The sequence below is a fragment of the Cebidichthys violaceus genome, unplaced genomic scaffold, assembly GCF_023349555.1.
Source record: "Cebidichthys violaceus isolate CVI_PGR_0920_01 unplaced genomic scaffold, fCebVio1.0.p SCAF_21, whole genome shotgun sequence".
Classification (NCBI taxonomy): domain Eukaryota; kingdom Metazoa; phylum Chordata; class Actinopteri; order Perciformes; family Stichaeidae; genus Cebidichthys; species Cebidichthys violaceus.
The window spans coordinates 142,248-256,950 of record NW_027176384.1 but is presented as its reverse complement, the minus strand read 5'-3'; the positions used below and the strand labels follow the sequence as shown (position 1 = coordinate 256,950).

Here is a 114,703-nt window from a genome sequence, read left to right as displayed (position 1 = left end):
TGATCATAAGTTGAAATCTCACATTCAATACATGAATTTCAAAGAGTTTGTCTTAATTTTGGCAAATTTGCTGTCTAGATGAATAGATTATTTGATTGCTCTCTCAATCTTTACACCCAACTCTCAGCTAAAAAAATGAATTAATCTCCCAAAATGTCAAACTTTTTATTCCTTTAATGGATGTCACATTCATAGATGTTTTTAAGGATAATATGAAGAAAAACTCACCAGCAAATTTACACAAACAAACAACCTGAGTGGAAAAACTGACAGGAAGAGCGAAAGAAAAATAAACGCCGTAGAAAAAAAAGTCCAGGTAACATCCATTGATTTTCTTGTTAGAAATAAAAGTGTGGAGGTGTAACTCCACGAGGAAGACACCTGGGGGGGGGGGGGGGTTGTAGAAGAGTTACGTCGGTGTTTGTTGGAAACTTTACAACGGTTTAGTCCGTCAAATCTGGAGCTGTCCTCACAGCAGGATGTCCCCCAACACACATAAACACGATTATGTGAAATCTTTATATCCTGACTCCTTTTCCCAGTCTTCTCATCTTGATCTGTCTCATTCAAATTCCAACAGCTAAGCGGCCCAGTGCGGCACAGTAGCGCAGATGAAAAAGCATGGTATCCTGGCTCTCTTTAATCTAACGGCGCCTTTGAAGCAGCTGCGAATGAGTGGGACTAGAACAAAGTCAGGTGCTCTTTCCTGAGATGCCGGCTTAGACGACATTATGGGAAACGGGTGACATTCTGTGTGTGTGTTTGTGAGTGATTATGCTGTGGGCCATTATAAAAAAAAACAACAACTTGGGAGTTCCTCAGCTGATGCTCCATTATAAGAAGGAAAAATATGTGGAAATGTAGCATAACTGTGGCTTATTTGATGGGACATTTTAACAGATGACAATCAATCTAAAAATAAATGTATAATACTTTTAAAATTCTACCTGACAATTTACCATAAACCATGTCCCCGTTACTGTTTCTCGGCCTTTCAAGCTTTCCATTCTACTTGAAATTTGTGTTTCATTTTGAAACAGTGGGTCATGGATTTCACACAAAGGTTTACAAAAACAAGGTTCTGATTTATAGCCGATGATTCATTGGTTTAAACCGTAGCTAACCAAATTACGCAAACTATGGGAGTTGGTTGAAATCCTTGTCCCCAGACTCTTGTATCATGAAATCAGTATGTTTTACTAAGTTTCATCATTTCTCAATTTGACAAAATACAAGACTTTGAGGACGAGGACTGAGAATGTGTTTGACAAACATGTAGTGCTGCAGGGATGAAGTATTTTTGTTGGCCAACCATGAAAGCTGGCATCACAAAAAGCAAAAAGCCAATGGGATATTTCCATTGGATTATTGCAGAAAATAACCCTTGTGGCAAACACAAATTTCAGATACTTACACATTTTGTTCAGCAGGATAATCTTCACAAATGAACACCACTTGAAGTGTGAATGCAATTGGCAAAAGTAAAAAGCTAACGTAAGTTTACATGAGGCTTGATGGCGTTTAGTAGTCTCATTTATAAGCAACTGCCTTTTTAAAGACGCATAAAAGCTCCCTCAAATGATGCTTTACTGCTCGCCGATGTAAACGCTTTGAGTGTTGTACTGTTGAATGAATGACCTGCAGATGTACATTTGTTCAATCAGTGTTGTTTGTCTTTCCAATAACAGCCAAGTCATATTTTTTAATATGCAGCAGTGCAATCAAGAGTTGTGTCTTATTACAAAATAAATTACTTATTAGGGTGGGGGTAATGACCGATAATTTTCCATTCATTAAACCTCTATTTACGACCTCAATTATGCGCTAATGTCTCATTCAGACTTCTAATTAACTAAATGGATATTTTTCACTGTCTTTTCCTCATGAAGGACAAGTAACTGTACTCCTGTGGAACTTCATTCAGAAATGTTACCACAATCTTTTTACCTTTGCTGGTACAACTGAATTATTCTTCTCCCTGCATGAACTTATTGTGATGTTTCTTTGCACAAAAAGCCTGTACTTTCTGTTCAATTCTTTGCATAGTACAAATCAACCTCTTGGAACTTTTCTGCTCTTACTCACTTGGATGATACTACCCAAACATGTAATATATCATTAAAAAAGATAATATTTATCACATATTGTACGCAATTAAGTAGATATTGTGTCATTGTGCGGTTTCAGCAGATAAGACGCTGTTATTAGATTTTGCGGTGGCCGCCACCACAGACCAGGCAACATAAAGAGCTGCTGTTATAGAATAAAAACTCATATTAGCAGCAACAGTATAGGCTCAACATGTGTGTTAATTAGTTATATAAAATATGCATAGGACCAGTCCCAACACAGATTTAACACTTGAGATAATTGTAACAGAATACATATGGAGGTGGGATGGCAGGGAACAAACAGACTGTAAGTGTTCCTCTGTGGAATGGTGGGGGGGAGAAGAGGAGGATTGACTGAAAATAAGGTGTTCATTTAAAGAGTTTTGTTCCTAATGTACCATGACGTGAGATATAATAAAAGATACCTCCTACAAATGTTGATTTAATTTTTCCTTTTAATGTTATGTGGAACCTCCTTATATACCACACGCCCTATGTGCAATGTGAGCATAATGCTTTGAAACAGATATTTGGAAGTAGCTGTTTCAGTCTCAGCAATGACAATGGCGGTAGGTTGCAGCTGGTTTCATAATCCAGCCGAGCTAACACCTGGATTATCCTGAGAGACAAACACATTCTGTGTCAGTCTCTCCTGTGGGTTGAAGGCTTTGATTAGCCAGTGATGTGCTCAGCTATTGATCTGGCTGACTGCTCCTTATCTTTTTCAGTTATTACTGGTTTACTGCAGGTGCCCCGGTAGGCTCAGTTTAAAGTGTTGTGTTGGGAACCCCATCTCTGTCCTGCTGCAGAGCAAAAGACGCGGAACAAAACAGCTGTGAAAAACGTTGCATAGAATCCTGTTTTGCAACATTAACAATTATCTAAAATATAGTTTTGTCAATCAAAGACTAGGCAGTCATCCATACATCACTTTACTTAAAATTGTAATGCAGTATTTCTTTCCTATAAACATTTATGTTTATGTAAAACTAGAAACTAGGTGTATACACCAGTCTTTTCTACTGCTTTAGTTTTGCCTCTACATTACCACCACAATAACTCAACAGTGTGAATTGATAGCAAAGATAAAAAACAAAATAGTTCCATTAAACGTGATTGTGAGATGTCGTGTTACGGAAAAATGCCAATCCATATGCAATCTAACACAATGTATTGCATCAGTTGAGACAGCACTACATCTTCATAAGCTGTTTTTAGCAGATGTGCTAAAACAGTGAGAACCTATGACCTCCAGGAGGTAGGGACCAAGCATTAATGGCTTTTGACTGTGGTAGTAGGTTTAAGAATTCCATGGCCATAAGAAAAAAACAAACATGCTATTGTACTTAGAAATACATTATTTCGTAATGCAGTTGCCATGACTTTTAGTCATGCTAGTGACGTGTCTTTTGGGATAAAAGACACCTGCAACATTGTGAGGCGGAATGCCTCTTTTTTCTTTGACAAAGAACCTTTATGTCTTAACTTTGAAGCGCTGGATCAAAGCTTTTATGTGTACATGGAGGACAGAAAGAACCAGGGTCTTCCAATGGCAGAGCCATCTCCCACTTCAGGTCCAGGGGAATTGCAGACCTCAAGCCTGACAATATTGTTACATTAAAGTCATTTAGCAGACGCTTTTATCCAAAGCGACTTACAATTCAGATTATATCATACCGTAGGCACAGCTAGGGGAGCAATTTTGGGGTTAAGTGTCTTGCTCAAGGACACATGGACATGCGACTATTGGAGCCGGAGCCGGGGATCGAACCGCCGATCCTCTGATTGAAGGACGGCCCTGCTCTAAACTTAGCCACAGTCGCCACATTATGTTCAGAGACAACCAGCAGCAGCCACTGAGAGTGAAGATTATTGACTTGTGCGTTGTCTCTGTCCAGACCACCTGGACAGAGCACCAGAAGCCATGCTTCACATTCCCTTTAATGAGGCCATTGAATGTGGTCTCTGGGCCTGGTAGCTGCAGAGATTGCTACTGGGTACCCACTCTATCCTGACGAAGACTGTTACTTCCACAAACAGCAGACCAGTGAAGACCCCCGAGGAGTTCGCTTATGAGATGGGCTTGTATGCTCGGGATACAAGACACATCAGACTCAAGGGTCTTGATGACTTTAAGGAGGCGTTAGAGATGAACTGTGGACACCAGAGCGACCAGCATCTAATAGTAGATACGGCTAAGAGGATGCTCGAGTAGGATGCAAACCTGTACATCAAACCCCTGGAGGTTCTGAGGAGCCTCCTTTCAAGCTCCCATCCTGACACCTTAATAGCAATAATGGACACTAAAGAGGCAGAGCCAGACATCAGCTGGCAGCCTACCTTGTATCAGAAAGCAGGACTAGGGAGCATTCTTAGATGACAGAGTCACAACTACAACTGCCTCCCTTGTCAAAGAAATTAGAGTGAAAAAAATGACAGAACACGGCATGCCGCATTGCTGCTCTGTGTTTTCCTGTCTGCAAAGGCTGTACCTGAAGGCAGCACAGTCAGTGGCATTGGACTCACCTGGGCCACAGATGACTGTATTGGCGTTTTTGTTTAATCTTTTTTATAGCTATTTTTAATCGTATTTCTTGTAAATAACTTTTCTTTTTCTACCAATTTGCTGTTGATGAATGTATAATTTACCTACAAATTTGTTGTAGAATACAATTTATTTTTCTACTAATTTTATGTAAATAGATGTGTTGTTTTTCTACTAAGTGTTGAAAGTAATATACGTAGAATGGGTACATAAAAGTGTAGTATCATCACCATCTTCTTGGTGTAAACTCTCAACATAGTTTAACACGTAGTTGTTCCACAGTCCTTTGCATTAGCACGGGTCTGTTAGTTGAATCTCTTTACAGTTCTTTCTGAAATTTTGTGAAAACATGCTAAACTTTATTGTAGAATGCACAAATGGGTTTGGGGGGCATAAAGGACCTCATATGAGTCAAATAAATACATTTAGGAGTAAATAGATTATTATTCCACTTAGGTAAATGGTATAGGATTTTTACAGTTTAAAAGCAGAAATACAATGGGGTGTGCACTTCTTTGATCCTTTCCTGCAAAGTCTATAGACCATATGGATCATTGGTTACTGAAGTGTTTTTCACCAAGTTACTTCATCCTCCATGAATAGCTCCCTGAATGGCCTACTTGGAAGTGGCAGCCTTAACCAAGTGTCATTAGGCCGGATGAAAGCAAATTGATTTCAGTGGCAAGAGGATTTCCAGGGGAACAAGTGCCTCCATGAGATTTTTTTAACACAGACAGGATGAGTTTTCTTTCTCTTTTTTTTTTTGGGGGGGGGGGGGGGGGCACAGATGGTGCTCCTTTCCCCTATAGTCCCTGTGAAGCTGTGAAAACGAGGACTGGGAATGAAACAAAAAACAGATCTCACTTGGCGTAATTGATCTGGCTTTATGAGAAGCTGCACTGGGATGTTGAAGTCGAGTCATGTTGCCTTTTATATTTGTGACAAAATGAGGAAATGGTACATGTCGTCATAGGATATCAAAATGTGTCAATACATACAGCTACATTGCTGTGAAACTATCACCCAGTACATATTTAGTGATATAGCTCCTCAAATGTCATATAATTCTTGAAAACAGCCAAAATTACAAATAAAGAGACAACGCTAACACACTGATGTTTAGCAGGCATAATGTTTATCACGTTCACCAATTTTATTTAGCATATTAGCATGCAAACACAAAGTAAAGCTGAGGCTGATGGGATTGTCATTGGTTTTGCAGATATTTGGTCATAAACCAAACCAATTTTAACCTGATGATGGCACTAAAGGAAAAGTCAGAGCATCACCTAAGCTATTATGATTCAACCTGTAGGGGGCATGAATGTCTGTACCAAATTTCATGGCAATCTGGTAGTTGGTGAGACATTTCACTCTGAGCCATGCAATGTAAATGTAAACTTTATGGTGGCGCTGGAGGAAAAATCAGGGATCACAGGGTTCATCCTCTGGGCACCATGAATGTCATTACAATCCATCCGATAGCTGTCAGGACGTTTATAACCGCTGCTATATCATAGCTGAAAATGTATATGGAAGTAAGCTTTAGTCATAACTTCCAACCTAAAGAGAGAATCCAGGTATCCCAGAATGCAAAGCTCTTTCTAATTTCTGAAACTGTCCATCTCTTCTTTGACAAACTGGCTTCAGGCAATCTGAAACCTAAAGACTTAGAGGATATGTACATCCTCTAAATAAGATATGTTATATACTGACAAGGTGACTACATGTTGCAGACTCTTGTTTCTATCTGTTGTCTTTGTGTCCAACTTATTTAGTTAAAGGTTGAAAACACAAAGTACACCTCCTAGACATTTGCAGAAAAGGAAAGACAGTGTTTTTGAAGGTTGAAATCAATAAGAGATTCATCTGAGCGAGACGTAAGTTGGTGTGAAAAAAAGAAAACACAAGAAACATCAAGGGATATCAATAAAAACAGCTTTAGACCAAAGCAGCTTATTTGACAGCGTGACTGAGAAGTGTTTGTTTTGCGATCGATTACGTTAATTAACTGTTTCACACAGCCGAGCTCTGTAAATATCATCTGAACAACCAGTCAATAAAGACAAACCATCTTACATTCTACATGTTGCATTTATCTCCCGCACTGCTTTAACAAACTTACATATGCTTCACGCTGTTATCGATTCGATCGCTGTTATGAGAGAATTTGTCATGTAAGTCATCACTACTGGACTGCATCGATGAATTTCCGTAATTGCTGGAGCAGGGCCTCTCGTGATCTGATTCCTCCTATGGAAAAAAGGAGTAGAGTCAGTGTCTACAGTTGAACGTGAGCTGCAGAAACGCCAAGGCACTGTGTAAAAATGGTTGTCAATTTATTTACAGACAATAAGCCACTCGTATAAATGTCCACTGTAATATCAGAAAGTAAGTATCCACAGTAACCTGGATATTGTCTATTGGTTACTAATGTTGTGAGGTAGCTCTGGGAGATGCTATAAAATGTGGTTTGATACTACCTATGGACTTCTTAAAGCTGCAATTATCAGTCTTTTCATATTAACAATAAATCAAATGATTACATAATGTGAAAGGAGTTGCTCGTAGTGACAAACCAGCAGAACGTTATCACCTGACTGCAGTATCCCCTGACTCTATGCATAATTTTTGAGTCCTATTAACTCAATGTTTTGGTTTAATTACCCACAACTTTACTGCTTTGGTTCATTCTAACCGCTCTAATGAACCTTTATTCAGGGAAAAAGCTCTAATAAACTGACTGTGAGCTACCGGCCCTACATTAGACAGCAGACAGACAAAGTTAGCAACTAGCTGGTGAACATAGCGGAATATTTAGTCACTAAAGAGCCACATATTTTTCACAAGAGATGGTGGAGACCAAAACAAAGTTAAATGAAGAGTGAGATTTGGACTTGCATTTTGCCAAGTAGCCAGAAACATGACAAATTAATGCTGTTGTTGCTTCGTGTCTTCTGGTTGTGTAAATTTGGAAGATGTTGGCAAACAAGTTTGACATATACATTTAATAAGGTGATAATGTCAATTTAGTGTTTATAGCTTTTTGTGATGCCACCAAGTAAAAACAAAAAAAAAATCTATTAATTCAGATTCAAACTATAATTTAATTCAGGCCTATTTTTTGTCTAACTAAGCTGGTAAGTCAAATTTTATCATAACCAATAGAGATTATGGCCTAGACTACGAAAGAGGCCCAGATGTGTTTGTAAAAACACATTTCTTATATTCACCACCTACAAAGCCCTAAACAACCTGGCCCCTCCCTACCTTTCAGACCTCCTCCCCCTCCACGCCCCAACCCGTTGCCTCAGGTCCGCCGGTGCAAACACTCTGAAGACCATCAGGACCAAGCACCGGACCTGGGGCGACAGGGCCTTCTCAGCTGCTGCACCCCCCCCTCTGGAACACCCTCCCCATCCACATCCGTGAGGCTCCCTCCCTATCATCATTCAAACAAGCCCTCAAAACCCACTTCTTCAAACTCGCCTTCACCTGCTAACCCCTGCACCCTACCCTTCACTTCATGACTCATTCTGCACAGCTTCCCCAGTTTTCTTTTTTACCAAAATGTTCTGTTTGCTCCTCTGTCTTTCTCTTTTTTTTTTGTTTGTTCTGTTTGTCTCTGCCCTATGTAAAGCTTCTTTGCGTATTTAGAAAAGCGCTATATAAAATGAAAGTATTATTATTATTATTATATAAAAGTACCATTTGCCTAGAGCACAAACATTAACACTCCAGTACAGTATCACTGACTTCTACTGAATAGAAGAAAATAAATGCCCACAGTAACGTTCCTTTTACATCAGTGCACATTGAAGGTGTCCTCCTCATCTCTCCTCCTCTGCTTACTGTATTTCCATGTTTTTCTTTTCACCCATGGTTGCGTCTCCCAACATTGAAGCCTCGCTGCAGGGCCCTTCATAATCAGGTAAGCCAGCCATTCACTAGATGGAACCTCCTTAAATCAACCTTATATTTACCCACATGTTCTCCTCAGGGTGTTGAGGCCAACTAATAAGCAAAAGGCTACATTTGAGCTAATGCTAGAAATCCTGCAATCCTTCATCACTGATAGGAGAAAGACCAGAGGAAAGCCATGGGGGAGAGAGGTAGTCATGGCTATTAACACTGGACCACCTAAACCGTGTGTACATTTAAACATCCACATGTGCATACACACACACACACACACTCATATACTAAAGGACCCCATAGAAAACTTATGTCTTTCTGGCCCTGCTTCTCTCTCCCTATGTCTGCATCACAGGGCCATATGTCTAAATTGTGTGTCAACACACAATCTAAATGCAAATGGTTAATCGTCTCTTCTGTAGCCCACAGCCTCCCAGGAATCAATGTGTACCCCCAGCAGACATTCATACTGTTATTAGGTTAGTGGGGAAGCGATCACAGGTATAATCAAATAATTAAACCTGCATTTCTAAAACCCTCTATTGCTTTGCCTTGCCTCCAAATTGCCAAGGGACTCTTTTGCTATATTGGCTCCAACAAGGGATCCCGTTGTGCATGTAGCAATAATTTCAAATGCATGCTGTAATCTAAGGATGTTTTATATTATATACAATTATGATTTTGTCATGTTTCTGTCTCTATAACTGCTGCATTATTAAGAAGTGGGGTGTAGACTATTAAAAAATGTATGTTCAAAAGAAATGTTTTTTTATATAATATGCAAAACATGTTTGTGTGTCTACTTTTTTTCAATACTGGGAGAAAAGCTTAATTACATTTAAATTGCAGTGTAGGCATTTAACCTTTTCCAACACCAATACATTAACTACTCTCCTTGTTTAAGCAACAGGGAATAGATCCTCAGAGCCAGACCACCAATTATTGGTGGGTAGTTTAAGTCTGCACTCACTCCTGCGTTGTGGGAAGATAGCCCCCACACACTGGAACCTATGGTAATTAGGAGGGCAGGTACTACAGCAGGAACTGCTTCTTGTGGGTCTGATATTAAGTTACATGCAATTATTGAAATAAAAGTTTCTTTATTTGTAACCGCAAACAGCTTTTACTTGATGCTCATTAAAAGTATTTCCCATTACACTGGACAGCAGCGGGATGAACCCAACACTTATTTTATATCCTTAGGATTTGAGATGGGTCTTGACATTGATGGACCATGAATAATTGAAATCCCTTCTGAGAGGATCTGTGGATATCACAGCCAACTACTTCTGCAGCGTCTGATTTAGCCTATGAAGTTTCTTGTTAACACATAGCCCATCATACTAGTGGTAACCTAAATTTCTGCCAGACAATTCGTTGGTGAGTAGAGAGGTGGTGAAGTGTTCTGGAGGAGGGGCAATATGATTTTGTATGTAATTATGCAAAAAGAAAATCTCTGGAGGAATCCCTTAACTCAAACTAAAGGCTACAGTATCCGACTTATGGCTCACAGCATTTTATTTTTTTTTAATAATTCCTCACTTCCTGAATTCATTATTGCATTCATGGTCATACTGAAAAAAGTCCCACACATACAAAGCTATCATGATGCTGCTGTGTCTAAAAAACAATGTCAGTGCTTCGGGCATTTGCTGATGGGAAACTGCTTTGGAAGCTGTATCAGGCTGTTTCAAATTAGCATGGCGGCCACCCTCTCCTGTGATCGTGTTTTCTTGCATTTAGGCATGAATCCCTGAAGACTGTGAAAAGTGCTGGCTTAGTTAAGGAGCTACCAGAGGGTAAGAGAGAAGTCAGAGATAAATAGTTTTATGTGCTTTAAAGCACAAGAAAAAAAAAAAAAAAAGATTGCTCCCGTAAATTTGCTGAGATGCCTCGCCATTAAGCTCACCGCCGCTTTCTTTAAACAACTTAGCGCATCACAAAAACGACTAATTCACCTGCAGGCGCCGAGAGCACCTTCCAGTCACGGCCCCACCCTTTTTCGTGTACGGTACACGTTCACGGGCTGAGCATCTGTCAAAATACATATTCTCCCCGAAGCCTTCCCAGACACCTCCATCCAAGGACAAATCAATTAGCAGTGAAAGACAGGCAGATGGTTTTGAAGGACGCCGGTGCCTGTGCCTCAGGTGAGAGGCATCGAATGGCAGTGAGCAACTGTCAAGTAGCATACTCGTCTGAGTGATTCCCCGATGTCATCCGCGCACATCTCCCCGAGAGCCTCTGCCAATATCAGACACATGCCGCCACAAAGAGCCAGCTCGCAGCTTACTGTAGGATGCAAAAATCAACGCTGAGAGAGGAGTGAATATTTCATAGACGTATTATCAAACTGAATTCTAGATGAGCATTCCTTCCAAACGACCCCAGGTGATGCTAAAGAGGCTTCTGTGGAAACTGGGTTTGGGAATGTGTGTGCGCCTAGAGAGCAAAAGCGGGAGATCAGAATGTGAATAATAAAAAAAATACTACAGAAACGCAGGAATAAAAAAAGAGAAGCATGTTGATAATCATGGATTCAGCAGCGGAGTAAGCAAGCTAATCTTTTTTGCTGATTGTAGCGACAATGCTTCAAAGTGGCTAATTAGGTGATTTCCTCCGCATCTTTCATTTTACCTTCTGACTGATGAGATAACAAGCTAACTGAATTAGCCTATTGCTTATCTGCAGGTTACCAGGACGACCGTTTGGTTCGTTAATAATTGTGTGGAGGGAGCGGGTCCAAAGGCAGCCATTTTGAGAACCTGTGGCGAGGAATGATAGAGGACCTGGAAGCGGAGAGAAAGGCCTATCAGTTAAAAGACTCATTGTCTCCTATTCAGCCGTAATTAAAGCACACAATGGCGGGAAGATGCAGTACACAGTGGCTAGCATGGAGAGACAAAGCCCTACAGACAAAGCAGCAGAGATGGGAAATCATTAATTATAAAACAAAAAGGAAACAACAGCAGCAGCTAAGAGCATTTCAATGCTGAAAGTGAACAAGGGCTGATTTAGTATAAATTCACTTCACAGCCTGTAGATCTACTGACGTTTGCATAAGGCCGAATCTCACTGGTAGACTATCAATATGTTAGCAATCACGTAAGTAAATCAAGTAAACAATTTTTAAATATTTCACATCCTAAATTAACATCTCATGGCTCATATATTTTCTCTGGCTGTTTTTGGAATACATCCATCTATGCAGTATATTAGCTCTGGCTAACAAGCAGGCCCAGTCCAATCATGGAAATGGTCTCCGCATAACTGCCAAAAAGATCCTAATGCCTGCTAATTGAGATTCATGGCTTCAAATACCAATCAGATAAAGTGATTAAGTCTTAGCTTGTCCAGATCTTTAAATCATAGCTTCCCCTCCCAGCGCATCATCCTCTGATAGTCCGTGTCTCATCATTTCATTATTAATCTCTCTTTGTTTTGGAGCATTGTTGCTCCCTTGAGAGCTCAGACTTAGCTGCAATTAGAATATGTGATTATTCCTCTGCCACCCTGTAAATCTAAACAATCTATATCCATCCTCGATCCTCAACAAGCTTGAATCATGCTGTCCAGTGTTCTGAGCATATATGAGAGCCCCATGAAAAACACGCCAGCATACATTCTTACAGCCCATTGCTCAATTTGGAGTGTGGTGCTTCACCATTGTCATGCATTTCAGAGTGAAATGGCAATGAAGGCACCAATCACAGCTGGTAAAAGTGAATAAACACTTCAGAAAATGGAACAACAAAGACATTTGTAGCCATTTGTTAAGACATCACTGTATGCCTTTTTTAATTCCATCTTAATCCAACTAATCCTAATTCATTGAATACCTTGCCAGTAGTCCTCTGTCAACATGTGTGCAGTGTATACAACAGTAGGCTACAGGCAATATAATGTAATGACAAAAAGATCCAAAAATATATGTTGGTATGTTGCTTTTCCAAAGCACAGACTGAAATGCTGCTGTTGCTGTAATGCAACTGGTCCAAACAGAAAGAATAAATATGTCAAGCTCAACTTTTAGTTCTTAAAGTATTCACAGGCTCATGCTCATGTGTTATGATGTTAAAAGATAAATAAAATCAAAGTCTGAAAATGATATGAAGCAATTTGCCTGCATATGCTTAACACAGCCAGCATAGCAATAGCAGCACATTAGCGGAGCAGCACAGCTTCAGTCCTCCATGTCTATACGGGATGTGTTCACGCACAGTATTACGTGTAGTCCCTCAGAACCCAACGAACAATCACTGCAGTTAAACCGAACTAGACTTAAAGCATAACAATATGTACACAGTGAGTGAGAGCCGCCACTTGGCCTGTGTAGACAGCTGGAGTGATTGAAATAGGAGCGTCCGACCAATGATGCCTTTCTTTCATGGCGCTCGAACACGTGGTTAAATAGACGTACAATGAAGACATTGTGTGAAACAATGAGGCAAATCCAGATGCCAACGTTTGTTATTGATTACCCTTATGTTTTGATATTACATTCTTGGCATTTCATCTCTCTTCGATCATAGAGGTGAACAAACTTAGGTAAGATTGCACTTGGATGACATTCAGGAAAGGTTCGGTTCCACATTTGGACTGAACCACACGATACAGCACACACTCCAGACCACTGATCCACCAGGAAACCACTGATCCTTTTATCAACTCTGTCCCAGTAACAAAGGAAATGCAGCTATAGATGACTCAAAGATGTTTTGTACATCCAGTGTACAATTTCATAGATGTTAGAAAAAAAAAATGGACTGAAGTTTCTTTCTTTCATTTGCTAGTGTAATCACCATTAGATATTGAAAACACGTAGACAGAAGACATTACCAGAAGGCAAAATGACCTTGCCCTGCAGTGACAGCTTAATCACTGTTGACCAACATTGAGAGCCTGAATCATCAGTGATCCAAATTTAAAGCTTTAATCAGCATCGGCCAATATAACTGACAGTAAGCCTGTAGCCGGCCAGACAACTGAAATAGTGTTCACTTCCACAAAGACTGTGTCTTTTTATGACGACACTGAATCAAAAAGGAATTAAGCACTTTGCAAACACAACATTACTGTGATGAGCTCGGGGAAAATTATGATCAGAAATTGTCCTCATACTGCATGCGTGGATACTTCTAGTTACCATCTGGTTTTATTGTTCCCCAGTGAGCAAAGAGATAGAGGGATTTTTAGTGAGCAAGTCTTTGGTGGAAGTCTTACTTACCGTCAGCCGACGGTTAACTAAAAAGGAGTTTCTACCAGCTGTCAAGTGTGAGTTCATACATGTGGCTTAGTCAAATGATATAATAATCTGTAAGTCAAAATCTCCGTGCTCTTTCATTTTCAATTCACTATATCCATAAATACATGTCGGGGCCAGCTGCTCTATTGAAGACGAGAGTGTCTTTTTGGCTCCAAAATCTTAATTAAACCATAAATTGAATCCGGCCATGAAAAAAGCAACCGCCCATATCTGTGATCGGTATAGGAGAAATGGAGTTCACTGAAGACAGGAGGGGTCCATTCATCTTGACTTTGAAGAACATTAGGCCGATGGCTGAGCACGGTCCATCCCTCACACACACACACTTGTGGGGAATGTTCCATTGGACATTAAATTAATTTCCCATTTCGAGTCATTAACCTCTTAATGAATGAGTCCTTAGAAAGTGGAATCATTCCATCGGACGGTATTCAGGGCGTCAATTTCACTTCTATTTCACCATCAGCGCAGCAGCACATAAAGATTCGGAAGTCATCACGCTGTGCCACGACCTTGACTGCAGTCTGGCTGCTGTGTTTGAAATGCCCGAGACTTCTCCACCATTCCTCTTCAATCGAGACGCTCCATGTTCAAGACCCACATGTGTCAGTGTCTTGTTATTTTGCTTTGTTACCCCTGTCTTTCTCCCAGCGTGTCTCCATGTCCGTGCTCTCAAAAGCGAGAGCAGTTTCTTTTCCCTCCAAAGTGACGGTGATCCGACCGACAGGCCGGGGATCTGCTGCTTACATAAACTGTCAGCACTGAGGACTCTGTGTATTCCCAGATCAAAGTGAGGCCTGTCGGAGCAGCTGAAGTGCCCTTAATATGTTCGCCCCAAGCAGGAGGATCCGCGGGCCGGTTCTGCCTGCCTCACTGCTGCTGGTTCGTGACTTGGGGGAAAAAGATGGGGGGGGGTTTCTTGAGCGGGGAGGATTAAAGGCCATAATAAAGGCACTTTTCCATGCCTTGTTTATTAAATAGGTAATCTCTATAAACAGAACAGTGACTGCAGAAACCTGGAAGCAACAGGACAAGATTTGGGTATCGGAAGCATTCTGGTTTCCGTTTGCAGTACGAGTTGTATTGTGTAATCACGGTTGAATGAAAATAAACTGTTAACTGAGTATTAACTGGCTACTTCCATCTCAGTTCTCCCGTCTAGTGCCGCTAATCAGACTGTAAACACTGACCAGCCCACGGAGAAGGAAGTCTTGGCCTTGATATCCACTGGAACACACAAAATATTGGCCGTTGCACCAGAGGTTGTATTAGTATGGGCCATTTAGTTACACATTGTATGTTGTCATATAACAGACAGCAGGTAGGGTTTCAGTTACCTCTCAGGGATTTAATTGAAAGGACACATGATTGTTCTAGCTGTAGTCTTTGTCAACACTTCTCCTCTCCTTCTTTCTCCTGCCTTCTTTACCAAGTCTCCCCAGACAATGTGAATCCATCTTTGTGGTAGATAATCATGAGTTTTCCCAATTACATCCTTTTCTCCGTGTTCTTTCGTTAGGAGACCTCGTTAGTGTGATGCTATCAGTGATTGATCAAAAACCATCAGCCTCATATCCTGTCTCACATCCTCCGCCCGGAACATCAAGCGCGATGAGCCTGATAAACATCACTGATAAACTCTGAATGCATTTGATTACCGCGACTTGGAGTCCTGCCAAGATGCCTAACCATTAGTCGCTCTGCATTTTACTGGTAGATTTGACGGCAAATCATCTTCATGCATCTGTGCTTTTACCTGGGGAAAATAATAGAGCTGCAAACAGATTGAGAAACAATGGAGCATTTAGAGTCCTCCACTTAGTCACATCACTAAATTATGGTATTTCTGTTTACGTGTGTGTCTTTGTACATGTGTAAGCCCCTAATGGCACACTTTAACCTGTCCATCAAATAACACAACAGGGAAGTAGAGGGCTTTAATTAACGGAGTGGATCGTTATCGTCATGGGAACAGATGTGATAGGATGATACTGACGTATTTTGCCACCTTGAGAGGTTTGAGAATTACACGGTGTGAAGCACTGCATGCACAGACACATACACACACACACACCATCAATATGTAGCAGACATTTTGCCTTGTCTTAACAGAGCTTTAGAGCCTTACATGTGTGTTCAAGCAGATCAATAGGGGCTCACTATAAAATGGACCCAGGCGTAAATTAACACACCAGGGAGCTGCCAGAACAAGACACCAGCAGAAGACTCACCGGGGTGTCATTTGGACAAATGCACATCAGCTGGGTGAACAAAAAGTAGCTGGGGTTGCAATTTTCTGTACTATTTTCATTTTTTTTGATAGAAATATAAATACTGCATCATCATCATTTCCTAGATTATACCCCACAAGTGAGTTCAGCTTCTGCAGTCTTCTAAAAACTCAACAAACTTTTCCTGGAACAGTTTTACTTTGCACGTACTGTATCTATTATACATACATAAGTTATTATGGGTTGTCAAAACATTTAATACATAGTATATTTTCCTTGCACTCCATGCCGTTGGCTAAATGTAATTCTGATGATCTAATGTGTTATCATACACTTTTTACTTCTACTACTTTAGATGAATTGTTCCCAGAAGCTACCTGGATCTAATAGTGTGCTCACAACAAGGGCAACATTGTGAAAAAGACACATTGATGATGCAATGAATCGCCAACATAAAACTAGCAGGGCCACACTTCAAGAGCTCTTGCAATTAATGCAAAGGAAAACAGCAGGACTCAACAGCAACTCTGCCCTCTTTGCTGCAGTCAGAGAATACCTGCTGAATTAATTGTGTGTGTTTGTTCTGAATGTTACATGATGATTGGTAATGAACCAAAGAACAACAAAGATAATCCAAGGAGGATGAGCGGAGAACAGTTTCTGTCATTTGCTATAGGACTAGACTAGTTGACGTGTGAAAGAGTCACTGTTGTGGTATCAGTCTCACTGTGTTCAAACATGTTGGTTCAGTTAGAGATTAAGAATTAAAAGGGACTGGGTTAAGTGCAGCGCCTAAGTCAACATGTTTGTTAGCTGAGAAGCTTTGAAGCCTGTCAGTCATTTCAGCTACCAATCTAGTTAGCTACCTGAGATATTATACCTGTGCTAGTTTAGGGAACTAACAGCGCTAAAGCCTGCTAAAGCTACTTTCCATGTCCCTGTGTCTGCCTGAAACGTCAATCGGCCATATCTGCGAACCCCTATACACACTTTTTTGGGAACATTATAATATATCACAAGATACCCTGTGGAGTTTTTTTTTCATAAGTAGCAATGACAAGAAATCTTTTTTTGAATGGGTCCCTGTTGCGTTTGTAACTTGTGAACACGCGACGCGAGTGTTATACGGTTTGATGAATTATTTTTCAATCTTTCTGCGACTTTTAACGTTTTTTGTCGAGCACAGCCGTTGTGGCCAGATATATACGGTATTAAGTGAATTGGAGCGGCCCCTCAAAGCATTCTGAAGTTGCTTCAATTTTTTCTCTTTGCCACTTTCCAGTTACTCTCTGCTCACGCTGAGAAAAAAACCTCTTTAACTCGCTCCATAGCAGGGCTTAAAACGTTTAACAACGCAATGAACGTGCTGCTTGTAGGCGCCAGCGGTATCTGAGAAGCTCCAGGCCAAATCACGCTGGTCTGCTCCCGCTCGCACACCCTGAACCCTGAACACAACACAGGCATTCATCATGAACAATCAACGTACTTGCAATGACAGTTAGGTTGATATGTTTTGGGATGAAAATTACCTCAAATAAAAGTAGAAATTTCCCTCCATCACTGTCATTGATATGAATAATAAAGAGCAATCTTCCCTTGCGTGCGACCAGCTCTGACACACACACACACACACACACACACAAAAGACCCTGTAGAGCCGAAATGAGTGTGCACACAAACACACCAGCTCTGGATACATACACAGGCTGAGCAGACGAATACAGTCGCTGTTTCACACACACACACAAATATATGCACACAGACAATAGCCTGCAACTCCCCTCCAGCCTGGCAGGTAATTGCTGTCTATGGGGGGACAGGTGCTTCTACAATAGAGCGCCAGTGTCCAGGCAGGCTCTATTCACTACTACTGTAATTACCTAATTGAAAAGCTCACATGGGAAAGAGGGTGTGTGTGAGTAAGAGCGACTTGGGTGAGTGGGGTAAAAAAAAAAGAGAGGAGAAAGGAAAAGATAAGCTTTGGGCTTTTGGAATACAATAAAGCTATACATATCACTGCACACACAGTCATAAGCACACTCAGTTTTGCAGCTATGAACAAATATTCACATGACCGCACACACACAAGCACGCGCTGAGGTATGTTCTGAAACAGAGCACTCCGGGGGTAAATATTGTCGAGCTGTGATTGAGGGATGGACCGAAGAAGGGAGCAGTAATGGGAAATCTATTGTTGTGCGATGAGGATGCGGCGGGGAGAAGAGGAGGAGGAGGGTCAGGGTATGCTGGGATATAAAAGCACCATGGTCACTCTCATTTCTGATGTCAGCTCCTCTATCTCAGCGCCCCCTCTGCTTCGGCTTCAAGTTTTATATGGGATCTATAGATAGGAGAGAGCAGATGGTGTGTGAGTCTGATGTGTGTGTGTGTGTGTGTGTGTGTGTGTGTGTGTGTGTGTGTGTGTGTGTGTGTGTGTGTGTGTGTGGGCATTTCCTGTGTGAAGGTGTATTGTGCACATGTGCATATAAATGTGCAACTTTGTGTTCCCATGCTGCTGACATTCTCTGCAAAAGGAATATTTTGAATTAGAAATAAACCTCAGCCATTCTGCGTTATATATCAAGAGTCCAACACATCTAAATAGTTTAAAGGGACAACATTTTGGGAAATAGGCTTATTCACTTCCTTGCAGGGAGTTAGATGAGAAAATGCATTATTGACTCTGGCTCTGGAGAAAGGTAACAACAGCACCTCTAAAGCTCACTAATTCATACAATATAGCCATATGGTTTAAAAGCTTACAGAAATTGAAGTGTAAAAGTTGTGTAGCCTATCTTTATGCTAACTGGCTACTAGCTGTAGCCTTATAACAGTTGTTAGAGAGTGGTATTAATCTTCTCAGCCAGGCAGAAACATCTAGCCTGGTTCATACCAAAAGTAAAAAAATAGATCCACCTACCAACACCTCTAAAGCTCAGTAATCCCTACATTACTATGTTTTATCTGCACAAAAACATAAGCATACAAATTACAATTAAATTGCCCAGCTGCTGGTGGTAGCTTCACAATTAAAATGCAGTATGCTAATGCTAATAAGCTCAATTTTAAACTTTTTCCTTTAAAAATGACGTGACTCACTCTGGAGAGAATCCCGGAGCTGTGTGCTTTTCACACTGTTGCTAGCTTTTATGTTTATATCGCAAACCCAGGTGCTCAAACCACTTCAAAACCCCTCCCGAGCTTCCCATTTTGTAGCGAGCAGTAACTCAACAACCTCAAATGCATGAAAAGACAATAACGTCTCGTTATTGTCCTTGGATGCGTTTGTCTCACGGTAGCAGCCTGGTTTGGGCTCTAATGTGTGCCTACGGTCTAGTACAAAAGCGAAGGAGCTCGTATCCCCAAGGCTAGCATTTTCAAGGCACACACTCACACTGGCGTTCTTGAAATGTTCGGAGGTGTGAACGTCTGCAACACAATCTATCTTTGAAACCATTCTGTTGCCATTTCTTGAAAAAAAAAAAAAAGAACATCTTTGATGAGCACATTGGGTATTTTTGTATTCGCAGTATGGTTTGTCTTTTCAAAGTTTGTCAAAGTTTGCGTGCCCTCTGATGGGTGCAGGAAAAAAAGAAATCAGGCATGAGAAACTAGGTCAGAGGATTTCAAAGGTGGATTCTTGTAGAAATAATGTGGAAAGATAGAAACTTAGGAATGCAGGAAGGTATAGGCAGGGCATGGGGATGGCAGGGTAAAATAAACTGATGAAAAGGAAAAAAAAAAAGGACAGAACACGCATTCAAAGCAATGGGGACAAAAACAAGGATCACATTTGGCAGAGAGACGGATAATAGTTGGACATTCCCGAGTGCTGCCTCCCTTGAAAGCAGCCAGATTTCGCAGAGAGCTGGACAGAGACGTCCTTTGGCTTGGCTGCGTGGTATTTGCCGCGACGAGTCCCACAAATAAACACAGTAAATAAGCTGTGAAGTAAATAAACCAATCTGCCGAAATACCCATCACTCTCTTTCTTCATGTGACGTGCCCAGTGAATCACTGAAGCAGATTCGGCATCGGTACGAGCAGAGATGTCATATTCCATCTCGCTGGGCGTCAAATGTACCCCGGAGTCGCACGCATGTAAATAAGAAGCGTGGCACAAGACATTCTGTTTGTGGGGAACGTTCAGGCCTGTGTGCCTCTCTCTCTCTCATCTCCTACAGCAGTGATATGTAGACTCTATTACAACATGTAAATGACCCCCTACTGTGCAATCTAGCAGTACAGTATGACATACATGCTCAAATTTTGCGAAGCAGAAGTCATATACAGAGTGTGTGATGCCTCTCAACCCGCTGCATTTGAACGTGTGCATTATGCATCCAGATACTGTATGATTCAAGCTGTCAGAATTAGACAGATGCCGTCTTGTCCCTCTATTTGGCAAGTCACATGAATAAAAAGGAACCTCTACTTTAGATCAAAGCGTACACTCACTATAAATGACACGTACATACAAGCACGGAGAGCTCACAGAGCCCATATTGAAATAGATATTGCTTTCTAATGAGATCCACTTCTAAAGGTTTTTTTTTTTTGTTATCTTTGTGCTTTATTGATGCTTTACAGATCAGCAATAACAACCACATTTGAGCAGGCGTATGTAATATCAGCCTTTTTTATTTTTAAGCTTTCTTCACAGTGGATGCATTTAGAGTCACAATGGTAATGTGGTACGTGTTGATGGATTAGCAGCAAAGGTTCCCCCTTGACCAGTTAAAAATTATGATAAAATACATTTCTCATGCTGCACTAATATACCTCTTCAGGTCCTTGTGGCGTCGATCGATTTCAGATTTTAGCTCAGTGGTTGTTTATCCTGATCAATTAATTCAGTTTATAATGAACCCTGCTAGCTATTCACTGCTACACTGTATGCCATCCAACTGGTGCACATACTTGCAACATGTTTGTTGTTTTTTCTTTTTCTTTTGATGATACCATTTATAAGTCCAACTCTGTTTTGAAAAGCAATAACCAAAAGATGGAACTCTGAAGCAGTAAAGTGCCCTAATTGCTATATTGGCTATGACAGCCTTGTTCTTTTCTTTCATCACTAACACACTCCGTCAGCCTTTTCTCTGTCCCCCCACTATGCACTCAGCTGTCCTCTTCAACATTTTGTCCTGTGACAATAGAGAAAAATAGCCAACCTTACCTTGATTCAAATATAAATATATTTCTCTTTCATGCACACATACACATACACACATTTAATTACTCTGTGTTGTGCCCATTTCCTCCTCATCTTCCACTCTACCCACTCTAACCCCACTCTAAAAGCTGGAGGTCATGTATTTATTTTAAATAGTTTCTCCTCCGGCCGCGATGGAACAAAAGGAATAAAATCTGAGTAATTTATTACGATATAAAACATGTAGTTTCAGGAAAATGAAACCTTCGGTGGACGGACGATATTGAATTTTTCTACGTGGTGCTCAATCCAAGCCATTGTCTCCCTCCCCTCTGGGGACCTGGCCTGTTACATGTTGCATTTAAGCACACAGGTCAATAAAGGTAATTGATAAGCTCTCATACGAATATATATAGTGATGAATGAAGGATATTCCTAGTGCAATGAATCAAACTACCTCTGAAGTCATAAACGGACAGTTGTATCCCCCATCTAATGGGAATAAGCATAAACTCATTCTACATAGTCAATGCAATACAGTGCCCCAGACAGGCACGTATACGGCTGTGTTATTGGTCCATCACTTACACTTTATGAGCACCTCAGAGCTGAGGCAGAAATGGTGTAGCACCTCCAGTGGTCTCGTCATAGATTATTGGAAAGTCCATTGATCTGCCCAAGGAGGCAATAGAAAAGTAGCATCAATCTTCTTCGTGCTACATCTTTATAGAATAAACTAACAAATATGCCTTGTGTTGGTAAAAAGAGAAAACTGCTAATGAGATGTTTGTAGTGTTGAAATTATAATGATTTTAAAAACTCAATTGCTTAAGTTGCTATCCCCTTATATTATTCCTTTGTCATATATATTTTATTATTATTATTATTGCAAAAGTACCGAAACAATATCTTTCATCCCTAAGCACTACTACCAACATACCAAAAAATGCTACCCTCTGGTGGTTAAACAAGACACACTGCTGTACAGTTCCACAAAAATTATATTTAATGTAAAAGAAAACACAGACAAACAGCACATGACATATAAACAAGTAAACATGTCATAAAGCATATCCTCACAATACAACCATACCAACATAAGCACTGAAAGTAACATTTAGAAAATACATTCAACGGTGCAAAACCGTAAAAAGAAATGCTTTGGCATTAGGAGTGGAACTTGTAGCTTATTCACATTTTCAATAGCAATTTTTCTGCATTATGTATCCTGGCTGTAGTATTGAATTATACATACATTGCCACTGTCAGAAACATGCGTGTTCAAAGTAACATAAAGAAATGTATAAACTTAGAAGAGACGAAACAAACATTTGTGTCGAGTCACATGACCTGACATCTCAAAACATAAACATGACCGTAGACCATGTGACTCTCCTCATTTTGCTTGTTGTATTTTGGGTAAAGGTAATCTGTGTAACAGATAAAATAACAGAGCAGGACAAACCTTTACTCAGGAAAACCGTATGCTCAACCCCTGCCACATATGAGGAACTATTCAAAACATTGTTTACACAACCACTTCATCACACACTCAGAAATTATTATCATTATCCCATGCATGCTCTCTGAAACGACTGCTCTTCCATGTTGTTGGTTTCTGAAAGTCAAAAAAGTGGGCCAGTGCATACATCTCTGAAAATGGGCCCTGCTGAAAGCCTTCGTCCAGTTCTGATATGATTATTTTGTCTCTTTTAATAAGAGCGTTTCACAGGGTTCAATACATTCTCCAATATGGAAAGTCAAGAGCTACTCTTCCAAACTCTTACAGATAGTTTGCACCATGAGGACTATTCCCCTTTAGTCGGTCACCAAAGGCATTGAAAGGACAAAATGATTGGAAGAGGAGACTGGATGCTGGCTGGTTTTTAAAAAAAATAAAAAAATCCCCAGTTGTCAGTAAAATATAAAAATGTCGCAAAAGTCTGTAATAGAAACAAAAAAAATCCACGTGTCCACCTGTAGTAAATAGTGTTCTCTGCTATACGTTCACATAACGTAACATTTAGAGCAGATTTCAGACATTTACATCACGCTCTTATCCAGAGCAACTTAAAATTAGGTGGACACTAATTAGTCTCAGTTTGAGACAATCCCAACTGTGTTTTCTTTCATTTTTTTGTGATCAGTCTAAAAACCCGGCTGTTCGAATCAGGGATCATTCAGCTCACAGGATTAGAAATAAACCTTACAGTATCTTGCTGTTTTTTTCAGCAAGCTCAAGGCCCGCGCTCCTTTTGGCCTCCGTCCCATCATTGTGATTCCGTTCTGTCACCGTCCACGTGGGACCTTACTGTTGATGTTTGCCAGGCTGTGTGCCAGTCTCTTGGTGAGAAGCGCGTGGGATTTACCACAATAAGTATGCGTCGTCTTCAGCAGCTCTTCCTCCAGTGGATCCAACAGCGAAGCCACTGGGTCTGGGCCAAAAGAGTACTGGAACGACAAAACAATCCGTCGCTTAGGTTTGGTGTGATGTATTGTTTCTAAATTTGCTCCGAGGATGTAAAGATAAATCCTAAAAGCACTCCGTATTCAATCGGAGAATAAGCTCCTCGGTTTGAAAGTACTGACCTTACATATTGAGACATTCAGGAAACAAAAAGCATCCTGATGAAAAGGAACTTTTAGCACAATATAAAGGCAGATTCATGTGGTATGAAGGAGACTTGCCAAGTAAGATGACTACTCTCCTGTTTCTACAGAGTGCTGAAACACGGGGGTGGCGGTTGTCTAAAGGTTGTAAACTTAAAATGAGCTGCTGAAATCCCAAGCTACTATCAAAACTCCCCTGAGGACAGCTCTCAACCTCCTACTGTTCCAGTGGAATTGATCGGATTTCCCAGCAAGTAAGCAAAGTGGTGCTTTGGGCAGCATTTGGGTTTCTTTCCCCGGATAAATTAAAAAATAAATCCGCAAGGCATGCTGAACTCAGAAGGAACTGCACATCTAATCTGATCGGTCGGCCGGGCAAAACATAAAGCGGCCCACGTTGTTGGAGTCAGTTTTATGCTATAGGCTTCCCGTCCAGTGATAACCGGGGATTTCAGAAGAAATTTCATGTCTTCCCAATAATGAAGGGGCCTTTACAACGCTCTGAGGAAATCAAAGGGGAATTACCATTTTTTATGCCAGCTCATTTGCTTTCGGTTGAGTCCCAGATATTGGGTCACAAAGAGAATGGCGTTTTTATGAGCACATTCTTCCACACACACACACACACACACACACACACACACACACACACACACACACACACCTCCAAGGTCATAAAGTTGCATTTACAGTTGGTGTATTGATTTTGTGTGGCTGATGGTGCACTGTTGGTGTGCAGACTCCAACTCTAAACGTACCATCGGCTGTAAAAATTTAACTGCTGCTTCCCGGGCTCAGCTTTTTTTGCAGCGGAGGGAGGGAGGGAGGAGATGCTTTATGATGGACAGACCGCTGTGGTCTGCTTGAGACAGACGGGCGGACAGACAGGGAGGAGCACCGCTGCTTGTATTCCCATTTCTTTGTGTCAGGATACAGGGCACAGCCACTGATTTATGAACATCTGTATCCAGTTTATTAAGAAAATAAGCTTTTCACATGACCAGACTTTTCATGACTGTATGAACCCTGTAAAGTGCATTTGAGTCCTCTGTCCTGTAGCCAGTTGTCTGAACCCTCCCACTTCTATAGAGCTGTTAATGTAGCGCTGTCCTGTTTGTCATTCACTCCATAACACTACTCGGATGGCCTGAGGTTCTGCTGCAGATGAACAAGCAGGAAATGGTCTGTCCAGTGAGATGAAACACACAGAATATCAATCCATACTCCTGGCCAAGCAGACTTAATCACAGTTCTATGAAAGTATCAATACCTACATAGGCTATTGGGGAAAAAATATGTGTTGGCGCATGCTATGGGCCCTAGGGTTTATGCTCACTTATAGCTGCAGAGGTACATGTGTGTCTACTGCTGTAATTGATCCTGTCCTATAAAGCTGCAGTTTGAACTGCAGGCCATGGATATGGTGTATATCAGCCATAGCTCTGATCTATGTTCAATGCTGTGTTAATAGGAAAGCAATGAGACTCCCAACGTTGATGGCTTCATTAAGTAAATGCCACCGGTGTCGTCAATATCATTACACTGTTGGTAAGCAACCCATAAACAATCCTCATGGGGGAAATTAGCTTTCACTCCAACCTTCTGGAAATGGTGGACATTTGTTTTCCAATGAAGACAATCGGATGTTACTAACACTTACGGTCTTTAGGGTCAGCGCCAATCCAAAATCTCATCTGGGAGGGTGAATGAACAGGGCAGTGATGGAGAGCAGGTGTGTCACTGGGGTTATTAAAGGGCTCCTCTCATCGGATGTTGCACTAAATTACACCGACAACACTTTGAAAGGGCTCAGCCGCCTCTTTTGTCTCTTTTTAACTGTAATATACCCAAGAGACTTGTAATAGGGGGCCTGTTTTCAGTCACTTTTCTGGTAGACACTCTTATTTCCCAAAATGCCTTTTGCCAAGTGTTCAGCACTCGGTATGTGTGGAAATAAAAAGTGCAACGCGTCAAACGTGATGTGCCAATGTATAAAACCTGTGATCATTGGAAGAAAGCAAGTGTTTCCAGTGAAAAAGGAGTGAGATGGATCCTCTACTAACGACGGACTGCAGGATGAGGCTGCATTGGCTGCTCCTTTGCTACCATCAATATCTGCCTGTATAATGTATGTGGCCTTTGAGACCTCAGGGGCTTCTGTTAATATTTACCTTTTAATAATGACACGTTTCTGTAATCAACTGTAATTGTAGACAAACTACACTCATCTTGATATGACGTCTTGTTATCTACTTGTGGTCTTCAGTAATTATTAGTGAAATAGATTTTAAAAAATGCACGGGCATCTAAAACATTTTTGTTGTGTTTGATGAAGATGTCTAAAGTGAACAATATTAAGTTATGAAAAGATGAATAGAAACGCAGTTAATTTTATGCACTGAAGACAATTTCTGTCCATAAATCCCATCATGTTGAATCCATGAACTTGTGACATAACGTGATGCAACATAAGGCCCATACTGTGACTGAATTCACAAATCCTATATAGATGCACAAGTGTATTAAAGCATCTCACATACTCCCAACGCAAACGCACCGATGCGTGCTACTGACTAATGCTCCTGCTCACCTTCCGTATGGCCTCATAAACGGCCCTGAATGCAGGCTGTTTGTGGTCGTGGTAAACCCCTCTGTTTCCATGCAGGATGTTGATGCCATCCTCTTCCGCTGATGCACAGTTGCTGCCATAGATGCAGTGATCTGGACGATAATTCCACCGGCACGGAAACTCCAGCAAGCACTCTTGTGAGTGGAAGTGTACGAGCACATTAACAAGTCAACAAATCAGTCCTGCAAAGGGACATCCTGTAGACTTTGATGAGCATGATAAGCTAATCTAGCAGTCAATAACAAGTAATCCTTCTCCAGTTTGTCTGTGGAGGCTGAAAAGCATAATGTATAAAAGTCTACAGTCTTGTATATGGAAATAAACATGCTATGTGTGCTGCACTGGTGCGTGCAGCCTTACCAGGGTTGTGGTGGAAAATGATATTGAGAAGATCTTGGTCTCCCCAGGTTATGTTGAGTTTGTATTTCTGAAGAAGAGGCATCAGCAGCTCCTCCCAACGCAGCCCCACAGATGTCATGTCATTCTGTCAACACATATGTAAACACCAAAAAGATGCCTTTACTGTGTCACAATATTGTAAGTGTTGGGAGCTTCATAATGCCAACTCCTTGCACAGACTTTGGTGCACAACATCCGCAGTGGGATGAGGACATCTTGTGGACAATAAAGGTAGTACACTAATACAGTAAACAGAGCCGAACAAATATCTCCTGGAAGAATGGGTCTTCAGAGTTCAGCCTTACCTTAAAGTACGTGTTCCTCATCCGTGTCATGTTCATGAGCATGACCCCTGAGTTGATGCCCGTCCTGCCGTAGAAGGGGTGGCGGGCGAAGCGGTTGTACCAGGCAATGCGGGGCTCCTCGTGCTCCGGGGCCATGGCGGCCAGCTGGGAGGAATTAAACTGGGACAGGAACGCCCACAGGCGGTCCACAGGCTGCAGGAAGAGGATGTCTGAGTCGACGTACACGATCGAGTCGACGTCCTTCAGGATCAGCTGTGTAGATGGAGAAAGACACACAGGAGATAGATGTCACCGAGAATATCAATAACGTGGATGTTCTGCAGTGGCCTGACAAAGCTGATTTTCCTCAGGGTGACAGAATACAATCATCTATCTTGTATAAAAGGTCAACTGCAAAAATTTTGGAACATTACTTTTTGCTACAGTGCTCATGGAAATACAAAACTGTTCATTTATCGCCAATTTTTGGAGCCGATCCCAGCTGGCATAAGGCGAAGGCTCCGTGTTTGTCGGACCTTTTTCTAACTTGGGTTATGTTTTGTCTATAAAAGTAACTGAGACTGTCATAATGACGTCAGATATGCATTTCCACTGTGGTTCTCATGCTTCTATAAGAAACTCACGGGTAAGAAGAGCCTCTGAGAAGCGCAGGGTTTGAAGAGTTTCTTCCACTCTGCTGCGTTCTCACTGGGGAAGCTGATGGAGTAGACTGTGTAGTTGAACCTGGAGCGAATAAAACCAGGCCACGCCTCCAACTGGAACACGGATACATTAATAGTAGGGGTATATTACACACGATATGATCAACACAAACTGTCATTTACAGTCAACAGGAAGCAACTCGCAGTATTTTCCCACTCACAGCTTCCGTGAAGCTGGCGTGTAGCTGCTCTTCGGCGAAGATGTGCATTTGGAGATGCTTGATGCTGAAAAGCACGGCGGACTTGATCATGGTGAGAGTCTCTTCCAGCCTCTCTCCACAGGCCACCACGGCCAGATGCATGGGGGGTTCAGGTCTGCTCTGAACACCGCCACCACCTGCCTCCGCCTGACCCCACTGACGCATGATGTACCTGAGTGAGAGGAAGGAGAGTCAGCGTGAGGATGTAAAAAGTGGATCTCAAGAGTCGAGGGTATAATAATAAGTTTAAACATTTGTTGCTAATCTTGACGTCAAAGGGCAGTTGATTCAACTAACTTAAACAACTTAATCTATTTTCTGACGTTTAACAGACTTCACATGTTGTAATATGCATTTTGTCCCATATGCCTTCAACTGATTTTCTTTTAATATTTATATATTGACAATCAGCCCAAATGTTAGGCTAGTTTGGTTCGTGGGAGTCATACTGTGTAGGCTATTTGTATGACAACTGTATCAATAACTTAAGTGATGTATCAATTAAAACCGGAACTCTGAGGGAGGCTGCACGTGAGGTCCCACACCTGTCCAAGTCTCGCGTTACAACCATAGAAAGATGAAGCTAACTGCAGTGCACTTTGTCTGCATTGGGCCGTTTAGTCAGTCAGCGTTACATTCCTATACATCCAGTGTGGTACAGAGTAACTTTTGATATATACATACACATGCGTATTTTTTACCCCAGTTATACCCAGTTAAAGCAGGAAAAACATTAATTTCCAGTCCTACCTATTGTACCAGTGTGGGCTTTTGGGCCCAGTTTTGTCCGCGGTACCTCGCCTGCCTCCGGGGACTCTCGGTGGGATGAAAACTCTCCTCGGTCCGTTTCCACCGACCGACACGTCCGCGTAAAATAATTTACTGTACACGTACAAGCCCGAAAACACGGCGAACACCGTGCACAACATTAGTGCACGAATGTAACGCCGCATTTTGGAGTTTGAAAACACAACTCGTAGCTACAGTCATGACATAGAAACTAAGCTTATAGTGTGAACTGCGAAGGTCGTCGCAGTGGGAACGCACTTCCGGTCAACGTATAAAAATAAAATGATTATCTGGCGTGTCAATTGCACCCTCTGGCGGTAACTTTGAAGACATTCATTTCTTCACGACACATTTTTAAATTTTCATGCTTTGAAAAAAATATAGATACTGTTGTAGCTTTAATTACCTATTTTTGTCTGTTTCGGTCTGATGGAATGAGTTAATATCTTGTCTAGTAATAATATGTTACAATGTATATACTGTGTGACAGTGTAGGTGTGGAAAACAATGTAGCTAAACAAAATGCTCCTCATCTGTCATACTCCATCAGATTTTCTTTGTTTTGACTTCACATTCTGCTATGCCTGTGTTGTTCTGCTCATTTTATTTTTTGTTTCTCGACTCCATTCATCTCACTCACCATACGCCTCGAAACATTTCACAGGTCTGTCCTTTCGACAAGATTTCCTTTCTAAAGAGACCATATTTAAGTGTAGTCAGAGTGGACATTTCTGGTTGGGTAACTTGGATAGTACATATATTTGGTTATATTTGCAACATTTAAGACCCATTAATGCAGTTACACACTGTAAACATGTGGCTGTAACATGGTAATGCTCAGATATCACTTGTGTGCTGTTACACTCGTGTTCTTGAAGACTACATTGTGAGGGAAGGAGGAACTATTTGCTATATCTTTAGCCCATCTCTTTCAAATTCAAGAATTTTGACAATCTTACTCCTGAAAGATGGGAGGCTTGGGAACATACCCAAATACAAATAGTATGCCAGCGATCTTCATCGTCCATCCACTTTGAGGACTACATTTAGACTTTTATTCTGAAGGACACAACCAATTTCCGGGTTTGTCTATTCCCCTCGTTTTACTTGATGCGCTTCGCTGCAACAGAAGCAGGAGGTCGGGACCTTAAATGGGGGAAGGGTGGGAGCGATACGCAGTTTGAATCCTCCTTCCCTGCCCCCTCCTCCCCCCCTTCAGGCTGTGTCTGCAGCAACTTTCAATAGATTCCACCTCTGAAAAGACCCATTCATGGCTACAAGTGACTAGTCCATCTTTATTGATGTGGCTCCACTACACAACAGACCTGGACGTCAACTGCATTTTCATTTAGTCTGGGGAAATTAGGTTACTGACTTTTGTAGTGGTTGATTAATTAATAGTGTGTAAACCACACCTTACGCTCATTGCCTTAAGCTTACTACTGTAAGCCTTTATAATCAAGTCATGGAGATTTTTGACTTAACTATTGCATGGATGAACACCATTCTCAATGTATGTATGGGCCTGATCTGTAAACGTGTTAACCCAAATATACTGTGTTGAGGATGAGTAGCGGTTATCAAGTCGTTCACCAGATGGAGCTGAAACAACAAGCGCTCTGCTGAGCAAAAGGCTACATTCACAAACATGTGACAACACAAAAGTGGAAGCGTGCACCTGTATGAAAGTGACAATAAGTTAAATGATTCTTATGCATTTTCTTATTCAGACATGTAATAAACAAGTTTACACATTTTAAAACAACTGAGCAAAACAACAACAAAAAAAAGATATTAACAAGGGACAACCAACGTATTTTTTTAAATCTTTCCATTTTTGCCACAACCAAATAACAAACGTCTGCCCGAACAGTTCTCGCGAGTCCACGCTGCTAGTCCCAGCTAGTGTGGTGAACCGGTGAGATCTCTTGATACATTGAACGATGCTAACAAACTAAGAGACATAGCCTGTCCCACAATATACCGAGACCATAATATTATCATGCCATGACAGTTCTTAGGATCTGTGCTAAAATGTAAAAGTAAAACTCTCGACAATAACACTGCTATGATGGATAATACAACCACATCAAAACATTGTAGTACAATATCTTTTAGAAATATCCATTTTTATCTGTGTAGTATTCTACAGGTTTCATAAGTTAGTGTGTGTTAGGTTGATCCGTAGTTGTTCCGCTGAGGGTTTAGTATATTCTAAAGCTCCCCCCACTTTGCTACGTCAAAATGGAGGAATTGAAGCAGTTTCTGAAGTCCATCACACGGCAGACAATCAGCTTTCACATGTCCAGAAGTCAAAGCTCCTTTTTACGGTTTTAAAAGCACCATGCTGTCTCCAAACTGGGTCCACAGAGGGAGGGAGGGGGGGAGAACAGCTTAGGCACCCTCTGGTTCTCCACTGTGACCGCTGAGCAGGTGCAGCAGAGATTATAAAGGAGAATACCGGTGTCACTTACAGCCACAGTCCCTTAACTTCAGTCCATATTTAGTTGACAATTCCTCATATTGAAAACAACTATTCCTTTTGTTGTTGTTGTTGTTTTTCTCCGTCTGAGACAAACTTTACTGTGATAAACCTGGCTTTCAATTAGCAGTGATGGAGAAAATAAAAGTGCCAATAAAGTAAGAGCAGAAATATGACGATGGTATGTCTTATTCTGTGGGAGTCATGTGATTGACACTCACCACGGTGTAGCATGTAGGACGTCAGTGATTAGTGTCACAATTTGTCAGCATCATGTACTTATAATTTGACAGATAAAGTATGATCAGCACTTTTCAAGCGGACTATAATTAATTACAAAGCTGCATTAAGTGTATTTGTTTGATAGCATGAGGACAAAGCAAAACTGCAAAATCAACTCAAAGAAACAAAGCCCTGAGAGACAGATTTGAGGTGTTATGGCAAATGTGTTAGCAGTGTATTGCCTACTTGCATATCTAGCAGACGCATACCAACATTAGTGGATTAGTATTAGTGTTTCTGGTCTTCTGACTAACATTAGCTCAGTATTTACCCAACGTTTAGCTCTGGCCTGGTCTGTAATTGGCTAGAAGCTAGTTAGCTAGTAGCCTCTCTTCACCAGTCTTCTGTGATTTCATGCTGGACCGGTAGTGTAACAGCAGCGTGTCAGAGCTGGTTTGCTGGCCATGGATGTAGTCTCTGGTGGGTATGTGTGGGTCAGAACACCAGAACAAAGAACTTAAAGCTGCATGTAGCCAGAGAGTTGCTAATTATCTACATGCTTTTTCACACTACTCAGAATTATATGATTATACCAAAAATATCACTTAATGCAGGTTTGTGGTTCTTATACTGTACAAAGATGGAACAAAACCCTGATTGTACCTTTTTTAAACATGGCTGGCTGTATGCAAACCAAAAGGAGTTGTGTAGATTATTGGCACAAACTAAAAAACAAGACAAAAACACCGGTATTATCCTTTAATATCATATACTATACCTTCCTGCACCATTCAAAAGAGGGCTTTCACCAAAACCTGCCCGATGCCCTTACACGTACATAACAAGCATTACCTGAACGAATTGACCCACTCCAAACATTACCCAAAAGCACCACATGGTGCCAGTAGGAGTACAGCCTGCTACGCTGTGTCAAAAAAAAAGTCCCTCCACAGCAGAGGCAGTCCACAAGTAAAAGCTTGGAGTAATTAAGAGCAGGAGCAAAGGTTGCCTGTGAGGTTGAAGGTTCAGTGTCGGGACACTGAGAGTGCGTAATGGGCGGTTCAGGTTCATAATGGGGAAGATAGAGGCTGAAGACTCCATGGGGGGGGGGGGGGGGGGATAGGTCACTCTGCCGGCCACTGCAAGGTGATGTAAGGATGGGGCTGCACATTTTGGTTTCACAAAAACATATCAAAAGAAAAGAGAAGAGCCTCGACAAAGGCAGGTGCATCTGAAGGAAACCGCACAGCACCATAAAGCTTGTCCAAACATTTATTCAGACATGTCTCAGGTCAGTTCTGAGGAAGTTCTTCGTCAGAATAAATCGTCAGTCTTGGTAAATGTTCTCGGAGCGAGGTTCGGAAAGCGTGCGGGATCCTTTTTTCAATGACACCAAATGTTCTACGAAACGTGGAGCAAAAGGTCTTTCGTATTGCTTTTCTAAATGCAGGATTCCAGAGAATCTTCAAACCCTATTAGACTCGACCAAATCTGATGTTTGGTCACAATTCCTTTTTTAAATTGTAATATCCAGAAAAAAAAGGAGCTGTTCTGAGTCAGTAATGTGCAGCTCTGAATGTGGAGGCAGGATGCTCCACCAGTGACCCGTGGGCCTGCAGATGAGATGTGGGTGGAGGCCATGAGGATCGGAGGGGGGGGGGGGGGGGGAGTCTCACTCAGTGAGACTCCCCGTTGACGGAGCTCCCCTCCCCTCGGGGGGAGGAGGAGCGGGAGAGCCCCTTCTCTGTGTTCTCCGAGCTGGAGCCGTTCTGGCTGTGGAGGTCGGCCGTGGACGCGGTGCTGGACGACGTCGCCGGGGCGGACGAGGGCTTGGCTTTCTCCTTAAAGTCCGTGATGATGACTGTCAGGTCCCCGACCGTCACCTCCAGGTGCTGGGCGCTGCTCCGGTCGATGTTTTTTAACCTCGGCCTGGGGAGGGAGCGGAAAACAGTCGGGGAGAAAGAGAGAGTGAGAAGCAACATCGAATATTTCTTTAAAATCCTGCTTGAGGCTCCTGTTCCAATCAGCCCTTTTCAGAAAATACTATCACTGATTTACCCAATGAGTGAAAGCGCCTTCATCTTTCACTGAAAACTCCAAAGAGCATCTTCCAGCTTTGAATTCATTTCTGGTGTTTCCCCACCCTCCTCACCTCGATCTTTTTGAAGTTCTTCATGAAATATGACAACGCATCAAGCTCACTTCGGGTGGCAACATAAACACCATCTATAACATGTTTATTCATGCATCCCTGTTATATCTGATCCCCCCCACCCCACCCCATCCCCCAAAACCCTGTGTCAGCTTGTTTACCTCATCTTCTTGTGACTGTTCTTCTTGAGTGCCGGCTCTCTGTCGCTCTTCTCCCTCTCTACTCTCTCCTTCTTTTCCTTTTTGGGCTGCGAGGGCAACACAAACTGCTGCGTTACCTGCTGCTGCGAGACAAGCTGAGAGACGGGACGAGGCTTCCTGATTCCGGGGGAAAGGAAGGAAGGAAGAAAGGAAGGGAAGGAGGGAGGGGGAGACAAGAGTGTGGCAGATTAATGAGAGGGAAAATCACAAGTGAGCACATGGCTTCATGCTAGCGTACCGCCATAATCAAGGGCCAATGATCACTGCCAGCGCTGGTTATAGGACGGCGCTGCGGAAGTGTTCTTAACACCGGCAGCGAGCGGCACCACACACATTCAGAAAAAAAAAAAAAAGGGATTCAGCCATCTGTGAGCTATATGGTATACCTGCACAGGCGTGTTTTTAAGGGCTCAGAGTGTAAACATTGACAAGCTGAGATCTGCTTTGGCGAACGCCAAGACGTGATGAATTCAGAATGCACGAGAGGCCATGCATGTGTGCACCGTTTCCTACTATGGAAGAAAGGATTCTGTGAGACCTAAGAGTGGTGTGATGCTGTATGTGAAAGAGAGATTAGATCTGACTTCAAACACGGTGTGACACATTATTATTATTATTATTATTATTATTATTATTATTAAAAGGTCACACCCAAAATGTCTTCCTCAATCTTCCCAAATGTGGAATGTCCAATTCTCACAGGAGTCTTTGTCTCTTATATCTCCAGGCGAGGGCGTGAACTGCCACACCGGCTAATTATATTTTCAATGATGGATTTGAAGATTTTGATTTATAGGTCGCCTACAAAAACCCAACTTAATGTTTTTACTCTCTTGCATCAAAAGCCTCCGTTACTGATGACAGATAACCAGTGCTCGCTGATGTGAGAATGATACACCTTCACACACAAAGCAGAATGTTAAGGTGAATCCAACATCAAATAGAACGTGTAACACGGTTCACTAAATGTTCCTCCTCGCAGTCACATTTCCATCCTCCGTGAGTGCCTGCTGTCTCGAAAATGATACATTATGCAATTGGTTTGGCAACAGTTTGCATGCATGAAGGCTGCGATCGTATTTCTGTGCAGGAGAGAGAGAGAGAGTGTGTGTTTGGTTTTTTTTTTGGGGGGGGGGGGGGGGGGGCTGGCAAGAGCCCTAGCCGAGAGGCGAGTGTGTTGAAAAGGCCATCTGTTGAGAGAGCGGCTGATTTTTGCATGCGCAGACACACAGACACACACAGTTATATGTATGAATGCACCTCTGCACACCACAGCACACGCATACCGCACCCAAGAGCCAAAGTGGTGTGTACAAATATATTATGGGTGCACATGAGAACGTATGCATGCTTTTATGAATGCAATCACACAGGCATATTGAGGCACATGCGCAAGACTGCGCGCACACGCACGCATGCATGCGCGCGCGCGCACACGCACGCATGCGCGCGCGCGCACACGCACGCATGCGCGCGCGCGCACACGCACGCATGCGCGCGCGCGCGCACACGCACGCGCGCACGCACACACACACACACACACACACACACACACACACACACACACACACACACACACACACACACACACACAGTGAGCAGATGAAGCATGAGGGCATGATGGGAACAGCACAAGAGCACAGTGTGTTTTCTGAGCCCCGTTGAGCACTCCTGTTTGTAATTCGAGCGAAAAAAATGTAACACGGGAAAACAAATTCATCAGCCGCTTTCTGTGAAATGTACGCTTTGAACAACCGGTCATGAAATGTTTCTCTGCTCTGTGAGAAAGCAAGCTTGGTTTTGTATTGATTCTCTCTCTGTTGGTAACACAGTACAGCAGCGTCGCTCAAGTGCACCAACCTGTGTGTGAACTCTTCCGAAAGTATTGCAATTACAAAACATTGGCCTCCAGGTGCTTCAGTTTAAAAAAAAAAGTCCTATTGCACATGTCTAATGCAAATACAGTATACGGGTGAACTGCAAATTCAGTTTAAGGGGTGAAACACAGTACAGAGTGTACTCGACGAAATCCATCTACAGAATTAGTGTGAGCATTTGGCCGAGCTTTGCAGTGCAAAGCGCCTCGGTGGCCTATTTAGCTTAATTTAGAGGCTTCTACCCCATTTACTAAGAGGAGACATAGAAGCCAGAGCTGCTGGTCTGCTGTCTTGTTCTAAGGGCAAAGTTGTTGTTTCACCATTCTGGGATGACCTAAATTGGGGCCCAGCTTCAAAGAAGCTCCTCTCCCAGAGTCAGTTTTTTTTTTTTTCTTCTTCTTTCCGGAGTTATCGCTGCCTTCACAGAACATGCAGTGATGCTAGCAAGGCTAGAGCGAAATGCAAATGGGTCTCTTGGCCTACATAACCGTCTGATAGGGAGGAGATGTCGAGATCCTCTAATATGTCTGTCTTGCCAGCGCGACGCTGCAGAACTGCTGACACTTTTCTTTTGTTTTTAAATAAAAAGCAGAGACCTCTCAAAGTCCTCTTTTCCCAGCGAAAGAGAAATTTGTGGCACTCTCTCATAACCAACACAATGAAGAAATGTCTGTCGCAACAGACTGGACCACCCCGCCCCAGGGCCACATTCTACCAAATAAAATAAAAACAAGACGACCAGCTGCCTCGTTTCATAACCTCCTTTTTGATTCATGATTTCTGTTCGGGGTGTCATTATGCGCTTCTATGGTTCCTGTGATTTACTGTATGAGCACCGAACAGATGAATTACTGCCGTCTCTGTCTCTCATTAATGCCGCAAATGAGCATGGTATGTTTGACTTGATGTGCCATCACCTAATGGCACATCAAGTGCCATTAAGTGATGGCTAATTATGCTCTTTTTCTATTTAAAAAACGAAAGGGACTGGCTGTGCCTGAGAGCGATCGTGGGCCAAGTACAAACACCACTCGTGCGTCCCATCTTCTTCGTGTGTAACAATGAAGTAGATTCTCACTAATAGAGCTGGCTCAATAACCCTGGAGGTGAAAGAGGAGACAAGCTAATATCGCTCCGCGAGGCAAAGCAAGCAGGCCTAAACAGAACTGCCTCTGTTAACCCAATCAAATGGTTATTATCTTAGCACTTAGGCCTTCGCTACTGGCCTCCATCTGGAAGCTGAGTGTGTGTGTGTGTGTGTGTGTGTGTGTGTGTGTGTGTGTGTGTGTGTGTGTGTGTGTGTGTGTGTGTGTGTGTGTGTGTGTGTGTTTTTGTCTATTGATTCCTACAGGAATTTCTGTGCCTAATGTAACGGCCTATTCTTTCTGACATTAATACTGCGTGTTGGAACTATTGTTCCAATCGATATTTTGCTCCACTCGGGCCATCTATTCCACGGCAGCTAATGGAGTCCCACACTGGGAAATTAGGAGGTTACGAGGTGGGCTTTAAAACGCGCCGAATTTCATTTCCTTGAAAAAGGAAATTTCTCTTTTAATGTAGTAGTCAAGAGAACGTATAGTCTCTCTATACAGGCGCGTTTGTTGGTCCATCGTTTCTGCTCAAGTTTCAATACTTTGATTAAGACCATTATTACATGTCCAAACGCGTGAGTGCAAACCGCTCCGCCATCTTCTCTCTCGCTTTAGATTTAAACAAGGACAATAATAATTAAGAAGAATTTAGCTTTTAACGGCGAGCTGGAGACAAACTCATCCTGTAGGAGGAGCTGGGAAGTACAAACGCTGCAACTGATCCCACACACATTTCACTGACGGGGAAACTCTGGCTGACCGCTTTTGGAAATATGTCACGCACGCACGCACACACACACACACAGTCTATCGCTATCTCTCCTTCTCTCCCTCCTTCTGATGCATCCGCTGACCTCTCGCTCCTCTACCAACAAGAACCAAAAGCAGTGGAAGAACCAACACAGCAAAAATAAAAATAAAAAGTCTCCCCTGGTCCTGATTTGGTCACACAGCAAATTCAGGTTTGACCGTGAAGATTCTGCTCCAGCGGACAAACGGGTCATCAACACCACAGCTCACAGAGACTGAGCAGTTAACACTGACGGTGTGTGTGTGTGTGTGTGTGTGTGTGTGTGCGTGTGTGCGTGTGTGCGTGTGTTAGAGCCAGAATCTGTTTATAGATGAGGCCAAATAACCGACAACTAACACTCATAATTAATAAAACACGTCCTGTTTTCAGCTTTGTGATTAAGCATTTTGGAGATACATTTTCACTGGTCAGCAAAAAAAAATTTGTTTTGCGACCTAAGATTCCACTTTAAAATCTGATGTGCGTCATCTTTTTCCAAATATACCTAGAAGCCTACTCCCAATTCTGTGATTCACAACTACTTTCTACCAAAAGCACGCATACCAGATGTCAAACCACTTATGTTCCATAAGACCCAAATGTTCCTGCTTTGAAAGTGACGGCAGTCTTTAAGCGAAAGCCTTTTATAGTTTTGGACTTTTATTTCTAAATATCTTTACAGCTCTGGCCATTATTCCAGTCATTTTACTCTTTATGAAAATGTGGAACTGGTGACGCGTTGCATATGAATTTGACGGCAGTGCAGAATTCTGCTGATGTTGGCCTGTCGAGTACACTGTGTGATGAGCAAACAGCCCGCGGGACATTCTGATGGACCGCAAATAAGCGCGGGAGTGCGCCGTGATAAACAAATCTCGTCTCGCTGTTCTGTGATGATTGTAAGATCGTTGTGAAATAGCTTATTTTATGCCCTGTTGAACACTCTCAATCGAGGTGGTGTCCTATCAGCGGGTCGTAGGCTGCTCCTGGGAGCCCCTCCAACCCAATGATTAATGTCTCTCCCTGCCTGTACATGCTACCACCGTGTGTGTGTGTGTGTGTGTGTGTGTGTGTGTGTGTGTGTGTGTGTGTGTGTGTGTGTGTGTGTGTGTGAGAGACAGACAGATGGCCCGCCCCGTTCATGTGGTTTATGACACCTTCCACAGCCCACTAGCCACACTACACCACATTCTCCTCTCTCACACAGGCCCGCCTGGACGCGCACACACAGCAGCATGTCATGCATCAGTGTCACCGCAGTAATTACAGGCTTATCACGTAGCCATAATCTTGAGCCACGGTGACGTGATAACAGCCAGCTTCATTGTCCCTGGTGTACACTCGGGTGTTTGTATGCCGTGCGGGCGCTATAACCGGGAGCCCACATGACTGAGCAGACTGTGTGACTTATAAGAGGTTGTAATAATTTAAATAGGACGATCAAACGGCGATTTGGTGATACACAGTTGTTGTATCAATCATTTGACTATTCCAAAACAGAAGAATGACCCTGTAAAAAGCTGGGAAGCTAATACCCATAACAGAGATGTAAGAAATGGGTAATTAATTTTTATTGCCAAAATGAAACTGCATTCTCGTAAGTATATATATTCAAACAGATACATTTTTCTTCAGGCAGCATTTTAATGTATGTGTATGATGTATTTCTACAGAGGCAGCTACTTTTAGAGAATAAACAGAAGAGAGATAATCAATCCTTTTCTTGTTTTGCAATAACCCCCACCCCCGTCCCATTCACTTTAAAGAAAAACTTAGTCTATGCAACTAGGGACACGGTTTCCCATAATTAGATGGCTCCAGCAGCTGATCAGTATCTCATATTTATAATGGATATGTGCAACAACTGATCACTGGCTTGATTACAAAAGTTCAAGCAGAAGCTTCCAAATGGCAACAATTGTATTACAAATATCTACATCAGAATTTAGATTTTCTTTTCACTGTACTGCTTTATGATTTTGGCGATAGCATTTAATTCCTTTTGGAATAATGCCTAAAATTCTGGAGGCTACAAGTTCTAGAAAATTAAGATTTTCGACTCAGTTTTCTATGCTTGTAAACTGAATATCTTTGGGGTCTTTGGGATATCTTTTGTAGGTCATTGTTTTTTTTTACTAAATGGTAAGGCAAGAAGATAATCGTCAGACTAATCGACAATAACTTACTAAAAAAGTTTTTATATTGGAAAAATAAATACAGTTAATAAAAAGGCTGTAATCCTGCACCAGATACTCTGAACTGCGTTGTATTGAAAGCTACGTTTATTTAAAGGGTAGATCAACAACAATTAAACTGCTAGAACAATTACATACGTGTGTGTGTGTGTGTGTGTGTGTGTGTGTGTGTGTGTGTGTGTGTGTGTGTGTGTGTGTGTGTGTGTGTGTGTGTGTGTGTGTGTGTGTGTGTGTCGGTGCGGAGGACGACGAACCGACGTCTAAGCAGCCAGATGCTGACAGGTTGCATTGCAAGTCAGCCAGAATGGCTCGTGCTTGTTTAGGCGGAGCTCACAAAACGCGCACATCAGTCAACCTGTCATCGAGAGCCGCCTTCCGCTAAGTTCAACTCCTGGAAAGAGACGAAGAGAGAGAGAGAGAGAGAGAGAGAGAGAGAGAGAGAGAGAGAGAGAGAGAGAGAGAGAGAGAGCTAATCAGAACATGATCAAGCTCACTGTCCTGACCTGCAGAAATATAATGCTGCTGAACGTGCAGCGCGCACACACAGTGTTTCCCTGGCGGGCCTGACCTGTCAGAGCTCAGCTTGGTGAACAGCAGATGCAGGTGGTGCAGGCTCGACACGGGAGAAGGTCTCGCACACACACACACACGCCGCTCTATTACACTCAGCTGTTAAACCCAAACCTAAATACACGTCCTCGGCCAAATACTACCGTCTGTCAGCACCACTTCACGTGACATCTTTAGACACTCCAATCCAGGACAATGGGGTTCGCTGAGAGGGCCTTCGTTGTCTTGCTCAATGGAAGCTCTGCCTGTTTTTCCGTTTTAGGAATCAAACCTGTGACCTTGCACTTATCAAAACGGCCTCCTGTTTTTCAGCGCCACGCCGCCATTCTGTGACTTTCATCTGTTGCGCTGCAGCTTTTCAAAAGGCTGGGACTGAGCCCAAAGAGTCGCAGGGAGATGAAACGATTCCTCTGCTTTTTTTTCCTCTGCAAAGTTTTTAAGGTATTGAGGGCTGCGCGACGATGTGTTGTGATCAAAAAGCTCCTCTAAAAGGCGGCTTTAATTAGATACTGTGAGCTATAGCAGCTTGCCGCAGAAAAAACCCCACATTATTCCATACGAATCTGCACAAATGCATCAGGTTTGCAGCCAACGTGCATTCTCTTTCCCAAAATGTAGGTGCAGAGAGAATATTTAAACAAGTCTCGTGTTTCCTCAAAATTCGACTCCCTAGCCGCACAAGTTTTCTGAGCCCGCTGACAGAATTAGCGGTACGTCAGCCGGTTCCCTCTTTTCTCTCTCTCTCTTCCGTTTCACTGCACCTCCTCCGATAAGCCAGTCCAATTCTGCTGATGTATCCCCGTCTTCAGTCAAACTCGCAGCATCGGCGACGTGCTTTCAATCAGCCGCCAGCTTTGGGTCCCTGCAGTAGATCATCTCTCCACATCAGAGGCATCTAGGCGGCGAGATCTGCTAAACCCCACCTTCATAAATCATTCATCTCTCGACGGCTAGCTACATGCAAACTAAAAACATGTCTCTACCTTGCCCCTGAAATGTTACTTTTGGCGTCCATCATCTCTAGTACTTGCAGATCCTGTCAGGAAAAAGTGACATTTTATGCAGTTAGGTGATTTTTTTTCAACCTGTGACCGTGATAAGTTGACTTTAAGCCACTTTCCACAGAGCCCACACTGTGAGCTTCTGGCTGTGGGACGCCTCTTCCAACCGGTGGACGCTCATCGCCCGTGTGTCGAGCATTAATTCGTCACTTTGCGGTAATTGCTCAGTCATGCTTGTTTGGTAACCAGCGAGGGTATTCGCGTGTCGTGCACCCTTTTGCCACCTTTTTTTGGCTCACTCACTGAGACGTCCACTCGTCTGTTGTGTTCGGTCGTTAACAGCTGCGACCACCTGTGTGGCCATTTTGCTGCAGCGTTAGCCTGCGTGTGGTGGTTTGTGTACGGCCTTCTAGGAAGAAGAAGGGGGGGGGGGAGCATAACAAACACTACTTCTACATTTCTGCAGCACTGCAGTTGGGCAGACAGTGAGTTTTTAACATTAAATAAGACCTTCTCACGGACATTTTCTAAATTTGTCAGGGGTGTAGCGAGGAACTGTGGGTCCCTTGCCAACTTCCACAAAAATGCCCAGATGGGGGAAGACAAAGAATGTCACAGCTTTTGGTGACGTGAGGATTCAGACAGGTTCTTGGCAAAGCTGCAGGCCGCTTTGCTTTTATGGAAGCGCGCGCACACACACACACACACACACACACACACACACACACACACACACACACACACACACACACACACACACACACACACACACACACACACACCCTGGAGTGTTCTCTCAACAATCAATGCTCAACCGCATAAGATGAACCCTATGACAACAGTATGTCAGCTGCTCAATCGCTTTGTTTGCGCGAGCGGCAACTGTGCACTTCAGTGTGCGATTATACTTGCACGTATTAAGAGTGTGTGTGTGTGTGTGCGTTTGCGTACGAACACGCATGCAATCATGTGTAAAATGTGCATGTTGAGTGTGTGTGTGTGTCTCTGATGACAGCGGGCTGATTAAGCTGTTGCATAGTAATGAGCTATGGCTGTCTGTCTGGCAGCTGCTCTGACAACCTCCTTTCACAACAAGCCCTCCCACACTCATGCACTCAAGTGCACACACGGGCGAATGAGTGCATGCACCGACGCAAGAAATACCACAATTATGAAAAGGCACCAAAGCAGACGACTGCGCCGCCGTGTTATTGTTGTAGTTAAATCATTGGGAAAGTTGTGCTAACGCAGGAGAGGATACATTAAAGAGGAAGATCACGTTACAACACACGCATACACACACTGTTTCCCATAGCCAGCGCTAACAGCTACACTTCTTCTCCTTCACCCTTTGTTGTGTTTTCATCCTGATAATGACCGCCACTCAGGAGTAACAGCCATTTCCTGCCTCAAATCACTGATGTCAGGACAAAATACCAGCCAGTGTGTGTATGTGTGTGTACCTACATGCTGTGTATTTGTATGCTCGAGTACCTATGTGTGTGAGTTCATGTGCATGCCTATTGGAAGTCCCCCCCTCGTCTGTTACAAATATCTCCGGGGCAACAAGATGGATGTATGTGTGCTTAAAGAGCGAGCGAGCGTCCCTCTCCCTCATTTTACGGAGGTCAGTGTGAACAAGAACGAGAGAACATGGAGACTGATGCATTGCTCAGAGGAAATAAAAAGAATTTTATATATATATATATATATATATATATATATATATATATATATATATATATATATATATATATATATATGTATGTGTGTGTGTTTTCCTTTGCACAGAATCATGCAACATAAATGTAGAAAACACTACAGTACATGAACCAGCGCACGCCATGTTTGTTTATGTCAACTGTCTGTGTTCTATATAGAACAGTACAACAGTGGGGAGGTTTAGACATCTGAAGAATATACAATTACCTTAATCCATTGTCTCATGGTACAAATGCACAAATTGCTTAGAGGGAGGGAGAGGGGGGGGGATTAAACTGTTCCTCATTTTGTTCTGGGTGGGAGGGGGGGCTGCTGAGTCCCCCCCCCAAGGCACCCCCATGGGGAACCCACCATTGCAGAAAAGACCAAAGGTGGTGTGTATATGCATCGCCTTACCTTGTTGACGTCCCCTTCCTGACATCACACATCATGCACTTAAAAGCCTCTGCCGTGTTCTTGTACGTGCACACGCTGCAGTCCCAGAACCCCTCGTCGGAGGAGGACTTCGGTTGACGCTTCGGCCTTTAAAAACAAAAAAATTTACAAACAAAAAGGGAGGGGAGGGGAGGGGGGGGGGGAATTAAAAAAACGTAAAGAGATGGTTGGAGAGAAGAAGAAGAAGGGGGGCGAGAGGAGACAACAGTGAGTTCAGCTCGCATCCACGAAAGCTATCGATAGCAAACATCTGGGTAAGCCTATCGGATTTAGGAAAATCATCTGCAAGCGCGTTGTGATCCGACACTGTAATTGGCGATGAGGTTTTAACACCCGCGCGTACACACACAACCCGCACGCGAACATAGACACATGCAGTGAGAGAGAGAGGGAGAGAGAGAGCGAGCGGAGGGAGGGAGAGAGAGAGAGAGAGAGAGAGAGAGAGAGAGACAGACCGTGGAGAAAACCCATTTTTTTCCGTGCGCTCGTCGATGTCCGCTCACCGCTCCTAGCTTGAATATCCGTGACACAATCACTCGGTCGTTACCTTGTGGGACTCCTCTTGTCGCCCATGCCAGACCAGGGTTTATCTGGAGGTGCTGAGACGAGCAGAAGTCTTGTTATTTCCAGTAATTTTAGCAAAGAAGCGATGCGCCCGTGCCGCTCGGCTTCCAGCTGTCGTGGAAACTCCGCTTGGGAAAGGGTCACGTGACTCGCTTTGGCCAATCAGAGGCTGGGTTACTTCAGAGGGCTGACATTCCTCTTGATGAATATATGCCGCATTCTGGTACCCGTTGTAAGCTCGTACTTCTGTAAACTGAGCGTGTTGGAGATTAATAACATCATATGAAATTGGTTATTTTGACAAACACGACCCGTTAACGAGCGTTTCTTACGCTGACTAGCCGTATGTACCCATGTTTGCACACCGTCAAAAGGGAAAATAATTCTAAAAAACACCTCCTCATGCTGTTTGATTTAAAAGTCCTTGCCACATGCTTGATTCACTGCGAATGCGAATAAAATATATAGTGGCTCATGCTAACAATGTTCAAAAACACACAAAAAACACGGAACATGAAATAAATATTTTGATTATTAACGTGCTGTACACATAACAACCTACTGTAACTTGTTACATTAATTATTGTACGTGCGTTTAATGCATACTTTGACTACTAGTGGTTGCATCTCAGAATTATATTTCCTAACAGCTATTACCTCTGTTTCATAGACTGTGTAAATCCATTATCCTTGAAACGAGAGCAATAGCTTGTTAATTTCCGAAAGCACTTAAATGCAACAAAAGCCATAGAAGATAATGTTGCGTCTGCAGCAATGTGTTAACCGCTCTTATCGGCTCACTCTACTGGGAATCGTCTCATAGCCCTGCATCGTTGGATTTGACTCAGACTGCAGAAATATGCCGCAGCCGTTGAGATCACAAGCGAGCACATTAAACATCGGGGAATCCCTCGCTTTATTTGCGTGCTGACGCAACTAGCGAGCATAAAAAAACACATACCACTACCGTGACTCTCATCAATCATGCTGCTTTTTAAAAACAATGTAAGGGTACGATTAAGGGCCGCAGTGTCGCTCAAACCTTTTCATATCAACTGGATCTTAATCCTGTTCCAACGACGAGACTTCAATGATGCAATATTTAGGATTTACACACACTGTAAGGAAGTTCAGAATTGTTCATACCAGTGTCGCCACTCGTTCCTTGTTGAACATGGTCATTTGAAATACACAACCGTATACTATAGAAAACGCTTTTGACATTTGACAGACAAATTTCCTGCATCAGTTTCCAATTATTTCATTGAGTTAAGAAAAGTAGTAAATTACCTTTTTTCTTCAGGATTCTTTATCTGATTCTGCATTTAACACTCGAACAACCAACAATTGTTTTGGTTTGTCAGTAGGAAACAAGGTTTTATTGACTGACATAGAAAACAACCACACACATTTAATCAACTCAAGAACAATTACAGTATTTCTGGAAATGTACAAGAAGAAAAAACAACATTGTATCAGTAGAAATGGAAGCATCCCAACTATAATAACACAGTACAAAAAAAGAAAGCACTATTCAACAAACAACTTGTGTATCATTATTATGCTTAGTCACTAAACTCCTCCTCGTCGCTGAAGTATGCACTCTTTTTGATCCTTGGTTTCTTAGAGTCTGAGGATGTTGAAGCGCCTTCCTCTTGAGACACACGTGCCTGCTTCCTCTGCGTCTCCTCTTCCTCGATACGGGCTTGCTGGAGGGGCACAAAAGACAGAAGAGATATAACACTGCTAAAAGATCAAAAGTCATAAAACGGTCATAGTATAGCATGTTATATGGGGGAGCGAGTATGTCGCATTTTTCATAGAGGTGTCTATTTTGGATTTCTATATCTACACACTTACCTGAAAAGCTATGGCTTGGCTCAGACTATCTAAGGTTGGATCATCTCCCTCTTCTTCACTTTCTTCCTCTTCTTCACTATAAAAAGGGAAAAGATGGAGGAATTAAAACAGCACACTCTCACATAGAATATCTCACAATATCAGCTATTTAAGACTTACACATGCTCAGGTTCTTCAGCCTTTTTCTTTTTTTTCTTTTCTTTCTTCTTCGGAGGTTCCCTCTCTCCCAGAATGTTTTTGGGGCACGCATAGCTCAGATGACCGGTGTCCTGTCATGTTTCATTTAAAAACACACAAAGTCAGACAACTCTCTCTGGAGAAAAAAAGATTATACTTGCAATTCTAATTCAATAAAAGTTAATAATCTCACAAGATAAAATGTTTATTATGCACTCACCCCACATTCGTAGCATTTAGTCTTGTCTGTGTAGTTTCGTCTTTTTATGAACTCGGTTGCTCGGCCATTGTCTACGGCAATGCTCGCTTTCACTGTTCTGCCAAACAGCTGGGAGACAAACGCATTTGAAACTCTGACAAGTGAACATCAGACACAACACGAGCGTCTTGTGCTCAGTGGCGTACAGTAACGTGAACACTGGTGGTCTTAATGTGACGGACTCACCTGTTTGTTGTTCACTGCTCGTGCACAGTTATGAGCCGACTCTCTGTCCAGGAAGAGAACAAACGCTACTCCTTTACTCTGGCGAGTATCTTTATCCTTAACAATTGTAACCCTGCATGAAGCGTGTCGGTTATTAATACCTATTTTAAAACATGTATTACTATTACAAGTCTTCAGAGGCTTCAACGGAATGTTGTGGGTTATTCAGTCACTACTTTGTTTGGCTTACACATTGCTGTAAGATATAAATAATACAAAATAAACTATGAGAAAGACATTACTTACTTCACAACCTTTCCATATTTGGTGAATAGCTGAAATGAGAAAAGATAATTTGACTCCCACTTGTGTTTTTGCCAAATAAAAGCATTAATAACATTTCATAACACTGACCAGGAGTGATGAAGGAACTAACCTTGTGTAGATCGTTGTTGGTAAGAGAGAATGGCAGGTTCGACACATACACGGTGCTTTTGCTTGGAGCCAAACCCCCGCTCATACTGGACGCATACGACACACTGGAAGACAAAAAACGAAGCCAAATAATCATAAAAAAAATAGGTTAACACACAAGTAGCTACTTTGCTAGTTTGGTAAGTCCACCATTCATGTCGCGTTATACATTTTAACGTAACTGCTAGCAGCATAATACATTAAACGACTTACCAACACAGCCTCAACCGTTTGTATAATATATGAATGTGTTTAAAATAGTAGATGTGTGTGTATTTGTAAGAAGTTGACGTTTAGCAAAAAGAAACAAACGCCATGTCTGTACGTCGCAGCTTTATGACGTGTAGTAAGTCCTCGTCCAATAAAAGCAGACGTTCTACATGTAGCTACCGGGAAAGGCTAGGCTAACCAAACGTTAGTAGAAGGTGAGATTGTTTTGTCAGTTTTGGTGGAATAAATCGCCTTTTAATGTGAGTTATTCAACACGTATTGATCTAGGAGATGTATTATGTTGCCGTATATAGTTGTTTGTGATTGTGTATGTCGGCATAGATTAGTTAACTTGTTCTCAGATTAAATAAAACGTGCGGTTGTTTGCAGCATACATGGAGGCGAGCTAATTAGCAACGCTAGCTGTCTGTTCTACGTGGAGCTACAGTAGTTAGTAGTTAATTCACCATCAAAGAACACATTGCAGTGGCTTGTGTAACTTATCGGCTGGGTGTTAACGAGCTAGTGTTACGTTTAATACGGTGTTGTTGATAAAACGTACACCCATACGTCCGGCTAGTCTGCAGAAAGAAACCTCAGCCAGCTCAGCTGTTGGATCACATCTCATGGTCCAGCAGTACTCCCTGTTTTATCTTAAGTAGAAAATATAAACTGCAATGTTTCCACGTTTTTGAAATATCTGATAACAGATTGATAGGCTTGATTATAGAGATTCTCTTCTAAACGGTTGCATGACAACTTATTCCATGCTTATTCCATTACTTATTCCTAATTCCAATTTATTCCATGCTTTGACTCTGTTTAAAAAAACAAAAATCTTTTTACAGATTTTGTTGAAGATTGTATTTTCTCTACATCAGCCCGATTCTCAGAGGTCCTTGAGTCCAAAAGTAAGTTGGTGATTAACCTTTGCCTTTACAGTCCACTCATTTAACACTGTTTTGTTTTACGCTAGGACGACAACACGGGAAATGGTACTACTACCTAAAGAGATCTAACAAAATAATACCGCATGCAAGAATTTTGACAATGTTCAGAGCATTTCTATATTAATTGTTGCAGTGTACAGCTGACTGAAGCCCAAACCAAAATGCCTTGAGGAAAGATCTGGCCAGTCCCTTGTTTGTCATCAGATTTAGATATAAATTCTCTGTTCTTGCATATCATGTAATAACGTCTTTTACTGGAATACTGCTGTCTAAAGAAGTTGACATGAACAAACACATCGTCGATGAATACGGAAACTAGTTCACATTATTTATTTTGTGGAACAGCACGTGCTCGGTTGCATGTACAAACATAACGTTGCATCATCTCTCACTGTCTGCCTTTTGCAGTGACGTACAGGAGAGAAAGGAGTATCCGAGAGGTGTATGATGATCGCTTTTTGGCAGAGAGACCGGTGAGTGTGTACATAGTGACGGCACATAAATACACAAGTACATAGATGTATTTGTCTTCCAAGCAGGCTGTATACAGTATTTGGTGACGGAGGGCTAAACAATGGCTAACCACTACAATACTTCTTTTAACTGTCATGTGTAATTGTAATTTTTCCTGACGTGGTCGGACAACACGTCATAAAAACTAGTTCTGATCAAGTATACCACGTCTTTCCACAGCTGATTTTAATTAGGAACAATAAGAAGTCCTTAGCCAGGTTCTGAGTAAATTTAAGCAAACATTTACGAAATATGATTCCCCTAACAGCATTTTTTTAAAAACAAGTTCATATGCAAATGTGAAATCATTAAACGTACCCGTCCTGGTAGGGTCCTTACCCGCGGGCAGCTGGGGCAGCGGAGAGAAGGGGCCCCTTTGGCAGGCCGGAGGACGACTATGGCCGCGGCGGGTACGAATACGAAGGAGGTCCACGCTTTTTTCCAAATGGGGGAGGCCCACGAAATTATCATGAAGATCAGAGGAGCTACCACGGTGGCGACAACCTTCATTTCTCTGCTGAGCGCAGAGCTGTTCCGCCTTCAAGGAGGGTGAGAACACAAATGTCATAAAAGTAACATTGTCATTAGGAACTTCCAAAGACTTCAGGTTTAGTTTATAGAGCGCATTTAAAAACAACATAAGTTGAACAAAGTGATTCAAAAAAATTAATACAACCAGAGCATGACAGGACTGTTGAGTTACATTGATAAACAAACCCACCAGACAAATGTAAGTGTTTTTTTGGGTCATTGTGTTCCCTGTTTTTCATATATGCTTTAATTAACAATACTATTAATACTACTACAGGCATCAGACTGACTAACTGTACATACATTTACACCAAAGGTCTTAAACATGCTGCAGACATATTACAACTGCATGTCATGTTAATTAATATTGTTGGTTTGAAAGCTACACTCATAATTGGCCAGCCGAGGGCGCTACAGTTGAAGGTTCAAGTTGAAATATTTTCAAGCCTTTCCTCTTTGCAGTAGTTTTTTGTTCATCTTTATAGCTGATTAACTAACAAAGTGACTTTTCCTCAAGACGCGTTTGAAAATTCCCCAAAAAATGATGTATTGGCATCCATATATGTCATATTTATCAGTTTGATGGTCATGAATCCATGAGCTACTATTACATGAGCTCACCTTTAGCTGCATGGAAGTTACACAAACATTTTAAAATCAAAACTTGCATCATTGTTCGTAGCTTCAGACTGATTATAACTAAGTTCCATAACACCTATATTTTAGGACATAATCAAATCGTTTGATTGACATTTTCTTCCTTGTGTAGGAGGAGTACCCTTACAGAGGGCCCAGGGAAGACCAACACCCAGGACGGCCTTTGGAGTTTAGGTAAACTGCAGCTGATATTTTTCAAATGTAAAATCACTCCTTAAACTTGTACATTACCATTATGAATAGCTGGGGAGTTGTTCTCCGCACTTGTGAACAAGTCCTCTGTGTTTTACTCCTTTTTTAATTGGGCAGAGAAGGGTGGTGCTGCAGGAGCAGGCCTCTATTTCCAGGATGTTTGAAATCTTTGTTTAAATGGCAGCAATTATAAATCAAGATCTGCCCCGCCCCATATTGGCCCATCTCACCCTATTCACAATCCTGACGGTCTAGGTGCTCACCTTGCTCCATACCCACCTCTGCTGACCTGTTGTAGCTGAACAGTGTCTCTACTTAGGCTACAGATTGGCTTGCAAATATTTAGGCTACTGATTTTTCTGATTGTTGACAATATTCACTCAAAACCCTTTGGCCGTGCATTTTGGCTGTGCATTTTGGTAAAAGTATGTTGCAGTTTAAGTTGTTGGCATCATTAAATGCAGTTGTCAATTTACCTGCTTTACCAAAGTGAGGCTCCCCCACAAAAAAAACTAAACAATTCTGTTTCCTTTTATATTTTCATTTGTTTTTAATATTAAAACTAAAAACGGAAACATCCAGCCATTGATTTTGAAGAATAGCATCCTTTTTATAAAGGTGTGCTGAAGTATCGTAAACACTACTGGTGCATTTGCATGGTGGAAATCATCCTTCTTGGTTATTGAGAACGTTGATTTAGGTTCTCACATCGCACCTGTGCTGTTTGACGCTGCCAAAACTAGTTTTTGAGTTAATATTTGACTGCTGATTGAAATTCACATATCAAACAACAAAGAGGTGAAATGAGGTAACGCAACCTGCCATGATACTCGATGCTCTGCGGTCGTTTTATGACTACTCCGTCTGAAATCCCCTCATTAGTATTGACCGTTGGTTGGGGGCCAAACTTAAACTTGCACAGTTGCAGAACGGGACAGAAAGTCGCAAGATTCCCCATTTAGCAGGCAGACAGGGAAATGAAGGCTTTCACTCCAAACAAACATTTAGAGTTGTGAAAGGGCACGGAGGTCCGGCCTGTTGTTTGGTTAGGGTAAAGGTCAGAGGTCACTTGAGAATGAGACGTAGTTGGGAAAAGGGGTGCCAGGAGTTACAAGGCAATCAGGGAGTGGTAAAAGGTTTTGCTCAAAGCATGTGCAGGTTTATTTTCCCATTCAAGAAGGTTTTTTTTTTAATTGTGAAGCATGAACTAAATGCTCCACACAGTTGATTATTATATTACCTTCTGACCACACATTGAACATTAATATACCTTTTTATAATTTAAAACCTCTAGCTTCTCATGAATATTTAGACCCTCTGGGAGATCCGTTTGCAATCGCAACAAGTGTCGCCTTTTTTTTCTTTCTTTTTTTAAACCTTTCTTTTCTAGTTCTCATGCATTAGCATTAATGATATTTTAGAAGTAGATCCTCTATATCAAAGCCAGACTGGCGTTCAACCCGGATATTGTTTGAAGTCGGGTTAGGATCTGGACAGAGAACTGAAGCGACAGAAGTGGTTTAGTCTGCATTTTTAGATCTCATCTGGCTATTGGATGACTTCCACCGTGTGTGTGTGTGTGTGTGTGTGTGTGTGTGTGTGTGTGTGTGTGTGTGTGTGTGTGTGTGTGTGTGTGTGTGTGTGTGTGTGTGTGTGTGTGTCATAACCATACTTGGCTAGTGTGAGGCGGTTGCCTCTCGAGATTCTTTTTCTAAGACTTTCTTTTTGCTAAAGGAAGAAGAACGTGCTCATAAATTGTCCCCAGGAATAACAGTGCGGAATACATAATCCTGACGGCACGGGTATTTTAAGGTTGTTTGAATAAAGTGAAATACAAATTGACAAAATAGTATTCGTCGCCATGTTGTACAGCATGTATCCGCAACCGACCACAACATTTGTGTGTATTTATTCCCTCAGCAACCGAGCACCGCCTCCTCACAGCGTACGAAACCAGGGCATCTACCCACCGCCCCGATCGCTCCCAGAGAGCGGCGAAGACACGCTAGTGCAAGCCATCCTCAACCTGGACCGAGGGTACGAACGAATGCTTCATGACCGCAGATAGCTTTCATGTGCAATCATTGCCCAATTGTATACAGCTTTTTTAATGCTGCAGTCAGAGGGGAAGTGAAAACACAAAACCTGCATGTGTGTGTGTCGTCCCCAATGCTAGATGGCAGTGTTGTGCTACGTTGGCACGAAAGAGGAAAGGGACAAGTGTTGGTCTGTGACTCGTTTTTCCCCTCTGCTTTTCAAGGGAGGACCCCTACAGGAGAAAGGCGGCCCCATTCCCCCCGCTCAGAGAGCGCTCTCCCGTGCGCCGCGAGGTGGCCCGTTCCCCCCACAGTCGCTCCGGCTCCAGCGTCAGCAGCAGAGGCTACTCGCCAGACAGAGCCAAGAGCCTGCCGTTCCCCTCGCAGCAAGACAAGAGTATGTAGAGTCCTTGGAGTTTCCCCCTCGCCCCGAGGCAGTGTCGAGCTCTTTAAAAAAAAAACAAAAAAAAAAAACCTTGCGTCCATCCTGTCTTCATCTTCCTAGTATTGTCAAACATTCATAGTCGCTGCCAGCTGTTGTAACGTGAGCCACGACTACTTTATTGGCCATTTGTAAAAGATAATAAAAGATCATTTAGGTCTTTACAGATCAGGTTTTAACTTCAGGACAATCACCCCCAAAGATGTACATTCATTGCCAAGACCTTTTTATTTTCCTCTTTTTTTCTATTTCACCATCTTATCCATGACTGATAATCTGGCTGGCTGGCTTTTCAGATGTGAACGGTCCAGATGGGGTTTCTGAGCACCTTTGGGGGGCGCTCCTTCCTCAACAGAGTGGACATGAAACTTTGGGTCTGTACATTGAGCCATGTGAACAAGCTTGGACCTGGGTGGACCGTAAGCTGATGTGTTGTTCCTCACACATCTCCTTGCATCCTTGTCATGTCAAAGCAATGTTTAGAAGGAAATGTGGCTTTCTAGACTCAAAAAGATGTTGGCCACTAAGTCACGAGAAGGACGCAAGGATGGAGGACGGAGTTAATTGATTTCAAATCAAGTTTAAACATACAGAATATAACAAAGTATAATGTAATCACTCAGAATAATTGACCACAATACACTCCGATGTCCTATTTGACACTGAAATTGTTTCACTCAGGTCTGAAGTAAGTTGCATCATGAATTCTGTTTATTTATTAGTACCTAGTAGTGACTTTGCTGTAATGGAATCCCTCCTTCCTAAACCATTTCTACTATCTGTTGCGGCGGTATGTTGGCACTCTCCATGGTTCCTACACTGATTTGTAAATGTACGCCATTTCAATTTCTAGGCTTTGAGAGTAAGTTTTTAAAAGTAATTATCCAGACCAACTGAGCAAGTTACCCTGATGCTGTCCAACATTACTCTCCCTTCAGTTCTGAGTCATTGGGCACAACACTGTCTGGAAATGACCCATTCGATAAGGATAGAGTGAAGGAACGGTAGACTTTACGGTCCACGTCAAAGCTGTATTTCAAAGTACTTGTATGCAGGCCTTATGACATGCAGCGGCAATGCGAATTCAGACGGCCTTTTTAATGCCGATTCATATTTTATTTACGTTACTGACATCGGACATTTACTGTGCCAAGTTTACATAACTAATTTCCCAGCATGTCAGCAATACAGCTTTGATTAACTGGACTGTAAAATGCATGACTGCTAGTGTAACCTTGTGTCTTCTGCATGTTTTCGACATCTCTACCTCCTTATTTGCACAAGTAGCACGGTGTTATTTAGGTCTGCTACCATCTTCAGGGCCAGCCTTCTCTTTTTTTAAATTTTCATTTGTATTGGTGCTTTTTACTCATGAAGTTAGCTCAGTAGACTGTAGAATTACAAGTGGACGTCATGTGACAATATAGTGTTTCTACATGTGTTTGATCCCAACCTACACATCATTGATCATGTTTTATAGTGGAGCATTAAGGCAGTGAGTGTTCTTGCTAGGTTGCTGTTAACCTTATGGTCTTCCTACAGGATATGAAGAGGCTTGTTTTTTTAGAGCAGGATGACTTGTAAGTACAGTTCAGAATAGTTGTGGACAGGATTGGAAAGTTTGGCAGTGGTTTCACCATTACATTTCAGTCTCTGCCACTTCTTTCAATTTTTTATTTATTTTTTTTTTTTTTCCCCCAATGTAAATCGACAAGGGCGAGATGAAATTACATGCATTGGGTTTGTTTCAGAAATATACAAAGGTTACACTCGTTAAACTTAACCTATTCCCAGGCTGGGTAACCGGAGAGACACGGAGTGGTCTGTAATGTGTCCAGCAGCCAGCCTTCCTCCCCGCTCTGTCTGCCACTTTGTCAGGCCTCATAAAGATGCCACCGGGTCGTGTGTGGACGAAGAGGGAAAGGGTATAGGATGTCTGATGGATATTCCTGAAGCCAAAGCTTCCACATCGGGGTGTTTTTGTTTCATAGAGGGCTGCTCGGCGCTCGTGTTTTGTTGGTAGACTTGATTGGCCGGCTACAAAGCCTTGGATGGACTGTAGGAGAGAAGTTGCTGGAAGGAAAAAAAGATAAGTGTGAGAGGAGGTTGTGTCCAGTTTGGAGCGGGATTGCGAACCATCTGTGTCCTGATTTTTCCAGATGTTCTAGCCTAGGTACCCATCCGGATCCTGGATCCAAACATAAACACCTTAACAGAGCCCTGATAACCATAAACACATTCTCACTAACTTTCGAGACATACTAATTGTCCTTTTTCCACAGAATTTCTGCTTTTTCCTTCCTCTCATTTATCCTCATTCCAAATCTTTTTTTTTTTTTCTTTTCTTTTTTTTTTTCTCATGTTATTTTGCACCTCACTCAAATCTCACTTTGTCAAACTTTCTTTTTGTCTTTTTTTTTTTTTCTTCTTATTTCTTCAGACAAAATTCCTGGCCTGTCAAGAGAAGGCTCCCCACACAGCGCAACCTCAAACAAGGTACCAAACTGCAATACTGCTTAAATTTGACTTAAAAGTTGACACGAACGAGTAAAAACACAACACAAGCCTTTGCTTCTTTTTGAAAATATAAGATTTTTGTCTTATATTAATACAGCAATTTAGCCCCAAAATTCCTGTTCTGTTTTATTATATATTGTGGGCTCCGCCTTTGTCACTGTACAGCAGGATGCATCTGGAACTTCTTAAATTCCATCCTTCTAATAAGTGTTTAGTCCCATTCAAGTATGTTAATGGGTTTTAAAGTGGCCCTCACGCAGAGCATAAAAGCCATCGGGCCTATGCTTTGTTTACCTGTGCTGTAAGCAGACTTCAATCACAAGAACTTGTAGCGATGGAGGGGAAAAGGGCTCAAGTGTCGACCAAAGTATGAGCCGTACTTCCTTAAAGTGCTCTTTTAAATAAGAAATGTATAAATACTTTTATTGTTTTGAGTAAGTATTGAATGTAGATCCCTCCTGCCTGTTTTTGCAAATAATAACTGCTGATATCATCCATCTCCAACTATGCAGAGGAGTGTAAATAGAATCAGATGTGATTAGGCGCAATGCATCTGGCTACGGCCACCCAGAAGCGAAGAGGCTAACTCGGTAGCCAAAGTCACAGTTTTATCCGAGGATCTTGGTCCCTGACGAGCCTCCCTGTGGAACTCATTGGGGTGTGTTTACACTGTTTTCCAATGAACAATCATTTCCTTTCTTTCTGTTGAAGGGTATGGCTGACTGTGCCCGGTAGCTGTGGCATATTGGGCACTTTGATATCTTTGTAAATCCATGCACTTGCTTTATACTCTAGAAATTACACGAAACAGAATAGAAACATACTCTCCTCTCCTCCTTTTTATGTGCATTTTTTTATTTAAATTTTTCTAAGAACCACCCACCATCACCCAATCAACAGTTTTTTACTAAGAGACACACACACACACACACACACACACACACACACACACACACACTGATGCACACTGCTGCGTTTTGCTGTTTGATCTGGCCTGTGGTGCATTGTGTCTTCTCTGTTCTGGGGGCACAAACCCGTAACCTTGGCCAAGATGAAAGGCTAAGATGAAAGCCCCCCCCCCCCCCCCCCCCAGTAAAGCTTGCACTCAAGGCCCCCCCGGCCACTGCCTTGCGGCGGGGATTCGACAAACACACTCGCAGGCTCCATGGAGCCATCCCAGACAGAGGAGGGGGTCTAAAGAGCACCTCCGGCTGTGGTGGAGACCATAACCTGTAACTGAAGAGGTAGCCAGGAGGTTTCATCACCTACACAAGGCATCGGGTCCCTGTCATTAGAGATTTTTTTGGGCCACCATAACGCTAACGTTCATTGTTCAAAGTGAAATGTCTCGACAACTGTTGACAATTGCTGTTCAATTTGGTCCAGACATTAATTTTTCCATGAAGATACTGTACAGACAGATGATTATGGTAAGCTGGTCAGACAGCTCAGAAATATGGATTTGTACTCGCGGTTTGAACCTGAGGCTGTGACTCTAAAACTTTCATCTTTCCACGAATGTGCACGGCAGGTTACCAGTGGGAATAATAAAAATGCACCACCTAGCAACAATGATCATTTGTTAAAACAAACTTCTTCAGAATCTACAGCAGTCATAACTTGAAAGGTCAATTCATGGTTCACCAGACCAAGCAAGTTCTTTAGGTCTAATAACCTTTTTTTTTAATTGATTGTTAGTATTGCATTGAAAAGAGATTACCCATACTTCCCGGCTGATGACATTTCATTTTAGTCCCGTTTGCACAAAATATATCTGCCAAGCTTTCTAACATGCCTTCCGGGTCGGGCTGTGCCCAGCGAGTGGAAGTGAAGGACTCAGACGGGGATGTTTCCTTCACTGACGAACGTACACACACAAGCGTACACGCTGGACTCCTCCCAAGCATAGCTCCAGGGAGAGAATTGGACGGAGGAATAATTGGATGATGCTTTATGAGTTGCGCCACACTCGGCTTTCGTGATGCACACCCCCCCGTGACGTCTTTCCTCATTCATCAAGAGATTTAATATTGTGACTTAGTCCGTGGCCTGTTTCCCGTAATGTATGAGTGGACTTTAGTCACGGCTGGGCAGTTCTGCTCCCTGGCCTTCAAACTCTTAATAGTATCAGGAAATGAGCAAAAGAAATTGTGCGGTGATCCAAGTTGGCCTCATTTCTCCCCTTTTTGCTCCTTCTTTTGGCTTTCACGTTTATACTTATGGGCACGAGAGTTTCCAATCTATCCATTAGGTGGCTTGCCTGGCCAGATTTCCTTTTAAGATATACAAACAACTGAAGTATCAAATTCTACAATTTACATCGAGAGATAAGTGCAACGCTAAGCCGGGAGGTTTTAGTCATAATTTGGCTAAGTAATGATAACAGTGCACGATATGAAGATCCACATCTGCTGTGATGAATATGACATATGAGCTGCAGCTTCTCAGTCGAAGAATAAGGGATTCATAGGAATTACAGCACTATTTGCAGATGTAACACACAGTACTCTTTAGAAGCTGAGCTTCATCCTTCGATACGCCTTATCAACCACATCTTTCCTGTGAAGTTAAACAGTCAGTAGGTCAGGTCATAGCGCTGCGCAGGCTGCAAGTTGCTGACCTACGTCCTTTCACATTCCCATTCTCTGTGTCGTGTTATTGCTAGCCTTCATCAATTCTGTCAACTTGGCAGTGGTATGCTTTTTTTTATATATAATCATCACTTCTGTAGTTATCTGCCATACATTTCATCTTTAAAAACTTATTTTCTGTCATGCTTGTGAAATTGTTGTTCACTTTTCTGCTTCCTCCTTTGAGCAGTGACTCATGCCGCTCTCTCCTCTACCTCCTGTAGGAGGAGAACCACCCTCCAGAGGGAGAAAAAGAGGAGCCTCTGGTGGCTCCGGTTGTGGAGGAGAGCCAGAAGTTGTCCCCGGACAACTTTCAAGAGCGGCGAGCCCTGGCCATCGCAGCCAAAGCTCAGGAGATAGAGAAGGTACCTGTCCAACTCCAGTTCACACTCAGCCGATCTGTTGACCGGGAGGGGTTAAGTGATGAAATGATTCGGCAAGTAGTTCAGTGTAAAAGAATAACATCAAATATATTTAAGTGAACATTTTGTGCCTCTGGCTCTGTTTCCCCTTTTGGAAAACGACTGCATTTACTCATTACAAGTTATTAATTTGTAAGACTTTTCTATAAACGTCAACCTGGTGCACGCATGGTACGAGCTGTGCGCTTGGCAAATGATCCCATACATGTGGTGGCCTTGACTTCTCTGACTCACACCTGGATTATTTTACTGGATAGGCATTACTGGAACAGTCGGCTATTATGTTACTTACAAGGCAGGAAATTGACTTTTCTGTCCACCAGTCACAGTGGCGGGCACATCCTAAAGTCCACCAGCCCATTCAACAGCCAGACACCGGTTTTAGGGCAGAGTGATGGTTAATTATCTGCCAAAGTAGCTGGTTGCCAAATCTTATCACCAGTTTCCTGGTGGCTCTTGCTAATCTCCCATCCTGACTGGCACAATGGCAACAATTGCTCATTAGAGCCTCTGCTAGCTTCATGTCCCACATGGCTCCAACATCCCAACTCTCCCCTTCTGAGTTTGACTCTTTTTTGTGTGTGTGTGTGTGTGTGTGTGTGTGTGTGTGTGTGTGTGTGTGTGTGTGTGTGTGTGTGTGTGTGTGTGTGTGTGTGTGTGTGTGTGTGTGTGTGTGTGTGTGTGTGTGAGAGTGAGTGATATGTATAAATTAAGGCCCGCACACAGAGATTTTAGAACACTAGGATAATGTGCATCCTGCAGGAACACGAGTAAAGCATAGACATGGTATAGATTTGCTCATACAATAAATCGAGAGCTTAACGGAGCTAAAAACCGCCCGAGGTTCCAGCTCTGCTCAGTTATCTAATGAAGGCCATTCCTGCACCAGTGAGCGCTACCGCTGCTTTACTGGGACCATTAAACCTGAGCCAGCTCTGCCCTGGAGCGCACACCGCAGAGCTGCGCCACAGAGCCTATAGGCGGTTGTAACGCTGTTGCTGACGCTGCAGCTTCTGGCCCGTTTTACAGCCCGTCTCCTCCCCCTCAGTCTGTGTTCTCCTCACTCTCTATTGTGTGAGCTTTATTTCATGTTTTCAGGTCATTTCATACAGCGTGCATTTTGGGAAAGGACTAGCCAAGACCCATGTCAAGAATCTTTAGGTGTTCGTCATGTATCCATTGTCTGTATGACTCGTGCCCGCTTGCTTTAATCTTCAGATGTAGTCTTGAAATTAAGGTCTGGAAAGAGTAGATTAGAAAAACCAGAGGGAACGGTGTATTCTGTTTTCACAGGGATATGAAGTTTCACTTTTTCTTTCCAGGATTTCTGAATTCTTTGGAATTGTCAGTAGAAACTGATGATTATCGGCGTTTTTCCTCCTCCTGTCCCTTTTCTTCGGCTTTTATGATATTCAGACCAACCTGCATGAAGGTTGTCTGTGTGTTTATGAAAGGCTGGCTTGTTTAGTCGTGAGCCTGGTTTCTGTCACACAAATCAGAAGTTTAGTAACATTTTGCCCTGGATATTTCCTATATTTCTATCCGAAAAATGTTTGAGCTTGTTGGTAAACACTTTAACCCTTTAAAACCTTTTGTAAACATTACTCAAAACCCGAGAGAATTGCCTTCACATGGCGGTTAGTTACTTTCCAAAGCGGCAGACCAAACCAACCAGCCGCTGCATAACATATACAGTAAGCACTTGTCTGCTGGCTGGTGTTATCTTCCCAGCGTCCCCAGAACACGCAGCTAAACGCTCTTAATTCTGACTTTCTTTCGCTGACTGAAACAACAAAGTCGCAGTAGGCACTCGTGTTTAGCCACTTGACAAGTGTCGGCCAGATGTTTTGGTTCACTCAATCTGGTCTAGCCATCTCTTCGGTACACACAGACACAAACACGCTCCAGTCCGGTAGCTCCTCGCTGACTGTCTCTCCACTTTTCACGGACCAGAAGCTGAACTTTCCGTCATCGGCCAGACATCGTGCTGGGCCGCATTATACCAGCGCCTTGCTGTGTGTGTTTGTGTAGCTAAGTGAAATTGGTCCGCTGAAATTCAACCTGAAACCGCTCTCATTGTCAAAGTTGACTTTGGCTGCAGTACAGACTAACTGGTTTTTAGTGAGTGACAAGGCATGAGAGGCAATAAAGGGTATTATGTTTTACTCCTCACAGGCCATGCTGTGATACAAAGGGAGTTTTATTTCATTTGGTGAGGAATCTAAATATGTTTGGCTACAAGACAGAAAGCCAAGACTGTTCCAGTCTTTTTATTTTTAGGTATGAAGATGGCAGAACTGGACTGAGGCCCCAACTCTTTCACTCTCATTCTTTTCTGAAGCCAGGCAGGCCCACATGCTCACCCCTAATCCTTACTATTGAAAATACATTTTAAAGATTTTTTTTTTTTTTAGGAGCAGGGACAGTTCTGGACCGACTCTGCCCCGTCGGTCAAGTACTGGCCTTTTTTCCTTCCTGATTGGATAACAAGGGAGGGATCTCAGGATGTGCGTTTTTAAATACAGGAAGTTCATTTTCAGCACATTGTTATCTAGGAAAGACTTTCCCTGTATTCATAGAAGTTCTTGATTGGATACTTCCTCCAAAAAGTTGATGAATACATTCACTGTCATCAAGCTATCAGCTGTTGAATGAGAGCATAGGAAGTTGCTAAGAAATTGAAAGGACAGGGTGATGTACTAAATTTAGCGCAGGGCTATCAGGGTTTTGTTTTTTGAACAGATTTGTTAGTCTAACTTGTTCCATTTGATCATTTATTGTACATGACGATATATATGCACTATAGAAACGCCCAGAATGTGTTCATTTCACTGAAGCGGTCTTTCCTTAAACTGTTCTATGTAAACAAATTTATCCAATCCAGCAGAAATCATCTTCAGTAAAACCTCATCACGGCCGATAACATTAGCAGAACGTGGTTTCGGAGACGTTCTGAGCTTCACACTGTTTTTGTTCACCGTAGCTTTTACACAGTGGACATATTTTTGTTTTGATGCCGGTTCTGGAAAGTTGCCAACTGTTATTGCAAGTACATAAACTCAGTTTGACAGCAGATTTTCATTTGCGATCTGTCCTCTTCTCCAACATGCGCAAAAAAAAGGCTATAAATAAGCCAGTGAGGTCAAAACGCCCCACAGCCCAGAATCCACCATTGGAATCCAGTGAATGTCTGAAACTCACCCCTGTCTGGCCTAATTTTACACACACACACACACACACACACACACACACACACACACACACACACACACACACACACACACACACACACACACACACAGAGGCATATGTGTAAACGCACACATCCGCACGCAGCCCTTGCTGTTGGAAGGGCCCTTGTGTCAGGCCTGCGGCATGAATTAATAAGTTGTATCGTATCGGGTTAATTCACTTCATCGGGGAAAAGAATTGACCATGACGAAAAGAGGCACAGAGAGACTGACTAGAGAAGGAAATGAGTCATTCATGAAATAGTGGAAGGACAGATGGAAGAAAACCGAGAGGAGAGAGCAGCACTCCACAGGGAAGGTCTGTTAGTGTGGACTCTTTGCGCCATCGTTGTAGAGAAGCCGAGCATCACACTGTCCAATTAGAAAAGGTCCTCATGATGTGTATCTTATTTATTTATTGTTGGGGAAATTGTAATCCTTTTTTATTAGATAGCCATAATGGAGGTGTCAACAGGAAACGAGGGAGAGAGATTCAAGGACTTTTACTTCTCCAATACAAAATATTACCATCAGTTTAGTTGACTGATATTTTCCCCTCTGGAAATTCATTTTCGGCTCATGTGAAGTCTTTTTTTTTTTTTTTTTTTTTTGGCATTTTGCAAATCGAACCGCTTTATGTGGAAGCTGAGGGGCTCCCTCTTTTTGTTTAATGAGACATTTGAGAGTCTGTGTGAAATAGAAGCTCCCAAACAAGACTCCAGCACATCTTCCTCATTGTCCCTCTAACACCTGTTATAAGCCCGTGAGACGCCACTAAAGCAGGTTTTTTTATTGCTTGTTGTGCCACCGTGTCCTATATAATGGGCCCTTATTAAACTTGAGAAGAGAAGTGTTTATCTTTTGGCGCTACGTGACGTGTGTCGACACCAGAACGATCAGCTCGGGCTCATTGACACTGGAGTATTTACACCTTGGCGCCAGGTTAAGCAGGAAGGAAATGCCATTTCATCTCATTTAAGAGCTTTTTTTTTTTTTTTTTACCTCTGCCTGTTGTCACTTACATCTTTAAAATCTGCATACAAATGGATGTAAATGTGTTAACTGTGTGCGTGTCAAATGCTATATACTTGTTTTGTTTTTTTCTTTAAACTCCTGTATCCACTTCCAGGTGTACCGGCAAGACTGCGAGACGTTTGGCATGGTGGTAAAGATGCTGGTGGCTAAAGACGCCAACCTGGAGAAGCAGCTGCAGGTTCCCCTCAGGGAGAACCTCGGGGAGATCCGCGAACGTTGCCTGGAGGACCTCAAACACTTCATCAACGAGCTGGACGAGGTGGTCCGGCAGTCAGAACCGTCAGTCTGTGACTCGACCACCCCGTCCACAGTCCTGACGGGTCATAAACTTTCAAAGACGGGAGTCAATCACAGCTCGTCTTACTGACACGTTGGCCGTCGGGTGTGGAAGGACTGACTTCTGAACATGGTGGATATCTTGAATACATTTTTGATTCTACAGCACAGCGACCTGAAGACAAACTCAAAATGGAATTTATGCAGTGTTGCATTGTATTTGGGGATGAACAGTGGTAATTTGGAACAGACCATTTTTTTTACCTTACTTTTCCCTGTTGGACAAAGATTATAAAATGTTTAAAGTTGTTTCACTGTCAAATGTTGTCCCCAAAAAAAAATGTCTCGCATCACATGGAAATGGTTAACATGTTTTTTTGTTATTTAAGCAATTTTGGTGAAAATATGTTTCTGAAAATAGACAGTCGGTCCTGCAGCATGAACACACTTTTCTAAAAGAAAAGCCAGATAAGACGATGTTTTGTAGTGTTTTCAGTTATGTACATTTTGTAGCAGTCAGATGTATGACTTGGTGCTGCTAAATTTACAGTTCTACATTCTTGTATAAATTTGTACTGTCTGGAAATGCCAGTTTGGTTACTTTTTTTAATTGTGTTGTGTCATTTGCTTTTCAAACGTATTTCCTTCCCAGAAAAACTGGCACAGGGCTTGATTGTTTTTCATGATGTAGAAACAAGGTTGTAGTAAAGATTGTTTCTGTTAACTTTATGGTTTGGTTTATTGTGATCCAATAACACAAGTTACATAAATACCCAACTGACCTCATAGACAATTTAAGACATTTTAAAGATCAGTTTAATGCTATTATTAAACTCCTTTTTAGTGTTTCATTGGGTCTCCCTCAGCCATACTTATATTTTAGTATGGTATAGTCTCCTATAACAATGAAGCAACAAGCCACTTTAAAATTAAAATTAATTTACTTAAATAAAATGCAAGCTAGCAAATCTTTTTATAAACACAATTCAGTACTCATAAGTACAAGTTCCATGTCATGATGTATAGATTCCAATGCTGCCCTATGAAATCCCCAAAACACATCACTACAATCTGAGGGTTACAAAATGTAATTTGAAAATGAACATGATCAGATATGAGAAAAAAAGACAACCATTCCTGAAACTTTGAGGAGAAAATTATTTATTACAAGCATCTTTACATCATAAAGCATGTAGCTGGTTATGTCAGAGCAAGGGTAGTGAACAGTTCAGCTGAATTTTGATAATGCAGGTGTTACTGCCATACGTATCATAGTTTGTACACCAATAGCATTGCCGAATATACGTTATAAACATTGTTACAGAGTAACATGGCACTTTACTGTGAAGAGCACAGTTTATGAAGTGGCACCTTCTTGGTTTCTCATGAAATATTAACGAGGTCTGTTTGTTTACCATTACAACTGCTATTTTTATAGATCATACACTTCAACAGAAACAATTCTTAAAACCACAGATATAAAAATACCAGTATTAAAATCTTAACTTAGTATATACATAATCATTTGTACTATTATGCATTAAATAATTTTTTGGTTTGCTTCTATTTTCTACATTAACCCCGTGTTCAATATGTTTCCACTTTAATGCACACAAAGATATTGCTGCAAAACTTTTAACTGAACATTAAACAAACAAAAAAACTGCAAATTCTGCAATGAAAGAAAAAGTTGCCACTCTGCATAATTCTGGTCTGCACTGTCTTAAGACAGGCTTCCAAATTTACTAATACAGACATAATGTTAGTGCTAAAATTCAATAAGACCCAGTATATGGGGTACATTTGCACATAGTCATGCAAAAAAAAGATTTTCTGACTATATGTTGCACAGATCTGTCTCAGCAGTTTGATTTCTTCTTTCAGCAGATTCGTGCCTGAAATATGATATGCATCTTGACCTTCTGTTAGGGCATAATACGCAGTCTGTGCACATGGTTTGCTTCAATTTGATTTGATCCGTCATATAATCAGAAAATCTGACTTTATTGCTTAGTGTAGTGCAGGTTATAATGTAAATGCACTCTGAGCTGTTATGAGATGATACAGTTTTTGGAGCGGTGGCCTTTTCTGCGACCAGTCTGTGAGCCATGGCTCTGGGAGGAGAGGGCTGTGACCCTTGTCGGGTAGTCCTCAGCGTAGTAGCACCCAGCCGCTCGAGGCTGAGGGATTGGCTGGCCCAGGAAATAGCCCTCCTCCTCAGAGTCTGATGATGAGGAAGAGCAAGTGGAACAACAGTCGTCCTCATCTCTGTAGAGACCCATGAATTGCTCGACTCCTGGGTCTCCTTGAGCTGAGCCCTGAAGCATATAGTCAGAACGGGTTTGGGAGTAGGCCATGGGTAGCCTGTTTGCAGGATGCTGTAGGAGCATGGCACCACATGGAGAGTTTACCAGTCCCTGCTGCTGGGGCTCATACGGCCTCTGTGCTTTCTCCAAAGGCATCATGTGAAGGTTGTTGTCCGAGCGAGTTTTGCGGCTCCTGTGGTGGCGGCCTTGCCGGTGCTGCCTGCTGCGCCCATGGTGGCTCGTTGGACGACTTCTCTCTCTGCCCATCTCTTCTGGGCAGTACGCCCTCCGCTGTGGCCTCTCACTCATGGGATGCCTTCTAATATTGACATCAAATCCATCATTGTATCCATTGTCCACAGTGTCCTCTGAGAACTTGACCATCTGAGGAGGCCTGGACTGGGACCTGCTCCTCCTCAGAGCTGGGGCATGGACAAAGGAGGGTGGGAGGCCTTCCAAATTTGGGGACAATGAGAGGTGTCCTCCTGGTGTGCCTCCCCTCTTTGATAATGCTACCTCCTCCTCTCCCTTGAGAGAGTTGGCACTGTGGTGAAGATGAGATGAATTAAAGGTTCCCATGTTGCTCATCTTCTCGCAGTCATCTGCCACTGAGGGATCCTGTATGGCGAGTGTGTAGACTATAGGTCTATCCCTGCCATCTCCGTCCACTGATGCACCTAAAAAGAGGAAGCAGGAGAGACAAGTTTTGAACAGCTGTTCTATAGAAAAAGAAAGCACATTTTTCTACTGAATACATGCAACCAGCAGTCTCCTTACCAGTGATGTTTGAGAGCGCCAGGGAGTCCATGGAGTCTCCAGCACCCTGCTCGGCTTTCCTCAGCTCATCAGCGATGCACTCAAGGGAATCGTCATACCACTGCCTGGTGTCTGGCCAGAAGGCCCGTCTCCCTGTCCCAGATTGGTCCTGATCCTGGTCCAACTCCAGCTCTTGGATCTTTCTGGCACTGGCAGGACCTGGATGACTCCCATAGGCTGAGTCTCCCAACCCATCCTGGGATTGGGCCCAGTACATTTCAGGCAGATGCTTCTTGCTCATCAATCCAGGGCTAAGGCTGTTGGCTCGGGATTGATTGGAAGTCTGGCTCTGGGTGGGACTAGCAGGGGTGGGAGAGGAGGCGCTAACCCCCATAGATGTAGAATCAGGCTTAAGCCAGGGATCAGAGACACTCATTAGCCTGTTTCTGTCACTGCTAGCGCTGGGAGATTTTAGTGATGGCTGCTGAAGTTGGTTTAACATCCCGCGGTCACCAAACTTAAGAAGGAGCTGAGTCATATAGTCCTCATGCTGGGCCCACTCCTCTGGATCCTCCTCTCCACCAGCATCCTGCTCCTCCCGCTCCCTCCAGAACCTCTCCTCCTCCAGGCCTAGACGGGCCATCTTGCGCCCTACGATACCAATGTCGCAATCAGCATCTCCGTCTCTATCGCCATCGCCCTCTCCATTTCCAAACTTAAAATCAAATGAAGGTACAGCGGCAGGGGGGTTAAACAGCTGTGACTGTCTCCACTGTTCGGCAGGCCTGCTGCTCTTCCCCATGCGCACACTGCGCCGTGATTCACGTGACCGGGCAGACTGGAAGGCAGAATCAGACGAGTCAGAGGCCTGAATATCTTCCCCCTGGCTGCAGGCCTTTGAGCAATAGATGCGACCCTGCTTTGGCAGGAAGGGACAGCCCAGCAAGGATGTCTTGCACTGGGCACAACAGAAGCACTGGTCCGCAGCATGCCAGTGTACACCTTCATAGGTCATCTGGGCATGGTCAACACCTAAAGGATTGTAGGATGGATAGAAAATGAGCATACTATTAGGTATTGTACTTCTACACAAGTAGTCAAAGAATCAGCAGGCTCTTGTGCTTGACCGTGTGTATAAAAAGTTACGTTCTTTATCCTAATCCCAAGAGAAAAAAATAAATCAGCACCATTCAAGAATAACTCACCGATGTTTTCACCACAAGCCTCACAGTACTCTGCATACAGTGACTCAAAGCAGCCAGTACAGTAGGGACGGCCATCTTTCATGATGTAGCGCTGCCCCCCCAGCATTGTCTCACACTCGAAACAGGCAAAGTGCTTCATGTGCCAGTGACGACCCTCTGCTTCAGTGCACTCATCCGCAAAGATGATCTGAAGGGGAACGCACGTACCGCTGTTAGCTCTGTGGAACTCTATGGACTTGGTGATAGTATTGTCATGGTTCATTGTAAAACATTATGTGGGTAGTGCTACTACGACTACTACTGAGCCTTACCTCGTCACAAGAAGAGCATCGTGGTTTGAGAAGCTCAGCATGGTGGCGCCCGCAGAGGATCTTGTCATTTTGGTAGAAGTATATCAGATCCACCAGCAGTTCTTGACACGTGGTGCACACAAAGCACGCTGGGTGCCAGCAGGGGCCCAGCCCTGCTCTGGAGGCAAAAATTGCCATCTCCCCTCCATTGATGCCTCCGCCACACTGACAATCAAACACAAACAACAGCTGATCCATGAGATTTATATTTCAGGCATCTTGATTCTTTTTTTCAATGGGGCTTACAACGCTTAGGGGTTCATCATTGAGTCCATGACCATGCTTAATATGCATTAATAATTCTCTGTAGATATGTTTGCTCGATGAGAGTGAAACCATGAAGAAATACAGAGACAATCACATATGGGAAAGACATTTAAAAATAGATGTGTGGTACAGTTGATGCTTGTGACACATTTGGAATGCAACATAAACAAAAAAAGATTATGGAGATAACTATTCAAAATATATCACATATCTGCTGATGTTTCAATTGCAGCTGATGCTAAAACAAAGAAGGCCAAACAACAGGTGATCATACTGCAAGAGCCAAAGGAATATGATCCATTCAAAACAGATCGGTGAATCCTACAGTGATGACAGTCATACTACAAATACAGCAACGGTTGTTAACATGGAAACTGTAATTAAATCTTGCAAGCCAATGTCTTACTGAGTAGAATTATTTGTGTTAACATGGGGGCAGATGACAAATAATAATATAAATGTAAATGGGTTGACTTAGGAGCAATACATTGATAAATCTAGTACTTATGTCATAACTATTTTACCAACAGAGGTTGTGGGACAAAGGGAAACTCAAATCAACTAATTAGTTTCTCTTTGGGACAAAGTAATCAAATATTCATGTGTTGCTGAGGAATTGGACAGCATTTTTGTCCTATAAGCTTAAACAGAATACACTAGCCTTGGTCCTGGGTCAGAAGATCGTATGACTCCACAGAGATTGTAAGAGCATGTCTGAACGTGCAATCACGAGTCTTTATATAACCCAGCAGAGCTATGAGACACCCATAGGCAGCTATGGGATAGCATGCCCAGCTGTTAACCATTATTACCAGGGTGGACACACAGGGGCCTCGGATATGGTGGTGTTGAGTGTCCCCACCAGGAAACTGGAGCCTGACAACATCATCTTCATGATATATCCTTTTTGAATACATACGTTGTGTGTTTGCAGAGCATATATGGACCCACATGCATGTTCAGTATGTGTGAGAATGTGTGTGTCCGTTGGGGTTCCTATGTGCCATTACAGTGTGTGTGACCTTGCATCACTGTGGTAGCATCTGTGTTTGAGTGATGACAGACTTCATCTGCCTATCCAGGGGGAATTAACATGGCTGGCCTGGCAGAGGATGTGGTTTACTCACTGGTCAGGGCTCAATTTCCCAGAAGCCACATAACACTAATATTTACATCTGTTGCATCAAAAGGAAGTTTTTCCGGAATACGGTTAAGGGCAGCTTGAATGACGTGAATGACACTTAGCGTTTTGTCTAACCAAATCAACAGTAGGAAACAGAGGTCCAGTTTTCGGATTGTTTCCAATGTATTGTTTGTTCATAGCTCGCTATGACTTCAACCAGCATGCCTGGAGAAAGATGTCTCTCTTTCCGTGAAAGCCAAGGTTCCCTTAAACAAGCTGACTGAAAAATAGTTTGGATTCCTAAAAACTTTGGATCTTCCACACAAAGGATAAACAGGATACTTTTATTTTACAGTACATGCTTACATAACACTGTTTATGTATTTAACAGACTAAACAATTTCTGTTTTACCAGGGAATACATCTAAAACTTTTCAAACATGCTGACTCTTTTCCAGAAAAAGTCTTAAAACCAGCTACATGTACTGAGCTGAGCTGCAGTTGAAGTGGAAATATGTGCTGCATACTGTGACTTGTTTGGCAAAAAAATTGTTAAGACTCTATGCAAGAATTACTTGTTAACCTGTAAATTCTTTTGCAGACTGTCATGCTGAGATATAGATGGGCGGCAGGAAATTTGTCAAATTCCTCATGAGGAACTGGCTTCTCCGCTCGGCTTGAGCGTGAGCCTCCCAATTTCCCTGCTTCCCCTCTCGCCCTAATGAGGAGGTTTATGTCCATGATTAAAACCATTGCATTAGCCAATCGGGACTTTGCCTCTGGCTGCTACGCATTGGGATGGTGGGTGTTAGCTGCTCGCGATATAAATAACTTAAGACCCACAAGTTGGTTTCCTCCTAGCTCACCTTATGGCTACATGAGCACTAAACGACGCAAGGCCATGTGTGCATATGCATGTGTCTACTCGTGGGTATCCACATGTGGCCCTTACATTTTCACAGCGGGTGTGGTGCAGAGCTCGAGGCAGGATCTTGGGTGTTCCTCTCCCCAGTGCCTCCCTCTTCCTCTGGGCACTGAACATGTGGATCTCCCTCTTTTCCTCCTCCGTCAGAGAGTGGCAGTAACGCACCTGCAAGAAAGAAAGAGAGAGATGAGTGGAGTCGACAAAGTAAAATCACAGAGAGGTTGATTTAGCACTTCCACCCATTACTGAAGGTGGTTCAGCTTTCATCTTTGCTTGCAACTTTGAGGGAAGTATATGACATGCAGTCTATATGGCTGGAAAAAGGGTTTAATTAAAGCTAATTCCCCTGAAGGCTGTGTTGAAAGGATGGTGTGAGCAATACACAAACCCTTCCTCTGTGTTGACATGATGATGACAGACCAGATAAAAGACCCAAGACTATCCTAACAACTAGCTTGGTTGTTCTCTAAACAACAGTAAACGATGCCGGTGTGTGAGCTCCACACACTCACTGTCTTTCCCTTTTGCACACACACACAACACACACTGAGTGCTTCTCCCTTCAAACCACAGTTACACTAGGAATCCTCCGGCAGTTTGCTCCCTCAACCACCAGGTCTGCGGACAAACATAATAAAACCGCACAGTCAAACACTGTGTGTGTGTGTTGAGTGTTACTATTGTGTATCTTCCATGTGTGTACACAGAGACCACCTCCATCAGACAGTAGCCCCCAACGCCTCCCCTCTGGTGATAACCCCCCCACCATATCTCCTAATGTAAACTCTATTAACACAGATGTGAAAGGAGTGCTGGTTTACACACCATAAAGCTATTATCCGGAAGAGGCTGGCATGTGCTTTACTGTCAGAAGAGGGAATGCAGCCATTGTTTTAGTTTTACAAGAAAAGACTAGCAAAATTGTTAAGACTCTACTCAGCTGCTGCTTTATAGTTTAGTGTAGGGCTGGGTATGGTTTGTCATTTCTTATTGGCAATTTTATACCAAATTTATAAAAGTTTGTATATATTATTTTTTTTCTTGAGGTCATGTTTTGTACACAAATTTAAATGTCTTAAAATGCAACATGTTGTGAGATGTTTTATGGGATTTGAAGTGTTAAACAGTAAGAGCCAAAAGCAGTATAAGTGTAATTTGTGAAAGCATTTATAAATGTAACACTTTAACTCTACAGTCTCTGAAAGTGTATACCCGTGAACTGGCACTAAGTTCTTCCACTTCAACTGCCACTTCCAGCTGTATTTATCAATTTCATTTCAACTCTTTTCAGCACTTTCATTTCCACGGATACTTCAGAAGCTACTGTCACTTCAACAGTTTTCAGGATTTCTACTATTTCAAACATTTCTTTAAAAAATCTGCAAAATCTTCAGAAAATGGTGCCTTTTTGTAATCTCAAGTTTAAGCTTTGTAAGAAGTTGAATTAACATGTTATCCCTGACAGTAGTCGAAGAGTAAACTGAAGAATAAGAAATGAAAGCAGTTGAACTGTCATTTAAAAAGGTACATGAGGAAGAGATCTATGAAAGTGTTAACTGATGAAAAAATCTGGCATTTCAGTTTAAATTACAGTGCCAGAAACATTACAGATAGTGCCAAAACTTTAGCTTAGTTCTAGTTCACAAAATGAACTTGACTCCTTACTGTCATTCATCCGTCCCTTAGCTGCAATATCTCTGACGCATGGATCAGATTTTGACAAAATTTGTAAGACTCTAAGATACTCCGAGGGGCCCTATAGGAGCTTTTATAAGTCATAACAAGGTGACATATCTGTTTGATCACACACCCCAACACTGTCTCTCTCTCTCTCACGATCTCTACCTCGTTGTCATGCGGCGGCAGCTGGTAGAGGAGCTGTCGGATCCTGTGCTTCTCTCCGGGGCTGTTGACGTACGGCACCTTTTCCTCCGGCAGACAGGAGAAATACATCTGGACCTGCGGATGAAGACGGATGAATGAACTTTAGAGGACAGAAGGAATTTACATCATGTCAGTCGATAGGTAGCTTTGGTTAGTGCACTGGGAGTATCGTACTCTCGTCATTTTAGAGCTTGAAGGACCCTATATTATCGTTTTCTTTCCATTATACGACCAGTTAGATAGTACACATAAATGAAAGAGAAGCAAGCAGTGCTATCAGTATCAGAATGACTGCTGCTATATGTGTCCTTTTATTCAGTGATACTGGTGGGCAAACATGTCAATCTCCATTTAGTTACAGGCGTGTGACTGCGATATCTTTCCACACACAAGAAGAGACGGCAAGGGACTGGAAATGTTATGGGCTAATTCTCGCTGATGGGGGAAAAGGAAACACTGACAAAATCCTGTGGGTGATGAGTGCATTTCCATAAAAGCATAAAAAGTATATTAGAGACGGCAAACATTTTGTGCTGAAGAAAACAGAATGTCTGCGCACATTATTGAACTAAAAATCCAATGCTGTTAACATACAGCTGTTTGTACTTTCATCCTCTGAAGGAAAATTTAACCACAGAAAAGACAAAGGGCAGCTGTCATTTAAGTCAATTAAGTAATTTTGGAGGAAACATGTGAACGGGTCCTACCTGCTCAGGCCTGAGTCCCGGTGGCACCCACGCATACTCCTCCAACGCACACCCAGAGTCGTCATCTGAGGTGGAGCTCCTCTGGAAGCCCACGGATATTTTCCCCATCTTTCCCCCAGTACGAGGCTCCATGTCCGGGCCTCGGGGAGAAGGGCGCTCCCCTCTTTCGCTGCGCTCCAGGTTCATCACACACGGGTGCTGTGGATAAAAAGGGAGGATTTAGGAATCACATTTAAAAAACATATCTTTTTTTATACCTCCTCTGTTTAATTATGCCCAAAGCTCTGGCTTTTACCTTGCCTTTTCTTGTCACTGGCTGGAATACGGCTGATTTAGGTCTTTTTGCACCTCTGCATTTTGTATTTACCTGAAATCAGCTAATTAGTTTTAATCTTTTTTTTTTTTCCAGCAGTATTTTAAGGGTTGAGAAAGGACAAAGTTTCTCTGTAACGCATCAGGCCATCCTTTCACAATTCAACCTCTTGAGTCACACTCAAGAATAACGTATCTGTTCCCATTAGTGTAGTATACTTCCTTTGTTTATCCATTACAGAATCATGCTTGATAAAGTACCCAAACTATTACTTGTCCACCTTCAAAGGGAATTTAAGATAAATTTAGGATGATATATAAAAGGAAAATCATTGCAAGCTTTTTCCAGTGTGGTGCACTTATTCAACAACCAAACATAAAGCCTTACAGTACTTACAAAAGCACATAGGCACATTGTTTTTCAACTAGAATTATAATGCTTTGACGTGACGCAACAGAACATTCCAGCTGTTATCCACCAAACATCTGTTGCTCTTATCCACTGTGCGTCAACGTACTGAAGGTTGTGAAGCATGTGTAAGCAGCGCAGCCTACCACATCGTGCTGGGGCGGTGATTTATTTGCAGGAAATCATTATTGCTTAAACAGACATCTATGATCAGGAAAAAACAACAACAAGTAATGTGGCAATAATCTTCCAAAAGACAAATGATCAACCTTCAAAACAATCTGCATGTGTCCACTCAGACTGCCGGAGCATGAATCCACTTCCGGCTGCTTTTTTTTCTTCCTCTTCACGAGCTGATAACAGTTGGACTGTAACATGAATAGGGATTAATCAGTCTCGTCGCTGTGTCTCCCGCCTTCAGCAGTAGCCCTCTTATCTCAGCAGCCATGTTCTTCTGAGTCCCCTCAACCTGATAACAGCACTTTGGTCACATGGTGTTGAAAAAGCCACTTGTGATCTGCCCTGCTCTGCCTCTTTGACATGCAAATATGTACCAGAATAGAACTTGTTTGGGTAAAAACGTCACACAGGCCGTCAACACTTCATGTAGTTTTGATCTTTTACACAACAGCACACTATGAGGGACATTAGGATCCTGATGGCTTCTATTGACAACACATTATGCCTGTTAACTGTGAAAAATAATTTGGATTAATGCTTGTGCCACATGATCCTTAAGGACTGTATGAAAATGATTGGGGGGGGAGGGGGGCTGAACTTTATGTTTGACTTTTTATTTTAAAGCAAGATCCTCCCCAGTGTTACTAATAATTGTTTTTCAATTCTCAATTCAATCTTGAACCATGCAAATTTCACATGTAATAATGTTTATGTAAGGATTTATTGTACAATAAATCTAGCAAGGGACGAGTGAAATAACATATAATTGGGGGGCAAGGAAAAATTGACTATCCTCCCTTTAGCAAAAATCAACAATCATAACCATTCCCCTTTTCAGACCTTTCCCACCTCTGTCATAATAATTTACCGAATCAGATACAAAATATGTAAATAGTCTTTACGGTCTTTAAATACACGTCTTTACGTCATAAATAGGTGTCATAGTTCACTCGCCGTTCCTACTTTTCCTATTAAAATTTTATTGATCCTCCAAAGAATGATTATCTGGCCTATGCCCCCTTCACAAGGTCACAGGTCAGCTGCAACTGAATTCACAAGCCAAACGCTGTTGTTGTGCAGCCCCATCCTCCTAGTAATGTCACTTCTGTCCTCTCAGCTCACCCTTGAGGCCTCTGACGCCAAGCCGTTTAGTCAAAAGTAACAAGACTGGGGAAATATTAGCATTGCCTCAATTAACATACAGTTGAATGAAGCCCAGGGCCTCTAAACACTGAATTTACAGATTAGAAATGCTGTTAAAAGTCAAACCAAAGCTCTTATCACACAACAAAAGGGTATTTGACTGTTGCTTTGTTCTTCAGTGACTAATCTATCAGGTTTTATGGTAGGATAGATAATGTTATCACCCAGAAGCTTTTCTTGACCTGTTCTGCTTTATCTCGACTGACCTAGTTCAGACCACAAAGTTCTGCAATTAGATAGAGTACATGTTTTAACCACTATCTTAGTGGCTCAATGGTAGTTTGTGAAAGTAAGGGGCCATTAATGCTCCTGGTTGGGTTTTTTTTTTCTTAGTGACAACATGGTTGCAAGTTTGATTTCCAGCTAAAATGTAGACATGACATTTGTTAATGGACAAACAAGCCACAGGGCCACCCAGCATCACCACAGACTTAAACAACATGAGAGCCGTCACATTTTACAAACTGCCTATGACTAGAGTGATTGTATTGTGTTCACATTGGCACAATATTGCATGATGCCATTTGACATGTTTGGAAAAGGAATGTGCCAAAGAACATCAAAACATCACCTTATGCATGAAGAAAAAAAGTTAATATTATTTTCATTATTGACAAAATAAAGCAACACATCTATGAAGGTAGATTTGTGTCTTTATTACGCAAACAAAAAAATATGTTTTGAAAGCAAATTTCTCGCACTGCAATCAAAAATCAAGTTTGTAAGTGAAAATATATAAACTGAGAATAAATTATTTGTTAGTTTTGCTTATGAAACTATAATTTTTGGTTGCAAAACAAAAACCTTTGCTTTCAAAACGAAAAGCTACGGTTTCAAAACCAAAAGCTACGGTTTCAAAACCAAAAGCTACGGTTTCAAAACCAAAACCAAAACGTAAAGCTACGAGTTGAGTTTGGACGTAGTGGGCGGGGCATACGCTGCTGAATGAGCCAGGAGTTTCTATTGGTGGGTTCGACTTACGTTACATGCACGCAGAAAGTGAAGCTTCATGTCAACAACACCTCATGTCGTTCTTTAAAAAAAGAGACTCTACGACACTAACAACATGAAAACAAAGTGAAGTGCTAACAGAGCAATATAATGTCAACTTACCTCCATGCCGCTCATCACAGTAACCTCTACAGTGGAAGTAGATGCCGGGATCCAAGTCGAACCCACCAATAGAAACTCCTGGCTCATTCAGCAGCGTATGCCCCGCCCACTACGTCCAAACTCAACTCGTAGCTTTACGTTTTGGTTTTGGTTTTGAAACCGTAGCTTTTGGTTTTGAAAGCAAAGATTTTTGTTTTGCAACCAAAAATTATAGTTTCATAAGCAAAACTAACAAATAATTTATTCTCAGTTTATATATTTTCACTTACAAACTTGATTTTTGATTGCAGTGCGAGAAATTTGCTTTCAAAACATATTTTTTTGTTTGCGTAATAAAGACACAAATCTACCTTCATACACATCCTCCCTTTTGAGAAGCAAAAGCCAAAGAATCTGATCTTCTCTGCTCTAGTTTGGTGCCCTGGCATCTGTTCTCCGCTGCCCTTCAGCTCTCCTTCCTCTCATTCCACAAGATATGGGGAAAAAGGTGACTGCGGATTCCTGAGCACATTGCAACTCACATTACACCATGTCACCCATTGGCAATAACACAATGGCTGTCTTTGTCGAAAACAAAAACAAAATGTCCAACCATTCCTCCTCTAACCCGGACCACGGCGGAGGCGTGACAGGAGAAGGTTAAAGAGGTTAAAAAGGGAAACTCTTTGAAAAAGGCATTTAAAGAGTCACAACATTGGGTCTGTGTAAACACGGGCCAGATGTAGCCGGCTAACAGTTAATCGTGTGCGCCTCCCCCGCTTAACTGACACTTTTAAAAGGGGCCCTCCTTCGCCGAGGAATTGGTTAGTCAAACACGTGCGATTTTCAAATGAACACAACCTCGGGCAAGCTAAAGGAAACCGTTGTAATTTACTGACTTTTACAGATGTGTATCAAATTCTCTCAGTGAGCAGATATTTATGCAAATATCAAATCGGTAGAGCAGTAACAGCTTTAGTTATCTGCAGTCAATTCAAATGACAGATATGGAGGTGTTGAGCACTTGCCGAGACCAAAACAGTGAAAACAAAGTGAAGTCTATTTTTCCAAACGTCATAGGATTTACTTTAGGAAAGCCATTAAATTGTAGAGTTCAAAGGCCGAGGTCATCGCTCTTTGACTGGCAAAGAGTGTTATTTTAAGGCCAAATGGGTGTCAGGGGGTACCCAGGAGACTTAACACAGCTTGAGTGAGACCACCTGCACAGACACATAATGAGTGTATATATTCTATACACACCACATACTATATCACAAATAGAGCATTATACACATGCAAGATCACCTCTCTCATGCACAGTTATGGTGGAACTTGGGTGGAAGCATTTTCCACAGCAGAGCTGCAAAAGCGCTCTTCATTCAACAAAATCCTTCTGCATTTGCAAGTTTCAGCTCATCTATTTCCCTCTCACCTCCAGGAAAAGCATCTTTCTTTCCACCTTCACATAAAGCCCTCATTCACTTACACAATCCCCCTGTTCACACAGTTGCTCCAACTCTGGCTACATGTCTGCAGCATCAAGCTCAACGGGTCCAAGCTCTAATCAGATCCAGATCCCACTCAGCCAGGAAGTATTCCCCCAACGGCTCAGGCTTTTTGAAAGTCAACGTCAGCTGTGAGGGGAAAGTCTGAAAAGACGCAACTCTCACTCAAGCCGCAGCTGGGGAGCGGCTCCTTCAGCTATCCAAAATGTTGAGGTCCAAAGAGCAGAAAAGGAGGGCAGAGAGGTGACGTCTCTATCTGGAGTGTCTCTGATCCCTGTGAGTGTGTGGGAGTGAGTGGATGTGTGTGTGTGTGTTCTTGGGGCAGCCAAGCCTTGTCGGCCCCTCCCTCATTCCCCCCCTCCAGAGCAAATCGCCTGCCATTGCACTTCAATCACACACACACACACACACACACACACACATACACACACACACACACACACACACACACACACACTTCACAGTCAACACCCCACCTATCTCTACACCCCCTTCCTCCACCAGAGTGACATCAAGCCCTCCACCCAGCCCCCCATCTCGACTGCAGGATTCCTGAGAGCCAGATGACATGTCCACTCTACTCTCACCACTCCTTCTCTTTGACTTTTATATCAGTCTGTCTTATTCTTTCTAAACATTTTGGTTCTACAAGCCAGACTACTCACTGCCGTATATATGAAATTAGTGAAAGGTCATTAATACCAGAGTCAATTTCAATCATCTTTTTACTTTCAGAATAAAAGAAAGGCATAAAAGTGAAAAAGAGCATAAATCAACTGATTGTTTTTTTTCATATATTTGTGGTTATTTGCATCAAAATCACCAGCTTTATTATTTTAACGTCCCTTCAGACAAATGAATGCAAGTGACTGCATAGTTGCACGCTCGCTGTCATTAAATGCTGTCAGGGGTCATCAAGTTCCATGCAACTCATGTCATTTGCTCCAATAATGTCGCATTAATTTCTACTCCGCTGCTGATTAGATCACGTGGCAATGCATGTGTTCTGGGCCCAGCTGCTCCTTTATCTCATTAACAAAACTGAATATTTTTGCAATAATCTGAGCTAAATCCGACATTGTAAAGGGTTCTACCATATGCTATTTGATGACAATTAAGTATTGTTTTAGAAAATGGCTAACAGCACAAAGCTGTGGCAAATTATGGTACTTTTAGTTAACTTACAATAACATATTTTTTTTAGCCACTTGGGGGAAACAGTTGAGTTATGGATAACTTTTAACACTTGCCTGACTTTGTCTATCTGCTGTTTAGTGCTGGACTGGTAGCACAGTGTTTGACATGACAAACGGCTCTCCCTGATTTAGGTATTGAAATATTTGAAAGGAGCTGATCATTTTTCTTTCCAAAATTAAACTCCCCATGTCTTCTTGAGGTTTTCCTAGTTACATATTGACTGTGCTTCCTCCCAAGTCAGCCTCATCCATCTCAGGAAATTCTCACGCTGCGGATCTGTCTGCTCAGCCCGTCACTGGTACCACCGCCCCCTTCCTAATTTGGAGGTCTGAATGAGTGAGAGGAGAGGGGTCCCCTGTCCTCAGCCAATCACAATTACGTTATTGTCAAAGAGCACTTCTTGTCAGGAAACTCCTGACAATCCAGCAGAACTGGAAGTGAAGACATTTGTTCTAAAATAAGATATGCAACATGTGAGAAACGGGACACCGGCATTATCAAATATAAGATGTGAAATGTTGTTCAAAACCAGTGCAGTGGACAAAATACAAAGAACTCGCTTGATATGCCTGGGGAAGTTTGTTGTAATTTATTTGAACGAGCTCTGCACCATCCGTCATTGTGAAAGGCTGAAAAGCAGCAACGGCTTCATTTAAAGAGCCTAAAATGACAAATGAGTTTACTCAATTGTCCGGCAGACAAAGACACCCTGTGCCTTGACAACCCCACAAAGTGACTTGCAGCGAGGGCAACAGAGCTGTTTGTCTCAAGCCAAAATACCTGCTACAAATGAGAAATAGCTCCGTTAGATAGCTAGCTTAGCAGAGTGAGAGATCCTCTGTGTGCATAGAGATGGGATTGTCTATGTGCTTCACCGACAAATTGTGTGAGAGGATAGAGAGAGGCCTTGGCAGTCCAGGCAGCGGGTAAACCTTTTCAGAAAAGCTCTCAAGTTTTCCAGAGGTCTTGGCGGTGCTCTGCAAAAGCCGCTTCTCATTTAACCCTCTGAAAGATGTGCATTAAGTTTCCTAAGATATTTATCAGGAAAAAAATTGCAAAAAGCTCTCTAAATCATATTTCAGGCAAATGGATGGAGAGGAAAAAATTCTATTTTTGAGACAGATAAGTACTTAATTCGGGTTAAAAAAAAATACAGACAATGAGTGTGTGAGGAATTCTCTGGCATGAATAGAGGACAGGTCAGAGGATGAGTGGCTTTATCCCACACAATAGGCAGATATCAGCCCTTCAGACTGGGCCTGGGCTTGTGGCCAAAGACCGGGGGTCCTTTAGAAAACCAGAGGACAGTTGACCTTACCGTCTCCTCTACTTCCTCTCAGAAGAGAGGGTGCAGAAAGTATCTGAAGTTCTTTAAAATGTAGTCTTATTGTTGGTTTTGGTTCTTTTACAGCCAAAAAACATAAAGGAAAGAGGACTTTGACATTATTCTTTATATTTGGATTCATTGGCTTTTAAATTTGCAGGATTACAACTTAGCTTAATTAAAAGTAGACCTCTGTCTTCTGTCCCTCGCTTTGCAAAATAAACTGAGGTTTTTAAATGGGTCTTAGTCATTATAAGGCAACGGCGTCATGTATCAGCCCTCTGTAAAGCCAGTGGACATGTGCTGAATGGATGACACTCTGGTCTCATTCACATGCCTGAGGCCGAGGAGCAGGAACTAACAAATGGAGGGTTTATGCAGTGACCTTTGACCTAAGCCAAACGCTTACAAATACAAACGTAAGATGCAGACATAGTGAATGTGCACAAATGCACAGTTTCACCAGAGCTACCACTGCTTTAGATGGGACCTTTTCCTAATTTAGAAAAATGGCAAATGCTCTGCGTTATTCAAAATGATATCACTTGACTGGCAGCATCACATGTCACGACTATTTAAGCAAGATAGATCCAACCACAACGATTCTAGGACAGGGAGAAACACTGACGTTGATTATAAATGAATCTGATTTAATGGAGGAACCTGATATTTGGCTGGTATTTAGTGTTATTCGTTAACATTGAGCACAGTGAAGTCAGACTGAGTTTGGGCAGAAACCTTTCAATCAAGTCTCTCAAAGGACTTTCTGAGCGGTGTCTTCTTTCTTTAGCAAAAGCTTTGGACTGGGGTTCAGACAAGATCTACTGGCTTTCTCTAGACTTGAAATACAAGACCTCGTCTAGAATACATATACCCGGCAAGCTTACTCACTCCTTCTGGCTGCACATTTCATCTATCTATTGGAACAGAACTCAACTGGTAATTTGGCCCTTTCTCAACCTTTATTGTGCTAAGCAGACGTGCCCTCTTCTGCATTTTCATTTATAATGGCACATTCACACCTGGACTCTACTACCGCTACTCTGTTTCATCCCCAGGAGGCAAAGAGGGGGTTTAACTGACTCCTTAGAATGCAAATATCAGTGGTGACGTCCCTCTGTTTGTTCAAAACAGAAATCAACGAGGACAGTGACATGTCTCAACTTGTTGCAGGACAGGTCGTCATAAAACATGGAGACCATTCCTTATGTTAAAGTAGTGCAAAGTGCAAATACCAAATTAAATGTATAAGATTGGGCAAATAGCTCTCCTACGCAGGATTAAAACCAACATAAGCTTTGAATGCTTGAAAGTGTTCAGCACGATTATTACCTTCAATGGCAATTTTCAGGGCTACGCCATGTTCATATAATTCTGTTAAATCTAAGGGTGTGGAGGTTATGGTGGAGTTATAAATTATCAGCAATTAAATATAATTTGTAGGAAACAACATTCATGGTCTCTGTCCCACCACCTTGAAAAGACTAGTGTCTGCTTGAGATGAACTAGTTCGTAAGAACAGTTGTCCCAGCAAGTCTGAAGGCACACATGTTAGCTCGTCTGAACGATCAGCCATCGCAAAGAGGGAAGAGACCCAATGAGCTGTACAAACGGTGCACACTTTTGTCTCCTCATACTCACTCATGATGTTGGCTGCAAGATAAATCTTGAAAAAGGTCCGAACACAACAAATAACACTGCTGAATCACTGCTTGACAAAAAGACCTCCGATCCACGTCTCAATTCACATCCATTATGATGCCTCATTCAGCCCCATTGATGCCGACAGACGCCTCTCAGCAGCCTTTCACACCAGGAAACAGATCTTTAGAGCTCGCCAACAAGGCCCACCAGCCTAACTCGCTGCCGCATATCAGGTCCGTCGAAGTGCTGCTAAGTGGTCTCATCAGTTCAGTGTTAATATTCCCCGACACTCCCGGCCCGAGTGAGATTTAAGTTTCTGTCATAAAACCCTCTGCTGAGATTTGTCAACCACTGCAGGGTGTTACCTGCACACCTTTTGGGACAATAGGAGCAGCAATAAAAGGGCTGTAAAATGCAGGAAATGGTCAAGTGACGGGAGCTTATAGGGATTGGTTTGGGAAGCTTCCGTTCAGATTCTTCTTAACGGAAGCTTCAGAACTCGACTTAAACCATTTATGAGTGCAATGCAAAGCGGACAGCCCATTATTGGTGTTGGTTTGGCCTACACAAATGTATTAAACAAAGCGCTCAAAGCAGCAGACTCACTAGATCTGCTTCAAGAGGTGATTGTGTTATTTCACATAGGTCAAGCTCTTTTAGCATATCTACATTCTCTGAGAAAGCATGCTCACTCGTGGAATGCTCTGCCACCACATGTACGCACACAAAACATGTACAAAACATTCAAACATAGCCTTAAGGAATGGCTTGTTGCCAATCAGGTGTGCAAGCATTGATGTACTGTCTGTCCTGCCTGCTTGTTTTGCCTATATGTGCACTTGTCTTGTTCAGTGTTGCTATTTTCCATTTTTCATGTGTATGTTATGTGCCTCAGTGTTATATATGTGCTTGTACTGTAGGTGGGTTTGTTCTGCTCTGCTCTAGTGTCGTACACTTTTCTTTTGCCTATATGTGTATTTGTTTTGTCTATACGTTACTGTCTATCTATGAATTTCAATTGCATTTTATTTGAAATTTTGTAATTTTTAGGCAGCCTTCGAACATCTGGCCGGGGACAGCAGATGAAAACTAGCCTCTCTGGCTAACTCTGGCTCACTTACAGTTTCACTGTTGATTGGTGTGCATTGTCCCTGCAAAATAAATAAACAAATACAAAATAAAAAATTCACTAAAACATTTCAACAACTATTGCATGGAAGCCTAGAGAATGAATCTTAATGACTTTGGTGATCCCTGACTCTTCCTCTATTGCCACCAAGATATATTGTGACATGACGCTACTATTCTCAACTATTGGATGTATTGCCACAAAAAAATAAGCACTGATATTCCTGCCACCCGTCTAAATCTAAGTTTTGACCAAATAACTGCAAAACTAATGACATTCCCATGAGGCTTAGCTGAACTTTGTGTTAATTCCTGCTAATTATCTAATGATAGCATGGCACATTGTCATTGTGCACATGTTAGCATGCTGCCATTCCCTTTATAAGTGAACTCCTTGACTAGACAGGAAACCTTTGCACATGGACCAGTGTTTGTGATCTCTCTAAAGATCATTAAATCCATCTGCTTTGGGGCGTCTCAAACTAGAGCTGACTTCAGTCACTAGTGTGCATCCAACAGACGCGATTAAATGTTCTCTTCATTCGCTTCCAAAATAGTAGGCATCAGATTTAAGATAAATCGTTGAAAAATGAAAATAATCGCTGCTTCAATGCAGTTTCTGTTCAGCCTTACATGTGTATCTGTCAATCTTTATTGTGCTTTTGGTTCGGCCTATATCCCTGCACATGTAGCCCATTATTCTGAACTTTGAGGGGATTTTCTATAAATCCCTTTACTACTCACAGCCTGATTAGACTATGTTGAGAAGTTACGCTCTTTCAGGGCTAAATAGGGTTGTCAAAAACAGTACAGAGGCTTCTCCCGTTCATGTCTAGAGGTAAGTTATTCATTATCATCATTCGTTTCCATGATTTGGCAGGGTCTGCCTCACTTAAACCGCTTAATACGAGTCATTACCTGAATCTGATGGCATGCAAGTCCTAGATGGTCCCTGTAGGCTAAAATATCTTGCCAAACCAAAGTATTCCCTTGGATACAAAGTGCTTAATCAGGCAAATGGGTTATACAATATATCCACTGTGGAAAAACAATTAAGAATAGATGAAGACATTTATTTCTCTGCATTACAAAATAATGGCAACTAAGGTCTGAGAGTAGCTGCTCATGTTTTTCAAAGATATGCACATATCCAATCTACTGGATTGGAAACGTGCAGGCATATTTTACCTGTGCAATCTAATGGAGTCCTGATTTAGTTTTTTTTATCTGAATTTTGCAACACAGATGAGGCTCCTATGTCTTGCTCTCAACAATGAATAGAGATAAAATAGGCAGCAATGTTAAACAGCATCACTCTCAACTTACTAATTCTTTATAATACCAATGTATTTGCATGAAATAAGAGAGGACTTTCACACACTCTCACCACATTCAGCGAGGAACTGGGATATAAGTGCGAAACACCATCACAAAACTGTAATACCTATTAAGGAACAAAAATAACCTCTTATCATTATAGTACAGTGTGTGTGTGTGTGTGTGTGTGTGTGTGTGTGTGTGTGTGTGTGTGTGTGTGTGTGTGTGTGTCTGAAAGAAAGGGAAGACTTGTTTCATGTCTTGTGCATCCCATCCAACACTAATTTGATATTGGTAAGCGATGCATTCCTTCTTTAACAAAAGCCAGAGGTTACTTTAACTAACAATGTGAAAGGCGTGTGTGTGAGTTTGTGTGTGTTTGAAGTGTCCCGTGCTGCTGCGATCACATTGCCTCACTATACAGAGTATGTGAGGCAGATATTTGTAACTGGAACAGCGGTGAGGGATGGACTGATGTGGAATGTCAAGAACCAGATTGTCTTGTTCTTGTTGACAGAAAATGTATGCGTTTCACTGCGGCTTTGCTTCACTTCGTTGGTATAAACAAAAACAAATAAAAGTTAGAAGGTGAAATATTCCAGCTGCACTAAAACAACTCAATGATACTTTGAACAAAGAATGATGCAGGGTCTTTATTGCCGTTACATGGAATCCTTCTATTAATCTAAGGATCCATCTGTCTGATTACAGTGTGTCACATGACACATTCAGCCAAAGGAAACAGATAAATCAGGGATTTTAATGAGCTCTGACACTCAAACTAGATGGAAGCATTGCTTAAAAAAAACAAATCCATGAAGAAATCTAAAGAGAGGGAATGTGATGACATATCATGCAAGACAAGCAGCAGCATTGCATCACATTTAAGGGAAAGCTGTTTGGTTTCAAGTGTGTGTGTGTGTGTGTGTGTGTGTGTGTGTGTGTGTGTGTGTGTGTGTGTGTGTGTGTGAGAGAATCCCACATGATTTTTGCATAAGAGATAGATGTAGGCCAGGGATTGGGGTTGTGTACGCAGAGGCTTAATGACAGAACCCTGAAGGGATGGCGCATCATTCAAGCAGAACAGACAAACACATATGCACACACACACACACACACACACACACACACACACACACACACACACACACACACACACACACACACACACACGCACACACACACACACACACATAAACCGTCTGTGTATTACACAACCAGTGCCCTCACTTTCCCATAATTAAGCATTGGAAACACAACAAGAGCTTGGAACGGCAGGTTTGACCAAGTTCCCTGCCTCCGGCACTTTGTCACACTCGGGCTGCAGTTTGCCTGCAGTGGTTTGCTCCGTTCTCAAGGCAGCGCAGTGTCGGAGAAGGGTGTGAGTGTGTGTGTGTGTGTGTGTGTGTGTGTGAAACCATATAGCTCCAATAACCGATTCTCAAGGCGCTTTTTGTCTAGCTGTATATGGGTTGCTGAGCCAGCGATAGAAATGAGACGGACAACAAAACAGCGGAGTGATATCAGCTTAGCTCAGCATGGTAACATTTTGGTGGCGGGTTTGGAATGCCACGAGGGCGACAGATTCCGAGGCTATGTGTCATATGAAAGTCGCTTTGAGCGCCGTGCTTAAATAAACTCAGTATCACAGGGAAAGTGGCGTGACTGGTCATTTTGCGGGCTGTTTGTCCCCCCCCCCCCCCCCCCCCCCCCCTTCTCCCAGGGACTGTGGTTGAATTTGGCCAGGCGGTTGGCTGTTGGCATTCCACACTGACCCTCGAGTAGCGGGCCTGAGGTTCATGGGTAAACAGACAAACCGTTTGGTGGGCTCGCTGTGTAATTTTGGAGCCCGTCTTACCCTCTCGCCGTCTCTCTCTCCTTCGACCTCCCCCCTTGTTTTTCCTCTCAGCCAGCCATATCCTCAATTGGCCTCTCTGTTAATTCAGACCTACCTGACAGTTCTGACTAAAACCTTCTGGGTTTACTATCTGTCCCGCTCGGCGACGGGCTCAGCTCTCTAAACACACTCTGAAGACTAATCTGCAACAGATGGGAGACGGACCGGAGGAAGTAGTATAAAAGGATATACAGCATATTTGTACCCCTCTAAACCAAACGATAGGGTTTCAGCGAAGTTCCGAGCAAAGCCGGAGGAGGGCTGTAATGATGTGCACAGCGGCGGCTCCCAGGGGCTTAACTGGACATATTACTTGGAGATATAAGCTGCCCATCCGCAACCAGATGTCTGAAAGGCCCTGAGGGGGATTCGTGAGAGCTTTTTCTAACGGGTACATGCAGACACACTCATTCACACACTCACAGATATGTATAAAGTACTGAATGAATAAAAATGTATTGAAACAAGCGAATGATACATACATAAACAAGCCCACACATGTGGGATTTCACGGGTGGCTGGTTAGAGATAATAAACGCCTTAGCCCCCAGTTTACTGTCTGGTTTTTGAGGTCATCAGTGTAAACACAAAAGACATTACTTACTACCTCATTAATGCAAATGGTAATTTAAGCTCCCGTTCTCAGGCAGAAAAACAGAATGCATCTCACAGCGCTGAAACCCAGACAGCTGTCAAATCACTGTTTGTATCGGTTTTGTGACAAACACTTGGAAAGCCCCGAGATTTCATTAGCTAACCGCTTCTGGGGAATATCTGTTACATTGTCCTTTTCTTGAAGATGAAATTGTCCTAGCTGAAGGATACACTGCTGTTTGATTACTTGCCATAGAAAACAAAGTTAATGGCTATATTAGAAGACAATGTTCCTCTTAAAAGGAAGTGCATGCTTTCCCTTTGAGGAGTATGAACCAACTACAAATGCCTGGCATGATTTCTGCACCAACAAATGCAATTTCAACTTGAAATCACTTGATTTTTTTGTCACATGAGGGCAGCTGAAAGAAGCTGTGAACTCTGACATATCACTTTTTAAGTTGACATGGTAAACATGTTGCCATTCAGTTGCCTATTTACAAGTCCAGTATTTACAGAGCAACATTAGCATTCATTTGGAGTTGTGTTTTTAGCCACAGTTTGCCATTTAACAAATGTAAGTTCAATATTCACTCTTCTTTTAGTTCTGTTTTTGGTCTCCACCAACTCCGGAGGAAAATATTACTTTTAATAATAACATTCATAGCAGCTTTAATGACCATCTCATCCTGAAAGCAGGACTCACGTGAGTGTTGAAGAAAATGTGCAGCTTTTTGTGAATTTGGTGAGAATCCTGTAATTGTCCCCGACCTCATTTACACAGCATTTATCACAAAAAGGCCATTTCCTGACTCTGAGTGGCATCCGATTGGATGGAGACATTTCCCCTTTGGGTGAATAAACTGGCCGGTTTTCCTTTGGGATGGTGTGGGGCAAGATGGATATAAAATGACAGATAGGACATGTCCTCAGAGACTTCTGCAGAGACAGACGGCCACCCAACAGCAGACAGTTTACTTAGATGTGGATTGTCTTCCTGAAATTGTGCAACTTACCATTTGTCACAAAACTTCAAAATTGTTCTCTACCTCATCTGCTTCTGTTTATTGAAGCAGACTTACAATGATTAGTCAGTGGGAAAAAAAACAGAGTTAGATTCATGTGAACATCCTGTGCAATCTGATGCTTCATGCATATTGGAGGGAAGGTAAAGTGGTGAGAGGAAGAAAAGAGCAGGCTGTCCCTGATTAGACCAAGTCAAGACAGTCTGCTCAGGAGCTCGTCTTAGCCTCAGGAACAAATTGTCCAACACGTGAGACCAATTTTTAGAGGGACGGCAGGAGCTTAGCCATGTTTTCCTGATGCATGCACCTAAACTTTAATCCCGGAATCACATATAATGAGTTTCCCTGTATATCCATTTTGGAATTTTCATGAACAATTATAATGACCTTGTTTTTGACCTCGTTCTGTCCATTCAGTACAGCTATTTTTAGTCAACGATTGCTCAATAATGGACAATAGACTTTATTTCATGCCAAAATTAGTGCCAACATTTTAGGACATGTTCCTCTGTTTCCAACATTTTTAGATAGCCTCTGCTGGTTGCCTAGTGAAGGTGGCGGCCACGGTGATGACAAGACTCCAGACGTGTTTAGATTAAATGAACGAGATATAACGAGTTAATTATAGAGAGCGTTGTTTCCAGCATTTTTCTAAATATATTCTTTGCATGATGCAAACAGTTTCAAGTTATACCGTTTGGAAGGAACAAGACCAGGTTTTAACATTTAAACATTTATCTCCAAAATGTCAGATTTTCACGAACAACACTAGGGATTGTTTTTAGTTCTGTGGCGGTGCATTTTTGACATGATCCCAGGGATTTAGAAAGGGTGGCCCTTCATCTGAGCTGAAAACTTGAAACCACCAAACATCAGACCTTGAAGAATCATCATCAATGAATTAGGAGGTTTTCACATCACAACAGCAATATTGTACGAGTGATGTACCACCCAACAAACCAGAATCTCTTATGGAGACCTTTAATGTTTCTCCCAATCAAAAACAAAACTGGAAGCTATCATTTGTGTTCCGCCTCAGGGTGGTCATTTGACGAGGAATAATTACGTGGTTGTTGCGTGGCAATCTCGTCTTCCTATATGAGACTGTACTTCTATCTATACTGCTTTAAAGCCTTTTAATTATTATCATCTAATAATCATCACCTTTAATGTCTCCCTAACTACTGTGACTGGCGACTGGCAAGGTGTGTCTAGGCAGGTGTGTGTATCTGTGTGTGCTAGTGGCTTTAATCATCATCAAATAGAGCTGTGTGTATGGGTAATTAAGTTGGTGCCAAATCGACTCTCACTCGCAGGCACGAGTCAGGAACTCTCAACAACACCTCAGTGTTGCATTGCTTAGCAAGTGCTGCGAGCAACTGTATTTCATGCAAGTTTTAACACAGCACGGAGTCCATTACTCAGTGTCTGATATTCTTTTAAACCCTGGTTTACTTTTCCTTCCCACAAGCTGACCATAATACCAGGCTTGTGGAGCCAATGTGGCCGACAGGGTTTGGTCTGTAACCACTCAATGAGCACAAGGATCATGATTGGTGTTCGCACGTCTAGGAACGTCTACACACACACACACACACACACACACACACACACACACACACACACACATTAAAAACACCGCACCCTTCACAGCCCTCAGCATATTCACAGTTTATGGCTACTACATGGCTAATATACAATGCACAGTATTAGCCCCTCTTCCAACATTTATAGTGCAAGATGTCCTTTAACATGAACAACCTGACAGACACTGAACAGACATTTTCATCACATGTGAAAAGGGTTAGAGTTAGTTTTTTTTTTATTTTTTATTATCTGACATCTTGATTAATTGTTTAGTCTCTCAAATGTGGAAAAAAAACAACTCCAGCTGTGACCAGGGAATGTTTTGCTTGGTCAAGGCTGGTTCCAGAACTGTTTCCCATTGCACCAGTGATAATGCTGCTGATAACTGCTGATAACTGCTATAACTGCGTGGTTCCCATGTAAAATTCACAATATTACTTTGAGGCTTGTTTAATCTCTGTTCTTCCAAGAAAGCCGTTTGTCTCTTTGCCATTGTTCACTGTTTTGCTTCTCCCGTTCAGCAATTGGTCCTTCACTCTTTGGCCCTTCACACACATCTACAGGGGATAGCTGCTTGGCAGGCATGTGTGTGCGCGTGTGTGTGTGTGTGTGTGTGTGTGTGTGTGTGTGTGTGTGTGTGTGTAAGTGAGTGTGTGTTTTCTGAGGTTTGGAATGATTTACACAACCCCACACTCGATTAATTCCAGTATGACAGGACAAACTTGCCTGTGTGTACACACGTTGGTCTGAGGTATTAGGCTGACGGAGACAGCACAGACAGAACACTGTTGACTTACTCATAGATGGAGATCGCTATTTTTTTACAGACAAACACAGACCTACACACTTTACATAGATGTGTATGTTTGTTATTGCTTCCATGCATGCAGTCTAGTGCAAATCTGTACTTAAAACCCTGGGACACAAGAAATCTGTGCTGGTTACATATATCCCGTATGTATTATTAGTGCATGTATAATATAATGCACTGTAAATGTGGAAAAACTGCTTGAAAACACCCTATTCATCATCAGTTAACCAGGGATTTAAATGACATGCTATCCATTCAAAAGCTGCAGAATTTATCTCCATGTTTTTAAATAGTGAAAATCTCCTTTTGGTTTGAGCCTCTTCAGCTCTTCAAACGGCTTCACTGCTGTGATCAGATGAGGTGTTTCGGCCGAGGAGCCAATGGCTCTAAATCGAGAACACCCTTGGTCGCTGAGCAAAGAGGTTTTCCAGGAGAGTGTCCAACAATATCAAAACAATCTTCAGGCTGGATTTCCTTTCTGGCACTCAAACCCCACTGGAGAATGAGAATTTGGGTTGCATGTGAGAAAATGAAGACCAATCGCGAGACACTGCTCTGACAAAACGAGTCTGTCCATTTAGAAAATTGTCCATAAACAAAAAGTCAGCGGGGGCCTTAACAAAAAAAAGCTATGCAGCAAAAAAGTCAAGGATGCATTCATGATCTGTCCACCTCTGCTGCCAACGCTAGGCTCATAAGTGTATGACGGTACATGTCCAGTCATTCTCCATCTTGAAACCTTAAACGTCCTCTCCTCAAGAACTGCTTCACATCCTCCCCTACGAATCACATGCTGCTCAGCCAGAACATTTTCCTCCTCCTTTTCCTCTGACATGTTTAAACTAAATCAACCTTTTCACCCTGGGTCTCATTTGTTAAGCTAGCAAAAATATTATATCAAACTTCACCATGAACTCAATGACACAAACGCCTGTGATTGTTTGGGAAGTGCTCTTATTTGCTTTCTTGACGAGAGTTAGATGAGAAGAGTGATATCACTCTTGTTTCTCTCTAAATATGAAGCTGCAGCCCAATGTAAACTTAATCTGCCTACCAGCACCTCTAAAGCTCCCTTACTAATAACTTATACCTTGTTTGTTTAGTTTGTACTACAACCAAAGTATAAAAACATCAACTTGTGATTTTAAGATTATTTGTCAGACAATTGTTTGGCAGTGTAGTGACTTCCTATAATCTCTGCTGGGTGCCTATAGTGAAGGTGGCGGTGATGACGAGGCTCCAGACTTGTTTCGATTAAATGAACGAGAAACAAGTTAATTATAGTGAGCGTTGTAACCAATGAACAGAGCCAGGCTAGCTGTTTCTCTGTTTCCAGCATTTAAGCTAAGCAATCTGCTGGCTCTTGCTACACATGTAGTTTACATACATGTAGAAAGATAATGTGTATTTCCCAAACATTTTAAACTACTGCTGCATACAATTTACTGTGCACGGGTGCATTTATTATAAGAAATAGAGAGAGACAAAAGACCCCTTTCAGCATCCATTAAAAGCTTAGAATCAATGTGTCCCATAACTGGCAGTAGTCGAACCAAGCATACTGATCATCTCAGCTACTGCCTGACTTGACTCTCTCATGTGCTTCAAATGGCTGACCAATTAACAGCAGCTTAACTCCCGGGTCCAAACACCCATCTCTTTCTCTCTCTCTCTCTCTCTCTCACTCTCACACACACACACACACACACACACACACACACACACACACACACATAAGCAGGGGCATGCAGACACACAGAAAAACACATGTATGCGTGCACACAAGCATACAAAGTAATAGACACGCAGATCCTGTGCATCCAGTAGGCCTACCACACACAGACAAGGAAACACACACACACACACACACACAGATACATACTCATTAACAAAGGCTTAGCATTGCGGTGTGTATACCCCCAGCAACGTGTAGCATAGTCTCGCTGACTGGCCTCCCACAGAGGGGGAATACACCTCAGTCACCTGATCCGCTGCTGCTCTCTCATCCTGGATCAGCTAAACACACAGCAGCTTGTCATTGAATTACAGGACCAAGACTGCACGGCACGGGGACTCTGCAGAACTGAGAGCACTGCCAGGGTTTTAGAGAAACAAACAGGGTTTGCCAGATTTTAAATTCAAGATGGATTTGAGTGTTTTTTAACAAACTTCCTTCAACTTTTAAACTCTCTGAAGAGCCCAAAGCTTCTTGCTATAACTGCAGCATCTTTGCAAATATTTCCCACCACTAGGTGCCACCACTGGCTTCAAAACAGATCACACAGCACTGAGAAGAAAGTCCATCATAGGACTCATATTCACCATTTAAACATTTTTCTTTGTGATCTTTGAATCCATCTCTATGCATTCTGAGACAAAATTCAGTGCCTCAGAACAAAAAAGATAACTGAAACGAAATGGAGAGAATGACTCTCTCACAATCTGGAACAAGGTTACAAACACGTAAAATAGTTCGACACCTGCTCTAAAAGTAGATTTAAGTCTCTGATATACGATTGTACTAGAGAAAATGCCCTCCTTGGTCAATTGTTCTGATTGGCTGAAGTAATGTGGCTACACTTGGGCTGTGGTCTGTCAACACTGATGCGTTTCCGAAGAGCTGAGAGTGGGTGCGTGGAGCCAGGAAAAAGAGTACACAGACCGAGAGAGACCACCTGAGTGACAAGCAACAGCTGAGTCCACACATCTGGAAAGCAAAATGCAACCCTCCATTAAGTGCGTCTGTACGCAAGCACACAAGCTAAAATCCCCCCCCCCCCCCCCCGAGTCTGTCATAGTTTCACTTTTTACTCTCCCTCTTAAGGAAAAACATGCCACAGAGCCTCAACTAACTCTTTTCTTTACGCTTTGATGCGCCTGGCCATGAAGTAATGGAGGGACAAATCATTTCCATCCCTTAATCTCGTTGGTACATTGGATTTCGAAGCTTCATTTTTCTTTATGATCACAAATCTATTGAAAACTCCTACACCCACACACGACTGTGTGCACTCAAACAGCAAGGGTTACAACATTTAGAACATAATAAATAATTGTGAAAATAGTTCTGAGCGCAAAACAAAATTCACACTCACCGAAGAAGCAACAACTTGGTCCGGGATCGGGTTCGAATATTCCGTTTATCAGAATAAAATCACGACTCTGGAGGCATCCGGGCTGGCTGAAACCAGCAAACACAACTCAGTGCCGTTTCGAGTCCTGAATCAGCTCGATGGATGCGGTCTTTCAGTGCATGGTCGTGGAAAGAGAAGAAGAGGAAAGGACGCTCATCAAGGTTTGAGCGCTGAGCAGCTCTGGCACCAAGTTTAAGCGTCGAGAAATTACCCCAGTGCTGCTCTGCGCCTATTGGCTTAAACATGAAGCGCCCCCCCTCCTCCTCTCTCCCTTCTCAACACACGCACACACCTCACTCTCACTTACAGGCACACAGCATACTGTGTACATCCACGCCACGACTTTATGGATATGTTTTGGAAGCATACTCAAGTCCACATGATCTATTTTTCTTTTTTTTAATCTATGTGTCTAAAAATACCATTACAAGTACGATAAGGTCATTGGAAACTCATTAGTTGCTACCATAGAGACACTGCAAGTGCCCATAGGAATTCAGCAGCAATTATGTAACAAAATGTTCTCTGGGTTCACCTCTTCTTCATAAATTATACAGTTTTACAAGGAATACTTGATTTGATGGACTATATGCATAGCAGTAAACAAAAAAACACACATTACAAACACAGTCCTATTAATCAGATATAACTGGCATATGTCATATGCTCACATGCATGCACCACATCATAGCCTCCTGAAACTTGAAACTTGGGCATGACGTTCGGAGGTGTTATGTACTATACAGTGTGTTATACGCAGCCCTGCGATACGATACGTGTCCGGTATTTCAATAATCCAGAAGAGGCTTCCTGTTCTTGAAGCCTACTGCTTTCTTGGAAAGTGAGTGACAAACGGTTTTATCTCCATCAGAGTTGTTGAGTCCTTGAGGATGCTAAATCACCCGCTGCCCGAGTGGTCAGTATAAGGTATGGTTGCACTATGGGCAGTTCAGTAGAAGGAGTGTGTAGCGGTGTGAAAGTGAGATTCAGATACAGGTTAAAAAATAGACAATCGTATAGTACATTAAAGAACAATAGTGGCATCTTAACTATCAATCTTATCAATATGGCTTGTTTTGTTGCTGATTTCCACAGTGTTGTTCATAGATGATGCAGATCCAAAAGGAAGACATGACAGGACAAGGTTGAGAACCACTGATTTAGTTCAATAATATATCCACCGTGTTCGCAAAGATCATGAGTTGATGTATTATTATCCCACTGTCCTGGCCAACCTCAGCAAGCTTCTGATTGATATGGGAGGATCGTCAGCTTGATGCAGTTCACCTGGGGCTTCAAGGCTATGTAAGCTATAGTTCATGTGCTCCACCTTGAATCACTCACTTTTTTTTGCACCTTCAACACCTCGACAGCACAGCTGCCACACAACCATGCACTGCTTCCATTGCTTATTGACCTTTTAATGAATGTTTGTTTTCAGTAAATCTCCTTGTTACATTCCCTGACTCAAATTGTAGAGCACAACAACCCTGAAGTAACATTATCTATTAAAATGTGATGAATAGTGGAAACATTTGTTTTTTAAAAAGTGACCATGGTCATGACAGGAACCAATCGGAAGCAAACACAAGACCTATTGTGATGCCAGCATAGTTTAACGAAAGGAAGAGATTTCTGTCTTGCACAGAATGAGCGAAACTTTACTTGTGACACTATTTAAGGTCACGGTTGTCAAAAGGGTCATTCTTTCGGCCACAGAGATGGATGAACATCGAGTAATGAAGAGTTTCAAAAGGCAGCCGATCCTGATTTGTGAAGCGTTTGCGTTTGGATCAAATTTTTCACTCTCAGCTGTGGAGTCAGGGGAGTGCAGAGAGCCATTTGAATGTCTGTGAGCCTGGCAGTGGGACAGACTGAGCAGGTCAAACAGTATGGCTTATTGTCCCTGCCAGCCAGTCAGTCAGCCCACACAGTGAGGGACCCATGGACGCCCTCGTTCACCCTGCTGGCTGCCGCTCTGACAGCTTGATTTACAACTTAAATTTACACTTCACATTTTAGTCTTTTAGCTGTTATCCGGAGGGACTTACAATGAGTGCAGCAGTAGAATTAACTAATGATAATGACATCATGAAAACAAACAGTGGTATGTCCTGTTAGGGGCCTGGCCACAGATGTTTAGCAAATATCCCCAAAACTTTAACAAGGACAAAAAAAATCCACACTAGCTCTTAAAAACAGAGCTGGTATTCAGTTTATGTCTTTGACTGATCGGCTATTCTCACCACTCAATTCACCTGTTGTGCGTCACATCAGTCACACACACTACAGCTACACACTTAAAACACACACGTAGCTGCTGAACCTTTTAAATGGGAAATCCGATCATCTTCTGTATCCCGATTGCTCTCTTTCCACCTGTTCTGCCGGCCTCGACGCAGAATAGAGCCACCCACTGTGCTTCGCCTCGAGCTCTTTGTGCTCGCACACAGACATCTGTAACATTGAGCCCATTTACAGGAGACACACAGAGAGGGAGAGGGGAATAAAAGGTAAGCCTATAGGCCTACACATGCAGCCAGAGAGGAAGTGGAGGATCAGTGCAGCGTGGAGAGCACAAAAGGGGCCTCTGGGTCAGTAAATCCTGGCCCTGTCACCTTGTGGTGCGTGGAAACGCAGCACGGTTGATGAAAGTGTCAGAGGCAGGCGCAGCACGCTGTACATCTCTGATCCTGTCTTTTATCTCTGTCCCCCCACCCCTCCCTTCTCTTTTCTTTATGGAACACTGCTTTGAAAACAATCCAGATTGATGTGGGACCGTGAGCTTTGTGACATGAGCAATGAATGGCAAACTGCTGCATGAAGATATCGGCGTATCTGGTTATCGGAGACGATAAAAAGGAATCTCCTCTGAACTACGCCAGGCTCATCTTTCATGCAGTGGCCTGGTTAGTTATCCCAGATATTTGGCATATTTGTTGGAATGGGAAATACGGTTGTGCTTTTGCTTCCCTGCTCATATTTGGTGATGGATTTAAAAGAGGACATGTTAACTGGGTCAGCAGTGAAAGTAAAACAAAAAAAAGTGATTTTAGGACTAGTCATTAAAACACCGGAGAACCACACACCGTGTCGTTAACGTGACTAATGCATTTCTGCATTAAAAGTAATATTTAACCCTGTAAATCATGTCAGACAGATGAGATAAAGACCAGCTGGGAAAACTACAACAGAGCCACAGAGCTGTGGCTAAGACAGCTTTGGATACAAGGTAAAAATTATTCGATCTGGTGAAAATAATTTGGGATCATCAAGCAATGTGCAAAAAATTAAAAAAACAGTTCCCTTTCCTGGTTGTGACCCAACGGGCCCCTTCTCTCTGTGACCCTGTATAACCCAGCTCCAAAGCCTCCTTCCCTCTTTGTGAGAATGAGGTAAGTGGTTCCAGATATGGCCCTGAAGGAAATCTGTCAATCAAGCTGTGGGAATCTGGGCAGCGTTTCGTAATCGTCCTGCCATCCCCAAAACATCACCTGGAGGAGACAGTGAACAGGAATGTTGTCTGAAACATCCTGCTCTGTTTCACCTGAAATAAACTAAGCGTGAGGCTTCTTTCTACTTCAGATAAAAGCAGTAGACAAACTTTTTCTTTTGTATTTCTCCGGATGTCCGCTCACTCACTGCCACTCATCGCGTTTATCTACCAGCAATATGTCGCCTCTCTCCCCTGCCATTAGTCTATCTGCCTGTGTCATCTCTGTCATTACCACAGGCAGAATGGGGTTGGGGGGGGGGGGGGGGGGGGGGTGCACTGTTGTCACTGAGCTGTCATCAGACGCGTCAGTTAACTCAAGTCAGAGGGAGTTTGGTTACACTTACTGGAAAGATCTACAGGATGCATGACCCTGTCGTCCATTTTTCAGATTCAGTTGTAGCCATTTATACATGTATACATGGGCTGTTCTGGTATGGAGAAAGGAATTTTGTATTTTGAACAGTCACTTTAAACAAAAGACAATGTAGGTAAAGAATCTAGCTTATTATATGTATTCCCATTTGGTGTGAATGCTCTGCGTTCACTATGCGAAACTTGTATTTACACTTTGTTTTTTGTACTAATTTAACAATCAAACAAATGAATGTGTTGATTTGTGAGCTTTAGAGGCAGACCAGAGCTGGGATAATTGCTTCCCCCTTAGCATACGTTTTTGATTAATGCTAAGCTAACTGGCTTCTGGCAGTCGCTTTACATTACTTACTATACAAAGATGAATGTCTTCATCTAACTCTTAGTTAAAAAAAAAGAATATTTCACAAAATGTCAAACTTTGACATTTTAACAAACAAATCAATTACTGTATAAAGCCCATGTCCGGCCCAACTGAGCACTGCGCCTCACCCTTATACCTGCATGCACAACATAAAACATTTTATAGAGGAATACGTAACTCAGAATGACAAGTGGACCGTCAAGGGTGAGATGTGGTATGACACAGGAGAGGCTTAGGCAACTATTGCAGCTAATTCAGGCATTTTTATGAGAGGAAAGGCTCGGAGTGGATGGAGCGGAACACAATCTTTCCTCATTTCTGGAATTCCTGCCACCTCTGAGTGGTAATAGTTGAATGAAGTAAATCAACAGTCTGGGCCCCCCTACTGGGACACACACGCACACGACTTCCTGACTCACTAGTGGGGTGTTTTTTTAGACAGGTGTGTGACAAAGAGTGAGCGCACTGGTTAAATGTTAATCCCATTACTGTTCGTTGCTCAAGGCACATTTTGTCCCTACACACACACACACACACACACACACACACACTCTCTCACACACACACACACACACACACACACACACACACACAAAGCAACTCCTACAGCGATACCTCTCAAACTGCCCTAATTAGGCTAAGGACACACATCCCATTCTGCATGCTACCTCCAACCTGTGCAGGACCTCCAGCAGTTAAGCCACCATAGCTGGCATACCTGAGCACTTTGTCAGGCACTTGAACCCCTGAGAGCCTGGCTGTTTAACTCTTGAGTCTTTGACCATATTAGGTTGGGTGGTCGTTAAGCTCAACTGGAGGGGATGGAAGTCGCCACGTCGCTGCCTGCGGCTTCCTGCTGCATCCCCACTACTGAACACAATTACTGGAGAGGTCAGTCACTGCCTGGCCAAGAGACCCACACTTCACTTTATATAAAGGATTTGGTGGCAGCCCCTAATAACCTTTGTGTCAAAATGTTTTATTGCAAAGTTTACAATATATAGAGGCTTTTGAGTGATCTATTAAACATCTAAAAATCATCTAGTACAAAAGAAAAAGAATGAATGAGCCTGTTGTACCCGTAATTAATGTCATACTTTCTATGGTTTTACAGGTTGTAAAGTACATTGAGGCAAATCTGTGATTTTGGGCTTATGACTTGAAATCAAAGTTCAATTGTATGGATCGAACCTTTCCATCAGACCTGTCGGTTATGCCACTATATTCCACATTTCTGCTCCTTGCATTGATGGCGTACCATTGGATCTATAATCCAGACCCTTCAACACTTAAACAAATGTTTGGCCTACAGAGCAACCTCATCCACATCTGCAGTGTAACACCTGACTGTGTCACTGGAGTGGTGTTTCCCCCTCAGGGCTGTACTGTAAGACCACCGGCCACTTATAGTAAGTCTTCCTGTAACTCAAGATTTGGGATCTTCACGGTGGGTCATAAGAGTGCTAATTTCCAATTCCATTTGTTGTGAACGAGGTTCACCTTCATCAACAGTGTCAGATATACAATGCATGGAAAACCATACATAAATTAAAGAAATTACATTTATTATCAAAGAAGCAAATAATCACACAGGAAATCCACATTAAATACACAACTATTATCTATACATTTCATCATGTATAAATACCTATCTTTATGTCTATTGCAATTTATAATTTGTCAATTCAGTCTTGACACTGACGGTACTATTTGTGTTTTGAGATCAAATCAGTGACCATATATAGGACCTCTTGTCTGCTTCTCTGTCTATAGATCTTAAAGGGATTACCTCACTGAGTTAATGCTAAACCTCTCCTATATGACATTGTCTAATCTTTAAGCCGAACACCATATATGATCAACTCTCCAAAGCAGTAAAACAAAGGAGCGCATTTTAAATGAGTGTAACTTTAGCTGTATTTTAAAGGTGCACACTGTAACTCTAATGACAGATTAATTTTGCAAGTTACTATTTACCTTTTGGGTGTGATATACTATTTGAGGAAGTAATGAAATTAGACTACAGTAGTGTTGTCATCTAGGCCAGTTGAATATAATACAATATATTCATTAAAATATTATGGATTAAAGCTAAACTTCATGTAATGTAGGCATGTGAGGCGTGTGAGCTATTAAGAGTGAGATGATACTTATTAAAAATGCACAGTGTGCATGATATCACGTCACCAATTGTTCAGTGTGCATGCTCACCAGAGGCCCTTCTTGGATTCTATTTGTGTTTGTGTGCAAGCGATATTAATGTACCTGTGTGCATTTTTCAAAAGTATTTCCAAGTAGTGAGCCCCCCTCCCTCCTCTTCCTCCTGCCCCCCTCCTCAGGGCTCTGGCCTCAGGGAGGAAGTGTGTGACAGCTCGTAGTTCCTGGGCCACACTGAGGAATGTCTCACACAGAAACGAACACACACACAGACACACATGTGCGAACGCACACGCATAATCCCGGGGATATGACGGCCAAGGGCAAGACTGGAGATTGGAGGGAGGGTGAAAGACAGCGAGGATGGAGGGACCATAGAGAGAAAAGGAAAGAAAAGGAGAGACCTTGAATTGCACTCTCGCCTTGGGAGGCCAGGGAGAACAAATGTCTTTGACAGTCCAGAACTGAATTTTCCTGCCGTTGTTGTAACTGGTGCCAAATACGTCAAACCCTCCCTACAGTCCCCAGACCGCAGCAAGTCAAAGGCGGGTAAAATATTAGGAAAATACTTGATTTGAAAACTCTTTGAAGGTTCCCTGACTAAGGTGTCCCAGGGGACTCTGTCTTTCTCCTGCAGATGAAGTGTTCAATTCCAAACAGCTGTTTAAAACAATTCAGTATCCACTTGGCAACAGCATTATAATTTTCTCCATTGAAGACTTTTTCTTTTTCTTTATATATTTTCTTTTTGTGTTATCAGTGGATCTAGCCAGGCTCCAACCCCTATAAAATAGAACACGTCAAACAAACAAGATATAACATGTTAAATTGGCTATAGTGGTCCTGGTACCTATTGACAGAGCCAGGCAGTCTTGGTGCTAATTCAAATTTTTGTTGAACTCTTCCTTTAATTCAAGAAAACTAAAGTGGGTGGTCCAAAAATAATGGGCACTCCTCCAACAACCTCGTTCCCTGCCATTCATTTTGTCGTATATGTGGTCAGAAGCACTGCAGTTCTCCCTTTTGCATCTGTAACATTAGAGCAATCTATTTTTCAAACCTGTCTCACAGAGGCTTTAGAGGTGAGAACCTGGCTCAGATAGGCAAATGAAACTAAATGAGAAACACATGGACAGTCTCTCTGATCTATGAACGAGACACATTCACAGAACCTCATAGCCGTGTTATGTTTCAGATGATGTATGCACTGAATGTATATACACGGGGCTGATAACATATAGGTTATGCTGTATACAGTGATGATGCAATGCTGTGTGTTTCATGCCTTCCTATCAAACTACACCCTGTGAAATGTTTGCTGTATAGCCTTAACTAATGCTCACAGCCTTGTCCAGCACCAAACCAGGCTCCCACAGGCCCAAGAGAAAAAACAAGTGCAGATTTTGGCTGGTCATTATTTTCTTTGAGAAGAAACAAAACACTTTCTGGCAACAAAAAAAAATGTGTCTGGCAATATCACAGAGCCCTATGCTGAATTGTATTGATTTCATATGTTTGAAAATCAATAAGTTTGTTTGATGCAGCTTTTTCTGTATTACGTCTGTTGCTCACCAAACATTACTCCAGAAATTGTCATCTGTTGCAGATCTTTAAAAATAATTTGCATATTCAATATTGGTTGTTTGATGACAGCAAACATATTAAAAGTCCAAAGCTTTCCAGTGGCGGAATGAGCTCAATGTTTTTATCCTCTAATGCTCAGAGTTGGTCTGTGTCCACTGCCAGAACAGGCACCGTTACAAGACATAATCCAGAGAAAGCAGAAAAATTCTCAAAGGGTACTATTTCTCTCATCTGCACAATCATACTAACACAAGAGAACACACTGTCTCCATGCTCCATTAATCATAAAAGAAATCAAAGAAGGTAGAAATGAGCTCAGAAACAGATGTATAAGTATGAGCTTGCTTCATTATGGCTGCTACAAACTTGGAGTTTAAAGCTAATTTGAATCAGTCCACCCTTGGCAAAAAATCGAAAAATCACATTGTGTTCTTATTATAGATATCTTAGCTATACCTTTTGTCGACGACTCAGACACAGGAATTTATAAAAAAAAAAGAAGTCTTTACTTGAAAAGAAAAAATTAAAACCAAACCAAAATTAAAACCATAATCTAAGGAGCAGGGTGGGACATGAGACCTTTGTGCATCCTCCATCCTACTCCAGCACCTCTGAAGCTCACTAATTAACACGTTGTTTCTGGCACGGATGCGCATCAAGTTACAGGGCGGCATATCTGCAGCTAAGTCATCAGATGGTACTGGGAAGATGGTACACCACAGCAAGGCAGTAAATAATCTTGCATGTAGCCTGGCTGCAGGCTTCACTCTATGTTCCATCACCATCTCCTCAACCCAGGTGGGTATGGCACAGTGAATAAATCCATTCAGCATGTGTCCTGCATGGGGGTGCATGTGTGTGTCTGGAGACTCTGGAGGTTCATCTGCGCAACACGTGCCAGGGAAGTTCTGTCATCACCCCTGTGAAGAGAGGGAGAAGAGCGGAGGGAAGGAAGGGAAGAGCGGAGACAGATGGAGGAGAGCTATAAAAAGAGAAGGGAAAGAGAGGGGGAATATGAGGGATAGGGGGAATATGGGTAGGACGGACATAGTCGAGGGGAGGGGCTGAAACTCTCCAGGGGAGGATGTGAGAAAGCTCACCCTGTTGGGTTAAGCCCCTCTGACAGAAATCTTGGCTTGTGTCCACTGAACATGCCTTCACTGTGCCTGGTCCATCTATCATTCTGTCCCCCCCCCCCCCCCCCCCCCCCCCCCCCCCCCCATTGCTACATCTCTCATCTATCTCTCAAAAGTATAGAAAGCAGCAGAATCCAAATCACTTTATTTGCCAAAGGCAATAAATGGACAAGGATTTGTTTTGGTTGGCGAGACACATCAACAAATACTGAACTAATACAAGTTAAACATTGGAACACTTTGCAGAGGGGCATCGGGATGGTGTAAAACATATAACAGACACTGTGCTCTATATATATATATAAACTTTAAAAATCCAAACACTGTTTCCATTTAGTCAGTACTTCTGCAGCAGCAGAGATGACAGTGTTTTCAACAGACTTGGACCAGGGCAAACTGCAGATACATGTACTATAAAGTACAATATGTAGTTTACATTTTATCATTTAAACACAACGGGCAGTTTAAATACTGATACTGTTGCACTGAAATTGCTATAAAGTAGCATAAAATGGAAATACTGTACTTAAAGGTTGTCCATGGGACTCAGAGCTTTGATATAGCATCTACAACAACTAATATGTAAAGATATAGTGGAGTAATGTCTACCTCAGTAGAGAATGAAGTCACTCTCCCTTCTTTTTGCGTTGTTATCCGAGTTTCTCTGTGCTTTGTTGACACAGCCCGGACAGCTGCACATGCCTCATAGAGCATTTTAGTGCAGGTAAGCGTGCCCCACTGGCTAGCTCATGGCCACCGCTCTGCACCGCTCTCATGCAATGGTTACAGCAGACAGCGCCCATCCTCCCTCAGGTTAACACTGTAGCTTCAAGCCACCAGCTCAGCCGTCGCCATGTTGATAGCGGCATGGAAGCAATAGATATGCTCTGAATTTCAAATTTTGCACCTTTTAAGTATAGTACTCAAGTAAACGTACTTAGTCGCATGACACCACTGCATATTTACATTGTTGGATGGCACATTTTCTACATTTTTCTCATAGGTATTTTATAAATATGAGATGAATGCCATCTATTGTCAGGCTGCCTGCACAGAGAACCTTACATATCATCGTATCACAGTTTCACAAGTCAATAGCACACATCTCATCTTTCCGTGAAGTAATGAAAACAAAGTCAAAGAACTTCCCAAACAGTGATTAGCGAGTAGAGAAACATCCTGATGTAGCTGTAGCTAATGGTAAAGTGTGTCAGTGATGTAACACTACACCTGCCTGAGCTCTGCCGGGGCTGCTGCTGCTGCTGGGTGTAGAATAACACACATAAGTGGGCTCAGGTGTGTGTGCAGAGAAGAAAAAGAGTGAGAGAGACAGAGAACTATTAGGAATGCTGTTTTTCTTTTCCCCAGAGTTCACCTTCTGACAAACATCTAAGTAAAGATGCCACCCTCGTCTGTCTACGACCTCGTCGCCGCAGAACAAGAAACTCAAAATATTTGTTATGACTTTACATCTTGTCGGATAATTTTCGTCTCACTTTCGTCAAACACTCTCATTACAGTGATTTACAGTGGACGAGCTAAACTGTCAGAACAGCTCAAACTGAGAGTGAATACTTGGCTCGTAATGGCAGCAAATGGGAAGCTATATGGAGTGAACGTGTGACCTGTATGTTACAGGAGAGTCTGTGTGACCATTTGTTCGCCCTGTCTGTACATAAGTTATGATTTACCATTTCTTATTCGAGGTCAGCACAGTTGATGACACAATTTATTTTTGATTATTTGAAGGGGTATTAACTAATCTTTAAGTGGCCATTTCTACTTCCACCCATAAGACCAGGCCTTCATTTTCAAATGAAGACTATCTGATTTTGTTCTGAAGTTCTTAATTTGTGATAAGTCAGCTCTCTACCTGATCTGTGTTGCTGCTTTGCCACGCTACATTAGAGTCCAATGAGGCATAAAGCCACCAGAGTGGTGCCTTGCAGTGCTGCGCTAACCAGCTGTGCTCGCCTCAGCTGATATTTACAGGTTAGCGAATTGAGAGGAGGAAAACTCTGATTCCTGCCTGTAATCATGTCTCCAGATCATAAAGGAGGAAAAAGCCCTTCATGAAGTCTGACGTGTGCATGCAGGCACACAGACGTCAACACAACACATGCATGTGGCAAACCACCATAGATTTCTGCAACCAAGCATGACATCACCATCTCCTCAAGTATGTAAACAGGGGAGGATTAATGTTGTTTATTTTGATGAGGTTATTTGTTTAGTTGATTGTGTTGTTTGACAGTACTAAGGCCCAGTGTTTGAGTGGGTTGGACATCATGTTACTTTGATGTGAGAACAGATAAAGAAGAAATAAATACACACAGAAGAATTGACTGAGTGATGGCGAAGGAAAAGTCATCGGTTCAACATGCTGAATCAAAGAAACTGTTGCATCTGGACAGCACCTGGTTTGTATGTTGTCTGGTGTGTGTGTGTGTGTGTGTGTGTGTGTGTGTGTGTGTGTAATGACTGGGTGCCATGGCTTCTTGCTGTGTTCTTGCTAGCTATGACTCACCGTCACTGCCGCACCAGGCTGCTGCCTTGGCATCACACACACTCAGCCACCATGGCAGCCAACTCCCACAGAGTGTGTATTTGTGAGTGTGCGTTAAAAAATAATTTACACCAAGAGAGAGGAGAAGAACTGATAAAGAATAAATTCTGCAAAAGCACAAATCTTTCACTTTCCTAAAGGTGCTTTTTAAGAAAACCTTTAAGCAGTTTGAAGGAGCTAACCATCTGCGTACAGCAGCAGGGAAGACAGGAATTGAGATAAAACCTGCTGCTGAGATCAATGAGTCTCCGAGGACCAAAGCCATCAGAAGATGCCCCTGTGGATAAGCTCTTAATTTTATTCTAAATGGAACTCCATCTCTGAGAACCTTTTGGTTTATGTCAAATTTGTGTTAATTTCCTTGATAGGTGTTTTAATGTCGTTTAACTCAGAGTGAGTGCAGATACGCTAAAGTAAGCTTGTATTTATTTGTTTCTTTACAGACAGGAGTAATGAAAGTCATACAAGATAATATATTTTATTTTTACATTGGATTTAGTATTATATAAAAGAACAGCTTGATGCACAGCTTGAAAAAAAAGCAGAGGCTACCAGAGGCCAGAAATAGTTCAGTGCAGCAGCAGCAGGACTTAATGATTAATTTACCAGCAGATGACAAGCCTACAGGATATACACAGATTACATAAGGTTAGAGATCCCTCTGTCTACACACACACACACACACACACACACACACACACACACACACACACACTGAGAGACAATGTTAATGATGAACTGGAGTGGTCTGCGGTTAATTGGCTGCTTTTTGCTGGCACTGTGTGTGTGTGTGTGTGTGTGTGTGTGTGTGTGTGTGTGTGTTTGCTGTAGTTGTATCCACTGGCAGCTTAGCAGCACACATGTGGGCAGAAGGCATTGCTCATATTAACACTTCAGTGTGATTGTGCTACATAAATTCACATCTAATAGGAGATTTTGGTAAAGAGGTCGTTTGATTTTCATTCACGAGGCATTTCATTTGACGATGTCAAAAGTGCCCTTCAAGAGGCCACACATTTCACACCTGGGCAAGGGAGAGATCAGCACAAGCAGGACGGGACACAAAATTGCCCCAAAATCAAATCAAACCCTATCAAATTGTGCTTTCAATTTGTGAAAGTTGATCATATCATTTTGGTTGCCCAAAAGTGTCTTAGCGCAGCCCTCTCGTGTCACTTCTGGTTCCCAAAAACAAGATGGCCAAAATGTTAAACTCGAGGCTTCAAAACCATAGTTTACAAACCAGTGACACCACAGTGGCTATGTTCACTTAGGCTACATCCATACTACTCCGTTTTCGTTTGGAAATGGAGTTTTCAAACGAAAACAATCTCCGTCCATGCAGCGTTTCAGCCATCGTTTCCGAAATGATCTCCGTCCATACTACACGCCTGGAAACGAATATCACGTGACTCTTCACGTACACTGGGCATGCGCCGATGTAAACAGGAAGTAGATTGTCATATTTTGTAACTAAGCAACCAGAGTAATAAAGTAGTCTTTAATGATCGTAAGTACGTGTTTGATACTTAAGATCTTCTCTCTTTCTCTCTTTCTCTCTATCTCTCTCTCTCTCTCTCTCTCTCTCTCACGCCGCTCCGCAGACATGCAGACTTTAACTGGACAACAGCTGCTAGTAAAGACAACAAGGTCAGCAATAACTGTAATCAGTTGTCCGCGTTAAATTAACCTGGTAGTTGATCGCGGGTGTCTATGTCATTGTTTCCAAACGTATGCGTTTCCGCCCGTCCACACGAATACGCTACCCGGAGTTTTCAAAGTCATCCGGCTTCGGGATCATTTCTAAACTTATCCCTTTACGGTGCTTGAAAACGCCGGCGTAGTGTGGACGCTCAGTGTTAACGAAGCAAAACATATGCGTTTCCAAACGAAAACGGAGTAGTGTGGATGTACTCTTATACACAGTTTATGATGCTACCATGCTCACAATGACAATGCTAACATGTGGTTGATGTTTAGCAGGTATCGTTTTCCACTAGAGAGGCTAAAAATGGCAATGAGCTTGTCTGGGACTGAAGTATGGCTTTAACAATTCTTTGCAATTAATAGGGAGATAGGGTCAAGGCAGCAGATGCACAGAAAGGGACAGAGGGACATACTAGCCTATACAAATAATAATTTAATACAACAAACATCAAACCCAGACTATATTTTTTATATTTACCTCAAATCTTATCAGAATACACGGACGATAGCCACAAACTGTCTAACAGCTGAAAGCACTCAGGGCAAAAAAGCATCATCTGTAAAATGAACTAACCACATTAATCAGATCCACCATGTAAAACACGATTGCTTCACATCAGTAAACAGTAGCAGAGCAACCTGCTGTGTGTGTGTGTGTGTGTGTGTGTGTGTGTGTGTGTGTGTGTGTGTATGTATATATATATATATATATATATATATATATATATATAAAGTACTATATGTGTGCACTCTCAGCAACTTGTTACCATGTATCAGTGGGATGAAGCTTGAGTACATGAAAAATACAAGTACAAATAAAAAAATGAATGGAAAATAGTAAAATGAAAGGAGACAGATACTTGTGGGAGGGAGACAGGTCATGTGGGTTGAGGAAGAAATGGCAACATGGCAACAATGAGGTCAGCACGTACTTGGAGGTGAAGGTGGTAGAGGTACGAATGAATGAGCAGTAAAGAAGAGGGAAAGTCAAAGGGATAAGGGTAAGAGAAAATTCTGTGTACGTGCTATTGCTCGTTGCTTGTTGTCAAATACAGTAACCCTGATGACAAAGGCAGCCAAACTAAACCAAATAAAACACGTATGCCTGCTTACTCTCATGCATATCATGCTGCCACCACACACACACACACACACACACACACACACACACACACACATACACACACACACACACACACATGCTTACTCACCTTGCACAACCAATCCTCACAGATTCCTAATGAAAGCCTTCATTATGTGTATATGACCAATACTTAGAGCGTCCCACAGACTAATGATACCTATTTCCACCACTCTAAACTCTAACACCAAAGACTCCCACCGTAAATCACTCGCTACTCATTGCACTAATTAATAAAGCCGTGCCAGACTCTGTGACTCTGGGGGGGGGGGGGACTTTAATAACGCTCACAAAAAAAACCTTCAAAGGCAAACTTGATTATCAAAACCAACCAGTTTGTTTTTGCTGACTCGGCAGAGGAGCTCAGTTGGTATTTTGAATGTGTTTATGCTTGGGAATGTGTGTGTGTTTGCGACCTTGGGGTTTCAGGGCTTCAACCCTCTCAGTGGGAATGCACCCTTGTTACTGCCGAGGTCAACGCTTGGTGACCCCCTTGGCTACCAGGGGGGTCAAAGGTCACCCGTCCCTGGGGGAACTAGTGGCGACAACCCGGACCTACAGGATTGACTCAACAGTCTGAACGCAACATCGAACTTGACAGCCCAAACTCTACCCAGGCAATGTCCAAGGAAGAAAAAAAAATGTTATTCTTCCCAAAAGATTGATTAATTGCATAAATTGCATCATGTTGGACTTTGCCTGCTGAAAGATCAGCTCTGAGACCCTTCAGTCGGACTCTTGCCCTCTTTGCAACTTGCCGGGCTCATTTAACCCGCTATTAGCCCGAGGACAAAACACAGAGTGACCTCGGCTCACCACAACCAAAACAAAGACTTTCACAAGGTCGCGTGCGTTACCTTAAACGGTTCTGAAATGTTTTGGAGTCGACGGAGACTTCCAGAAAATACAGAGGATTCCCGTTTTAAGAAAAAGAAGAGATTTAGAGGTTTCTTCCCAAAACTTTTGTATCCACTCTGGAAAACTTCGGCATACTTATTTCTGTATATCTTTTAACCTTTTAAAAACGAGGCCTATTTGCAGGCCTCAGCTCGAATAAAGATAAGAAATACCTAATTAATTGTATAAAAAAAAAAAAATAAATAAAAAAAAAAAAAAAAAAAAAAACTTTTTTTATATATTTTTGAGATGAGAAAAATCATGGAACTATCAGAATACATGTTACTGGTTCACATAAGATAAGGATGGAACACAGCAGAACTTGGAAAACTCAAAAGCTCGATCTTGAAAAACAGCACTTTTAGGGTATTGTTTTTTGGAAAGTATGGGTATCCAAGACTTTTAATATGCTGGGCTCTTAGAACAACTGATATAGGCTCTATATACACAGCTATACATAGATACAGTGAAACATTTATGAAATATAGAGCATTTCAAATTAGAAAACTGATCAAATACTCCAAGATTTGAATAAAAAAGTATTTTTAAAATTCAAAAACACTCTATATCACTTCTATGTATCACTCATGATGTTCATTGAATCAATAGACCGAAGATTGGACCTTTTTTGAGTGTTTTAAGCTCTTTCTATGCCCTTTTTAGTTATTTAGTTTAAGGTCAAATCCTGCTTCGACTCTCTGTTCAGGGCTGTATCTCAGCCCCCCCTTCTCCGATTTTCACCATTGAGACATCCTTCGAACCGTAGGAGCCAATAGAATTGCCTGGAATTGAAAGCTAGATGATTGACAGCACTATTAGCCAATAAAGCTCAAAAAGGTCCAGCTCTGAAATCTGATTTGCTGAGCTTCCAACCCTCCCAAGAATCCGAGGAGTGTCGGAGAGACACGAATCGAACGGATTCACACGGAGCACCAGCAGCTGGACAAACATGCGTTGGAAGTACGGAGATATTCCATTTTTTCGCTGAGATTCGACCAAAAGTAAGTACAATATTCGATGAAAGCTGTGTGACTTTTTGTGTTCGAAGCTGAATATCTCTGCGATGGTTTACCGGGGAGAGAAATGGAAACTATGTCCGTAATCTCCGTCAGGCGCTCGTGCTTTTTCATGCTGCATGTTCGTAGGTAGCACGTTGCTAACGGAGTGTAGCAGCCTTTTTCTCCGGTCTGTCCCAGTCATATCGAGTATGATTTATGATATTTTGTTATTTGTTTGCTTGGCTGATGGCAGATGTGTTTGTCTCATGTAGAAGTGACCTAGTTCATGTTGTTCCCAGGACGCTGAGGTTTCTGCAGAACTATAACATCACTATATTCGTTCTTCGTGGGTTCTCTGCCAGTTACTTTTAACACAAAACTCTCTAAGTTTTGATGTACTCTGCGTCCAAATGGGGGACCCTCGGGTGTATCTGGTTTTAAAGCACAACATGTTTTGAGAAAGTTTGGCCACAATGGTGAAATGGCTTCATGGATGTCCATGTTGGCCTGTTGGTCGGTCCACTACCTTGATCCAGACTGAAAAATCTCAACAACTATTGGATGGATTGCCATTACATTGTGTACATTAATTCATGGTCACCAGGGGATGAATCCTTTTCACTTTGTGATCTTTCTTCTATTATGAGGTTGATATTTTTGTGAAATATCTCAGCAAAAATAAGATAGATTGCCACATAATTTGGAACAGACATTCATTGTCTCCAGAGGAGGAGGAGTAATCACTTTGGTATGCCCTTAATTTTATATTTTGTGATCCCCAACAGGTCACATTTTTACTTTGTCTAATACTTTGGTTTATGACCCCTGTACCTGGAAATTCCTTCAGCCATAACTCTACTTTAATGTTTAGTGCTAATTAGCAAATGTTTGCATGCTTACTTGCTAAATTAACATGGTAAACAATCTGCTAAAAATCAGCATGTTAGCATTGTCATTGTGAACATGTTATCATGTTCATGTAAGCATTTAGCCCAAAGCACTACTCTACATAGGTACAGCATAACGGAGCTGCTAACACGGCCGTAAAGCCTTAGCTTAAGGCTTTACATTCATACCACCTTTCCTTCTAAATGCATCACTTTAACAAATAGTGAGTTCATGTTGGGAAAAGTACAACCCACTGACATTTATTTTGAATGACCTTCAAATGCCAAAATGCAGAAACACAAAACAAAGCTACTTAATAGGATTCGTGTGCAAATTTGGTTAGGAAACTCTTTTACAAAAGTCAATCAAATTAAGCACAATCTAAAGTGTTCAGTCAGAGACTAAATAGGTTGGCTGTTGGTTTGATGGATGTGCATTTCCTGCCATCCGGCTCCCAGTCCAACACAAAACCATACATCATGTTTGATTATGTCCCTCTTTAGTGCCCTGCAACTCTGACACCTCCACTAGTTAAACTGATTGCTACCGAGAAGCGTCACAATCATAAGTCTGCTGCTTTTAGTCACATTTCTGTGCCGACCAACAGTCTGGTAATCACATCAGCCTTCTAATGTTGTTATTGGGCTCCCTCCAAATCCAGTTTTCAAGGCAACCTGAAACAAATTTCCTGTTTTATGCATTGCTAATCTTGGCATTTTGAATAAAAAGACAAGGTTTCGGTCAGTAATTCAATCACTGCTCCAGTCTGCACTTGAATCAAGACCACCTAGGCTCTATTTTCAAGTAGATCCTTGCTGCAGCCATCCATGTGGAATAAAGACACTATTCATTGACTCACTGGCCCGATTATGTTTACTTAGGGAGAGGGGGAGAAAACACGAAAACATATGCTGATTTTGACTGCTTCAGAACCTGCCTGGATGAATTCAAATGTGAGTTCTGAGTAAGCTGTCTTGCTCTAAATAACACTATTTGTAAAATATCGATTTCAAGTAATTTATATAAAGCACTAATGCATAATACAGCAATCCCTAATCCTCAAACACATACAAAAGAATGGTTTCTGGCTGACTCAAGATAATCCATTCTTCTTTGACCTCTCTACTGTATTGGGTGATCTTTAAGTGTGTGTAAACCTCTCCAGTCCTGCACAGTTTGTCCCTCACACCCTATTATCCTTTGTTTTCTGCAGATCATCTCTTAATGCCCAACTGTGTCCTGCAGAAAGCCCATGCTTGTTATTCACACCCCATTGACTCACAATGAAACCCAACGTTTAGCCAAGCAAGCAGTCCATATAGCAGCACAGCCACTCTCTCCGAGACCAGAGGGGGGTTAGTTATGGAAAGGAGGGAGGAAAATTACCATTTGGGACAACATAAGGTATACAGCCTGTATCCTTTTGCCCCCTGTAGCTCCACAATACCATGCCCAGTTCTGTCAGCTGGTTTTGTTTTGAAGGAGGGAATCTTAGAAGAATATTGCCATATTTTTTACCCTCAGTGAAATCAAATAGCATGAGTGTAAGAAATGGATTAACAGCGTGTTTGTCTTCTCTTACTTAAACTGCAAACGTTAGAATGTGCTGACTAGCTTTCCCAGCATTAACATTGGGGCATTTCAAACAGCATCATTTTGTGGGGTTACAGACATCTATCATGTTACTGGGACACTGTTATGTGAAAACTTGAAACAAATAGCCTAATGGCCTAACATAACATCCTCCTTAAAGTGAAGCACGGAAAAAGGTTCACCGTGATTAGTAGTCGTTTTGACCCCACTGGGCCTGAACAACCATTACTCATTGAGAAAACAATGCATGCACTTGTAAAAATTTATTTTACATGTTTGAAAGTTAAGGGAAGCTGTGAGACGGGAGACGGGAGATGGCAATGCCCCTGAACAGAGTGAAAAGTCAGCTTTAAAATGGCTTTGAGATAAGAAAAGTAACATTTCAGAATGTTTCAGGTCAGTCCTGGCCTTGAGATTCTGACTTAATCTGAAGAGAGCCATTCATGCAGGACGTTCCTGAAATATGAATATAAAGAAACGGCTTTGTACAGGGAAATGTTCTACAATTCCTCCTAGCCAATGTGGAGATGATCAAAAAATGCAGGAAACTTTAGTTGAGGCCACTTCTGTAATACAAGCTTTAATTAGTTAGTAAAACCAAGGCATCACTCTTTTTTAAACCTCATGTTTAAGCAAATAGTTCAATAAAAACACTTTAACAGGCAATTGGTATGTGTGTGTGTGTGTGCATGCATGTTAGGCTAATTGTGGCTGCATGAGTGCTGACCGGTGCTAGAGTCTTTCACCTTTGCATGTAAACGTCATTGTCTTGTGCTTACTTGTATTTGCCTGATAGTTATTTAGTTGAATATTTTTTGGCCAAATTTAATTAAAAAACAATTCATTTATATGGAATGTGCTCTGTGTTGCTTTTGTTAAAAAACAAAAAAAACAAAAACGTCCTTATTAAGTAACTCTGCAGTCATGGACATTGATGTTCTTACCTCCACATATTGGTCGACCTCCCCCTTAGGACCGGAAGGGAAAATAAATCCAGGCACTGGCCATGCTATAAAGAATATTAGATCACATTTTATGATATAAAATATAAAAACAGGACACTGCATTTTAAACCAACTCTTGAAGCCAACGGTGGCTTAATTAGCTATGTGGTTACAGCTGCAAAAAAATCTGCCAGCCACAGTCAACGATCACTGGCTTCAAATTAAATCCCTGACTTCATCTTACCTCTGTCTGAGATCAAGGAACTCATGGTTTTAAAAGTTATAACTCTTCTTCCGTTCTCACTAAACTGTAAGAACGGAAAGCTTGCTTAGTAACAAATGTGGGTGGGGCTTAAGAACAATCAATTCCTTTTTATGTGTAAAATAAATAATACAAACTGGAGAATCAGCTAAATGTGTAAACAAAGTGGTAGAGATGGAATCATGCAACCCAGTAGCATCAGAGACTGTGAAAAAGGGGGCACCCAAAACAATTACAGCAGATAAAGGAGTGGAATCATCCCAGCTTGATTAACCTCATTTGCTTGAGTGACCACGAGTGTGTGCATGTGTTTTCTCTTTGTGCGTAGCCTATGTATGCTGCCTCTTGTGTGCATACATGTGTGTGTTTATGTGCGTGTGGGTAACTGCCTGCTGTTACAGTGGCGTTCATTAAAGCCGTACCAGTGGCGTGGCCCCCTGGAGCTGAAAGCTTAAAGTAAATATAACAACCAGGCACTAACAGGGCTGTTTTACACTCAAAGCCCAAATCTCTTCAGAAGTCAGCAGCAGTGCATGAAGCTAACCGCACATCCATCACATCAAGCAATGTCAAATTTATTCATAAAGCGTTCTTTTTTAAAAATAAACAGGTTAATTACAAGGTGGCGTGCAGAGCAACAGACGGCAGCCTGAGGGACTCTAGGGGGCCAACATCAACCACATTAAGGGAGGCATTGTAAGTGATGTGGCTAAAGTTTGGCACAGTGGTGAGAAAGTAGTAAAAATGGTGTACAGTAGGCTCATTAACACAATGAGCTGCGTACATTAACAAGTGATGCTCCAAATTCTGCACAGCCACAGGATTAGCCAGCCTTTTGTTTTATAATCTGTGCACGGTCATTATGTGGATTTTTTGTACCTTGAGCAATTATTTGGGGGGCAAGAAGACACAAAGACTTCAATTGTTATGAAGATTGTTATTTATATTACAAGTAGAAGTGTTTACAGTGTTCCCACCACTAGGTCAACACCATGCGGATGGCAGTCTCTGTTATCTCTGATATGACAGTTTCCTTACGAAACTTACAGTACATGCACTTAAGTGACTATCAATGTTGTATTTCTACGGAAACCATGAGACACCTAATAAAGTGGGGATGTAAAGTTGACCCTCCTAGCCATTTCTACAGTTATCCGGCTTTCTGAAGAGGGTTTAACGTGAGCATAATAATACGTATATTGTCAATACCGAAAGCGCTGAAAAGGCAATGATAGACAATCTATTCTGTTTTGTTTGGAGGGCTTGTAAATGGTTTCTTGCAAAATGCCTTCCACTTGCATGCAAAGCCTTTACTTGTTTTTCTACATGATTAAAGTGTCTACCATGTAGGATGTGACAATTTCACATGTACTGTGCATCTGTGTGTTTCAGCATCAGATGAATCCATCTAGTCACATGTTTGTAAAGACCAGATAAGCCCATCACCACGAGCGCTACAGGGCCAATCAATTAGCAACAGGATGATACGTTGTCTCTTTCTTTCTCTCTCTCTCACACACACACACACACACACACACACACACACACACACACACACACACACACACACACACACACACACACACACCAAATTGACCCTACAATTCTGGGTTACTGTCCTTGTAGAAATATGTCACCATTGGTGTATACATTCAGATTAATGGCCAGTCTAAGATCTGTGTGTCTGTGCTCGATAAATATGCATCACTTGTATAATTTCCTATTATAGTCTGGCTGTGCCCAGTCGCTGCTGTTATGCTAGCCAGATAATTACATCTTGAATTGACAAAATGTCAATATCACTCCATGGTGTTTGTGTTCCCAGCTCAACAGCTCCCAACTATTTCTGCAGTCACGCTGCGTGTGTTGACATTTATTTATTTCCTGTATTAACAGTTTTTGGAGTTCCACAGAGTTTAACCTTTTTTAATTTTGATGGCCTTAACAGCATTTGAATGTCAAAATATTCCAAGTTTCAGT

General features: G+C 42.2%; 5 protein-coding genes across 10 annotated transcripts; 1 reads left to right on the top strand and 4 right to left on the bottom strand.

Annotated features, from left to right (window-relative positions):
- Positions 1–22,206: 22,206 nt before the first annotated feature.
- LOC137877102 (glucoside xylosyltransferase 1-like) lies at positions 22,207–29,107 on the bottom strand. Its single transcript, XM_068716787.1, has 7 exons — positions 28,818–29,107; positions 28,029–28,239; positions 27,790–27,921; positions 27,167–27,418; positions 26,823–26,946; positions 26,424–26,596; positions 22,207–23,674 (listed from the first exon to the last, which is right to left on the bottom strand). Exons 1-7 carry the CDS (start codon positions 29,018–29,020, stop codon positions 23,513–23,515), a joined length of 1,257 nt encoding a protein of 418 aa, XP_068572888.1. The 5' UTR covers positions 29,021–29,107; the 3' UTR covers positions 22,207–23,512.
- A 4,107-nt stretch (positions 29,108–33,214) lies between these two features.
- Positions 33,215–44,298, bottom strand: yaf2 (YY1 associated factor 2). 2 transcript variants are annotated; one of them, XM_068716788.1, is made up of 4 exons: positions 44,144–44,298; positions 43,558–43,683; positions 33,874–34,029; positions 33,215–33,489 (listed from the first exon to the last, which is right to left on the bottom strand). In XM_068716788.1, exons 1-4 carry the CDS (start codon positions 44,167–44,169, stop codon positions 33,237–33,239), a joined length of 561 nt encoding a protein of 186 aa, XP_068572889.1. In that variant the 5' UTR covers positions 44,170–44,298; the 3' UTR covers positions 33,215–33,236. The 2 variants fall into 2 exon arrangements, with proteins under 2 accessions (XP_068572889.1, XP_068572890.1); XM_068716789.1 differs by lacking the exons at positions 43,558–43,683; positions 44,144–44,298 and adding an exon at positions 40,123–40,228.
- A 1,199-nt stretch (positions 44,299–45,497) lies between these two features.
- Positions 45,498–47,418, bottom strand: zcrb1 (zinc finger CCHC-type and RNA binding motif 1). Of its 2 annotated transcripts, none has more exons than XM_068716745.1 (8): positions 47,309–47,418; positions 47,058–47,160; positions 46,928–46,956; positions 46,643–46,754; positions 46,418–46,525; positions 46,180–46,289; positions 46,021–46,096; positions 45,498–45,869 (listed from the first exon to the last, which is right to left on the bottom strand). In XM_068716745.1, exons 2-8 carry the CDS (start codon positions 47,139–47,141, stop codon positions 45,726–45,728), a joined length of 663 nt encoding a protein of 220 aa, XP_068572846.1. In that variant the 5' UTR covers positions 47,142–47,160; positions 47,309–47,418; the 3' UTR covers positions 45,498–45,725. The 2 variants fall into 2 exon arrangements, with proteins under 2 accessions (XP_068572846.1, XP_068572847.1); XM_068716746.1 differs by having other exon boundaries at positions 46,643–46,685.
- Positions 47,419–47,470: 52 nt separating this feature from the next.
- Positions 47,471–63,460, top strand: pphln1 (periphilin 1). 3 transcript variants are annotated; one of them, XM_068716784.1, is made up of 11 exons: positions 47,471–47,520; positions 48,154–48,216; positions 48,664–48,728; positions 49,099–49,317; positions 50,069–50,130; positions 52,069–52,185; positions 52,409–52,581; positions 52,923–53,000; positions 55,067–55,122; positions 57,998–58,138; positions 62,555–63,460. In XM_068716784.1, coding segments are annotated over exons 2-11 (1,185 nt in total). In that variant the 5' UTR covers positions 47,471–47,520; positions 48,154–48,215; the 3' UTR covers positions 62,828–63,460. The 3 variants fall into 3 exon arrangements, with proteins under 3 accessions (XP_068572885.1, XP_068572887.1, XP_068572886.1); XM_068716785.1 differs by having other exon boundaries at positions 47,487–47,565; XM_068716786.1 differs by lacking the exon at positions 52,923–53,000.
- A 419-nt stretch (positions 63,461–63,879) lies between these two features.
- LOC137877117 (prickle-like protein 1) lies at positions 63,880–92,780 on the bottom strand. 2 transcript variants are annotated; one of them, XM_068716813.1, is made up of 8 exons: positions 92,580–92,780; positions 72,260–72,457; positions 71,514–71,627; positions 69,696–69,833; positions 67,315–67,518; positions 67,004–67,190; positions 65,820–66,830; positions 63,880–65,719 (listed from the first exon to the last, which is right to left on the bottom strand). In XM_068716813.1, the coding sequence occupies exons 2-8, from the start codon at positions 72,443–72,445 to the stop codon at positions 64,788–64,790; spliced, it is 2,772 nt and encodes a 923-aa protein (XP_068572914.1). In that variant the 5' UTR covers positions 72,446–72,457; positions 92,580–92,780; the 3' UTR covers positions 63,880–64,787. The 2 variants fall into 2 exon arrangements, with proteins under 2 accessions (XP_068572914.1, XP_068572915.1); XM_068716814.1 differs by lacking the exon at positions 92,580–92,780 and adding an exon at positions 76,942–77,258.
- Positions 92,781–114,703: the final 21,923 nt, after the last annotated feature.

Coding starts and splice junctions, on each gene's coding strand:
- LOC137877102 (XM_068716787.1), bottom strand. CDS start 29,020: ATGCGGCGTTACATTCGTGCACTAATGTTGTGCACGGTGTTCGCCGTG. Junction 27,419..27,789: donor CTCAGAGGCTCTTCTTACCC/GTGAGTTTCTTA, acceptor CCATCTACACAG/CTGATCCTGAAGGACGTCGA. Junction 26,597..26,822: donor CATTTTCCACCACAACCCTG/GTAAGGCTGCAC, acceptor TCCACTCACAAG/AGTGCTTGCTGGAGTTTCCG.
- pphln1 (XM_068716784.1), top strand. Junction 52,582..52,922: donor CCCCTCGCAGCAAGACAAGA/GTATGTAGAGTC, acceptor CTGGCTTTTCAG/ATGTGAACGGTCCAGATGGG. Junction 53,001..55,066: donor GAGTGGACATGAAACTTTGG/GTCTGTACATTG, acceptor TTATTTCTTCAG/ACAAAATTCCTGGCCTGTCA.
- zcrb1 (XM_068716745.1), bottom strand. CDS start 47,141: ATGAGCGGGGGTTTGGCTCCAAGCAAAAGCACCGTGTATGTGTCGAAC. Junction 46,097..46,179: donor GCTGAAGAACCTGAGCATGT/GTAAGTCTTAAA, acceptor CCCTTTTTATAG/TGAAGAAGAGGAAGAAAGTG. Junction 45,870..46,020: donor GCCAAGCCATAGCTTTTCAG/GTAAGTGTGTAG, acceptor GTGCCCCTCCAG/CAAGCCCGTATCGAGGAAGA.
- LOC137877117 (XM_068716813.1), bottom strand. CDS start 72,445: ATGAACCTGGAGCGCAGCGAAAGAGGGGAGCGCCCTTCTCCCCGAGGC. Junction 67,519..69,695: donor ACCACACCCGCTGTGAAAAT/GTAAGGGCCACA, acceptor TTTGATTGTCAG/TGTGGCGGAGGCATCAATGG. Junction 65,720..65,819: donor GGCGCTCTCAAACATCACTG/GTAAGGAGACTG, acceptor TCCTCTTTTTAG/GTGCATCAGTGGACGGAGAT.
- yaf2 (XM_068716788.1), bottom strand. CDS start 44,169: ATGGGCGACAAGAGGAGTCCCACAAG. Junction 34,030..43,557: donor AGGAAGGGGACGTCAACAAG/GTAAGGCGATGC, acceptor CCCCGGAATCAG/GAAGCCTCGTCCCGTCTCTC. Junction 33,490..33,873: donor AACAGTCACAAGAAGATGAG/GTAAACAAGCTG, acceptor CTCCCTCCCCAG/GCCGAGGTTAAAAAACATCG.